Genomic DNA, 144,179 nt, shown 5'->3' on the forward strand with positions numbered 1-144,179 from the left:
CTGAAGTAGATTGGTACTGCCAGGAACTGACATGTCTCATAGTCATAGCAAAAAAGAAAATTTCCTAAGTTATTAAAACATTTTAAAATACCATATTCTTTAGAACTCTGGGGGGTTTGAAGATGACCTGTCTATCTAAAATATCTCTGTTCAATCTTGAATACACACCTAATATGACTACAAGTTCAATTATGTCATTTCTATATATCAGAATAGTTGGTAATAATAACATTCAAGGATTAGCAAATTACATTAATTGTTAAATGAATTGTATAAGTACAATATCTCAAGAAAGATTAGAAATATGTGTATGGCATATTCTAACTATATATATATAATTTGTATACAATATAAAACAATCCAATCCAATGTAAAGTATTTAAAACTAGTAATATTCTTTTTCTTTTTTCTCTCTTTTTTTTAAACAAGCACCTTCAATCTAATCTATTTTGCCTAGCCCATTTTCTAACCCTTAACCACAACTTGTAAGCAACCCTCCTAAACAATGAAAACTATCCCAGACCCAAAACCCATAAAAAGACAAAAAAACCACCCACCCCACACCACCCCTTTGGGAATGTGGGCGTCGTATTCTTAAAATTGCTTCCTGCTGGGTATGAGCAAAGGTATCTTTATTTTGAAAAGAAAAAATTTTGGGTTGATTATCAAATTCTAGGAAAAATAACTGTATTCTTTGTTATCCATAATGCCAAAGTTTTGGGTTTATCTCATGTCCTTATTCAAGTAGTCTTTGAAACTGGATCATCTCAGCTAGCCATCTCAGAATTGCTCTAAACACTTTGTAGTCCAACGCTGATCTGTAGATGATGTTTGTCAGCTTAGTGATATTAATATTGTCCATGTGGAATTGTCTTTGTGGGGCCCCATCTTTTTCCTGGAGATTTCAATTGATGTTAGGCCTGGCCATGATTTCCTGCAGAAAACTGATAAGAGACTTGAACATAAAGACATGTATAGGCAGCTAATGGAAGACAGAAGACTTTTCTCTAGAATTAATTGGTACTCTATATGACCATTATATATCATATATCATATATATATACATATATATATATATATATCTTGTAAATTTTGATGTAAAATTTATACTTTAAGAAAAGTTTAAAGAATTAAAATAGAGTCAAAGAATTGAGATTAGTAATAGAATAGTCCCTTAATTAATTTGGTTTTTCTCCTGTCCAATGTCAGAAGATTGCTCCTTCTTCTGGGATAATACAGGGAATTTGCATTTGCATTTTAAAAATATGCTTGATTTTAAAGAAGTAGAGAGCCATTCTCCAACTCCAAAGTCAGCTTTAAATTTTAATTTAAATGGGACTACAAGAAGACCAATAGTTTTAATTTTTTAGAAAAGAGCAGAAACAAACATTTAGGAAGATTAATGAAATTTTGTACATGATATTCCAATAGGCCATTTTACACTTTTTCCTGGGAGAGATGATTTGTCCTTTTTCTTCAGTTGTCTCATTTGTCCAGTGTTTTTCAGATTCCTTAGCCTTCATACTCCTAAAAGACAAAAACAAAAACCTTTCCCCAAGACTAATTTTGTGGAGGTTCCTTTTTGGCAAGTTATATCTAATTAAATGAAAAGGCATGTATTAATGGGATGTTAGTTTAAATAGGATGGTTATGTTGGTTGATGAACTATCACCTCCTCTAATTAAGAGGTCTCTCTTGTTCAAATCAAACCTTTATCAATTTTGATGGTACCCACAGCTTATCTTCTCCTGCAGAAACAAAAGCAAAACCTGGTCCCCAATGTAACACATATCCTGGTTTCCATTCTGAGGTCAGCACATCATTGAAGTATATAGGCTGATTTAATTCTGTAGTTTTTTTCTATTATCCAATGTCTCTCTGCAGCTGTTGCTCCTTTCTCATTAGCACTGAGAAAATTCAAAGTTAATAGAGCATTGTGAAGTCTACTTCTGGGGGTTTTTGTTACCCCTTTCTGTTTATTTATCATGTCCTTTAAAGTTCTGTTGGATCTTTCTATAACTGCTTGGCCTGTAGGATTATGTGGTATACCTGTAATGTGCTTTATATCATAATAAGCAAAAAACTGTTTCATCTTAATAGAGACATATGCTGGAGCATTGTCAGTTTTAATTTGTGCAGGTATACCCATGATGGCCATAACTTCTAGCAAATGAGTGATTACAGAATCAGCTTTTTCAGAACTCAAAGCAGTTGCCCATTGAAATCCTGAATAAGTATCAATAGTATGGTGTACATATTTCAGTTTTCCAAATTCCACAAAGTGAAACACATCCATCTGCCAGATTTCATTTCTCTGAGTACCCTTTGGGTTACATCCTGCTGGTAATGTCATCTGATTGTAGAAGGACAAGTAGGACATTTTTTTACAATTTCCTTGGTTTGTTGCCAGGATATAGAAAAATCCTTTTTTAAACTTTTACTATGGACATGATGTTTTTTTATGAAATTCTGAGGCCTCCAGCACATTTTCTATCAATAATTTATCAATCTCATCATTACCTTGTACTAGAGGGCCTGGCAGACCATTATGGGATCAGATATGAGTTATATATAAAGGATGACTCCTTTCCCTGATTGTATCTTGTAATTGAATAAATAGTGAAGTTAATTCTGAAGCATCAGGGATAAATTCTGCAGTCTCAATATATAACACCACTCTTTCAGTGTACTGAGAGTCAGTAACTATGTGGAGAGGTTTTGAAAACACCATTAATACCAACAGAATAGCATACAATTCTGATTTTTGAACTGAATTATAAGGACTTTGAACCACTTGACTTACATTTTCTGATTTGTAACCTGCCTTTTCCCTGTTTTTTTGGCATCTGTATAAAATGTCCAAACTCCAGATATGTGTTTTTCATGCACAATTCGAGACAATATCCAATCAGCTCTCTTTATAAGATCAATTCTATTGCTCTTTGTGATATTTGCTGTTAATTTCTCCCAAAAAAAATTACTGCAAGCTCTTTGCCAAGGTTCACTTTCTGTCCATAATTTTTCAATGTCCTCTTTAGTTAAAGGTACAACAATTTCTGCTGGGTATATTCCTACTAATTGACAAAGTCTCAAATTTCTGTTCAAAATTAACTCAGAGATTTTTTTCCACATAAGTTTTTAATTTTTTATTTGGTTTATTTGATAAAAATATCCATTCCAATATAATATCTTCTCTCTGCATTAATATTCCTGTAGGAGAATGCCTAGAAGGTAAAATAACCAAAATGCAATCCAGCTTTGGATCAATATAATCCACGTGTCCTTCATGTACTTTCTTTTCTAACAAGGCCAATTCTTTCTCAGCTTCAGGTCATAATTCTCTTGGACTATTTAAGTCCTTGTCACCTTCTAAGGTTTTGAACAAATTATTCAGTTCATCATTTTTTTTACCCAAACAATAGTTTGTAGATGAGAAATGTCTCCAAATAATCTTTGAAAGTCACTAAGAGTTTGTAGTTGATCTCTCCTAATTTGTACCTTTTAAGGTCTAATTTTTTGTAGCTCTATTTTATATCCTAAATAATTAATAGAATCTCCTCTTTGTATCTTTTCAGGAGCAATTTGTAATCCCCAGCAAGGCAATATTTTCTTTACTTCTTCAAACATTCTCTCTAAAGTATCTGCATTTGAGTCAGCTAGTAAAATATCATCCATATAATGATAAATTATAGATTTAGGAAATTTTTCATGTATCACTTTCAAGGGCTATTGTACAAAATATTGGCAAAGGGTTGGATTATTCAACATTCCCTGTGGGAGGACTCTCCATTGAAATCCTTTAACCAGTTGAGAATTATTATAAGTAGGCACCGTGAAAGCAAACCTTTCTCTGACTTTTTCTTGTAAGGGTAAAGAAAAGAAACAGTCTTTTAAATCGATAACTATGAGAGGCCATCCTTTAGGGAACAGAGTAGGCAAAGGAATCCCAGATTGTAGAGAGCCCATTGGCTGAATTACTTTGTTAAATGCTCTAAGGTCTTTTACCATTCTCCATTTACCAGATTTCTTTTTAATAACAAATACAGGAGAATTCCAAGGGCTGATAGATTCTTCAATATGCTGAGCATTTAACTGTTCTTCTACCAGCTCTTCTAAAGCCTGGAGTTTCTGTGGTGTTAAAGGCCATTGCTGAACCCATACAGGCTTGTCTGTTAACCATTTTAAAGGTAGAGATGTTGGTGTCTTTGGAAGATCATCAGTTTTGTGCCCTGTTCTTGTATAATAAGGATGGCTGGTGACCACTCATTAGAATAATACCTTCTAATATTTCTCTCAGAAACATGTGCTAGTTTATGATTTATTTCTGAGGTTGGAGGGATGTTAATCTGAGTATTCCACTGTTGTAACAGGTCTTGAACCCACAGGTTCATAGCTATGTTAGCCACATATGGTTTTAATTTTCCTCTCTATCCTTCTGGGCCTATACATTTGAGCCATCTTGCACTCTGTTTCACTTGAGATAATGTTCCAGTTCCTAACAGTTGAACATTTACCTTCTGAAGAGGCCAAGATGGATGCCAAAATTCTGGTGCAATTATGGTCACGTCAGCACCTGTGTCTACCAGACCAGACAATAAAACACCATTTATTTCTATTGTTAATTTTGGTCTTTGTTCATTTATAGAATTTTGCCAAAAATTTTTCCTTATGGTTTCTCCTGAATTTTCTGTTCTCTCTGTCTCAGTTGTTCCATTACTCTGAGTAGCCTGGTTTATTCCAATAGGCATTTGGTTATTTAACTGCTCTGAGTAGGTGTCTCCTCTACGATTGCAGGAAAGGTCTGAACTGGATTCACTGTAGGGGCCTTCCTGAGGCCCCTCTGGGAGTTTCCTGAAGACTGAGGCAAAGTATTACCTTGTCTGTCCCTTGTTGATCTACATTCATTGGTCCAGTGTCTTCCCTTCCCACACCTTCTACATACTCCAGAAGGAAGGGGCATTCTGTTGCCATTGTTCCTTGAAGAAACATTGTTTCTAGAAGTGTCCTTTTTACAGTCCCTTTTCAAATGTCCTTGCCTTCCACATCTGAAACATCTGACATTCCTCAAACCTCTTGAAATTGCTTATCCTACCCACATATTATCATGATCATGAGCCTCAACATTAACCGCATCTCTAATCCAATCTTCCAAAGGTGCAGATCTTGCCTTTAACGCCTGATAATTCTCTTGCATGCTGCATTGGCGTTCTCAAAACCCAAAGATTTAATTATTTTCTGGATAGCTTCTGAATTTGGGACCATTCTCTTTACTGCTGAAGTCAGTCTTTGTAAGAAATCTGTGAAAGATTCTTTTGGGCCCTGTATAACCTTTGTAAATGACCCAGTTTTCTTTCCTGGTTCCTCAAGTCTGTCCCATGCATTCAAGGCTGCCATTTGACATAGAATTAGAGTTTGGATATCATATAAACATTGTGTTTGTACTGCAGCATATTGGCTTTCTCCAACAAGCTGATCCTGGAAGACTTGTACACCTTTATCCCTACTTTGTTTTGCTATGTTTTTAGCTTCCTCTTTGAACCACATTTGCCACTGGAGCTGTTGACAGGGTTCCAGAACCGCCTGTACCAGCTCCTGCCAGTCCTGTGGTATAATCCTATTATAAGTTGACCAGGAGTTTAACATTTGCTTTACTTATGGGGAATGCATGCCAGAAGATACTATTGCTTCCTTAAACCTTTGTGAGTCTAACATTTCAACTGGAGTCCAAATATTTTGTGTATTCACTTGACCAGGTAGCTGTTTTATGGTTACCAGATAAATTAAGGGTGATTGTGTGAAAACAGACTTTATTTCTGTAACCTTATAATCCAATCCTGAAACAACTTCACTGTTAATTTCTTCTGTCTGAATCTGAATTTCTCTATAATTCATTTTAACAGGTTTAACAAGTTTTTCTAAAATTTTTATCCTGGCACTTAAATTCACTATCTTTTGAAATTGTAAAATAAGGATAAGAATAATAACATACCTAATTCGATCAACATTAATCTTCTCATATAGTTGTTCCATTGTCAGACTGCCTAAAATTTCAAACAAAGCCCAATTTTCTTCCAACGTACACCTAAAACCCATTTTTTTAAATGTGGAAAAAAATCTCTTTTAAATAGTTTCCTTTAAAATATCTGATATAATTGACTTTCCAATTCTACATAGAACAGTAGAAATCCGAGGGAATTTCAACACAGCTACCTAGCATCTGAAGTGGGAATCCAGAGAGAGAGAGAGAGAGAGAGAGAGAGAGAGAGAGAGAGAGAGAGAGAATAGCCACATTGTAGCTAAAAGCTTGAATCCAACCACATGTTCCCACTTGAGCCAAGTTGAGCCTGGGCTCTGGCTTCCTTAAGCTTCCTTCCGACCACTTGTGCTGGCATTTCAGCCAAAAGCAGCCTATCTGCAGTTGTGTAGCAGTTAGTGGTAGCTCACACAGGCCTGAGTTGTTTGTAGCACTGGCTTTTTAAGCAAGTAACTCCAGCTGCGGCAGTAACCACTTGTAGCTAAGGTTGGTTGGGCCTGAGTCCTAAGCTGAGCTAGGCCTGAGCTAGGCCCGAGCTAGAGAGTCAGACTTGCCCAGGCGGGAAGCAGGACCCACTGCCAAGCCAAGCAGTTTTTTAATGAATTCTTGCCACACATTGGGCGTCAAATGTAGATGTAACCGTCTTGTTAAATAAGAAACACAGATCCAATTGCAGAGTTAAAAGCCCCAAGGTCAGAGCAAGAGCTGAAAAGCCTTACCCTTCACTGCTTCTGTTGTCTTTCCTCTCTGCAAGAGAGCTACTTCTGTGTGTTTTTTCTTTTTATAAATTTTCTGTTCTGCTTTCTCATTGGTTGTAAACCCAGCCACATGACCTCCTAGTCACTGCCTGTTTGTGCAGACCTCCATGTCTTCTATGGTTGGTATTGAGATTAAAGGCATGTGTCTCCATGCTGGCTGTATCCTTGAATACACAGAGATCCACCTAGCTCTGCCTCCCAAGTGCTGGGATTAAAGGTGTGCACCACCACCACCCAGCTTTTGCTATGGCTTGCTCTGACCCCAAGGCAACTTTATTAATATACAAGTAAAATCACATTTTACAAATATAGTATCACAACAGAGGAAGGAAGGGCACCAGCCTTTCAGGCTTGGATCACACAATACATGACATTTTGCTAGATGAGTGGGTTCCTTTGTAAACTCATGTTTCAGCCTAACACTTATTTTAGATAAGAATGATAGATAGGCTTTTATCACCACCTCTGGAGTGGGTTAAGTATATTCTAGTCTGTTATTTCTAGTTTAATCCACAGTTATTGTGGGATATTGTAAGAATATAAACCCTGGGATGCATTCTTGCCTAGTGTCAGGATGGATTATAGCTTGCTCTCACAAGAATCTTTAGGGGAATGTGAAATCCAAACTTGGAGGTGGTGTTGAAGTCCAAATAGTAGGTGGAGAAAATGAATGGACTCCCCTGAGGGACCTCTTTAAACAATCTAATCTAATCTAATTTATTTTATTTAAGATTAGACAGATTAGAGCTAGAAGCATCACCTTGACTGCCACTCTTTTTGTTGTGGTAATAATGTACTGTGGTCTTTAGAATGCTTCCATCACATTCATGGAAACTCTGGATTTATTACACAATAATACTTCACCTCCATCTCCCCCAACCTCAGCACCCACCACTCATTTTCTCTCTGTAGGGATTTGCCTGCTGCTATGAGTTGAGTATTTTTCCTTATCATAGTCAAGATAGAAGGTAATTTTCCTTATACCAGTAGTAAAAAGTGGAACCAGTAAAAGATAAATTAGCACCCAAAAGCTATTGTCAAATTTTCCTCATTTTTTCAGATTACATAATTTTCTATAACATAGAGACACCATATTTGTTTTTTCCATTGATTAATGTATTTGTATGGGTTGTGTGATCCAAGAAGAATTATGTGACACTTGTTGACCCTGCAGTCTATACTACTAAGTATGTACAATACCTAAAATTAATTAAGAGATTTTTAAGCAATGGTTATTTTAATTAGATATAATAACAGTATTATTGACATTGAAATGTATTCAATATCTGTTGAATAATATCAGTCCCTACTCCATCCTGATCTCTGACTCATCTACTCACTATGTCTTTTCAGGTCCTTGCATCAACTCATGTCAGACACATGGTAAGTCAGGTTAGCACAAAGAATCATCATCACTATCTGATCACTCTTCATATCTGATCAGAATTCCCATCCACTGTGCCCCAGGTGAAGTCTACTTGTCCTCATCTGTCTGCAAATGTCAGACATCTTCCTATCCAGATCCCCTTCACCTCGGAAGTTTTTGTTTATATGTAATGTTTTTTAATCTACAAAGGCCCACTCTTCTACTTGGCTATAAAATTTAATATATGGATGGATGTATCCTGCTATCTCTATAGGTATTTCCATATTGCTTAATAAAGTCTCTCTAGCTATGACTTAGTTCACAAGATAATTTTCCTTTTAGACAGCAGTTTAAGTAGATTTTCTTTTTCCAATTTTGCACCAGGTGAGCAGGCACCTTCATCAAATGGAGATGATGTTGTTACAAAGACTTTGAAACTCATCTCAGATGGCTTCAGGAATCAAGTCGACTTCTCATGCAGCTATTGGGCTCTAAGTGTCGAGTTCGCCAACCAAAATATGGGAACAAGTCAAGCAATGAGGTTGAAAGATCTGACACTCACCTGCCATTTCTAAGCCCTGCTGGCATGACATATACTGAGGCTATTGTCCACATTAAGAGGGTATCTGACACCATTCTCCCTCTGCCTCCTCAATTACAGTGATACCTTCATTTGGAAAGTTGGTCATATAAGGTAGCTCAGCATCTACACAATGATTCTTTCCTATGAGTTCATGATCCTTGGGAATTTACTAGGAAAACACATTTCTGAAATTTACCCCACACTTACTAAACCATACAAACAGGGAATTGTATTCAGACAACTGAGCTTTCTCAAGGCTTCAGGATGGTACTGACCTATACTGAAGTCTAGGAACCACTGTGAAAGGTTGTTGTAAACATGACAGGAGAAGCATGTGCAAACTTCTCAGAACAACATAAGGCACCTCAGTTTTATTTTGATCTGAAAAATAAGCAACATAGGAATCATAGGAATCTTGATTAACAATACTTTGGTTTTCATGACTGTGCTCACAGATGGGGGTATGTTCCCTAAGAGGATCTCTCTCTCTCTCTCTCTCTCTCTCTCTCTCTCTCTCTCTCTCTCTCTCTCTCTGTCTTCCCTACTCTATCTCAGGTCTACCATGGGACCACAACAGTCATATTCTCAGCAGTTTGACAAGTTAAAGGTCTCCATAGGAACTGTACCTACCATAGAAAATTCCTTTAGCTATGGGCAATTACAGCCTTAATCTACACATTCTCAAATGTTCAAAAGGCAGTTGGACATCTGTGTAACAATGTACCAGTAGCTATCTTGCTAGGGACTAAGAGTCTGAAACCAGAGCTGTTATCCTGGCTTATAACCCAGACATTAATGGGAACCAGAGGTTTCCCATTATCTTCCAATCCAATTTAAAAGTGGGGGATGTGGACACCCAGGACAGAAATGCATCTATTTTACCAGCAATCCTATCTTGACAGCCATGCTGATTGTGACACACAAGGGCCATAATCAAGTGGGCTGTTGGTGACCATTCTCCAGCAGTAATCTGCGTAGTACCTTCTAGAACTGCAAGTGCTACTGGACATCAGAGAAGCTTCCAGTTCAGCTTGCTTTCTCCTTCCCCAGCAGCCAGAGCATATGGAGCCTTAAGAAATCCTTACTATCTAGCATGCTTGCCACCAACAGCAGTGGGAATAGGCTGTATGTTCTAGAGACTTCTTTGTCTCCCTAGCAACAAGTGAGAGGGAAGTAGCCCTCCCATAACACTGGGATTTTTGTTCAGTATATGTACTCCTTCTGGAGGTGTCTTTTTTTCCAGTTACACAGAGTTCCTTCTTTAAATGACTTAGAAGCAAAATTTTAGTTGCTTTTTTGCAGTTTTCACAAATGATTTCCAAATGTATAGTATACTAAGAGGTTAGCATTACAGCATGTCTGTGATGATACCTTTTTCCAGCAGGCAGGCAAGATCTCCAAAAGTCTCTTGGAGAGGTGAGTTAAAGACTGGAAATGAAACAGCTAAGTAGATATGATAATATTAGAAAAACTGGAAGAGTTCAAGACACAGCATCCACGTTACTTGTTCTGTCAAAGGTCCAGTATTTGATCCAGGGGAATCAATGGTCTTACCTGCCTCTTTACAAACCATTTATTCTATATTTTATTTCTTATTTTCCAGGCACACCTGGCTGTGAAAAGAACTTTCTACATGTTGAATCATTTCAACATTACATACTCCCTTTGCAAACACCCATGACCTTCTGTGCAAACTCTCCAATGGTAGTGTGCAAGATATGTTCCACTGGTGCTTCTCTGGTGCCGTTTCCTGCAGAGGAGATGTGCACAGTGCCCTCTGCAGCATTAAGAATAACTTCTTATCCCTAGAACCAGCTCACTTGTAGTGGTAGTTTAATGAAAATGACCACCATAGGCTCAAAAGGAACGGCACTATAAGGATACAGTATTGCCCTGTTGGAGTAGGCACTGCCTTGTTGGAGGAAGTATGTCACTGGGGTGGGCTTTGAGGTTTCAGATGCTAAAGCCAAGCTCAGTGTCTCACTCTTCCTGCTGTCTGCAAATCCAGATGTAGAAATCTCAGCTACCTCTCCAGCACTATGTCTACCTGTATGCCCCAATGCTTCCTTCCATGACAATAATAGACTAAACCTCTGAATTGTAAGCCAGCCCCAATTAAATGCTTTCTTTCATAAGAGTTGGTGTGGTCATGACATCTCTTCACAACAATGGAAACCCTAACTAAGACACTAGGACACTCATTTTTACCTCCATTTTTTTTTCTCCATTACCATCTACTGCTGCTGTCCATTAACCTGAGGCCTCTTTGGTGGTGAATTAAAATATGCTCAGCACCAGTGGTGACTGGACCTCAAATATTAAGTTCATGAGGTGACTAATAAATGAATAGTTCAAGTACACCCTTTGTATGCTGTGGTGATGTATTGTGTACCCCAACAAAGCTTGCCTGGGGATCAGAGGACAGAGCCAGCCACTAAATTAGACATAGAAGTCATACAGTGGTGGCACACACCTTTAATCCTATTACTCAGGAGACAGAGATCCACCAACTGGATCTCTGTGGAGTTCAAGGCCACACTGAGCTACATGAAAGAAACAGAACCAGGCAGTAGTGACACAGGCCTTTAATTTGCAGGAAGTAATATGGCAGGAAACAGAAAGGTATATAAGGCATGAGGAAACAGGAAATCACTCTGTTTAGATTGGGGATGTTGTAGGGGTAGGAACTTGTGGCTGGCTCGCTGGCTTGCTCTGCTGCTCTGATCTTTCAGCCTTCACCCTAATATCTGGCTCCAGATTTTCTATTAATAAGGCTGTTTAGCAATTTATGTTACAGTACCCCACAAGGTATGTTGGATGCTCTATAATGGAAGCCATCCCACTTTCTCACCATCTTTCCATGCAGGAGGTGCAGTGGCAATCTCCCCTTTAGTAAGCCACTGATAAGGCTTTTGGAAGTCCACAAATACAGCTTTTGTCAGTGTGCTTCACAGACATCTTGCCACTTAGGTCTCGACACAGGGGAATTCCGTCTTTCCCTAATCTACAGAAAAGTTCAGGCCTCAAATAAAATATTCTGCTACTTCCATCTCATTTCCAAATTCCCCACTGCCCAATTCTTCCCATGTGTCTCAAGTTCCTCATCTGAGGAAGGGTCTGAACACTGATCCATTGTTTACTTTCTACCTCCCCACCCCACCCACCTACGCCACCGTATTGTACACACACACACACACACACACACACACACACACATGCTGTGGACATCACTCTGTACAAATGAAGTTCTGATTGGCCAGTGGCCAGGCAGGAAGTATAGGCGGGACAAGAGAGAAGAGAATTCTGGGAAGTAGAAGGCTGGGGGGAGACTCCGCCAGCCGCCACCATGAGAAGCAACATGTAAAGACACTGGTAAGCCACAAGACATGTGGCAAAGTATAGACTAACAGAAATGGGTTAATTTAAAATAGAAGAGGTAGATAACAAGCAGCCTGCCATGGCCATACAGTTTGTAAACAATGTAAGTTTCTGTGTGCTTTCTTGGTTGGGTCTGAGCGACTGTGGACTGGCGGGTAAGAGAGATTTGGGCCTGACAGGAAAACTCTAACTACACACACACACACACACACACACACACACACACACACACACGCACGCACGCACACGCACACACACAACCCTCTATCTCATCCTTTCTTTAGTCACATTTAACTGATGTCGAAGAGGCTAACAGAAAGGATACCACCTGCATCTTTTTCTCATTAGAATTCCTTCTTTACTCAGGTAAATCCCCTTTGGGCAGGTGTCTGGGTTTCTCTTAGTGACCCATAGCAGGAACCACACAGTTTCTGACAATCCTGCCTCCCACATTTTACTCTGGGGGCTTGCAAGGCACTCTATAGGCTACCACTCTTTGTCAAGAATCCCTATATTCACATTCATCAAGGAGGCACACCACCCCACAGCACCCAGGCGAAACACCCCACCCTAGCTTTCAATCCTAACAGATATCTCAGCATCAGCCCCATCGAGGGGTCAGAGAACAGCCACCATAGCCTCCCTATTCTATCCCACTGTGGAACCTTGAGAGACTACGATGTATTTTCTACCTCCCAGTTCTAACCCATTGTGGAACCTTGAGAGACTGTGATGTATTTTCTGCCTCCCAGTTCTATCCCATTGTGGAACCGTGAGAAACTGTGATGTATTTTCTGCCATCTTTGTATTTTCCCATAATATGATGCAGCAGACAACACACAGCACAGCAGTGCACCACCCAACACCAACACCAACACCACAAGGAAGAAGATGGTCGTCACAGATGCTCCACTCTGCCTCAACTTTCTGTCTGTCGGGCCCTATGCTGGTGCCGGCCAGGTGTCATGTGGCTTTTCCTGAAGAAAGGAAAAAAGCAATAAAAAAATAAAAACCTCGTGGAAGAGTTTTTCATAACTCTCAAGAGAGAATGTCAACAAACACATGACCAGCATCATCTATCTAACAATCAGCTGTATTTTTCTGTTGCTTCTACTGCTATGACTACAAGCCAAGTATTTCTGTGGTTACCATAGCATGTCTCCTTCACAGAGGTGACAGACAGGTCAAGTCTGAAAGAAAAAGCTGCATTACATGTAGCCATGTCAGGCTGATGCCCCATTTTAATCAGGTTAATTTTCGATATTTAGTTTTACGGGGTTTCATTATTTTAAATTCCATATAGTAAATGTTTTGGTACTTTAGAAGTTTAAGAATTATTTGAAAATAAGTATGAGTAATTTGTTTTAATTAATCAAGCTAAAACTTCAGCAAACTATGTGTATTCTTTTTTAAATAAATTTTGTTAGATCTTCCATAATTTCATATTTTGATCATATTGACCCACCACCCCTCCCCTTAACTCCTTCCAGAACCTACCCCTTTATCCCTATATATTTGTATTAATTTTCTGAAAATTTCATTTAAGGTATCTTGATTATATTAACCCTTCACTCCTCCTCTAACTCCTTCACTAACTCTTTTTAAATCCACTTTCTACCCTTAACCACCCCAACTCCAAGTCCTATCCTTTTTACCTTCTTTTGATAATACTATTGTTAATTCTTTGAGAATTTCATATCATTTATTTTTATCATATTCACCATTCCCCTATTCCTTCCATCCACTCCTACTCTCCCACTCACTCAACATTTGCTTTCTTTTGAAGTGCTTTTTATACTCTAAATTTTAAATCACTGCCTATATTTGTAAATATTTCATCACTTGCTGTATGTTGTTTTTTTCATAAATTGATGATTATTAACTTTGGCTTCAAAATCTTTCTCCTTGATGGAATCCCATATATACTTGGTTTTCTTTTCTGTGCTTTTGGAGTCATCTGCAGAAGCTTTCTTGCCCATTTTTATGTCTAAAAGCATTTTTTTATGCTTTCTTTTTGGAGTTTCATAACCTCAGGTCTTATATTAGTCTCTATTCCATTTTGAGTGGACTCTTTAACTGTAGCTGCTGAGAAATGGTGATCTTTTCCCACTCTTTGGTAGCTAGGTATGGATATCGCTCTATATAAATAAAGTTCTGATTGGCCAATGGCCAGACAAAAAATATAGGCGAGACAAAAAAAAAAAATTCTAAAAAATAAAAGACTAAAGAGAGACACCGCCAGCCACCGCCATAAAAAACAACATATAAAGACACTGATAAGCCACAAGCCATATGACAAAATATAGATAAACAAAAATGGGTTAATTTAAGATAAAAGAAGTAGATAACAAAAAGCCTGCCACTGCCATACAGTTTCTAAACAAATGTAAGTCTCTATATGCTTTCTTGGTTGGGTCTGAATGACTGTGGGACTGGCGGGTGAGAGAGATTTGTCCTGACTGGGCCAGGCAGGAAAACTCTAACTACAGCTAGGTGCCCAATTTACTGGATTATTGGAAGGACAATCTTTACATCACTGCATGGGCTTAGCACTTATGACTGAAGTCAGGTACTTGTGGACTCATGAATACTTTTAAGTTTATGTTGAATCCACAAAGTTTTTATTACTACAACTCTGTAGTACAATTTTTCACTTATTCTTTGAGAATTTCAAACATGTATACATGTGTTGAGAGGCATGTGGCCTATTTCAGATCAGCATATGAATACTTTATCCAATGGGTCTCCACAAGGCAAAGTCTGTGGAGATGGTCTATCACTCAGAATCAGTAGACCTCAGGACATCACAGAATACTGCTAGGTGCACGTGACCTGCACGCTCTCTTCTCTCTCACAATGATGATTCTCTCAGCAGTTTTTAGTTTCATTTTGTCAGTCACTCATGGGACAGATGTAATCATTGCCATAAACTCCATTTTATTCTCAAATATGTCCCCCTAAAATTCTTTGGAAACTGATGCTTCTTGGGTTTCTTATCTGGAAATACCAACTGTTATTCCAGACCCTGGGATCTTTTCTGATTCAGAACTGATAGGGTCAGAAGCAATAAAAGTCAATGGGCACATATGAGAAATCAAAACAGGGGGCATTAGCTACATCTCCTAATTCTAGGAGGGGGGACATGAAAAACAGTATATCATGATTGAAAAAAGTTCCTTATAGAGTTCACCCTATAAATGTACTGGACCCTTTTGTAGGACAAGGGAGCAGTTGGAGAAATACAAGCTAACTGTGTGAAAGCAGTTTGTGACAAATCACCCCTACCAATTATAAGTACTATCTATCAGTCTGGCAATTAATATTTTATCCTTTAATAGCCACGGTGGCTTTTTGTGACAAATATAAAAAGTGGATTGATAAGATACAAACCTTAGAAAAACTTACTAATAAAAATAAGAAAAATTTGACTGGTAAGATACTATTTGACTTAGAAAGAACTATTATGAACTATATACTCAGACACAGAAAAAAGGAATTTAGACAAGAACCTACCAGGCCACCACATGATGAAACTGAAGAGGTGTGGCCCAAGGTTGTTAAAAAACATTAACTTATCCAGTTACTATACAAGAATTAACAGGAGAGACAACAGGCAACCCCAAGGTTGTCAAGAAGTTGACTGGAATCCTATAGAAATATTATATTTGAGGAGATTTAAGAAAGCAGTTGTTTAATATAGTATGCATTCACCAAAGTTAAAGCAGATGTTAAATTCATGGGCAACTCAGAACAGAACCTTCCTACAGGACTGGAAAGATTTGATAACAGCAATATTGGAAGCTGTTCCTCAGTTACAATGGTGAACATGGTAGAAAGAGGAAACTAGGTCTATAGAACAATGAAATAGGGTTAGAGACATTAATATTTCCCAAGATCAGCTCCTAGGTGAAGGCCAAGATGCTGAATTGCAAAGACTGTGTGAATTTGATGACCACACCTTGGCCCTATGTCATTTAGCAGCCTTAATGCTGGGGACAAGGTTGAAAAATCAAGAAAGAGGTCTGAGTCATTTACAAAAATTATACAAGAAAGAAGACCAAAGGAAACCTTCACTAATTATTGGAATACCTATAGCTCTGAAGGGAAAGGTACCCCAACAAAAAAGTTACAACCCTTGCTCTGGGAAAGTTTTCACTAATGTAAGTGTTCCAGCAGGAGAGGGTTTCCTTAGCAAGGCTGTTACAGCTTTGCTCTGCTCTGGAGAAATGTTACAGCTCTGCTCAGCTTTCCCATAGTGTATCAATTCTGCACTAGCAAGGGAAAGTTTCCCCAGCCAAAGTGTTATAGTTCTGCTCTGCTCCTGCTCCACTCTGTCAAGAGCCTTACAGATTTGCTCTGCTCAAGTGAAAGTTGTTATGTCTCTGCTCCACTCCAGTGAAAGAAAGTCATTACAAGAAACCTCACTCAAAAGATTTCTTGGGAGGGAGAAACCCAGGAGAGTGACTGCCTCTGCCGGGGTGGAAAAGGGGCAGCCCCAAACTGAACAAGTACAGGGCGTATATAGCTTTCTAAGAGATTTTCAGGGTGGGGATTGGTAGGATCTCAAAATCTTGAGTTTGGGACAAGCTCAGACATTGGTTGGATTTCATGCTAGAGGACTGGTTAGTTTTGTGCTCAGGGATAGGTTGGCTTTTGTGCTCTGGGAAAATGATTGGTTTTCATACTCAAGGATTGGTTGTATTTAAGTTCCTGAGTTGGTTAGGGGCAGGGTATGTTTTCTTCGTTCTGGTCTCTTTTTACCTGGCCCTTTTTACCCTGCAAGTTAGTAATATATAACAATCAAACTTGTAGTGATGTTAGATATATTTTCATATTTTAGATAGATAGGTGGTCTACATTTCAGAGATCTACAGAATATGGCATTTAAGATGCTTTAATAACAAAGCTTTTCATGACAATGAGACATGTCTGCTCCTGGCAGCACCAATGTACTTCATAGAAGATGATGGGCATCAAGGAACTTCCATATGGAGTTTGCTATCAATATGACAAAACTAGCCACTGGCCAAGAAACTGCCTTTGCTGCAATTCCTGACAGTATACTGTCTAAATTGGGCATGCAGGACATAAAGGAATTTGACTACCAAACTTTGCAAGACAAAGTAGGTCAGTCTATCCATCAAAATTTCTGCTTCACAGAAAAGCCTGTCAGATATTCTAGGCCTGTAAGCCAAAGATAGATGCCCCCAACATTTCAGAGGTATCCTTCTCAGATCTCTGATGGGGTTAAAGGATCATTAAAGTTTTACCATTTTTTTGTTACCAAATTCAGAAGAAAAAAAAACTCACATAAGAGATGTAAAGTTTATAAAGGTTGAGAGACATAAAAGCTTAAGTTGTTTATCTGAGAAAATGTTTTAAGGTCTAAAAGTATATTTTTAACCTGGTAATACAAGTTATGATAGAAAGTGGTTTAGGTATAAAACTTTGGACTCACCAAACTACAACAGATAATAGAGTACTTTCTCTGAAGTTGCCAATTGCCAAGTACAAATGGGCTGGACATTGTAAAAGTAATTCTTACCTGATAATTGTTTTTGTTGTATGTAATTTTACTGTGTTAGAGTCAAAATCTTTCCTTTTTATTTAGACAAAAAGGAGGACATGTTGTGGGATATTTGATCTCACTCTAAAACCTGAGACTGTTAATAAAATCAATCTTGGATCAGGGTATGGATCCAGCAACTAGTTGAGAGGAATTAGCGGAAGGAGACAGGAAGATAAAGAGAGATGCACAGGAAGTAGTAGGGAGGGACTTGAAGTTTCATGGTCTTTTTGGCTTAAGACAGATGGATAGAGGCTCTTGCTGGATCTCTGGCCAAAAAGGAAGGTCAGCTGGTTACTTCTGGGCCTCTCTGAGCTAGCAGATTTTCACCTCAACATCTGACTTGTGAGTCTTTATTGGTAAATAGAATGATAGAGACTTAGTTTAAAATCTACATTTGGCAGCAGCAGCAGAGCTGATGTCAGCAGGACCAGAAGCTCCTCTAGGCCAAGGCCTGAGTGGCAGGGAGCTGACTGTGGGGCCGTGGGGCCACAGAAGGTAGTCAAAATATCAGTAGATTCACGTGAAGCCAATAAGCAGACAGTAGTTAAAATATCAGTAGATTCGGGTGCAGCCAATGAGCTGACAGAAAAACAACCATGTTCACCTAAAAATTTCAGTTCATATGGATAAATAAGATGTTGTGAAAGGTATGCCATAAACTGCTGGGGCCACCATGGATGGAAAACATGGTTAGTCTATATATTGTTGTGGTGTCTTACTCTAGCCTGAATCTCAGCAAGCTCACCAACAAAGCACTGAAGAAGAGGAAGAAGGAGGAGAAGGAGGAAGAGGAGGAGGAGGAAGAAGAAGAAGAAGAAGAGCTTTGACATTTTGTCAGCAATTCCTCTATTCACACATTTCCAAAATAGTAACTGACCCAGGAAATAACTGTCTTAACCCCAAACAAGTTTCTGCCTGTGGTGTTATCAATTTTGAGTCATGGTACAAACATACAGTCTCACTTTTCAATGGCCAGTAGATAAGAAAGGATTCTGCTCTCTCCCATCACCTTGATGCACTGTTTTCCCTCCAGGAGATTGTGGCTTCAGCTAAGATACACCATTCTCTCTCTCCATGGCTTTGGAAACAAACCAGGAGCCTGTTCTCCATCAAGAAAAGTACAGTAAATCTCCAAAGACAAGAAAATGCCAAATATTGTGGTATTTTCTCCTTCCAATGAAATCCAGCATCACTCTACAAGAAGACCCCCCTCATCCTTCTTGCTGAGAACCTTGGGGGAACTGAAATATATGCATTTCAGTCTTCCATAAGATTTCTGAACTCTCTCATTGCTCTTCTGAAATCTGGCATGTTTTCACTTGTTACCACTAGGTGGCAAGCGAGAGCAGAGAACCGGGCCACAGCAATCTCCTGAGAAAGCTTTAATCCACCCACAGGTCTGTGCTCTCTGATCTGGAATGTCTAGTTCCGTAAAGTGGTGCAAATATTAATTGTTTTTGGAGGGTGGCACAAAAAATCCCTCTAAGATCTGTATTTAATAATACCTAGGAGAAAACCTTTTAAAGCCAGGGCTGGCCACAAATTCAGACTGAATCCCCTGAACAGGAATCTGTCCACCAAACAACCCTCCCTGGAAGGTAGAAATCTGGAACTCCAAGCTTGCTAAATGCGATCTGTTGCCTAAAAAATTCTCTAGCTTCTGTCCCCTTGGTGTATGTGTGTAACTGGAATACAGACAAGGCTTGATGTGGACACCAGTCTTCCTCGGTTTGGTTGAGCCCAGGCTGGAAAGAGAGTACAACTCCCTGCTCCTAGGGATCATAAGTCTGAACTGGAACCATCCAGGTGGTCATTAAGGCAGACTCAGTAGGCATGCTCTGCTCACTTGTTGGTGAGCATTGATTGCTTGCTTTAAACACCTGTGTGACTGTTAGATTCCATTTGTTTTCTTGCCCAAGGCTCAGATACTAACAGAGCATGCATAAATACAACCAAGTCCCAGCATACTTTATCTGGCCACCAACATCTAATGCTACCAGGGCTCCCTGCTCCTCCTCCTGACCCTGACATTGCAGATTGAGGGGTCATAGAAAATGGCAAATGTATGGCAGGTCTCACACCTGCCTGCTTGGCCCACCTGAACCAAATCAGCTCATTTCCCAGGCCTGTGAGCTGCACCTGCCTGTCTAATCCCATCATGTACTATTGACTCCCTACACCACCAAGATCCAGCTCTCATACTGGCCCAGCCAATATCCTTTCTTATCTGTTCCCTTAGATAAGACCAACTCTTTTCCTCAACTCATTTGTATACACTGTTCCCTCCACTGTCCCCTGTGCTTTCTCTGGCAGGCGCCTTCCTTCCGGGCTCAGTTTCAAGCTCCCAAAGTGGTGACAGTGGCAGCCTCCACCACTGCCTCACACCATTCTCATCCATTGCTATGCCAAGCATGTACACTAGGAGGTAAGAGACATTCCTGCAAAGGCTTAGAAGATCCCTGATGCACCTACCTCACCTTGCCCAGTTCCCCCTCATGCCAAAAAGAAGAGGAAGGAACAGATATGGCTGCATCCCAGTGCATTTTAGTTAGAGATAAGGGACAGACTGATATCACCTTGTAGGCCATTGTTTGCTAAGCCCTGATTTCCTACAGTGTCTGTAACTGACTTGTTCCCTGGCTGAGTCTTCTATTCACTGGTTTCTCTCACTCTCCCATGTACCTAACTGGCCCTGGCACACAGCAGCCCCTGAGCTATCTGAGCACATGGGAGAGTGAGCCAGAGTTGCATTGTACTTTGAACCTGGTGGGTCTCTGGGTTTTCTTTTCTCAGCATGGATTCCCCTGGCAAATTAGCTTTCACTTTCTCATCAGGAAAAATGATTAAATCTCCACAAGCTGACAGAAAAAAACATCCACTGTAGTGGGTAGCCATTCCAGCTTTAACCTGGAGTTCCAAGCCATTGAGGCTTCGGTAATGGCCACACCTACAAGGCGGGGCTGAGAGAGGATGCTGAAGACTGGAGTTCCAGATGCAGGGGCTCTCTTGGTTCCTGGACCCTGGATGCTGGAGGTAGACTGAGCAGAGTTCTCCAGAGAACACCGCTGGACTGCGCCACACCTTTCCCAGACCTTGCAACCTACCTATCCCTTCAATTGTAAGTTACACCACAAAACAAACCTCCCTTTTAACTACATGGAGTGGCCTTAATAATTTCACCAATAATCCACAATTTAGAGAAGCCAGAGAAGAGCCCTGAAGAGATGTGGCTTTTACATGGTAGAATGCACTTAGACACAGATGGAAGGAGCAGGTACCCTAATTATGCAAATACCATCCACTATAGCATCATTCATGGAAAAATCCCAACCTTATCCAGTTTTCCATTATACTCATGGTGATTATGTAAACTTAGGGGCTTTTGTTGTTCTTCTCATGTTATTTACCTCCTGTCAACAGCTTACAATACCTTACAATACAACACCTCCAGGAAGAGCTTCCCAGAGAGCAACAATTCGGGCTGTGCTTGCCACCAGTCATACCCCATGCCCACATTCTGGATCACACCATGCCCACTTGGACCACGCATGTCTGCATTCCATCACCATCAGCCTCTCCATTCCAATGGCCAAATGCTAGTGAATGGCTCTGTCTATAATCAAATAAATTTGGGTTTTTACAGATTTTTATTAAATGTATTATTTAACAGTTTCATACATATACTACAGTGAAATTTGTCTTTTCCCACTTCCACCCTCCTGATCTCCTTCCCACATCTATCATTCCTCTGTTTTTCCTACTGTCTCATTAACACTTTCATACCTTCGTTCTTGGTTTTATGACCCACTGTGTGTGTGTGAGGGGGGGTGTTTATATGGTTTAGTTTTGGGGGTTGTTTTGTTTTGCTTTGTTTGAAACAGGGTCTCAGCTAGGTTTCCCAGCCTGAACTCAAACTCACAGAAATCCTCCTGCCTCTGCTTCCTGGCTGTTGGCATTAAAGGCTTGATGTCTGGCTTGATCCACTGACTTTTAATACATAATTTACTTTTATTTTGTGTTAATTATACCTGAATGTATGTCTGTGTGAGGGTATCAGAAGCCTTGGAACTGGAGTTACAGATAGGTGTGAACTGCCATGTTGGTGCTGGGAACTGAACCTGGGACCTCTGAAAGAGTAGCCAGTGCTCTCAACTCCTGAACCCACTGACTTTTCACAGACACTGTCTATATGGCCACAGGGCAGGAACTATCCACTGGACACTAGTTGGCGCACTGGTTACAACTGATACAATGATTATCTGATCTTCATACTCTTTGGCTCATTTTTGCTCTGGATTTCCTTATTTCTTTCCTCCTGCCAAGGCTGGGTTTGGTTTGCTCTTGTTTGGTGGGTTTTTTTTTTCCATTCTTTGAAATACAGGATGATTACATATTTGAGATCTTTTTTTATTTTTGGATAAAGATGCTGATTATTTTAAATTTCCTAGAGTGCTCTTGATATACCCCATAGTTTTGAATATGTACTGTCTCTGGTTTCTTTTCTTTTTAAAAAATATACAATTTCCTTGAGGGATTCTTCCTTGATTCACTGGTTGTTGAAAAGTAAATTGTTTGGTTTCTGTGCATTTTTGTATTCTCCAGAATCCTTCCTTGATAATGATATGCAGTCTTATTGCATTGTGGTTGGAAAAATGCTTGATATGATTTTGATTATTTTGAAATTTGTTGCAATTTCTTTGTGGCCTCTCATAATCTTTCCTAGAGAATGTTCCTGTGCTGATGAGAAGCATGTGTCTTCAGCCACTGTTGGACAGAATGTTCTATAGATTTCTGTTACCACCATCTGGCCTAAGATTCAATTTAATTCTTCTGAATTTTGTTTTGTTGTGTTTTTAATGTGGGTGATCTGTCCATCCATGATAGTGAGTTGTTGAATGAATCATGAATGGTCTTATAATAAAAACCCAGAGACAGATATTGGGGTAAATGCTTAAAGATCAGAGAAACAAAGGAACAAGCCACAGCTACTTCTTATCTCAACAACTCTATGAATCCTTTGACTAAATGCCCCTGAGTCCTCAGCTGAAAGGACCTGACTTCTGTCTTCCTCTGCCTTATATTCCTTTCTCTGCCCAGCCATATCACTTCCTGTCTCAACCTTCCTAGTGCTGTGATTAAAGGTGTGTGATCCCAAATGCTGGAATTAAAAGTGTGTGCCACCACTGCCTGGCTCTGTTGCTAATTCTGTGGCTGGCTTTGTCCCCTGATCTTTAGGTAAGCTTTATTTCTTAGATTACAAATAGATCAAAACACTGGGTTGCTAAGTCCCTATTACTATTACACTCCAGCCCATCTCTCTTTTTAGCTTTAAGAATGTCTATATATAGATATGGGTGCTCTGTTCTGGGTACACACACTTTTAGAACTGTAGTTCACCACCTGCTAAACTACTAACCTTGACTTATGTCTGTCCCTCCCTTCATTTAAAGCCTGTTTTATCTGATAAAACAATGGTAAATACGACAACTCCCCCTCTCCTCTGCCATCTCAAAAATAAATAAATAAATAAATAAAAATCCTGAATCTCATGTCCCCCCCTTCAACTTCCTACACATCTCTCTATCCATCCTCTTGACTCCATCCCACTCTCTATGGTTTTTTCCTTAATAATCCTATGTTCACTTCCATACAGCCCAGTTGGTAACATAGAAACTGTACGAAGGGGTCCCAGAGAGAATATGCCATGCCCAGAGTTTATGACCATACCAGAGGTTCTAAAGGCCAGCTCATAACAAAGTGTGAGTTAATGACACTGATTATGAGCACAATATGGCAAGCATCTTTGTTGCCACAGGGTATGGAAAATGTCCTCCAGAACTGTAGAGCCATCACTGGCCATGGCTTGGGCTGAACTTGCATTTATTTACAAAGTGAAGGAGAGAGAAGAACATGAACGTGACTGAGATGCACAGTGAAAAAGATGGCTAAGGAAAGCATGACTTTACCATGAAGATGAATGCCTTTGGTGACTTGGTGAGAATCACAGGGATGGCTTAGCTCTGCACTTCTGGTTGTCAGCTTTTGTAAGTGTTCTCTTGCTTCAGAACAATGTATGTGTTTTTCCTTGAAGACCAGTATGTAAACAGGTGTTGCAACTCTGAGGGAATGGTATCCTGACTGCTTGGGGAGTCGGGCAATACCTGGAGTTGGGGTGCAGTAGGGGATGGTCTCCCCACAGGATGTAGCAACCCTGCTCCCCTCGTGGAGAGCTGATACAGCTGAACTTTACTCAGCCTCCACTTAAGGGAGTTTCCCAGTAGAGCTCTGCTTCTTCTCTGGTCCAAGACGTTGTTGCTTCTTTTGTTTCACTCTGCTAAAGGGGAAACCCCTTCAGAAATGTAGCAGTCTTCTCCAGCTCCTGCTCTGGGGAAAAGTTGTTGCTTTTTCTGTTCTGCCTTGCTCAGCCCACCCCCAGCACCCCCCCACCATCCTCCCACCCCACTCCCACCCACCTCCACCCCCACCCCATGGGAATGTTTCTAAGAGTTTTTTTCTGCTCAATCCCCTAAGGGATGTCTTAGCAAGGTTCTTCTCTGTGCTGGTGGAGAATGAAGATCTTCACACCCAGTACTCTTTGAAGAAAGATTTATTTGGAAAGGAGGAGTCCAGGAGAGTGGCTGCCTCTGCCAGGATGGGAAGGAACAGTCCCCAACTGAACAGGCAGGGTGGTTTATATAGGATTTCTTAGGGGTGGAGTTTCTCCAGGGAGAAGATTTTCTGTCCAAGGATCAGTTAGTTGTTTTGTTTTGTTTTGTTTTTTCTGCTCAGGGATTGGTTGGTTTTCTTGGTTGGGGCAGAGATGGCCCTGATTTCAGAGCCAAACTGTGTTTCTTTCACTGGCCTTTCTTAGCTTTTTTGGCTCTAATTCTAAGGCCAGGGCATATTTCTTTCACTGGCTCTGATTCTAGGGACAAGGAGTATTTCTTTGGCACTGGTTTCAGAGTCAGGGCATGGTTCTTTGGTTCTGGGTTCAGAGACAAAATGTTTCCATCTCTGGCTTGGGTCCCAGATCCAAGCTATGTTTCTTTCACTGGTTCTGGGATTCAGTCAGGGTGGGTTTTTTAACTGGCTCCTTTTCCCTACACAGTACAGAATTCAGGGAAGTGATGAATGGCCTAACAAGTCAGAAACACAAGAAAGGAAGAGTTTTCCAGAAAACAAAACCCCGTTGGGTGAAGTCCCCAGATCTGTGGACTGGAGAACGGAAGGCTGTGTGACTCCTGTGAAACATCAGTCATGACATGTCATGTCTCCATCATCCAGTGCTCATTGGGAAGCCAAGAAACAATTGGCATCGTTAGTTTGACCGGCTGGAACAAACTGCCGCTTTGCTTTATATGATGTCAAACACCTACTGTAGATTTTTCAGATAAAACCATTTTTCTCTCTTGAGGGTAGTTGCTGCTCCTGCTGGGCATCATATACCTTTGAAGATCAGATGTTCTGGAAAACTGGCAAACTGATGTTAGTGAGTGAACAGAACTTACTAGACTCTCCCAGTCTCAGGGAAGCCTGGGCTTCACTGGTGTCGTGATTGACCAGCCTTCCTGTATGTGAAGGACAATGAAGGCATTGAGGAGTCCTATCCTCAGGAAAAGTGGAAACTGCAATGCCTATGTTGTCATTCCAGCTCAGGTTGTGGGAAAGGGACAATTGCGGATATAATCCACTGTCTTCAGAACCAACATTGGAAAATGGAATCACTGTATGGCATGAGTAGTCTCATTACATACCAGTCTTTGCACAGCTTTTTGATGCAATGGCTTTCATTCTATAACAATAGATCTGGCTTTTTTATGTCTTATCTGGAGTTTATATCATGTCAATAAACTCCTCCAAAATACTTTCTTCATTGCTGGTGGCAAGAAATCACTGTGGGGCACTGGGCCTCTCTCCCTAGCTTTGGTTCTATTTTTCAGGCATCCATCATGATGCAAAGTGTAGCAGTAAGGACCAGGACCATGCTGTTCTGGCTGTCAGCTGTAGCTTTAAATGCACAGGATCTGATAGCAAGAAATACTGGATGGTCAAGGACAGGTATACAGCCAAAAATCTCTTTTTTAAATTAACAAGTGCTTTTATTTCTGAAAGCTGTTTTCAGTAAACACTATGATAAAAATAAGTAAAAGACACAAAATCATTATAGAATTGAAAATAAATGTGGATTTTTTCCATTTTAATTTTATACTGGAGGAAGTGTTCAATGTCTCGTGTATCTCCTTTGAAAATTTCATTATTTAAAAATAAAAACACTTTTTCTCTTAATTTAGATGTGTTATTGGGGTATAAATGCTGTTGAGTTATATAAGCATAGGCACTTAATGCACAGCACTTTTGTGCATACTTTTTACCTAAGTTGCTATGAGGAACTATTGAAATACAAGTGTTCTATTAACAGAAATTTGGGGATTCCATGGAACATGACAATTCATTCAAGGCTGGATTCAAGGTAACAAACAATCCAGTCACTGAGTCCATTCAACTGTTGTAGGTGGTTTTTCCTCCTCAGCATTGCCTTAGTTCTGAGGAAAGTGTGGCTAAACCATTATCATCTGAGAAATTAGGAATTAAGTGACAAATAGAAGGCAGACTATATTAGTTTCACAAATAAAATTAAGATTGAATCCAAAAGAAAATATTTCCAGCCAAAATATTTGGGTTCCACCTTGAAGAGAATTTACCAGCTAGAACTTCAAATAATGCAAACAGTATTTGGGAAGGTGTGAGAGTCCTTTGATGTCAAAGTTCATGACAGAACTAGGTTATTACCCATCACAGATATTTTACTATGAGCTTAATTAAGATAAACAATGATAAAATGGTCCTTATAATACCTGAGTATAATTCTGTATTACAATTTCTAGTTGAATATTACCAAAAATTGATTCATGGACTTCTTATGTATACTAATCTCTATATCATTGCTCCTATCCTGTAAATTTGTTTTTGATATTAATATATGAAATTATTTCTTTTTATTTTATTTATTCTTCTCTCATACAATACACCCCAACCACAGTCTCCCCTCCATCTTCTCTTCCCAATCCCACACACACACATCCCCCTTTCTACCAGATCCACTGCTCCTCCATTTCCCTTCAGAAAAGAGCAGGCTTCCTACTGATGTCAACCTAACTCAGCATAACAAGATGCAGTAAGACTAGGCATGAACCCTCATCTCAAGGCTGGGTGAGGTAACCTAGCTGGAGGGAAAGGCTCCCAAGAGCAGGCAAAGACATCCCCGCTCCCATTGTTAAGAGTTCCACAAAGACCCTCAAGCTGAAGAACCACAGCATGTATGCAGAGGGCCTAGTGTAGACCCATGCAGGCTCCATAGTTGTTGCTTCAGTCTCTGTGAGCCTCTATGAGCTCTGCTTAGTTGATTCTGTAGGTTCTCCTGATGTCCTCAACCCCTCTTGCTCCTAAGATCCTTTCTTTCCCTCTTCTTTGAACTCCTTGAGCTCCGCTTAATGCTTGGCTGTGAGTCTCTGAATCTGCTCCCATTAGCTGCTAGAGGAAGCCTCTCTGATGATAATTGGGCTAGGCACCTATTAGCAGAATATCATTAGGAGTAACTTCATTGTGTTTGTTTGTTTGTTTGTTTGTTTGTTTGTTTTTGGCAGTCTTTTTTAGTTCTATCTTGGGACTCTGGGCCAGCTTCTAGATACAGGCCATCTAGGTAACATCAGGCTTTGGCTCCCTCTAGTGGTGTGGTTCTCAGGTTAGACCAGTCATTGGTTGGCCACTCCCACAAGCTCTGAGCCACCATTGCCCCAGCATATCTAGCAGGCAAGGCAGGCTGTGGGTCATAAATTTTGTACCTGGGTTGGTATCCCAGTCCCAACCCTGGGAGACTGTCCTGGTTACAGAAGATGGTTGTTTCAGGCTCCATATCATCCATTACCAGGAGTCATCATTAGGGTCAATCTCATAGGTTCCAGGAAGTTTCCACTGTTCTAGGTTTTCATATTGCCCCCTAAGTTCCCACCTGTTTCAGTAATCTCTCCCTGTACTCTTTCCCTCCATGCCTCCCTCCTCCATCTGATCCCTCCTGTTCCCATCTCCACCCAACCCCAGTCTACCCACAAAATCTATTCTATTTCTCCTTCCCATGGAGATCCATGAACTGCTCTCCAGACCTGTCATCTGTAAATTAAAGTGTGAGTATCCTTTATTATACAGCTAATATCCACTTATAAGTGAGTAAATATCATGTTTGACTTTCTGTGTTTGAGTTGCCTCACTCAGGATTATTTTTTCTATTTCCATCCATTTTCCTGCAAATTTCATGACGTCAATTTTTTTTATAACAGCTGAGTAATAATCTATTGTGTAAGTATACCACATTTTCTTTATCCATTCTTTGGTTGAGGAAAATCTAGCTTGTATCAAGTTTGTGGCTATTATGAATAAAGCTGTTATGAACATAGTTGAGCAAGTGTCCTTCTTTTGGGTTGATTTGTATTTGTTGATTAGAATTTCCCTGGTAACGAAGGATGCTGAATATTTCTTTAAATGCTTCTCTGTCATTTGAGATTCCTCTGTTGAGAATTCTCTGGAGCTGTACTCCATTTTTAAATTGGATTATTTGGTTTGTTGATGTCTAGTTTCTTGAGTTCTTTATATATTTTGGAAATTAGCCATCTGTCAGATGTGGGCTGGGGGAAGATCTTTTCCCATTCTATAGGCTGCTTTTTTGTCCTGTTGGTGGTATCATTTGCCTTACAGAAGCTTTTAAGTTTCATGAGGTCCCATTTTATTAATTGTCTGTCTTAATGCCAGTACTACTCATATTCAGTTCATGAAGTTATTTCCTGTGCCAATGTATTCAAGGGCATTTCCCACTTTCTATTCTATCAGGTTCAACGTAACTGGATTTATGTTGAGGTCTTTGAGCCACATGGACTTGAGTTTTGTGCAGGGTGATAGATATGGATCTATTTGCCTTCAATATGTTGACATCCAGCTATGCCAGCAGCATTTGTTGAACATGTTTTCTTTTTTTCCCTTGTATAATTTTGACTTTTTTATCAAAAAAAAAATGTGTCCTTCAGTATGTGGATTTACTTCTGGGCCTTTGATTCCATTTCATTGATCCACTTGTCTGCGTTTATGCCTATACCATGCAGATTTTTATTACTATAGCTCTGTACTAGAGCTTGAGATCAGGGACAGTGAGACCTCTGGAAGTTCTTTTATTGTTCATTGTTTTCGCTATCCTGGGGGGTTTTTGGTGTTGTTTTCCCATGTGAAGTTGAGTAGTGTTCTTTCAAGATTTTTAAAGAATTGTGTTGAAATTTTGATGGGGATGGCATTGAATCTATAGATTACTTTTGGTCAGATGGCCATTTTTACTATGTTAATTCTACCAATCCATGATCATGGGAGATCTATCTTCTGATAACTTCTTAAATGTCTTTCTTCAAAGACTTGAAGTTTTTTGTCATACAAGTCTTTCACACACTTAGTTAGAATTACCCCAAGATATTATATATTATTTGTGACTATAGTAAAGGGTATTGCTTCCCTGATTTCTTTCTCACCCTATTTTTCATTTGTATCTAGGAGAACTACTGATTTTTCCTTTGATTCAATCTTGTACCAGCCACATCGCTTAAGGCGTTTAGCAATTGTAGGAGTTCCCTGATAGAATTTTGGTGGTCACTTATGTATACTATCATATCATCTGAAAATAACAATACTTTGAATTCTTCCCTTCCAACTTGTATCCCCTTGATCTCCTTCAGTTGTCTTATTGCTCTAACTAGAACTTCAATTACTATTTTGAATAGATATGGAGAGAGTGGACAGCCTTAAATTTTTCCTGATTTTAGTGGCATTGATTTGAGATTCTCTTCCTTTAATTTTATATTGGCTATAGGTTTGCTGTAAATTGCCTTTATTATGTTTAGGCATGCCCCTTGTATCCCTATCCTCTCTGAGACTTTTATCATGAAGGGACGTTAGATTTTGTCAAAGACTTTTTAGCATCTAATGAGATGATCCTGTGGTTTTGCTTTCCATTTGTTTATAAAATGGATTACATTGACTGATTTTCATATATCAAACCATCCCTGTATCTCTAGAATAAAGCCTACTTGATCATGGTGGATGGCTTTTTGTGTTCTTGAATTCAGTTTGCAAGTATTTTGTTGAGTATTTTGCAAATATATTCATAATGGAAATTGGAAATCTTTATGCTACACATCCAAAGGGAATTCTATTGCAGATCCCAGAAGCTTCATCACAAACTATCAGTATATGATCATCATAACATTAAGATTTTGTCATGGTTTGCAGTATTGCAGTATTTCAATGGAATTTAAACCACTGCACTTCTAGTTCTGAGCTGTATGTGAGTGGGAGACGTCTTGTCCTTACTCTGCAGTGGTTTTCAGAGTCCTCTTTGAAATAACCATTGGTATTTGGGAGTTGACCCTCTGCCTTTTTAAATCTGTCTGTTAAGTGTGGCTTCTAACTCAGTGTTTAAATGAGATGACTGCAGTAAGGTTGCTGTGCTGTATTCTTTCTGTTCTTCCAGTGGGGTTGAAGATTGGGGCATGAATGGCTAGCTATAGATGGCCCCAGAAGAGAAACCACTGTTGAATTGTTTCAAATGCTTGGTTGTTGTGTGAACTGCTAGAGAGCAAGAGGGAATGGGCAGGCTGGGGATGGCCTGTACAGTGGAGGGCTTTCTCCTTCACAGACTAGCCTCTGCCATGCAGGAAATGACAGCTGAGTCACTGAAGGTCCGCCCAGGTTGTGATGTGAATCTGTGACATTTACTCACTTAACGCCACTGCTACTTTACTAAAAAAAAGTTCTGAATTTTCATTTTCAAAAATATCTACAAAATTAGGTCCTTAAAAATAAAATAAAATTGCTAGGCGGTGGTGGTGCACACCTTTAATCCCAGCACTTAGGAGGCAGAGGCAGGCAGATCTCTGAGTTCACAGCCTGTCAGTGTTCTGTTTTGTGTGGGTTTGTGAAAGAAAACGGTCACTCTAGGATGAATTTAGGCTTAGAAAAGCAGCAATAGGGAAGTCAGCTTCTGGTGAACTAACTGCCCTGGCTTTGCAAACAGCCTTTTTATTGTTACACAATTTCACCTCATTGCAAGCAAATTTCCACATACCAAAACCTCTTATCTGGAGTTGTTTAAAGGAAGAATTTGCCTAAGTAATTCTCAGCCATGAGATCTCTTGGGCTGCCAAATATTCTCATAACTAAATTTTTCAAAGACACTAGGATCCTTCATAAAGGACTCAGATAAGAATCAAGCATTTCAAACAAAAGGTCACCCAAAAAAATAGTTCAAAGCCTATATGCTAGCACTCCATAATTCAAACCAGATGCCAGGCTCTGTGGAATCTCTCACAACAGAGGCCATCCTGGTCTACAGAGTAGTGCCAGGACAGCCAGGGCTAACAGTGAAACCCTGTCTTGAAAAACAAACAAGCAAACTAATAAATAAATAACAAAACTCAGTTGGCTTTTTTTCTGTCTTTGTCTAGTGAATTCTTGTGGTCTAACATGTAATTTATCTTGAAGATGGAAATGAGTATGGTACTGATATTCTAGGAGAAAGAGTGGTTGGCTCTCCTATTTTTTTATTTTTATTATTATTATTATTATTATTTTATTATTTTGGTTTTTTCAAGACAGGGTTTCTCTGTGTAGCTTTGTGCCATTCCTGGAACTCACTTGGTAACCCAGGCTGGCCTTGAACTCACGGAGATTCACCTGGCTCTGCCTCCCGAGTGCTGGGATTAAAGGCGTGCACCACCACCACCCAGCGGCTCTCCTATTTATTAAGTCAGAATTACACCTCAATTGTGTTTTCTTCCCAGGATTTCATATATCATGGTCTGAAAATGCTAAGTCACAAAACCCAAAAATTTTATGCTTTTGTGTGGTGTTGTGTACTTGCAAATACTTTATACAAATTCTATTTGGGGGGGGGGGGTGTATGTATGTGTAATCTCCCAGGTTCATGCACATACATAGCAGCTACCATTCAAACAAGTTGATATTGTATAGGCATAATTTGTTTAGTCCTGACACAATGTGAGCAAGGTTAGAACCATTTAACTAGTTCATTTTTGTTAGATTCTAGGGTTTCTTAAAATAGTTCCCAAAAACGAGCATGCAAAAATTAAAGTCTATAGGCATTTAATTTAAGTATGAACTCTTTGTTACATCTGGCTTTGCTGAAAGGTAACCACATTCTATGTGGTTGCTTGCCATCCAGTTCACAGACTGAAAAGGTTCAATGAGGAATTCAACATTTAGTAATCCTGAGATTCCAAACTCAAAACCTACCCAAAATAAAACACTAAATCTCTACCAATAATCAACACATACATATGTATATGCATGCACTATGTATGTAGGCAGAGGGAGTAACTAAATTAAAACTTCATGACACTCCTTAACTGATCATGTGCCTTTCACCCTTGGGTGGATGGATAACTGCTAGATATGAGTTAGAAGATTGAAATTCACAGTCCTATTTTGCCCATTTACATTGTTCATGACAGAAGACCCAAGAAAGGAATTCTCTTCACGTCCATGTTTTTATTTTAGCCCTTTGGCCATATCTTTACCTCTGGCTTCTAAAGCTGTCCTTAGCAGCAGGATGATATTGTGAAAGGGACCTGACAAATTTGATTCCTTTGCCTCTCCTGCCATTTCCATTGATCATTCATCTAACCCTTCATACTACAGAGTACAAGACAAAGAGAAGTGGGCTCATTGTTCACTACCTGCCTGCCTGGTTTCTCTGAACACAGGTGAGGTATTCTTGTACATCCTCTGGGGACCCCAAAATGAGGGGAGCTCGCTGGTGGATACTCTCAGGCTTCACATCCAGCACAGGCTGGGTGCCTGTGGTTGCCATGCCTCCTGCCTGCTCAATAATATAGGCCACAGGATTACATTCATACAGGAGCCGGAGCTGCAGAGAAATGAAGACAGGTATGCACATTTTTTAAAGTGGCCAGACAGCCCAAGGCATGCCCCTAAATATTGAGAGCAGGTGCTTCTAGGATTTGCCCCTTTCCTCCTCCCTTTCTTTGTCTTGGGGACTTGAGGACAGGAAGAAGGATTTGGATATTGGGCTGTAAGTCAGACTGTAACCAATTTGTCAGTTAAGATGCATTTTAAGAACTCAACATTAGCACATAATGCACTTTTAGGGGTGAGGACCTTGAATACCTCTGTTATACACAACTGGCCTTCAGAGCAAAAACTTCATGGTGCTTTTCCCTTCAGGCCATGTGGTCTCCTTTTTGGTGGAGGGCTTTTAAGATCTTCCACAATCATATGAGTCAAGCACACAAGGCAGATATATGTGTGCACATATACATGCTCATGCACTCACAGATATGGTTACAGAGAGCTAAAGCATGGAGATCAGGAATTGGGTGTATCTGCAATATGGATGATGGTCATGATACAATGAACACATCTCCACATGGAAATGCCTCTGTGTTTAAGACACATTTGTGTAATTATATGTGGACATCTTGGACTCTCTTACAGTCATTCTAATAAATATGTATGGGGTCTACCTCCTGGAATTAAGCATGTGTCAAGTGTGGGTTTGTTCAAGAGCTTCACATCTACATGATCTCATTTGATACTCTGCTGTGCTTTACTTTCCTATGGCCCTCTTTTGCAGATTTCTCCATGGTCCTGAGGTCAGTAGGTCAGTAAATATGAGCAAACATTCATAAAGAGAGATGCCAGATACACAAACCAATGTATATGACAATTTTTATTCAGTCTCATAGGCTGTGATAGATTTCTCTGCTTTAATCTGGCATTCCAATAAGGGAAATCTCAACAGTCAACTTGGATGATGCATAATACATGGCTTCTATTGGTGTGAAAATCCACCTATGGCTTTGGTGGCTGGCCAAATTCGGACATATTTCTGTGGGCAGTTCTTGTCATGCTAGGAGAATTTGGATAATAAGATCCCTACTTGATAGTGACTGTTTTCAATACTGTCTCATAGATCTGTTACTGGCTCTTCTGTAAGCTACCTTTCTAGGGATACTGAAGGGGTTATAAATAGAAGGTTTTATTCTGAATTCTTGTGTGGAGCTCAGGGCACATGCAAACCCTTGAAGAACAAATGCAAAGACCATGCTTACAACACATTTTCTCTGGTAAGTATGATCCTTGGTCAGTTAGAGATGCTGATAAAAATCAGATACAGCCTATGAAAGCATGTGACTCTAGAGAAAATAAGAGATGAGCATGGAAGTACAGAGAAAGTGGGAGATGAGCATGCAATTGTAGCAGACAGTGGGCATGAGGCCAGAGGAGTAGAGGGTCCATAAGACCTGCCCATCATAATCACATTAGCCTTTTCTTTCCAAAACCTACCACAGCTTCAAAACTTAATAGAAAGAATAAACCTTAATTCTCTTCCTCTGTGCTGTGAAGGAAACATGTGCCCAGAAGCAGCTCAGTAGCCATAACAGTAGTCACAACACCATAACAGTAGCCTGTAGTAGAAGAATCACAATATCTCACTGACTATCATGGCAGCCAGTGGATACAGGAAGTTACCTTGCCATTAGGACTTTTCTGGTTGGCTGGGTACATAAAGATTCCTCCATAGACCAGAGTACGATGCACATCAGCCACCATGGAGCCTACATACCTGGCCCCATAAGGTGCACTGCCATCCTATAGGACAAAAAAGGAAAGAGATGAGAACCAACTGGTTTAGCAGCTACCCTGCACAATGCCATGGTTAGAAGCCGAATTGGCATGGCTTCTACATTTCTGGAACTGGAGAGATGGCTCAATTGTTAAGAGAACTGGCTGCTCTTCCAGATGACTTGGGTTCCATTCCTAGCACCCAGATGGCAGCTCAACTATCTGCAACTCCAATTCCAGGAGATCCAATGATGTCCTTTTCTGTCCTCCATTGGCACATGGTGTGTGAGTGGTGCACAGATAAACTTGCAGACCAAACACCCATAAACATAAAATAAAAATAATCATCTTAAGAATTATTCAAAAACCAAAAATTATGTAGGACAGGGAAGATAGTTAAACTGGACAAGTGCTTGCATACAGAAGTTCAATCCCCAAAATCCACATTAAAAAGCAGGGCATGGGAATACATGCTTATAATCCTAGTGCTGAGGAGGTAGAGTTTCCTAGGACTCACTGGCCAGCTAGCCTGGTCTTCTTGGCAAGCTCCAGACCAATGAGAGATGCTATCTGGAAAAACAGGTGAATAGTACCCAAGGCATCTTCTGGCCTAAACACACACACACACACACACACACACACACACAGAGGGGGAGAAAGAGGGAGCCGTGAGAGAAGGAAAGATTGTGTATGCTGAGAAGGTAGATATTTTTCTTGCCATTCCCCTCTACATAATACTGTAGGGAGGTGTGGGTGTTTATAATTTTCAAAACTTGCTGGGAGATAATAACTGGCTATAACCCACAATCATATTAGCTACTCAAGAACTAAGTAATTTATTTCAAATCTTACAAGGTGATAAAGACATAAATAGTCCAAGAAAATTATCAGCTGAAGCTGGGAGAGAATTGACTTTTGTAGAAGAAAAATTATAGGATGCTTATGTGGATTACTTGGATCCAGAGCTTGATTGTATTCTGGTTATACTACCTTCTATGCATTCTCCTACAGAAATTCTTATGAAGAGAAAAAATAGTATCTTGGAATGTTTATTTTTACCACACAAACAGAGTAAAAAAATGAAATACCTGTGTAGAAAAGTTTTCTGAATTGATGCTAAAAGGAAAATTGAGACTTCATTAATTAACAGGAATAGACCCAACAGAAATTGTGGTACCTTATACTAATGCTGAAATTGCCTCCTTATGGGCAGAAAATAAACATTGGTGAAGAGATGGCAGTAATTTCTTGGGAGAGATTAGCAATAAATATACCAAAAGCAAGAGACTTCAGTTTTAAAAAGAACTAATTGGATTCTCCTCATGCAGTCAGAGGGACACTAATTTCTGAAGCCCCCTACATTCTGTACTGATGCAAATTAATCAGAAAAGGCAGATTATAAGTCAGGAAATTTAAGTTAAGTGGCTCAAAGCCCTTGTGATTCTGTTTAAAAGTCAGAATTATATGCTATCCTCATGGTATTAATAGATTTCCCAGGACCTCTTATTATAGTTACGGAATCTCAATATACAAAAAGAGTTGTTTTAGATATTGAAACTGCTGGACTTATTCCAGATTCAGAATTGACTTTATTATTGCCTTCAAGAAATAATCAGAAATAGAAATCAGACATTGCATATAACACATATCAGATCCTATATGGGTCTACCAGGCCCTCTAGCACAAGGTAATGATGAAATTCACCAGATATTAATAGGAAATGTACTAGAAGCCTCCGAATTTTATAAGAATTACCATGTTGATAGCAAAGATTTGAAGAAAGATTTTTTTTCTAGCACTTGACAACAAGCCAAGTAAGTTACAAGGACCGCCATACTTGTTCTTTGTATAACCAGACTCTACTACATGCAGAAGGTAACCAAACGGGTACTGAAAGAAATAAAATTTGGCAAATGGATGTGTTTTATTTTGTGGAGTGAAAACTTACGTGAACCATACCATTGACATATATTTAGAAATTCAATAGGCAACTGCTTTGAGTTCTGAAAAGGATGATTCTGTAATTACACATTTATTTGAAGTTATGGCCATCATTGGACTACATGTACAAATTCAGACAGACAATGTCTCCAGCATATATATCTAGGTAAATGAAACAGTTTTTTGGCATAGTATAACATAAAGCATATTACAGATATACCATGCAACCCTACAAGACAGACAGCTATAGAAAGATCTAATTGTACTTTAAAAGATATGCTTATAAACAGAAATGGGTAATAAATACCTCCCAAAGTTAGATTGCACAATGCTTTATTAACTTTAAATTTTAAAATGCTAATGAGAAAGGAATGACAGCTGTAGAGAGACACTGGATAATAGAAAAAAACTGCTAAATTAAATCAGCCTGTATACTTCAAAGATGTACTGACCTCAGAGTGGAAACCAGGATATGTGTTACATTGGGAAAGAGGTTTTGCTTTTGTTTCCACAGGAGAAAAAAAGCTTTGGATACCATCAACATTGACAAAATTAGATTTGAACAGGAGAGACCTCTTGATTAGGAGAGGTGATAATTCATCAAGCAGTGTGACAATTCAATCTAAACTAACTTATAAGACTACAAATGCCTTTTATTTCATCAGATATAACCTGCCAAAAAGAGAAATTTCCCAAAGTTAGACCTGGGGCAGGGTTTTCTTTTTGTCTTTCCAGGAGAATAAAAACATCCAACTAAGGAATCTGAAGACCACTGAACAAATAAGACATCTGAAGAAGAAGGATGAATCATCCACAGAAAATGTCCCAAGAAAAAGAGTAAATTGGCCTAATGGTATAGCACACTTCTAACAGGATAAAATTTCATAAATCTGCCGGGCGAAAATCTGGTGAAGCATGCCTTTAATCCCAGCACTTGGGAGGCAGAGCCAGGTGGATCTCTGTGAGTTCGAGGCCAGCCTGGGCTACCAAGTGAGTTCCAGGAAAGGTGAAAAGCTACACAGAGAAACCCTATCTTGAAAAAAAACAAAACAATTTCATAAATCTTCCCAAATATTTGTTTCTGCTGTTCTCTACAGACAAATATGGTAAATATGGTCTTTTGTAGTCCCAATTCAATTAAAAATTAAAGCTGGCTTTAGAATTGGAGTATGGCCCTCTCCTTCTCTAAACCCAAGCATGATTCTTAAAGGAAAATCCAAAATCTCTGTCTCATGTCAGAAGAGGCACCTGGTATGGGACAGATGAAAACCAAAATTAAAGGTCTATTCTATTGCCACTAATCTCATAATCCTTTGGTTTTATTTTGACTCCTTAAAACTTTTCCTACGGTATAAATATTATCTCGAATTTTATAAGATTTATATATAATATACATATATATAAACTTTCTGCTGTGATATTAATGGTCATATAGAGTACTAACTAATTCTAGAAAAATGCTTCATCTAGCTTCCTGTACATGATTTCAAGTTTGAGTCTAAAGCAGTTAACTAAAATTTAAGCTTGTATACCTGCATGTATTTAATAGATTGTGGTCCTTTAACCTCTCTGAGATGCTGCATATGACGTTTAAAATGTTTAAGTTTTCTGCAATGAAATGTGACTATTCCTAATAGCCACTTGTGAAATCTCCAAAAGAATGATGGGACCCCACAACAACAATTCCACCTGGATTGTGATAATGCCACCAAGCTGACAGACATCACCCAAAGGTCAGCTTTGGACTACAGACTTCTAAGGACAATCTCAAGGTGGCTAGCTAAGACTGTCCAGCCTCATAGACTACTCCAGCCAGGACTCCAGATAGGCCCTTCACTTTCCCATCACACCAAGACTGGACAACATCTAGCTTTCTCAGGACTTGATCATTATCTCAATTCTTCATGGTCCCTAAAGATGCCATTTTCCCCCAGACATCAGGAAGTAATTTTAATGCCTATATTCCCAAGAGGTAGGGTGGGTGGTTTGTCATCTTTGGTGGGGGTTGCAAATTGTTATTGGTCATAGTGAGGGAGGAAACTAAGCAAAGGAAATTAGATTCAGGGACCTCGTTCTGAAAAAGGGTGGGGGGAATTATAGGAATGCTAGGACAAAAGGGTAGATTATTGAATCTACTTTTAAACTAAAAAAGCAACTACTACTCTTAAAAATTTTTACATTGGTATGGATTTTTGTATATAGATACAAATTTAAGGTTATTTTTGTTATATTGTGTATATGTGTCTACTCATGTTTAAAGCATTGTGCCTATGCAGCTCATTTAGCAATATAATGTAAATTTCTAGTTCTTGAAAGTTATTATTACAAACTATTTAGGATAATTAAAATAAAGCATCATCTAACAATCAAATTTGTGTCCATGTTAGGTTTGTTTTCAAGGTCAAAGAGAGATATAGTTTAGATAGACAGATGGTTTTCAAACACTTCAGAGACCTACAGCATGTGGCATTTAAGACTTTTTAATAACATAAGAATTTTTCATGACAGTGAGATGCATCTGCTCCTGGAAGCACCAATTTAATTCAAAAAAGTATGGTGGGCATCAAAGACCCTCCATAAAGAGTTTGCTTTTGTTGTGGCAAAACTAGTCACTGGGCAAGAAACTGTCCTTGCCTCAACTGCTGACACTATGCTATCCAAATTAGGCAAGCAGGACACAAAAGAAGGTGACTGGAGAACTTTTCCTAGACAAAGTAGGACTGTCATTCAACATTCCTGATTCACAGCAAAGTCTGTCAGCTATTCTAGGCCTGTAGGATGCCCCAACATTGCAGAGGAACCTTGGGTGACTGTCCAGGCAGTCAGATGTCTGTTGTTTCTATAGTTTCGGAAGCTGTTTGCTCTGTGCTTTCTGTTTACTCAGATAATATTATATCCTTCTCGGGTCTTTGATGAGGTTGAAACTAATAGTTATAGTTACAGTTTTCCTTGTAACAAAATTCAGAAGAGAGACTCACAAAAGAAGTGTAAGGTGTATAAAGTTGAGAAACATAAAAGCTTAAGCTGTTTATCAAAGAAAATGTTTTAAGGTTTAAAAAGATATTTTAGGTTGATAATACAAGTTGTGATAGAAAGTAGTTTAGGTATAAAACTTTGGATTCATCAAGATAGGATACATAATAGAGTAGTTTTTCTGAATTTGCCAAGTACAAATGGACTGGATATTGTGAATGTAATTCTTACCTGATAATTTATCTTAATGTATATATTTTCATTTTGTTAAAGTTAAAATCTTTCCTTTTTATTTAGATAATACCTGATACTTGTTCTTATTGTATGTAGTTTTATTCTGTTAGAGTTAAAACTTCCCCTTTTTATTTAGACAAAAAGCAGCAAATGTTGTGGGATATTTTGATTGCACTCTGACTCTCCCAAGACTGCCAATAAAGTTAAACTTTGAATCAGAGGGTAGAGTCAGCATTCATCTGGCCAGAATTAACTGAAAAGTTTTTGTCAGACCGAGATTAGGATAGAGAGACACAGGAAGGAATAGAGAGGAGCTTAGAAAGATTCACAGGCCTTTTTGATCTGGAAGGCAGGCTCAGCTGATCATTCCTCTGTCAGTCTTTGGATCTATCAGGATTTTGTCTCAAATCTGACTCCTGAGTTTATATATAAATAATTGCTTTATCTGGTGCATCATACTTCCAGATGTGATCTTATTCCATCTTAAAGCAGAGATAACTGGGTATTCAAAATCTATAGATTGCAGCTTAGCAAACTGAGAGTGGTTCTGGCTGAAGTTACAAATTAAATGTGGCCCCTTGACAAATTCCCAGAGGGTTTTTAATATGTAATTTTCAAGTATAAAGAAAAGTGATTGTTCATGAAGAAGAGTAGAGTCCATCAAACTCATGCAGGCCAGAGCTGTAAGTAGGCATCAACCCTATAAAGAGGTGAAGGTGTCATTCATGTAGCACATCATGGAGACAGCACACTCCCTGCTGTTAGCCCAAGTTCTCTTCACTCACCTCAGGGAATTTCTTCTTCTGTACATACTCAGTGGTGGCAGCATCAAAATACTTGGCATAGCCCTCATTGAGGCTAAAAATTTTCCCTTTCTTCTTAATCTTGATATCTTTTTCTACCAGCACAAATTCTCCTAGAGCCTGGAGAGATAAGAGACTTCTGGAAGTTGAGCCATACCAGGAAACAGAAACCAGCAGCACACCACATAACAGTCAGTAGATGTTAGAAGATAACAGCCTACTGGAAGAACAGGGGGATTTCCTAGGGTCACCTGGAACCTGCCATGTGGTGTTTTCATAAATGATAGGAAGAATAAAAGTATATGCCCAAGAAGTAATGGAATAAGAAATAAAATAGATCAAAGGAAAGAGGCCATGATATTTTTCGTTTATGTGGTTTTTTTTTCAATGTCATTTCTAAGCAACCTAGCTGAACTAATCCCCAGGTTCTTTTCCTCTGTTTAATGTCTTTAGGGCATCAACAATGATAGAACAAAGCTACATAGATAAAAGAGAGATGCAGTTTTAACATCATTTTGTGGTCCATTTATTCTATGTTAATGAGTCTGTCTTGAAAACCATTACTATTTACTGATCTCCTGACCACATCTCCCAGGAGAACAGAAGAAATGCCTTCAATCCATTACTGGATTCACTCCACAAAGGGAGATAAATGGTAAAAACTAAAAGAATTCTCATAACATAATATAATAAAATTGTGGCCAATGGCCCCTGCAGTATCTGCAGAGCATCCCTTAATCAACTCCCCATCTGGTTCTGGTTATCTCCTCCCTCAGGACTAATATGGCTAGTATTGCCTTAAACATTTCTGTCTTCAGGCCTGGAGACCATGCCTGTGTTGATTCTGGTGGCAGCTTGAAGATTATGAAGAGCTGATCTGAGGGCTCACAGCTAGAAGCCAGGCCAGAAGCTGCCCAAAAAATATCAGCTTTATTCCCTAAATACATAGACAAAACTATGCCAACCATGTCTGAAATAGGACAAAGACTAGGAAACTCGGCATCTACAGAGATATCTACCCCTTCCTCTCTCCTGACAGAGGAGTGAAGCTTGCTTCCTTTCCTGAGAGTCCCTGTGTGATACTCAACATTCCTGCCTGCAAGATGCTAGATGAAGACACCCACCCAGTCCTGAGTTTCACCCACATCTAAATAGTATGTCATCCAAAACAGACCTCTTCTTCCTCAAATCCACCTTAGATCACCAAGTAAGTGCCTTAACAAGCCCACCCCAGCTCTATTTCACAACTCTTTCTCTTTGCCAAAGAAACCAATTTCTTATTACCTTAGGTAGTGTGTCCCTTATAGTCTTTAGCTCCTGGCCATCAGTCAGGGGTATTCATGTGTGCACACCTGTGTATTCATGTGTGTGTGTTCTTGACTTCCTAGTCTCATGTCTCTCATGCTGGTGACAGTACAGAGATGTATCTCCTGGTAGCTGCCAGTACACTATGAGCTAAGCTGCGCGTGGTGTTCCTACAGTCTCTCACATGGGCAGTGGTACAGAAAGGCATCTCTCAGCTACTGCCTGTGGGCTTAAGATGCCAGTGTAAGCTCCACTAGCACACTGCATGGTAGGTTTGAAATTTTGCTTATACAGGAAGAAAAGATTGCAGATGTGCACTAATGACAGATTCAGATGAAAAGAGCCTTTACGTGGGTCATGGTGTATTTGAAAATGTGTGTAGGCTTGGGAGAGAAAAGAGAAGGTATAGACAGTCATAAAAAAGAAATGCGTAGTTTTAAAATAATAAAATAAAGTCTTTTAAATGGAGTAAAATAATATTTTAAGAAGCCATGTAGAGATGAAAAATACACAGAGATTCTGGATCCTGTATGTTATTGTGTTGTCTTTGAATTTTTTGGCTGTTAGTACACACTGGATTGTAAAGACTGCTAGATTAAACCAACCTGTATATTTTGAAAACATCTTGACTTCAAAATTTAAGTGAAAAAGTTTATTGTTTTAGGAGAGAGGTTATGCTTTTGTTTCCACAGGAAGTGAGAAGCTACGGATTCTTTCTTGTTTAAAGAAAATTAAGTTTGATTGAGGAAGACCTCCTGAAATCCAGACTATAGATCTAAAGAAATAAACCTAAAAGAACTACAAGACATATGATGTATATTTTACCTGCTCAAACATATAACAAAAAATCATCTTTGGCTGACTTGTGTACAATGCACAGCCTATACTTATATTGATGCACATATGTATATTACCTTTGAAGGTTTATGTATTTTAGAACAAGGGGACTAGATGCCAATGAAAATGGCTGGCCCAGATGATTCAGTATCCAGAACAGTTTCAAGGCTGCTGACTGAGATGGTCTAGCCTCACAAACTAATCCAATTATCCTAACAATTATCCTGATTTTAATCAAAAGATAACAGCATCCACAAACAACATGAAGTAGTCTGGGGAATGATGCCCACATTCCCAAAAATAGGTTATGGATGTTTATTATCATTTAAGGGGGAGTTGTTAAAAGTTGCTATTGGTAATAGTTATAAAACAACTAAGCAAAAGAGTTAAATTCAAAGATCTCTTTCTAAAGGAAAAAAGGGGATGTGATAAATAGAAATTAAATTTAATTATAGAATTGAAGGGTAGATTATTGAATCTACTTTAATCCAAAAGCCAACTATTAATCTCAAAATTTTTATATTGTATAGATTTTAGTATATTGATACAATTTTAAAGTTAATTTTCTTATACTGTGTGTATGATTCTACTCTTTTTTAGGGCATTATGTTTATTTAGCTCATTTAAAAATATAATATATAATTAAGAAATATAGTCATCTATAATAGTCAAACTTTTAGTCACATTAGGTATGTTTTCTAAGTAGTACACCAACATATTTAGATAGATGATAGATAGATAGATAGATAGATAGATAGATAGATAGATAGATAGTCTTCAAACACTTCAAAGACCTATAGAATATGGCATTTAATATGCTTAGTAACCTAAGGCTTTTCATTACAGTGTGACAAGTTTGTTCCTGGAAGCACCATCTACTTCAGAGAAGATGATGGGCATCAAAAAAAAACTCTACATGAGGTTTTCTTTCTTTATGGCAAAAGCTAGACATGTGGGCAAAGAAACTGCCCTTGCATCAACTGCTGACAATTACTGTCCAAACTGTACCAATAGGATGCAAAAAAAAAAAAAAAAAAAAAGGCAACTCCCAACTTTACCAAGACACAGTAGGACAGTCTTTCAAAATTCCTTCTTCTCAAAAAAGTTTGTTAGATATTCTAGGCCTATATGCCAGGGATACATGCCCTAACATTACAGAAAAAAATACTTGGGTGATTGTCCAGGCAGCCACCTGTTTCTGTCATTTCTCTCAAGTGAGAATCACTTGCTCTGCACTTCCTGCCTACTCAAGCAATATTGTATCCTTCTGGGGTCTCTGATGGAGTTGAAGACTAGACAGTTATAATTATAGTTTTCATTTGTTATAATAAAAAGGTAAATTAGAAATGAAACTTTAGACTCAAGTTATTAAGATAGGATAAATATTAAAGCATTTTCTCTAATTTTGCCAAATGAAAATGGACTGGGTATTGCAACTGTAATTCTTACTTGATAACTATTTTTGTTATACATAGTTTTACTATGTTAATGTTAAAACCTTCCTTTTTAATTAGACAAAAGGTGGGACACAGTGTGGAATAATCCTTTTGTGCACTGTGAAGATTTGTCACTTGGATTAGTTTAATAAAAAGCTGATTGGCCAGTAGCAAGGCAGGAAGTATAGGTGGGACAAGCAAAGTAAGGATTCTGGGAGGGAGAAGGGCAGAGTCAGGGGAGTCCCCAGGAGACACAGAGGGAGCAAGACACGCTGGAGGATAGGTAAAGCCAGGAGCCACATGGCAGCACATAGATTAATAGAAATGTGTTAATTTAAGTTGTGAGAGCTAGTTAGTAATAAGCCTGAGCTATCAACCAATTAGTTTTTTATTAAACCAATAAGTGACAAATCTTCGCAGTATACAAAAGGATTATTCTACAGCACACACCTTTGTGTGTTCATATGTGTATACACACTTGTGTTTATATTATGTTCATATCAGTGTGAGCACTCCTATGCATGTGTGTTTGTGTGTGTGCTTATATGTATGAATGCATATATATGTGTATGTGCATGTGTATATTTGTGTGAACCTGTGTGTAGGTATGTTCATATATGTGCACACCTGTATGGTGTTGTGTGTGTGTGTTCATGAGTGTACACAACTGTGTGTGAGTGTGGACACAGGTGTACCACAGAGCATGTGAAGGTCAGAGGACAACCTCAGGTGTCAGTCCTTGCCTACCTGCTGTGTCTGCCAAGCCAATTGGCTCATGAGTTTCCAGAGACTCTCCTGTCTCCACCTCATACCCCAAGAAGTGGTGCTCAGGAATTGCAGGTGCCTGCCTGTAGGTGGGATAATTTGTCCTGCCAGTCAGCTCCCAAATAACCACATAGAGACTTATTATTAATTATAAAAGCTTGGCCAATAGCTTAGGCATGTAACTAGCTCTTACAACTAAAATTAACCAATTTTTATCAATCTACATGATGACATTTACCTGTTCTCTTACATGTCTTGCACCCTCTCCAGCTGGCTGTAACTCTACCCTTCTTCTTCCCAGAGTTCTCTCTCTCTCTCTCTCCATCCCTCCCTCCCTCCCTCCCTCCCTCCCTCCCTCCCTCCCTAGCTATTGTCCATTTATTTCTTTATTAAACCAGTGGGAAAAACACATCTTCACAGTGTAGAAAAAGATTATTCCACAACACCTGCCCTCTGTGTTCACCTTTTACAGGGATGCTGAGGACCTGAACCCAGGTCCTCATGTTTGTGCAGCAAGTACTTTACCCACTGAGCCATCTATCCAGCCCCTAGTTTCACCTCTTAAGAGAATCCTAACTTTATCTAAAGAAGTGTTCTTCTGCCAGGTGTGCTGGTGTTAGCTAGAATGGAGTACTAGCACTCAGAGGGCTGAGGCAGAGGGACCATGATTTTGAGGACAAGCTGGATTATATAGTGAGAAACCATCTAAAGAGAAAGGTGTTCTCTTTAAATGCCAGTCTAGAAAAGTCTCATTTTAGCCTCTTTATCCTAAAGTCAGGGATGTGCCTTATCCTGAAAGTTGGACAGTCTTTCCTAGTCCTTGAAACTGAGCAAGAGACATATAACCAGTGTGTGGTACCAAGACCTGGCTAGACAAGATTCAAGTCCACTCCTGACCTTCCTACCTCATGTTCCTCTAGATTTGTTCATATCTGGCCAGGGTCCTCAGCTCTCCCAACACATCAACACCTTTTGCCTGGCTGAGGCTTAGTCATTTCTCTCTTGTTCATCAGTAAAGGACTTAGCACTTGAACACTCATCCAAACAAGGATATGTGCCAGCCAGCTGCACATAGGGGCATGTCCTGCTTCAGTCTGCCCATTAAAAGGCCTCATCTATCCAGCCTGAGCTGGTGATTGGAACCCTTGGTCCCTTGGAGTATTGTTCCTTGTAGTAAGACAAAGGTAACTATGGAAATTATGCTCCTCTATTATGACTGTACAGTCACTGATGGTCACATGGCCTGCCACACACTTTGTTATACCTGGGTATCAGGCAACAGGCCCTTATCACTTGGAAACACTGTTCCCCACTTACAAATAAATGCCTTGACATTGAGGTTTGTTCCCTCAGTTGAGAGTTTAGTTAACAGACATCGATCCCTCTGTGCCTGAACAAAAGATGTGATCCAACAAAATCAGGTTATCAGACTACAAATCCTTGCATCAGGCAAGATCTGGCCAACCCACCAAAGAACTCCTTCCTGCAAGCTTTGCTGCATAACCTGGGAATTCCTATCTATGATAACTACCAAAAGTCCTTCAGTTTGAAATCCCTGTTTCAAGCAGTGGGAAAGCTTCATATACTGCTCTTTGTGCATTGTTATTTTCAGCAGTGTGATGTGGCCCAAAGGAAAGATTGGGAGAGAGTATGCTGTGCTCTGTTTCTCTTTCAGACAGAGACAAGCTCTCCATGCTGACCTCTGTTCAGGCAGTGGTGGTGGCAGAGAGAAGACAGCTGACTGCCTATCACCTTCAAGTTGGCTCTGTGTTCCCTATGGCCTCCAGATAGTCTTCATAATGTTGTAGAAGGTGTCTGGCTTATAGTCAAGGGCAAGTTGGTCAGAATTAAGCCAAACTGCTTACTGTCAATCACTGACCCACTGTGCCTTGCCTACCGCATCAGAAAACTGGAACAAACAAGAATGATGGGTCCCTTAGGGCTGCTTTGATGTGAATGGATGGGAACTGCTTAGAAAGGGCGCCTCCCTCCACTTAACTGGTGCTGCCTAACTTTCGGCTGTTTCAGAACAATTTTCAAAAGGATTTTGCCCAAAGTTCATATTTGTGAACCACAGAATTTGTCAGGATTTTTCCTCTTCTTTGAAAATAAGAAGCCAGGATGTCAGCAAACTGGTGCAGGAAGGAAGCTGGATCTGCAGGGTTGATAAGTGATGAGCTTTTATATCTGAAAAGTCACTGGATATGAACAATTTTGTGTTTTTATGTGTCAGTTAAAATAAATTTTTTATAGCCGAGCGGTGATGGCACATGCCTTTAATCCCAGCACTGGGGAGGCAGAGCCAGGTGGATCTCTGTGAGTTCAAGGCCAGCCTGGACTACCAAGTGAGTTCCAGGAAAAGGCACAAAGCTACACAGAGAAACCCTGTCTCGAAAAAAAAACAATAAATAAATAAATAGATAAATAAACAAACAAATAAATAAATAAATAAATTTTTATGAAAAAAATTTACATGAGGTCCTTCATATTTTTCATGACATAGTTCTCCTAACTCCAAAAACAAGTACTAAAAATGACCAGAAAATTATTCCATGGAACAAGAATTTAAACACAGAAGCCCATGAGTCCCCAAGAACAAATGCCACTGCATTCAGTACCTACCGGGTCCAGCATGAAGAGATCCACTCCTTGCCCCGTGGAAAGAGCCACCAGGGTCGCACTGCCATAGAGTGCATAACCTGCAGCCACAATATTGCGGCCAGGCTGGAGGGCATCTTTCTCAGAAGGCTCATCCTCTGTGGTCTATAGAAAATAAGAATAAATACATGGTGTGTTGTTGTGTCTGGAGAGAGCCCTTCACCAGACACTGCACCTCAGAGTCACTGAAATGAGGGAAGGGAGACATCCTCAGAGTGGGAAAACTTTTCAAAAACCCTGTAGCCTTTACCCCCTTCACCTGAATTAAGTTGCTTTTGTATATCTCAGCCAGTAAGCATCTTCAACCCTTGTCCTGGAAAGAGAAATTGAGATTTGCTCTTCCATCTTGGCTGCTATTATAGTTTGGATATGAGCATCCCTTAGCCCCAAAGGTTCACAAGTTAAGAAAAAGCCTTGGTCCCCAGCCAATGGAACTGTTTGGGGACAATCTGGACATTTTACATGTTGTACTAAAGTTCCACCACATCTTAATTAGTGTGCTTGCAGTCTACATTTTCGTTAGAAACATTATCAGAAGAGACACAGGGAGGAAGGAGGCCACTGGGGTTATGTCTTTGATGGCTCTCTTTTGCCCCTCTCTGTCTCACTTTGGTTCCTGACCTCCATTAGAGGAAGAATCTCCTCCAGCATATACTCTTACCACCGTGATGTCTGTCCAAGGGCATGGGACCAAGCAACCATGGATTTGGTCACCATGATGAAAAGATTTATAGCTACCTCATGTTTAAACTATGTATTTTGAAAATTCTTCATTTCAGTGTTTGTCATGCTGTACAGTGGACAAAATGGGGTTGACTCAGGGAAAAGTCTAAGCTACAGCAAATGCATCCAGAGGATGTGAGTTGCTGGCTCATGAACAACTCAGACTGAGCCAGAGCAAAGACTGTTTTTGGCTCTCTCTAAAGGTTGAATCATGTCAAGAGCACTAAAAGATGCTCAAGCCACTCATTCTGAAACTGCCACAGCCATGTCCCTAACCATTGCAATGATCTTTACTCAGCCGCCCTGCAAGGTAGACAGCACTATTATTTCCACGTTACAAATGAAGAGTTTGGAGCTTCAGTAATCAAAAAGCTCCCACCACATCATGAATCACGTGTTGCTGAAATATTTTAGTTAGTAGAAACTTAGAAGCCATGAGTATTTACTCCTCAGCATGTTTTTCACATGTGTGTGCATGTGTGGGAAAGAAGTCGGGGGGGAGGGGGTATATGTGCATGCATGCATGTGTGTGTGCAGGCATGTAGAGGTCAGAGGACAGCCTCAGGTTTATCCTCATGAACACTGTCCATTTCCTTTGAGATAAGGTCTCCCATTGGCCTGGAGCTCACCAATTAGGCTACACTGATTGACCAGAAAACCCTAGGAATCTGCCTGTCTCCACTGCCTCAGCACTAGGATTTCAAGTGCATTCCACCACACCTGACATTTGTATGTGGGTCCATGGGGTCACACTCAGGTCTTCATATTTTGCAACTAATACACTTTGCCTACTGACTACTAACATTCTGACTTTATGATTTAGTGTTCCAGATATCTGATGAGATAATCAAACATATCTTCTTTGACAAACTAGCACTCCCCCATTGGTGTGTTTGAAGTCTACATTTTCTTTAGAAATATCACTCGAGGAGATCCATGCTTATTTGGACTGGCCATCAGAGCCTGTACTTTATTTAAAATTTAAAGCAAAATCCCTGTGTTCAAGTCCATCTAAATTTGAGCATAATGGCTATATGCCATGAATTATTATACTCTTGTTTCAACACAGTTGGTCTCCAGATGTTAAAAGCTGCAATGATGGAGTTGGGGAACCCATTTGAATTAATATCCTGCAGTTACTGACTCACTGAGTCAAGTTAACACTCCTTCTCTGTCCTTCCACTGTACCTCAGTCAAAAGGTTGCAGTGTTGTGGGTTGCTACCTCCTGGGTCTGAGGCAAAGACTAGCTCAGATATGGTGGTTGTCAACTCAGCACACCTGGGAAGAGAAAAACTCAGTTGAAGAACTGCCTCCATCAAATTGGCATGTGGGTGTGTCTATTGGATTTTTTCTTGACTGCTAATTGATGGAGGAGGACCCAGCCCACTGTGGGTGGCACCATCCTCAAGCAGGTGAGCCTGGGTTATAAAAGGAATATAGTTGAGCAAGCTAGGGGAGTGAGCCACTAAGCAGCATTACCCCATGGTCTGTACTTCATTTTCTATCTCCAAGTTCCTACCTTGAGTTCCTATCTTAACTTCCCTCGGTGATAGACTGTAAAGTGTAAGATGAAATAAGCCCTTCCCTCCCAAGTTGCTTTTGGACAGTGTTTTATCACAGCAACAGAAAAGCACCAGAAGTGTGGTGCAGAGAAGATTCGTGTCCCAGAAAATTATGGAAAGCCACCTAAAGATGTAACTGTGTGCCTCTCTTCAAACTGTCTGTCATACTTTTTCTTCTTAGAAGGAAAGTCCCTTCACTTCTTCATCTCAGTGTCACTTAACCGCAAACATTATCCTATTCTTTTCTCATGTGATTGTCTCCTGCTCATTCGAGAGTTTGTAATCTAGAAGGTACACCAGAAAGGCTCATATGGAGAATCCATTACAAGTATACAGACAAATGGTGTGTGGATTGTGAAGTCTGGTGTGGAACTTATGATCATGCTGGTTTTCACAGGCCAACCCTTAAGATTCCCACTTTTGTTGCTTGTAAACTTGAAAGGTAGGCAGAATGGCCCCAAGACTTCATTAACTACCAGAATCTGTATGTTACATCACAGAGCAAAATGGATTTTGCCCATATGACCAGGTTCTTTGGGTTTCTGTTGCTGTGAAGAGACACCATGACCATGGCAGCTCTTATAAGGAAAACATTTAATATAATATAATGGCTTACAGTTCAGAGGTTCACTCCATTTTCTTCATGGTGAAACATGACAATGTGCAGGCAGATGTGTTACTGGTGGGTAGCTGAGAACTCTACATCTTATGCAGGCAACAGGAAGTGAACTGAGATAATGTGTGTGGCTAGAGCATATATGATACCTCAAAGCCTGACTCCACAGTGACACACTCCCTTCAACAAGGTCATACCTACTCTAACAAAATCACACCTTCTAATGGTGCCACTCCCTTTGGGAGCCATTTTCTTTTAAGTCATCACATTAGGGTTATAGATTTAAAATAGGGACATGACTAAGGGTTGTCCTGATAATATTAGTCCCATCTAATCTAATGAAAACTTGAACTCATTTGGCTTTGAATGGCTAGAGTCAGGGAGAGTGAAGCAATGGTAAGGAGGGACTATCTTAGAGATTAGCCAGAACAAAACAAAACAAAACAAAACAAAACAAAACAAAACAGGCAGCTTCCAGAAGTTGCAAAGGACCTCTAGCAAAGATAGCAATACCTCCAACCTACCACAAAATGGAACTGAATTCCACCATCAACCTAAACTCTCATTAACTCACCCAGAAGCAAATTCTCTCCACTCCTTATCCCAGTTTCTAGGTACTAAAGAATCAGACTGGTTGGTTTATGAGCCCTAAGCAGATAATGCTGCTAAGCCTTCTCTGATTTAGTAACAGATAGCCAACAGGTGTTTTAAGCCTCCAAGAGGGTGATAAATTACCACAGCAGCAACAGAAAGCTAACAGTAAGTGTTGAAACTCACAAAGAAGTAGAGGGTGCCTATTCCTAGAACCTAATGCAAGCTAAGTGTCCCTACTCTGTTGTTTATGGTGGTAAGTGCCTATAATCTCAGCATTCAGGGATATGAGGCAAGAACATTGCAAGTTCAAGGCCAGCTAGAACTGCCTGCCAAGATCATGTTGATAGATAGATAGATAGATAGATAGATAGATAGATAGATAGATAGATAAGAGGCTAAAGAGATGACTCAGTGGATAAGAGCACTGATCTTTCATAGGACTCGGGTTCAATTTCCGGCACCCACCAGATGGCTCACAACCATCTGTAGCTCCAGTTCCATAGAACCAGATACGATCACAGAGACATATATTCAACCAAAACACCAATGCATATAAAATTTTAAAAAAGAGAAAAAGAAATAAGATCCTCTAAAATCTGAAGCTTTTTAAGTGCCAACATGAGGCCATGCAAGGCAAATTCTACACTTGTCCTGGTGTTGTGAGCCAGAGCCAAATTGTAGGTGCACTAAAACATATATTTTATAAAGTTAACATGCATGGGTATAAGGAGTGTAACAAAAACAATAATGAGTTTTGTATTCATCCCTAAAAATAACTCACTATGTATTTGCAAAAATCCAAACTCTGAAATCCTGATACTTCTGGGTCCCTGCATTTTGGATAAAGAATATTTAGTCTGTGCAGTGCCCAGCATCTCTGGTCCATCCAGACAATCAAAACAAGATCCCATGGGAGTCCTACCATTTTGCCCTTCTAGGAGATCCTGGGAAAAGATAGATGGAGATTCCCAGTGAAGAGCCCAAGGCAGGGGTTTGTTAAGTTTCTAGAGTTGTCTATAGTGTTGTGTCCAGTGAGTGGAGAAAAAGATAGACCTAAAGGCTTAGTTGTCAGTCTGGGAGCTATCTGGAAAGATGTCAGCTTGTCTACTCACCTTTCTGTAGATTGCAAATATAGTTCCAATGGAGGCCAGGCAGTCAATGTTTGAAGATCCATCCAGCGGATCAAAGCAAACCACATATTTCCCCTAAATCACAGAGAAAAACACCCAGTCAGCACACCTGCCCATTGCCACAACTACTCTATATTAGAGCTACGTGTGACTGATATCTACACTATCAGGAGATTTATACCCATGGGCCCTGCATTTCTGTGTCCTCGAAAGCCATTTCTTATGAGCATAGCTCAACAGAAATCTGTGTCTGGTGTGTGCTGGAAAATACACTAGGGATCACTTACTGCAAGGCTCAAGTGGGTGAACTGATGTTCAAGCTCAAAAGCACAATACATGCAAACACAAGATGTGGCAAGTGCTGTGTAGATAACTTAAGAAGGTGAGTTGATAGAAAGTAAGCAAAGCTAACATCTGATATAGACCTGGCTGGGATTAAGGAAAGCAGACACATAGAGAACTTGGCAAAAGAATGCCAGGCAGGCAGATCTTCAGGTGTTCCTGGCAAACAAAGTAGGTTGGAATACATTCAGGAACTAATATGCAGGAGTGATAGATAATGGTGGGGAAGGGTAAGAGCCATACCAGTTGAAATTTAAAGTTGAAGACAACATATGTGGGTTGTGACAAACAGGGGTAAAGGGCTTAATAAATTTGGCTTTACTCTGTCTTTTCAATCCTTCTTCCAATTACAAAGAAATTACACCCACTCACCTACCCACCCCACCCCCTCTGCCGCCCAATTCCCAATGTGTGTGACAAGAACCAGTAGGTCAGCACAGAACACAGTGTTTTTTGCTTCTCCTTTGCTATGATAAAACACTCTTGCCCAAATCAGCTTTGGGAGGAAAGAGTTTATTTTAATTTATACCTCCAAGGTCACAATCCATTATCAAAGAAGTCCAGGAAGGAGCCCAAGTTAGCAAATGAAGCAGAAACATAGAGGAATGCTGCTTACTGGCTTGCAGTCCTCATGGCATGCTCAGCCTACTTTTCTATACAGCCTGGGACCACCTTCCCAGAGATGGCACAGCCCACCATAGCCCACCTCTCACATCAACAATAAATAAGAAAATGTCCAGACATGCCCATGAGCCAATCTGATGGAGGTAGTACCTCATCTATGGCTCCCTCTTCCCAGGTGACCCTAGTTTGGGTCATGTTGACAAAAATTAACCTGAATGATACTGTGACTGAATGTTTGCTGAATTTTTGGTCACTGGAAAACATCACTCTTTAATAAATTGTTGTGAAATCAGTGGATGTAAACCCTCTCGATGCACTGGCTAGCTGCCAAGAGCACAGGATCATCAGGAATTGTTCCCTGAATTGGTCTATTTTGCCAGGCATGGGAAGATCCACCTCCGCGGAGGAATCATAGACCTCTTGAGGACATGTGTAATGAAGGTCATTATAAGAAAAAGCAAAGGACTGAATCAGAGAGTACATGTGTAGCTCTTCCCAAAAAGAAGACAAAGATGCCAAGGCCTGTTTAATGATGCATTAGATGACATATACCCCAAAGGATATGAGACCACATAAAATTTCCAACTAAAGAACTGAGAAACTCTTTCCAGAAAACAAATGTCCCAAAATAGAAGAAAATCCCAGAAAAGACTAAGCAGGATAACTCGTCTCTCAGCCCAGTAGCACCATCTACTGATGAAGTGTGGCACTGCAGCCAACCCTGGACGCACCCTCTTCTCCTTGGCTGTGATAACTGCTTCTTTATTCTCTTCCGAGACTAGGACACAGGTGCTGTAGGAGGACTGAAGCATATTGATGACCAGGGAATTGGATAGCACGTCCAATTTCTTCACCTCGTCTCCTGTCACATTCACACTTCCTGCAATTCCATACCTAAGAAGACAGGGTGGATTAAGTCATTGAAGGAGTCTTAACTCCAGTAAAGAACTTCCAGAGCCCAAACCAACAGCGCACCTACCCTCCTTTCATGCCTCTGCCATCTCTAAATTATAAATATATAGGGAGTGTGCTATGACTCAAAGTGGCAATCAACATTACTTCCTTTACACCTTGGGGACACTGTCATAGTTCCTTGGTCTCTCAGGGAGATTGACCAGATTCAGCCTCACTAAAATGCAGACCCCTGCTTGGCATTTGCAGCTAGAGAGGATGGGAGAACTCCTAAAATCAGACACATCGTGATAACTAGGGTGCCGTAGCCTTTCAACTCTGGAACGTCAATCTTCAGCTTTAGACTCCCACAGAGGCTTGTGCTTCAGAACAGTAATATGCAGCCATCCCCCTTCTCATACCTCAATCCTTCAGGGTGTTCCCAATAGCCTCAATAGCACCTCACTCTATGTTACTTTAATCTTGTCAATTGGAAACAAACCAGAATCACCTAGGGAAAAGGAGCCTCAACTGAGGGATTGCCTTCATGAGACTGGCCTGTGGAAATGTCCATTAGGCATTTTCCTTATTATTGGCTGATGTGGGAAGGCCCAGCCAACTGTGTGTGGTTTCACCTGTGAACAGGTGGTGGTGCTGGATTCTACACACACACACACACACACACACACACACACACACACACACACACACAAAAGTGGTTGAGCAAGCTATGAAGAGCAAGCCAGTAAACAGCTTTCCTCTATGGTTTCTGCTTCAGTTCCTGCCATAAGGTGCCTGCTGTGAGTTCCTCCTCTGACTTCTCTTGATGATGGATTGCATGCTGTAAGATAAGATAAACTCTTTCCTCCTCCAAGTTGCGTTTGATCGTGGTTTTTATCACAGCAGGGGAGCTAACTAACCCATACTCAGAGCCAGGTATTACATGGATGTCAGACGTGTAAGACCATCTGCTTAGAACAGCTGCAGTGTCTTGTCTCCCACTCCAGCAGGGAGACTGTCAAATCCTGCCTGGGCTGCTCCAGTTCCACCAGCACAGACACCCTGTTTCATCTGACCTGTTCCACCCCAGGCAGCTGTTCCCTCCTCACCTCTCTGCTCCTGCCATCCCCCAAGTGTGGTGCTTGCTACTCACCTTCCTAAGCACCTTAAGAACCCTCCATGCCTGTCTATACACCAGGCACACCTCTGTGGGACCTTCTTGGTGATGCACAGACTGATTGTGGGAGACTCCCATCTGTATCATCTACCTGCTAAGGACAAGAGCCACATCTTGCTATCTACATTTCCATAGTCTGTGCACAATAAATGTTTGCTGCACTGTGGAGAAAGGATGGCAAAAAAAAAAAAAACATTTACCTCCGCTCTCTATTTTAATTTCACTTATTTGTTAAAGAAATCCTCAGATGATGTGAGTAGGTGGCTTAAGTTGAGAACCGCTGATGGACCCTGACTATGGCAAATGTATTCCCTCTCCTTCCTAAGTGACAGACTCCCCTCCCACTTCACTCCCATCCAGAATTTGATGGATGGTATGATGAGCCTTGGGAAACAACCCTAGTGAGAGGCTGTTACCTCTTGGTTTAAAACAGAAGCATGCAAGCCAATAACAACAGGAACAATAAAATTGGGTTATTTTGCATCAGGATCACAGCCTCATGTGTAATAATGAGTCTTGAGGCAGCTGCTGCTGGAGCATGAAGAGCTGGGCGAATGTCCAGCCTGCAGCCCATAGGCCATGTGCATCCCAGGATAGCTATGAATGTAGCAAAGGATAGGTATAAGATATTATGGTAGACTATCATATACATTAGTAAACAAATTTAGTAAAATAGCAGCCTTAGATAATTTGCACTGTAATTTGCACTGTTATGAATTCTTATATGTTGATACAGATATAAACTTTTTATATTCCTATTGAGATAATTTGTATATTAATACAAATACAGAACTGTGTTTGTTATATTGTACACATATTTTTACTCTTATTTGAAATATTTGTATATTGATACAAATGTAAATTTATATCTGTCATACTGTATGTATGTTCTTCTGTTTAAGATATCCTGTATACTGGTATATATTTAGAATTATTACCATATTGCATATTGCACTATACATTCCTACCACTGTTAAAGGTATTTTGTATATTGTCACAATTTAAAGTCATTGTCCTTTAACTGTACATTTGCTTACAGACTGTTTGCCTTATTTATATGAAACCTTAGTCTTTAGGTTGTTTAGGTAGATAAGACTTACAGAGTTATTGTCACCTATGCTTGTAATCTCTATAATTATGTTAGTTAGGTTATCCAGATTTATAAATACATAGGTCAGATGGACAGGTAATCTTCAAATACTTCATAGACCTAGAGAATATGGCATTTAAATAACTTAGAATTCTGTTGACGTGAGACACAATTGCTCCTGGCAGCACCTATTTGATCCCGAGAGAATGTTGGGCTTCTAAGATATTTCCATTTGGAAGTTTGTCTTCTTGGCACAAAATGGCCTACTGGGCAAAGAACTGCCCTTGCCTCAACTGCTGACAGTACAAATGCTGTCCTTTCTCGACAAGCGGGACACAAGGAAAGTGACCACCATACTTTGCCAAGACAGGGTAAGATGATCTTTCAGAATTCCTGCTTCTGAAAATGGTCTGTCAGATACTCTAGGCCTATAGCCAATTTGAATGCACCAACAATGCTGAGAAACATAAGGTGACTGTCCAGGCTGCCAGCTGTCTCTGTCTACTCTTGCAAGACTCCCAAAAGTTGCTTGCATCCTTCTCCCACTTCTCAGGTATTATTATATTCCTTCTCAGGTCTTTGATGAGGTTGAAGACTAGCAGTTATAGTTACAACTTAGTATATATACATATATAATATCTTAGATAGAATATATTAAGTATTAGACTCAGGTTCTTTAGGATAGGACACCTTTTGGAATGATCTTTGTAACATACCACCTACCCACGCTCTTGACTTCCCTGGATTTTAGTATGTGTTTTTTGCTTGATATTGTTTGCATTTATTGTAATTCCAACTTATCTAGGTCATTATCCCTCATTACTCCTGGACAATATTTGATAATCATTTCTTTGTATATAGTCTTGTATTAGGTTAGAACCTTCTTATTTAGACCAAAGGGGGAGATGTAGTGGGTAGCCATCCCAGCCTTGGCCTGGAAGTTCCAACCCCCATTGAGGCTTCGGTAATGGTCACTCCCACAAGGCGGGGCTGAGGGAGGAAGCTGAAGACCCAGGATCGAGAAGAAAGGTCTCTCTTGGTTCTGGGACCCTGGATGCTGGAGGTAGACTGAGCAGAGTTCTCCAGAGAACACTGCCGGACTGTGCCATACCTTTGCCAGACAACCTATCCCTTCATTTGTAAGTTACCCCACAAAATAAACCTCCCTTTTAACTATGTGGAGTGGCCTTAATAATTTCACCAATAGCCCAACACATCTGTAAACCACAGTGTGTTGTCACAATGCCAAAAGGCTAGGCACACCTGCATGGGACAGTGCCAGGACACCTGCAGCGCCTGTCTCATCAGCTGTGGCCACTAGATCTCTCTCAGATGGTAGGTTTCATCCTCTGTGAGGATCCAGGGGCCTAGGGCCCAGTCTGACACCACTTCTAGCATGGTGACTGCCACCTAGTGATCAATCACCACATAGGCCAGGCTTCAAATTTCTTCCAGTCCAGTCTTGGAACTATGTTAGTTAAGTAGGGGCATTTCTTGAGTATTTATCACAGGCCTTGCATTGTCAGAACTGTCATCACAATAACTTAATAACCCTTACTACAACCCTATGAGTTAGAGCAATTAGTACCTCCCCAGTTCACAAACATGGAGGTCTTAACAAGAATAAACCATTATTCACAGCCAGAAGGTAAGGAAAACCAAGTTAAGTAAAGCACGTAATTATCTAGTCCCTAAGACCCCTTGGTTGGACAGTGAGTCACTGAGAATCAGTTTGTAGCAGATATATAAGAGCTCTGCCAAGACAGCAGCTGTGGAGCTGAGAGGCCTGCACAGAGGAAAGGTAAAAGTGTGGGCAAAAGTCCTGACCGGTCACAGGCAACCACCCTAATTATAGCAGAGTTGAGACACACGAGAGGCAAAGATGCTATCTAATGTCACTCAGGGCGATCATCACACATGCAGGCACCTCACATTGTAGAAGCATGTTCTTAAAGGCAGAGCTTGGCCATTCTACCAAATGAGATAATAATTCCATTAATCGAATCCATGGGCAGGAGAAACAGACAAACATCTTCAATGTGGGTTCCACTACTAGTCCTTGACACTCATATAATAAGCTCTTTAATGGTTTTATAACTGCATTTATGATATGAATGCTGTCACAGTTTGGGGTTAAAGGTACCACACTGTTAAGAATAAATATTCAAATGGTCAGAATTTGTTGGCTCTCCTTTTGGGGTTTTTCCCACCCCACCCTCCCAAAACATGTAGGTCCATTCAACTTCCAAGGGGACCTTCACTGGAATAACTGCAATCAAAATGGAAGTCTAAAGGAAAGTGATTTCTTTTCATCATGGTTTAAAACCAGACCCCTGGCTGTGGCCACCAGCAGCTCCAGCATGAATACAGCCTCATTCTGCAAAAGAGAACCAATCGAAGGCACTCTGCTCTGCCTGCCCCAGCCCAGCATGTCCAAATTTGCACACAACACATGAAGATGAAGAGAACAGGTTCCTTCCATAACAGGCAGGGTCCCGTAAATCTGTGTTCTGGTGATTTCTACCCCCACCCTACTGGCAGGAGTCATGACAACCAAACTCTTATGTAGGAAAATAGCATCAAACACATCTTAAAGTCCCAGTAAGAATCTGTTGGTGCAAATATAAGTCATGAGAATTCAATATAGGTTTTGAGGCAATAAGCCATTGTGTTACCATTATAGTCAGTGGTAGTGGGAAAAGAATCTCACTTTTCTCCATAGTTTGCCACTAAGCATTTTTCCCCTTTTCTGGCAAAATATGCCAAAGTCTATCTTATCAAAGCAGACACAAAGGACTTAAATGCAGTATCCTTAGGGCACAAAAGACAAATCAGCTTTAGACCCAGGTTCTACCATAAGCACTGGTGGCTCCCACACTCTGACCTAGGGCTCTGGGCAAATGTGCCTGTGCATGCTCTCCAGGACTCACAGGTTAGCCAGGCCCGCCTTGCGCACAGCCGAAGAGATGGCTTTGATGGCAGTCAGCATCGAGTTGAGCAGCTGTGTGAGCTCCCCGGTCCCTTTGGCCTGTCGCCCTTTTTCCATAACATAGCGGGTTAGGGTGAGCATGTCTGTCTCAAAGGGGCTTCTGTCCGTCATTGTGGCAGGTGAGACCTCAGAGCCTCTTTTCCTCCCTGCAGGAATCCTTGCTTTCTTGGGGCAGCAGCCTCACAGCCTGCAAGCTGAAGAGACACCCTTGCTGACTCTGCCAGGGCCCAAGGGAAAAGGGCCCCAGCCCACGTGATTCAGCTGGGCAAGCCCTCAAGGAAACCTCCCTGGCTTCCCTGATGGTAGCAGCTGCCAAGGTGCAATAAGCAGGCTGTAAATAGAACAGCTCTGCTGGGAAGGGCTGCCGCATTCTCTACTTGAGCTCCTGTTTTTGAAGATCCGAAGAAGCCACGATCAACCACAGGTGAGAGGAAAGAAAACCAGGTAATAGAAAGGACCCACAGAATCTTCGTATGTAGACATGGTCTCTGCAGAGAGCTGCCACGGGGCCTCGTTATTAGTCTCAGATGGCAAATTGGCAGATACCTCATCTAGGGCATAGGTCACATAACTAATGGCAATCCCAGGATGACTGTTCCTTCGGGTTTATTTCCATTAAGCATGTATGGCAAGAAGGATGTCCTGGAATATAAATATGACATTCCTAGCAAAGAGTCTAGTCCCAGGGTTGATTTATTAGTTTAGCTGGATTTTTATTTTTATTTTTAAAAATATTTCTCTGTCTGAAAAGAAACATCAGGGCTGGAGAGATGCCTCAGCTGTGAAGAGCACTGGCTGCCCTTGCAGAGGATCTGGGTTTGATTCCTAGCACCCACTTTGGTGGCTCATAACCATCTACAACTCCAGTTCTAGGGGATCCAATATCCTATTCTGACTTCCAAGGGCACCAAGCATATAAGTGGTAGGCATACATACATGCAGGCAAAACACTTATATACATAAAATGATCTAATAAAAATGTTTAAAGAAACACCTTTTTAAAGTGTCCTAGAATGAACTAACTGTGCATGGAGCTGGCAACATTCTGTTTATATGATAACCTCACTTTCTGTGACTGCAGGCAGACTGTCTCTGCATCCTAAGCTGGCTATCTACTATGTGGGTAATTTGGGAGTATTACTAAACTCTTGAAACCTCAGTATCTTCATAAATTCAGATAACTTGTAGAGTGGTTGCAGGATTAAACACTTAGGTGTCAGTAGTCCTGGTGTCAAGCTCAGTGTCTTAGAAACCTGTGCCCTTACAGCTTTCTAGTGTACCGAGAACCATAAGCATATATATAAATAATGCCAGTCATCTCCACCTACTTGGAGAGCTGAGTTAGGAGAGTGCCGAGTCTGGGTAACATATCAAGATTCTATATCAAGTAAATAAATCAACAAAACTGGGGGCTTGTACATTGCCCTACAATTTTATATCTTCCTTTGATAATTATTTCATTAAACTGTGTTTAGCTACAAGTCATTGAAAATTCAGAGTAATGTGTGCATGTGGTTTTTTTTTTAATTTTGTTTTTCTCAAAGACCATGGATTTGCCAGTCTGTAGCTGTGACATTCTCTCAAGTAGTCAAAGGTCCCTTTAAAAGCTTCATTCTGGGGCTAGAGGGATGGCTCGATGATCGGATTAATTAGTAAAGTGCTTGCCACATAGGCCTGAGGACCTGAGTTTGGATTCTTCAGGACCTCTGCTAAAAACCAGACATGCTGGGCGGTGGTGGCGCATGCCTTTAATCCCAGCACTTGGGAGGCAGAGCCAGGTGGATCTCTGTGAGTTCGAGGCCAGCCTGGGCTGCCAAGTGAGTCCCAGGAAAGGCGCAAAACTACACAGAGAAACCCTGTCTCAGAAAACAAAAACAAACAAACAAAACAAAACAAAAAACAGACACATTGGAGTATACCTGTAATCCCAGCTCTGGGGAGGAAGCAGGAGCAATGGGGCCTTGCTGGCCAGCCAGTCTAATCAAATCAGTAAGCACTGTGTTCAGTGAGAGAACAGCTGCATTTAAATGGTAGAAGTTCAAGTTGCCTACATGATCTGTGATGGCAGTTGTTGACCTTTGCAAATGCCAAAGTTTTTTGGGGACACATGACAGAGTGCAGACTTAGAGCAGCTATGGTGACAGTCCCCAGGCAGAGTGACAGCAGCCCTCACAGATGTTTCAGGACTGCTGACATATTAGTGACAGAGTTATTAGTGACCTGGTTGTGTTCCCTGGAAAACACTCACAAGTCTAAGTGGATCAGGACAAATGAACCTCCAGCACCAGATTGGACTGCTGAGACCTCCCTGTCTCATAGACAGAACAACTCATTCTTTAGCCTTTCTGTTGGAGACATTATTGAACTACAGGCTGTGGCCTGTAAGCCCCTCCAATAACTCCCTGTGTGTGTGTGTGTGTGTGTGTGTGTGTGTGTGTGTGTGTGTGTGTGTGTGAATGTGTGCATGTATGCATGCATATGTGAGCATGTGTGCATGTGTGTGTATGTGCACATGTACACACACACACACACACACACACACAATCAGTTTTGTTCCTTTAGAGAACTGTAATACACATGGCCTTCTATGTGATCTTATAAAGACACTTGCTGTGTTTAGGGCCCACCCCTGGGGTCCAAGATGAACCCATCTCAAAATCTTGAGCTTCATCACACCTGCAGAGACCCTTTATTCAAATAAGGTCATGTCAGCCTATCCTGGATATTTGAACGTGACTGTGTCTTCCCAGAGGGAACCAGTGAACCAACTACAGGCATCTTGAAATGATTCCCACACCCGAAGCTGAGGATCAAGCTGCACTTACTCCAAGGGCTTTGAGAGCTAATGGTGCTAAATTGTCCTTCCGTCTCTGCCCTGCATGACCTGTTTCATCCAAGGCCCTGTGTGTAAGCTGCCCTTGTCAAACCTAAGCAGGAACTGCTTCCAGTCAATCTGAAGGATCCCCTCTCACACACGGCGGATGCATCCACTACTGGTTTTCTGTGTGATTTGAGTTGGAAGGTGAGAGGCATAGCTATGAAAACTCGAAGAACAAACCAAGTCCTGTGGGTGGGAAACGGAGTCTCTTGACACTTCCTGCTTCTGATAATCCTAAAGAAGTTGGCAGAGAGACCTGGCAGCCTACTATGTGAAAGGAGGTTTCAACGGTTCTTGCAGAGGAGATGCTATATGTTTGAAAGTGGAAGGAACCCCTACTTCAGGGCAAGACCACTCTGTAGAAACCATGTCTCATTCACTTTTGTGTGATAGTGAGTGTGTCCCATCACCCTGTCTGCCCAAGGACAGCATCTGAAAACCTCCAGGACTGAGTCTAAGAGTGATCAGAAGAGAACTGGTGTGTGCTGTTATCCTGTTCCTGGCTCAGGGCTACATACAGAGACAAACTTGGAGGTACTCAGAGCATGCAAATAAGCATTCTTGAAACACATTCCATTAACTGAACCCACATCTCAATCAAACGACACCAGGCAGTTTGGTCAGCAAACAAAGGCAAATCCAAGGCTTGTGATTAAACCAAGTTTCCTAAGAACATGGAATTGATGGAGCATTCACATGTGGAAAAAGCACATTTTACACATACACAGACACACATACAGAGAGAGAGAGAGAGAGAGAGAGAGAGAGAGAGAGAGAGAGAGGGAGAGGGAGAGAGAGAGAGAGAGCTCACACAGAATACAGAATTCCTAACACCTGATATAACTTACCATGATCTTGAACTTCTGATCCAGAAAGGGATGAATCATGTGCAGAATAGACTGTGTGCCAAACAGGTGTATTTCTCACTATGCTCCATCTGCACAGGACCAGCTGTGGCAGGTCCTCTCAGGAAAGCCCCCTGACCCAAAAAGTATCTGCTTGGCACACAGCCTATTTCCATAAATTTAGCTCTTATGGTCAATCATTTTTATTATGACAACTAGACCTCCCTAGAAATTATACAGCTTTGTTGTTCAATGCCATTCTTGCATAAAAAAAAACCATTGAATAGTAACATAAACTGTCATTTTTGTCTTGGGTCATTATAGATACCAGCAGGAGGTTGAGAAGCCAGATATTCATTAATTTCTAGAAAGGCAGAGACAGCCAAAACTGAACAGGACTGCACATATAAGAAGTGACATTAACTGAGTTTAGTGACCAGGATGCCTAGATTCAGCTCCCAGCCCTGCCTACCACCCACTGGCTGGAGACCTTCACCAGATTTCATCAACCCTCAGTTCTCCATTTCATCTTGGATAAAATGAACCCAACATAGCATTACACTTACGCAGCTGTTATAGAGATTAGATGATTTGTCTAATAATCTGTTGACACAAAGTACAAAAAATATAAAGTAAGAATGTGTTTATTTCTCCTTCTCCTCCTCAAAATACTTATTACTTGTTACAATGGCATTATGGCATGCGGATGAGGCAGTCTTGAGCACTGCAATGCATTGAACTGTGAAACTACCCACACTGTTAGGTCTGTTGTCTAGGAATATACAACACACAGTCAGAATGGGGTAGTGCCACTTGAGGTTGCAAGTCCAGATAAAAGGCTCTGCTTTGAGGCAAAGGCAAAGGCAGCCTTCACTTGGCTGCATGCTTCTTGTAGATCTCCAGGAATTCCTGTACATCTTCAGGAGACCCCATGATGACTGGTGCCTTCTGGTGGATGTCAGTGGGAATGATGTCTAATATTGATTCCTTTCCTGTGGTAGCAAGTCCTCCTGCCTTCTCCATGACAAAAGCCATAGGATTACACTCATACAGCAGCCTCAGCTAGAAAACAAGACCAGAGACCAAGGTCTTCAGCTCGAAGGTGTTACCATCAGGGTGGGGGAATTTGTTCTATTGTAAAGCTTTGCAGAGCTCGTGGGAGTTTCCATAGTAACTGATACTCTCTCCCTCTCTCCTTCTCAATTAGGAAAGTTCCCTCAGTGCTCCCACAATGTATCTGAGACAAAACCATTAGCTATTTGGTTGAATAAAACCATTCATGGAGCCAGAGCTAGCCAGCCACCTGATGCAAACATAAGGCAGACCACCTGGATTTGGGACAGAGTGACATTTTGGCAGTACTAACAGTTCCCAACTCTTTACAGCCAGAGACTGGACTTAATGAGTGATTCCGTGTGTGTTGGATGGAGCTCTGTCTGTTTTAAAGGCATTTTTAAAAATCCACAGTGGTGTCTGGATGCAGACATCTGGAAGGCAGACTGGCTCCTCCAAACAGTGTACTATTGTCCACAGCCCTGTGCATTCCTCTTGAAAGCCTCCTAATGCTCTAGGGTTGGGATTTTGTCTGCCATATATCTTGATGTTTGCTTGTGAATATTAATTTTTTTATTGAGCACATTTTCATGCAGTTGGCCTGTAGAGCAGACAGACTTTGCTAGTATTTCCTGACTCTGTTTCCATATGGAAATCAGGGCCAGACTTGAAAACTTGAAAAGGGGGAGGCACCTCCACATTTCTATCACAGAAAAAGAAAGTGAATCACTTGAGAAAAGTGCAATAAAGTAAGTTAGCTGAACACTTCTGGACTGTTACAGCAAGACAGGTGTGCTAAAAGAACAAAGAACAATGCTTTCAGTGAAGCAGACACCATGAGTCGTGAACAGACCCATCAAAGCCACAATCTCAGTTCCTGACATCTTAAGGGCACTGTTCCTCCTATTTCTTCTTTCATATAAAAAAGAGATGCTGGATATGTAGCTCAGTTGCTATAACTGCTTATCTAGCATACACAAAACCCTGAATTTGATCTTTAGTACTATGTAAAACCCAGCATGGTGGTTCACACTCCCCAGCCTTAGGAAGATGGATCAGGAGTTCAAAGTCATCTTTGGCTACACAGCCTAACACACATGAGACTGTCCCAAAAAAAAAAAAGAGGTGGGGAAGAGGAAAGAATACCTGAAAAAGAAACATTTTGTCGCCTTGCATGAAGACACAACAGATGCCCCCTAGCCAGCATTAGAAGGCACACCAGCCCTGTGACTTGCTAGAGAGCTGGCCATAACATGGCCAGTGTAGTCAGTGGAAAAATCCACCTGGAAGCTCTGGGTTTCCCCACATCAGCCTTGCCCCTCATCAGACAACTTTGCTTCCCAAGTAGCGAATGCTAAGCTCATTAGCTACATCTATTTTATGCCTTTTGGGAGCCATCAAAGCAGACCTCTCTCTGCAATGCATATTTGATTTGCTATCTTGGTAAGGAGACAGGACTATTTCATCTCTCTCTGTGAATGGAACCCATTCTGTGCAAACCAAACCCATGCCCCCTGGAAGCACTGAGCACTTTTAGTCCCTGTTAGAGTTCCATTAATTTTCTTTTGCCATAGCTTTTGAATGGCCCTCATGAGACATTTTCACATTTAGTTGATACAGTCTGGGCCTTGCCTCAAATCTAGAGACTGTCATAGACATTTTAGCAACCACAGGAGAGTTCATCAGCTCTATGACCTTTCTACCTAAGGAAAGCATATCCCCAGGCTGGAAACAAAACCCACTGCTTCTTGCTCACTTCCTTGGGGATATACGTACCTTTCCATTGGGGCTTTTCTTGTTGGCAGGATATAAAAAGATCCCTCCATACACCAGAGTTCGGTGAACATCAGCCACCATGGACCCCACATATCGGGCACCATAGGGAGCTGAATTATCCTACAAGGTTAAGACCAGCAAAAAAAAAAAAAAAAAAAAAAAAATTAGAGCTATGGAAAATAAAGGGTGTGCTCTTAGTGTCCCTGATGCGTATTCTGTTCCACAGTCATTTACCAAGTATTTTACAAAATGCTCTCTTGGTGCTGAACTAAGACATGAAATGAGAATCCCTGTGGTAGTTTAAATGCATTTGTCTCCCATAAGCTCATAGGGAATGGCACTATTAGGAAGTGTGCCCTTGATGGAGGAAATGTGGTCTTGTATGAGGAGGCTGGATGGCACATGCCTTTAATCCAGACCTTGAGGCTGGAGAGCACACCTTTAATCTGGGTCACACCTTCTATTGGAAGTGTGTCACTGCCTGCATGCTCCCCACCATGATGTACTGAACCTCTGAACTGTAAGTAAGCCACCTTGTGGTGGTATTGTTTTCCCCAAAATATTGTGCACCCTTATAAACTTATCTAGGGTCAGAGAACAGAAAAGCCACAATATTAAACATAGAGGTTAGTCTGTGGCACTCACGCCTTTAGTCCTAGAATTCCAGAGATAGAAATCCCTCTGGATCTTTGTGAGTTCAAGGCCACATTGGATACAGCCAAGCCTGGTGACTCACGCCTTTAATCCCAGGGAGTGATGGCAGAAAGTAGAAAGATATATAAGGTGTGAAGACCAGAAACTAGCAGCATTTGGCTGGTTAAGCTTTTAGGCTTTGAGCAGCACAGTTCAGCTGAGACTCATTTGGATGAGAACACAGAGGTTTCCAGTCTGAGGAAACAGGATCAGCTGAGGAACTGGCAAGGTGAGGTAGCTATGGCTTGTTGTGCTTCTCTGATCTTCTAGCATTCACCCCAATGACTGGCCTCAGGTTTAATTTTATTAATAAGAACTTTTAAGAATCCTGCTATACCACCTCAATTAAATGTTTTCTTTTTAAGAGTTGCCATGATCATGGTGTGTCTTCACAACAATAGTAAACCCTAAGACAATCCCAGAGAAGAGGAAGGGAAGTCATGGGCACATGACCTCCTGAATATCTCCAGCCGTCACCCTTCCAGCAGTAGTCTCAGGGAGAGTGTGATTGCTTCTGGCTATGGGAACGGAACATGCAATATGAAAATTTAACTGGAAGGTTGACAAAGATTTCATCAAACTAAAGAACTAGGCATATGCAAAGTCATATGTTTTGTGGGAGAGGACTTGGTACAAGCAAGGGCTTAACAACATAGAGGTAAATGCTGTTGCCACAGGGCATGCCAGCCTGCATGTGTGTAGGGATTGTGTATGGGAGAGGAGAGAAAATCATGCTATCAAGAAAGCCTGGGGCCAGCTTTGAGGACCCTGATTGCCATGTTAATATGTGGGCTTCATCCTCAGGAAAGGGCAGCAATGGTAAGGCAAAATCAAACACCCCTATAGAACCCCCTGGACTCAGTCATTTTTCTTCTTCATATTCACTAACTAGTAACCTCTGTAGTAAGATACTAAACTAAAGTAGACACTGTCCAGTGTGTGTGTGTGTGTGTGTGTGTGTGTGTGTGTGTGTGTGTGTGATGGTATGCATGCAGTTGTGTATACATTTGTATGTGCATGGGTTTGTGGGAATGTATGTGCATGTGGAAGCTAGAGGTTGATGTCTGGCGTCTTCTTCCATCATTCTCCACCTTATATATTGAGACCCAGTCTTTCATGTGAACCCAGAGCTTCTGATTTGGCTGTCCTAGCTTACTGCTTGCTCGGGCAATCCCTTCTCTGCCTCCCTACACTGGTATGACAAGCAGGCCTAGTGTAAGCTGGACCTGGGGGACCAATCTCTAGTCCTTATACTTGTGAAGCAAGCAATTTACCATTGAGCCATCTCCCCTGCCTGACACCAACCATCCTAATACAATAAACAAAAATTCATCAAGAACATAAGCCTGAAGGTACAAACCTCATGTGATAAGTACTTGGGGTCCAGTGGCCCCAGAAATACAAATGTTTTATTGATGGAAAGGAGCTCATCTGGTTGACTTTATTGTCTAGATTTTGCTTGAAGATAAAGACTAAATAATATTCCAATTTTGGTGTCCCCAAGCAAGCACTCCAGCCCCAACACCTAGATTCTATGGTTTCCACCTTTCCCTCTCCTTTCATCTCCAGGATAATTTACATCAGATTTACTCATAAAGCAAGAGTCCCAGATGAAGTCCAGACCTTTCTCAATGCCAAGTGTCCCTTTTCCTCTCAAGGACATTCCTCCCAAAGATGAATACCACACCAGTCCCACCTGCCTACTCACTCACTGGAGGGAACTTTTTCCTTTGGACATACTCCGCGATGGCAGGGTCAAAGTCCTTGGCATAGCCTTCATTAATACTGTAGATGTTACCTTTCTTCTTGATCTTCACATCCTTATCCACCATAATGAATTCTCCAATGGCCTTTGAAACAAGGGAGAAAGGTAGACAGGTGACCAGCAAGCTCCTCCAGGCATGAACATAGCATGGCCTGTGATCACACTTCATCCCAATGCAGGGACTGCAGCCAAAGTCTCCAGTGGTGAGAAGGATGGAGGGAGTAAAAGGGGGCCACAGTTTAAGAGTGCCAATGATTTCCACAAAACAAGAAAGAAAGCTTACAAGGCAAGACATAAGAGGGCACAACTCTAATCCCAATACTAGAGAGGCTGAAGCAGGAGGACGAGGAGATTAAGCTGATACTTCAGCAAATATCACTGCTTTCAGAAGCTGTATCCTTCTCTCAGATTAAACTTTGCTCTGAACCTGTCTTATTTTCCCCTGAGGCCTCATGCAGAGACTTTTGACTTACGTTGTCACCCTCCACTCCAGTCTTAGTTTATTTATTAAGTGCCCATGCTCCCAGGGAGGTGAAAGTGCAGTTGTGTTAAGGATCAAAGGTGGCCCATATTCTGATTTACAGCAGATTTGCCACACCCCATACACACTCCCCAGTCCTTTCAAGAGTGAACTGCCTCTCACAGAGGACACCATGCTGTGCTTTATACCTTGTGTGTGTGTGTGGTTTGTTGTTGTTTGTAAAAAAAAAACAAAAACCAGAAACAAAAGAAGGAGAGAGGAAGGAAGGAACAGAGGGAGGGAGGGAGGGAGGGAGGGAGGAAGAAAGGAAAGAAGGAAGGGAGGAAGGAGGAAGGAAGGAAGGAAGGGAGGAAGGGAGAAAGGAAGGAAGGAGGCTGGAGAGATGGTTGGCACTGCTGCTCTCCCAGAGGACTCAGTATAGATTTGAGGCACCCATGCTGAGTGGCTCCAACCACCTGCAACTCCAGCTCCAGGAGATTCAACATCTTCTTCTGACTTCCAAGGGCAACACACACTTGGGACACACACACACACACACACACACACACACACACACACACACACACACTATGCACAAGGTCAAAAGCTACCAGCCAAGCACCCAACCTAAGAGATGTCTCACCGGATCCAGCATGAAACAGTTGACACCACAATCCATGGCAAGGACCAACATGGTGGCACTGCCATAGAGTGCATAGCCAGCTGCCACCAGGTCCCGGCCTGACTGCAGAGCATCCTTCTCAGAAGGCTCATTAGTAGTTTTCTAAAGCAAAAGAGAAAACAAAACGTACTTTTATTTTGGTTTGTGGTCCTTTTCTCCAGTCCAGCCATCAACAGGATGCATGGTAGCATATTCCTCTAATGCCATGATTCTCAACCTTCCTAATGCCATGACCCGTTAACACAGTTCCTAACGTCATGGTGACCACCCAACTGTAAAATTACTTTCACTGTTATTACATAACGGTAATTTTGCTACTGTTATGAATCCTAATGTAAACATCTGATATGCAGGATATCCTATACTCAACCCACAAAAGGGTTTTGACCCACAGGTTGAGAACCACTGCTAAGGAAAGCAAGCAGCATCCCTGAAGTTGCCTCCCTTTGCACAACAGTAGCATTCTGGTTACATCACTACCACAGCCTTCCTGCATCAGGATCCTTCTTTCTAATCAACATCCCCTTCACATCTTCCTAATGTAATATTCCCTCATGTCTCCATTATCACTTCCAAAAAACAGCATGCCTTCTCGCCAGCTCCACTAATGAGACCTGATTACAGGCCTCTGTCTTCACCTACTTCTTCTATCATTATTTAAACAGATTAGCACAGGGCTGCAGGGCTGAATATCTCAGGGGGGAATCGATTCTGTGTGCTTCCGTCAGTCAATAGAAACACACACTCACTGAGCAGTGTGGTCAGTTACTCCCACATCAAAGAAATTCTCAGAAATATAGTTTGTGGCATCTCTCTGGAGTCATTAGAGGACAGGCCAGATGCTGCTGATGTTTCTCCCCCATGGCCCAGAGTAAGAGGCATATTTTAAAGCTGGCTTCACAGAACCTGAGAGGGAATGGAGGCTGCTAGAGGCTGGGCAGTTGGTTAGAAAAAGAAAAAGAAAATTTTTAGTTGGTTTCCCTAAATGGTAAATTTGGTAAATGCACTTGCTGAGCATTGTCTTTCTTCTCCTCTCTCAGAGGCCACAAATGCCACAGACATTAGGTTATATCATTCCATGTCGCCCCATAAGGAGCACACAGTGGGCACCATCAATTTGAGAGACTTGAGGTGGTGGAGGAGAAAGTCAAGCAGAATGGGTGGGATCATTCACAAAGCCTTTCCCTCAAGAAGGCAAATAACCATTCTTTTTAAAATTCCATCCTTAGTTATGGAAACCAAATGTGTTTTTAAGGATGCTGCCAATTTTTAGAGGAAGACTAGACTAGAGAGAGGTGAATCATCTCATGGGAAAGATTTGTTTGGTTTTGTTTTCTGTTTTGTATGAAAATAACTTTTTTAAAAAAGCTTTTGGCTCAAAGAAGAAAACAAGACAGGCTGGGCTGGTTTGGGGAAGTTGTCACTATATCTGTCTTGACATTTTTTAAATCTCAGTTTCTTTGTAAAAGAGAGATATGGCTGAAAGAGTGAAATGATCTCTTCCACCAGCATTTTATTACTGTGTCTTAACAGTTTTGTGGATCTTTCATGCACAGAATGTGCAGGGCAATGAGACCTTGCTGAGAATCTATTCAAGCCCCCAGCTTTCTGCTCCACATTCATTTTCTGATCAAAACCAGTGGCTTTGTAAACTACACTTTACCTTTCTGTAAATGCCAAAAATGGTTCCAATTGACACAAGGCAGTCAATGTTGGATGAGCCATCGAGGGGATCAAAACAGACGACATATTTACCCTGGACAAAGAAAACAAAATGCAAACAAGGTAAGTACACACTGAATGAATTCTAAAGGACAAGGTGAGAAATAAAGTCTTATTTGTTTATATTCTGTCAGTGAAGGATATGAGAGGATGGATGGACAGACAGACAGTTAAATGTTAGGCAGAGAAAATATCATTTAGAGTACAAAGTATGTAGTGGTAAAACACAGAGAAGTAAATCATAACTCCCTACATCACTGGTATAACTGAATCATAATTTTGGTTTGGGAGTGTCCTGGCAGCCAAAGAAAAAAGAAAAATAAAAGTAGTCATTTGTTTTTCTTTCTTGTAAGGCAAAGAAATGATGCCTTAGGGGAAGGGAAGATGTCCTTAGCACTTAAGCCTGTGAGACATTTGTCACTCTGTCTGGTAGGTGCTACATGAAATTGTAGTGCACAGATTTCTCAACAATATCCCCAATATGACTCCTAAGAGAAATGGCCCTGGGTTGTGGTGGGAGCAAAACATCAGTGGCATGCTTGGGCTGGCCAGCTGCAGCTCACAAGCTCATTGGACAGGCTCTTCCAAGCTCTGTCAGTGACTCCAAGTGTACAACAAATTGGAGAAATTTTTCTGGGGATCCAGCTTACCAGCTCATCACTGGGAATTTTCCATCTCCAATTAGCTTCTTTAGATGTGGGGGTATGGGGAATGTTTAAAGTTCTGCCCCAGATTCCGAGGACTCCTCAACTGCTTGCTCTTAACAATTCATTTCCATGGATGCAGGAAACTGCAGACTGGAAAATGAGACTGCAGCCACTGTGTTGGCACATCACAGCAGGGGTGGGGTGCTGGAAAATTGGCCAACACTGCAGAAAAGATGGGGACTTCTGTGACATGTGGTGATCTGCTACAAGGACTGTAGAGCAAGTCACTCTTAGCTGGCTCCTGCCCCTTGCTAAGGTCAGCACAAGCTGAATGTTTAATCAGCTTCTGATTTTCTTTCCAAATGCTACTCTTCCATGCCCAACTCACCTCTATCCAGGAAAGGCAGTGGGTGTAACTGCTTCTGGTCTCAGGTTTGCTTTACTAACTGTCATTGTCTCAGAAGAGCTGAACAAACTCTCCTACAGCATGTCCTGTCTGAAGTCCCCGAGCCTCTCTGCAAGGTTGAACATTTCTTCAGGGTTATTCCACAACCCCCAGCTGTTTGTCATTGAGCTTTACAGCATGCCAGGCTGGATCTAGATGCTGGGTCACACTGACTGTCTCTTGTTCTCTGCCTTCACAAAGCAATCTGACCTCCAGGGAATCCCATTGCCTGAGCTGGCACTGGAATGTGCAGCCAATTCAGCTTGGCAGTGGGTCTATCATGAAGGCTGGGAATTGGTCATATCAAAGAGGTAACTAGCAGAAGACAGGCTTTGAAGATACCTAAACACAGCAGTGACCACTCAGGAATGGAGGAGACATACCCTGGAGAAATGGAAAGAACAGGATCAATGGAGCCTCTGGGACAGAGTTCAGAGGTTTAAGATGACAGGAGGACTAAACAGAAGGAGCTTGGGTAATCCCTAGAAATCTGTCTTGGAGAAGTAAATCACATCTTGCATGCAGCCAAGAAGGGAAATAGCTCCATGCAAGCCTTCAGCATTGCAGACACAGACCCACCCTCTTCTCAGGCTCTATTATGATGGCGTGTTTATCTTCTTCAGACACAAGAACACAGGCAGAAAAGGACGACTTCAGCATATTGATAACCAGGTCATTGGAAAGGACATCCAGCTTCTTCACTTGATCCCCTGTCACATTGGTTGAGCCAGCAATGCCAAATCTAGAGGGGGAAAAGCACAGAAAATAAGCCAAGGCCACCAGAACCTCACTGAGGGCGAGCATGAGTGGATCTGAAAAAGAAAACAGACATGCCAGGGTGGCCTTGCCTGGAAGGGTTGGCAGAGCAGAGCTGGGACACTCCAAAGACCCAGTTCCAGTCCTGAGATCACACATGTTTCTGGTCAGATTCATGTTTCCCAGTCATTATAGTGACCCTATTAAACCTTTTAAAACATTCTCTCTCCGTCCCCCATGAACAGAGCACTACCCTGTTTTCACATTGTGTGTTTATTACTGTGTCTATGCTTTATACATAATAATGGGTGACTTTTATGCTGTTTATTTTGTGGAGGAACCAGTGTTTACCCCTACATGTAAAAGTTCAGTGCATCAGTTAAAAACAAGCAAGAAATCCTGGGTTGGAGTGAGCCTGGTGTGTGAGCTAAGCCAGGGGATGCTTTGGCTTGTAACAGAAATCATCCTGAAAGAAAAGTAGCAATGAATGATTTCACACTTCATTTTACAGAGGAGAAAGATGGAATGCCAACACCCATGGACTTCAAACCACACAGGCAGGCAGAGTGGATGGCAGTGACCCTCTAACTCCCAACAGGGTCTGCTCTTATGATCCTCAGCCTCTGCATGGCATCAGTCCTTCAAAGGGGAAGAATTGAGAAGCTTGAGTTCTTACTTTCTTTGTGGGCTACCTGCAAGTCATTGCAGAATTCCCAGAATCCAAGAGGCTCATCCAAAATGCAGCCTGGCTGTGTTCAAATAATGGGAAGGCAGGTTGTCATTGATACAGTTTGAAGAAAGACACAGGAAGGAGGCAAACAATGAAGAGAGGATATGAGGGTTAAGCCACAGAGCTGGAAGTGGGTAGGGGCACAATGGTACCCTGAGATGTCTGTTGTATTTCCTGGGGACTGGTTGTCAGTACTTCAGTGACTGATTGTGTCAACTGTTTGGTTTTGTTGTTGTTTAGTTTTTGTTGTTATTGTTTTCTCTTTTAGACATCTCAAGTATCCCAGCTGGCCTTGAACTCTCTATATAACAGAACTGATTGATCCTCCTGCCTCCACCTCCACACCCTAACCTTAGGAGCTGAGGATCCAACCCAGGGCTTTGTGCATGCTACGCAAGCACTGGACCCACTGAACTGCAGCCCTAGCCCCTTGCTTCAACTGTTGAAAACATATTTTTCCCCTGAAACCCAACTTGCTTCTGCATGGCTGGGCAAAGCATAGCCTGGTCTAGAAGTGACCAAGCAAAAGGTCTGGTTGGCTCATTTGTCAGCATCAACCACTGTTGTTGTCACCCCTTCTAGCCTGGAAAACAGTGTCCTGCCCTCTGGCCCCTCCACCTTCTCTGCCTTGCCACTCCTTCCTCACTAAGACCAAGCAGCATGTAGACTGGCAGTCTGTCTCGTCTTTGTTCCTCTGAAGTCCACACTGGTGGAAGAGGGTACCTCCATACTTGGTAGGGGTCACCATCCCTGGCACTCCTCCTTCACTGGCCCCATGGTGACAGGTTTCCTCCCTCTAGCTTGCAGTTGCCTTCATTGAAGCCACCGTTGATTCAGAAGGGGAACAGCGCTGACAAGTGAGGACAGAAGCCAACCACAGTCCCCCATGCAGAGCTCAGCTCTGCGAATCCCTAGATTCTGAGCCTCCCTCTCCTCTCACATGTGCACAGAGGGAATGGTATCTTCCACGTGAGGCTGCCGTTAGAAAACCACACAAAGAGCTCAGCACATTCTGGGCACCAAGCGAAAGGCCTGGTTGGCTTATTTGTCAGCATCAGCCACTGTCACTCCCTTCTAACCTGGAAAATAGGGAACACAGATTGATAGGAACCATTCTGGGGAGCCTGAGACATGGGGACCAAGGAAAGAAGAGCCCCAAGCAGAGGGCTCGGGCCCTGCAGACAGACACTGTGCCATAGTTTGCCACAACTATGATGAAGAACCTGAAGTAATACTGAGCTGCTTTGATGAGGGAGATGGAAGGAACAAACCCAGCACCAGCTGTAACAACAACCCTTTGTCTGCATCACCTCATTGGTAGATAACATCCATGGCTAGCTAGAGTGCCTGGATGAAGGACAGATCACAAGTGAGACAAGAAGCCAGTGTGAGGGGGAGGGGCAGCATGCCACCTCCCACTGGCCCCAACCCCTTAAAGACACTGTCACTTCTCAACACCACCAGCATACTGGAGACTAGGTTCCCAGCACATGATCCCTTAAAATTCACACCGCAGCAAACCACAACTTGTGGGAAGGATGGACCTCCTTTCCATGGGTCCCAGTCCCACCTACTCCTCTACCCCAGTGCCTTTTACTTAAAAAACTAAGCCTTCATAAAATCTACAGATAACTTCCTGGGGACTTACTCAACTAGGGCTGCAGTGCTGAACAGGACAGACCAGGCCCCTTTGCCTCAGGGAGCTTAACATTGCAGTGAGGAAAGACAAGCCAGAAAATGGCTGTTTCCAAGTGAGTGTGATAGTCAGAGAGGGACAGAAGTCAGGTAGCAGGGTAGGGAACTAATCTGGGTGATCAAGAAAGCACTCAATGCCAGTCTTCAAACTGCTTGGAATTTAGTGTTTGGTTGGTTGTTTTATTTTGTTTTTGTTGTTGTTTTACTTTTTTTTCTTTTTTTTCTTTTATTGTCGGAGCTGAGGACCGAACCCAGGGCCTTGAGCTTGCTAGGCAAGCGCTCTGCCACTGAGCTAAATCCCCAGCCCCTGTTGTTTTACTTTTTAAGAAAGAGAAGATACCCAAAATACCTGAAGAACCCTGAACCAGTCAGCTATAACTGCAAAGCAAAGGTACAAACTCCTCCGAGAAAATAGTCTGCTTTTCTGCGTTTCCAGAAGTAAGAGGCTTCACACTGTGTAAAAATCTAAAGAAGCATCTTTTTAAAACTTGTGGGGCCTTTCTCCCATAATGCCTGGATCCAGGAAGTTCATGAGATGCAATAAAAGAGAGTCCTTGATCCACTCAGCTGACTTTTCTGAGCATTCATCTTCAATACTTGACCAAACCATAAATAACATGAGGCCTGGCATCATACATCTTGTCCTGAGCTACAAGAGTTTTCAGTGATATCTGCAGAGGTGACTTGATAAGTCAAGCCTGTAGTGCACACTTGCTCCAAGATGTCGAGAGAGCTTGACCCTGGGGTCACAGAGAAGCCAGCATTCAGGAAGCCAAGGGTCACAGAGGTTTGCTGCCTGTCTATGATGAGAGTTCTGTGGGCCAGATAAGACTCCACAGGGTTGAGCAGTATGGAGACTGTCCTTATCCCTGCACTGAGGTACCAATCTCACTCAACACCTACAGGACCCCCATTCATCTTCATGTGGCAGCCACTGGGTGACACTGCTCCTCCATCTTCCTTTAGAGCCCTTCTTTGCCCCGGGTGAGGGCCTGCCTCTTCTAGAAGGACAGTCCTTTCCAGAAACCTCCAAACTCAAAGATTATTCACTGCACAACGTCTCTAAGACACGAAGTGTGAGGGCTTCCTCCTTTAAGCCCAGGTACTAAAATAACTCACAAAGAAGCACAGCAATGTGACTTGAAGGTAGACACTGGGCTCAGGAGAGTGGATTTCCAGTTGCCAGGCAATAACACTGTCATGGTGGTAGGAGCAATGTATGGATTGTAGCTGGACACCTTTGACCCACAGCTGAGTGCCTGAGCCAAGCAGGCCTCCGTTTCTCTCTACTACACACAGCATCCCTCTAGTCAGTGACAGTCCCTCACCACACTCCTGGGGGCTCCTCAGAAGGGCTGCTGTTTCGGAGGAACAACTAACTGGCCAGTGAAAAGCCAGAATTTCAGGCTTCTGTAGGTTTGCCAGAGAGAAAAAAAAATCCCTTAAAAACACTCTCAAGGGAGCAGCAAGATGGCTCAGCAGGTAAAGGTACTTTTTGCCAACCCTGACAACGTGAGGAAAGAGCTGACCCCTGCACATTATCTTTGTGTTTCCACACTCATGCCAAAAGTGCACACATGTACAAACACATTAAATAAATAAGCCCTCAGGGAAGTAAAGGACTGAAGAGCACATTGTATCAGCTGCTCGAATGTAGCTGTAACCAAGTATCTGAAAGAAACAACTTAGGAGAACTCAGTTTTAGAGAGTCCCAGCCATGGCTGCTTGGTAGCCTGTGCCATGGTCTGAGCCTGACTGAAGAAGGCTGTGGCTTTGCACTCCAGGTTGAGGAAGAAGAGAGCAGGGGAGCCCCAGCACTTAGCTGGCTTCTTTTCAGACCACCCACGCTGTAGCTCACAGGATGGTGCCACCCACATCCCACCTCAGTTAGTCCTTTCCAGAAATGTCCTCCCCAACACACTCAGAAACGTACCTCACCCTTCCCCTGTGATTCTATATCCAGTCAGGCTGACCATGAAAATTAACCATCACACACATGAAGTTTATCTTCTTCATGAAATTCTAGCTCCACACCCCCTTGCCCAATCCTCTAGAAACCATTGGTCTCTACAGGCTGCTGGTCCATCCCTCCCCAAAGCCTGGACGGATAGATTGACAGGGGTTTCCACTAATGGAGAGCAGTGATGCCCACCAACAGAAACAACACACTGGCTCCTGGGGCTTCTGTCTGACCCACCGAAGCAGGGCTTAGGGAACGAATCAGCTATGTTCCCTCAACCAAAACTTCAGTCAGGCTTCAGGAGGGCTGGGGAATCCCAGAGCCCTCCTGCTCTGCAGGGAGCTTCCACACCAGCCTTTGTGACTAGGAGGGGACAGCACTAATAGCCCTTGTTGGGATGAAGCCTCTCACACCACCTGGCTCCCTTTTGGTTCTCTGGGACCAGAACAAGGTGGAAAATGGAGTTTTCCAACCACAGAAGCTTTGCCTGGGGCCATCTGGGCCCTGATACCAATGAGAGACATGTGAGCACAGAAAATGAAGATAGCAAGGACCTCAGCAAAGCAGATATGTCTAGGCTCTGCCCCTTCTATAGCCTCCAGCAGAACTGAAGTCAGTAGCAGTTGCTCCTATGGGGCCATGGCTCTTCTTATACTAATGGGAGTTACATCAGGAAAGAAAAGCAACATCTCAAGCTGCTCCCCAGCTCTCTTTTATTGGGTCTCAAAGGGGAAACATTAAAGCACAATGAATACAAAAAGGAATGTGGTTGATGACTCCCTGGGAAGCAGTAGGCAGAAAGCAAAAGATGGGGTGCCTGACCAGACCTGAGCACCACTGGCCACTAATGTGGGTAACAGAATTTAAACATCCTATCCAGCTGCAACCAAGCTGCCTGCACACCAAAACCCAGAACCCTGAACCTCAGGTGTCAAGCCCATTTAATCTGAGTTTAGATATATGTGGACTATAGCTGGCATTCAAATATTTAAAACAAGGCCTGGGGATGTACTCAGTTTTAGAGGGCTTTCCTAGCATGCAGAGGGCTCTGAGTTCAAGCCCTAGTAGACTTGCCCACATCTCAGAGTTAGGACTTTTGAGACTAAAAAGGATAACAATGACCAACACAACATAGTAACTTACCTATTTTGAAATCTCTGCATTCTATCTTGACTAGCTGGGCCAGCCTAAGGACTTTTCAGATAGGCCTCTGCTGTGGGATGTACTGTATGTCAAATGTGTTGCTCTGATTGGTTAAAATAAATAAAGTGCTTATTGGCCAGTAGCCAGGCAGGAAGGATAGGGTAGGCAGGACAAGGAGGAGGAGAACTGTGGGAAATGGAAGGCTGGGTGGAGAGACGCTGCCAGCCACCGCTATGAAAAGCAAGATGTAAGGTACTGGTAAGCCACGAGCCACAAGGCAAAGTATAGATTAATAGAAATGGGCTAAATTTAAGAGTAAGAGCTAGGCAATGGTAGGCCTAAGCTAATGGCCAAGCAGTTTAAATAATATAAGTGTCTGTGTGTTTATTTTATACGTGGGTTGTGGGACCGCAGGGGCTTGGTGGCACCTGGAGTGAAGCTCTCCAGCTACAGGCCTCTACCTGGGGATGCAGCAGCCTGCTTCACTTCTGGTGAAGTCTGAAGCTAGAGGCAGGGATCAGGGGTGCAAGGTAAATGATGATGTTATGAAGAGTAATCCTAATTAGGCTTATTAAATAAAAACCCAGAGTCAGACATTAGGGTGAAAGTTGAAATATCAGAGAAGCAGAGCAACAGTCACTAGAAACTCCATACCTCTACAAAATCCCAGACTGAATGGGCCAAGATCCTGTCTCTACCCACCTTATATTCCTGTCTCCACCTCCCTAGTGCTGAGATTAAATCATCTCCCAAGTGCTGGGATCAAAGGCATGCACCACCACTGACAGGCTCTGTTTCTCTTTTAGACTGGTTCAATCTCATATAGCCCAGAGTGGCCTTGAACTCCTGATCTTCCTGCTTCCTCCTCCTAAGTGATAGGATTAAAGGTGTGTGCCACCACTGGCTGGCCTCTATGGTTAACTAGTGGCTAGCTGCACCTTCTGATCTCCTGGCAAGCTTTATTTGTCAGAACACAAACAAAATATCACACAACAATGGTATTTGCTAAAGGAACTGACCTTACACAACTGAAAATTCACAGTTCTTGAGCCTAAATAAAAGCATATTTCCTTTAGCTCATATCCTTAGCTCCAGGAGCAAAACCAATGAGCAGCAGGTGCTCCATAAACATGTTTTGAGTAGATGAATTCAGAAATGGACCAGAAGCTCCAAGAACTCTAAACTCAATGGTGTCAGTAACATCTCCCCTTCCTAACTCTGCCATCTGAGCCCTAGTCCACCACAAAGCCACTGTGCATGAGCATACCCCTCCATCAAAGTGTGCCTCGTGGGCTGAGGAGATGGCTCAGTGGATAGAGGTGTTTGCTGCCAAGTCTGACCATCTCAACACAGTCCCCAAGACCCACATAGTGGCTGGAGAGAACTGACTCTAGCAAACTGTCTTCCAACCTCCACATACATACCATAGTATGCATGCATACACATACATAGACACACACACAACAAATAAGTAAAATGTTTAAAAAACAATGTGCACAAAACTGTGTAGGCAAGGGCAGTGTTTTTTCCTGCCCATCAGCTTGTCGGAACAAAAGAGGCGGCAGTCAAAGCCACAGGCTGGAGCTCCAGATCACCAGGATTCTAATCCCAGCTCTACTACACACTTAGCAGCCCTGTGCAAGGCACTTCATACCTCTGGCCTCTGATTCTTCAACTATAACATGGGAATACAGATGAACAGCTTCATAGTGTGTGGGGAGGATGAAGAATGAGTTGATAAAGATCAGAGGCTCTAAATGATGCCCATGTAGAGACAGACATTCAAGATGTATTATCGTCTTACTCCTACCCTACCCCTGGTTCTTTCAGCATTAGCACGCCCATGCTTAGAAGCAAAGTGAGTCCTAGCAAGGAGTCTGCAGCACAAAGACCTACGTTAAAATTCTGTATGTTCCTCCGACCAAGTAAGTGGTTCCTGATGATCTGTCCAAACTCCCTGGCTAAGCTCAACCTGATGGACTTAGCCAGAAACGGGGAGTGTGACACACCTGGTCTAGAGACATGTCCTTTGGCATTTCTGACTCCCTAAAGTGACAGGCAAGGTTGTTCTTAAAATTTCCAGAGGCATCCACTAAGCAAATGATTGGTGCTGGGTGGGTGAGAGACCAGTTCTAAACCACATTTGCCGAGGATGGCCAACACAGGATTGCTATCACAAGTAAATGGCAGGAAGGAAAAAACAGTGCCGTTGAGGTCCTATGGCACTTCAATTCCCTTCAAATTAGCTGGCCCTTCATCTCAAGCAGTGAGTCGGGAAAATGTATAGTCAAGACTTGGACTTCCAAAGACACAAACATTCTCCCTCTGCAGCCTGTGAACTACAACCGGCTTCAGAAGTGCTTTGCATATCTCATCTTTTACTTCCAGTGTCAAACTCAAAATTCAAAAGTATAAACTATTTTCATTAATAGAATATGGAATTCCTTAAAATGTGGGTTAATTTTCTCAATATGTTTAAATCTTTGGAAATTTGGATTAAGTATTGATATTTTATTAAAAGTTTGCATATGGTTTCCAACATGGCGGGAGCTGTTCCTTGGCCATGAAGCCTCTGGTGTTTTATAGGCAGACTTAAGATGTTCCCAGAAGAAGTGAGGCCTTCAGCAGCTTTGCTTTTTAATTTTTTTCTTTATTTTTGAGAATTTCATACATGTATACAATGAAATATGAGCATATCTACAGCTATCGGCTCTCCCCACATCCCCCAAAATGCTCCTTCTGACTTCATGTCTTTGTTATTTTTTTCCTCTAAGCCTACTTAATGCTGTACCCACACATGCGTGGATGTGAGGCTATCCACTGGATCATGTGAAGTCTACAGTCCTACATTTTCCAAACAGAATGAGTCTCTTCTAGCAAATATCCATTGCCAATAGCCCCTCAGTGAAGGACAGGGCCAGAGATCTATTCTGGGATGTCACCTAGCTTGATCCTGTGCAGGGAACCACAGTTGCTGTGGGTTCATTATAGCCATATTATGTCTAGAAAACAGTTCTTTGCTGCACTCCTCCCTCTCTCTCCAGATCTTACATTCTTTCTTGTTTCTAAGATTTTCCCTGAGTCTTGGTGGTAGGAGAATTAATATAGATGCTGTAATCTCTTACTCTCAGGAGTTTGCCCAGTTATGCATCTCTCCACCAACTGCTGCAAAAATAAGCTTCTTTGACCACAGTTGAGAGCAACCCAGGTCTGTCAGAGCTAGAATTTGGATGGAGTTGTCGGGGAGGGGATTTCTCATGTAGTCTATGTATCCTAAGGTGACCTTGAGCTTCTGATCCTCCTGCCTCTGTGCTAGATAAGCACTTTCCACTGAGCTGCAGCCTTGGCCTTGAACAGCAAGACTGAAGCCAGGGCATGCCACACAATTGACAAGCCCTATATGACATCTTTGACTTCCTGACTGACAGGCCATTTCCCTTCTCCCAGAGTCTACACCAGAGCTGTGAGCAGCAGCACCTTTGGCAGCATGCAGGAGGACCATACTAGTTTTCAGAACATCTAACCAAAGACAAGGGGAGGGAGATTATGATTTAAGTCTTATCACTGAAATCCCAGGTAACTCCACCTCCACCCTGTTATTGATTCATCCTGTGGTAAATGACCAACCATTCACCCAGGGGGGGAAATCCAAGGGTTAGTTCAGAAAACCATGGAAGATGTGCCAATCAAGCTCTTTTCAGGGTCACAAACCCCAACCCTGGCTTTTGTTCATGCAGGTTGCAGATGGACAGATGTCAGGGTATGAGGCCAGCTCTGAATCTGCCCTGGAATGAGATTTGCAATGCACTCAAGTCATATGGTGCAGATAAGCCAAGAAACAAAAGAGAATCTGGTACTCTTCTAAGTAGTTTTGTGCCACAAATTCTGCAAATGTGAAGACAAGTGTAAGCACGCATTAGCCATCCCACAATTCCAGTCTTAAAGCTGAATTTCTTTATAGTTTTCCTCCATCAAACAAGGAAGATCTCATATATAAAAACGAAACATTTCTGGAGAGCTAAGGAGACAGCTCAATTGGTAATGTGTTTGCCATACAATCATAGTTTCTGAACTCAATCCCCAGAACCTGGGTTTTAAAAACAGAGCATGGTGTAGCACACAATTGTAATTTCAGTACTGGGGAGGCAGAGACAGGCAGATCCCAGGAGCTCACTGACAAGCCTGCCTAGCCTAATCAGTAAGTGAACTCCAGGACAATGAGGAAAAACTCTGTCTCAACAAACAAGGCAGATACCCTTTGAGAAACAGCAGCAAAGGTTTGGTGACCTACACACACACATTCATTCTCTCTCTCTCTCTCTCTCTCTCTCTCTCTCTCTCTCTCTCTCTCTCTCTCTCCAGATGTTGTAGCCTGGAATATATTCCAGCTGATATGCATGTGGGTGGCTGCAAAATAGAATGAAGGCAAAGCACAAAGAAAACAATTTACAAAAGAAATAAATAAAAGTCTTCAGGAAAGCAGTTATGATATCAGTATGTGATTAGTAAGCTCCTTCATCTTCACACAACACTCTAAAGTTGAAGAACAGTTGTCCCTATCTTACAAGAGGGGAAACTGAGACTCACACTTGCTTCACCACCCATCCATATCACCACATTAATTAAATGTCAGCCCAGTAATCTAAGTCCAGCTCCTTCTCTCTGAAATGGGCTCTTTGGTTCTGCATGTCCCTGCTCTTCTAAATCCAGTTGTGACATTCTCAGGGCCAGTGTGCCAAGTCCAGTGGCTTAGATGCCCTCAGAATATGACTGTATGTTTTTGCAATAGCCTAAGCTAAGGCTTCCAAAATTCCACATTCCCTCACTGCTCCCCAGCCTCTAGAAGTCAACTCCTCCTTGGAATTCCATGTTGGAGTTTTGTATTGCTTTCATGTTTGATAGAATGATTCTACTCTTATTTGCTAGAACCAGCTCTTTGAGAACAACCCCCATTGCCTTTCAAATTCAATCCACACTTTACCTTTGCCAGGTCCTTCCGCTGCCTTCTCTGCAACTATAGCTCTAGTCACTCCATCTTTTGCACCCATTTTCCATGCTTTCTCCTCTAACTCCATACCTCTAGCCTTCCCTTCCACAGAACCTGACCTGGGCTATATGAGATGCTGTCTCAAGATATCATATAATTAGGAACCATGGAAATGGCAACAGTGGCAACTTTAAGGTTGACTGAGACAGGGTAGCAACATGATCCGTAATTACAACTCTTCTGACTCCCTGTGAGACATCAGGCTGAGCTTTGGAAACCAGTCTAGATGAGGTTCTTGCAAGATCTGCAACCACCCCATCCCTTTGGGTGCATGCTCTTCTAGGGTTAATTGGTAGGATTAATAAGCTCTTTGAAGGCACACTGGCACTTTATTCAACACTTCAAAGAACAAATGAATATAATTTGGAGGCCTGTCAAGATCATGTCTGTCTGCTAGTAGTCTGACTGCATGTCATACTGTGAATAGTTACATGCTCCCTGTCCCACAAGAATTCAACTTCTCCCTATCAGCTACTCATGAAACCATCATCAACACCTATTCTATCACTGTAATAACCAGAGTAGTGAGGACTTAAATGCCACAAAACTGCAGAAGGGTTTCATTACTCATGAGATGTCTGCTCAGTGAAACACCATGCAGCAGTTTAAAAGAAGGTGAAGGATGTCACACCCTGATGGCAGAGAATTTTTCATTACATAATTAGAGAAAAACATGGCAAATACAGTCCCATTTTGTTTGCTAGCTACATAGGAATGTGTAAATGCATGTTCATATAGACATTTACTTTAGCATAAAGAACCCTCTGAGAAAATAATCAACAACAGTTAGCAGTGGGTACCCTGAAAATTTGGCATGGGTTGGGGGGAAGCCTCTTTTTCCTTCATATCTTTTGAATGGCTTGGTGTTTTTGTCAATGGGTACAAATCCTTAAGGAATCTGTGATAATATTTTCAAAACTGATGTCATGACTGTCTAGTCTATTAGTACACATTCTCTTCTGTGCCAAAACTAGCACCTTCTACTAAAACCCACTCTATTATATGAGGTTAGTTAAAAAGTCTCACAGCAGATTTAGGGTTCCTAAGTCTCTCTGGAACTGTGACAAGCACTGGTGCACTTTAAAATAATGTAAAAAATGCCAACTACTGTCTCTTACAAAGCCCCCAGGTCCTCAGAGAGTTAAATCTGTGCACTATAGATTTAACATGAAGTGGGACTTTATCTGTGTGTGCTTGCTGAAAGATTCCTTAGGGTCAAAAACAAAATAGTGAAGGAGTCCTCACCTCTAGCATAGCGGTTTCTAGCTTTCTCTAGCAAGGCTAGCCCTGTTTGGCATCTGAAAGTAAATGTGGCCAGATGCTTTGTTCTTAAGAATTATATCAACCAAGTCACACAGCAGAAACAGGTTTTGAAAAACAGATGCATAAAGAAATAAATAACACATGTCGTATTGTTGGAGGATACTTAAAAAATGCATTTCAAAGGATTATATGCTCAAGTTAGCAACAAACCTCACATAGCATTTCTGCATTCTTCATGTGCATGAGAAATATTAAGGAAGTATACAGATATTCTGAACACCCAGGTTCCATTCAGTTGTATGTGGACCAGTTAGATACCAAACATGTGCTCAGACTGGAACAAAGTAAAAAAGAGTTGTATAGTTTAAAAAAAAGAAGGTGTCTCTGAGACTCCATGTTCCTTCACTTCCTACTACCTACAGTATGAACTATAGATCAGAGCATTAAAATCACCCACCATGCCAAGTGTGGTGGTACACATCTTTAATCCCAGGAGGCAGAGGCAGGCAGATCTCTGTGGGATCAAAGTCAGCCTGTCGACACATAGTAAGTTCCAGAACAGTGAGAACTATATAGCGAGACCCTGTCTCAAAAAGCCTAATAATAATAATAATAATAATAATAATCACCCACCACAAGGAAACTTATTGGAAAAGCAGAATCTCAAATCCTCCCCAAATGCCCCTGAAGGAGGGTCCACATATCAAGGTCCCAAATGGTTCAGAAGAAGGAGATCCATTCCTTGGCTCCATCAAAAGCAATCTATTACTTCTGCCCTGTCTTTGAGTTCTTCACTAATTGGGCAAGATCTGTTCATGGCATTAATGCAAATAGGGAGGGGGTTTGTTGCTCACAAGGTGAGTCTCTGCAGCTAGCCCCAGAAAGAGGGAGTGCCAAGGGCACCATGTGGACAGCCAGACTTCGCTGGGCATCTGCTTCTTCCCAGACGCTTAACGAAACTAGTCTAGGTTGAGGGTGATATTGGATTAGAAATTGAACTTGGGGCCGAAATTCCAAAGAGAGTAACAGGGGTTAAAAGAGAAATGGGGAAGAAGGTGCCGGTGCTGGCAGGTGGGCAGCTAGTAAGTGACCCACTTTTACCACGAGGCTTGGAAGAGCAGCAAGGAGAGTTGAGACCAGAGGAGGGCTAGAGCAGTTGTGCACCTGTAAGACAGCCCTCCCAGGGTGCCTGCTCTATCACCAGGAGGAAGAAAATGAAGGCTGTGTGCAGCAGGGCAAGAGACAGGAATCTCAGGCGTCAAAGGGGCACGCTGGCTACCATCAGGGGGTCCAGAAAGGCAGACACACAGGCACTCTAATAGGCCAGACACAGCCACCAGAGGTCTAACTCACAGCTGTGCGATGCCCGCCTTGCGCACTGCAGACGAAATGGCTTTGATGGCTGTGCAGAGGGAGTTCAGCAGCTGGGTCAACTCGCCGGTGCCCCGAGCCTTCCTGCCCTCCTCCATGACGAAGCGGGTCAGGGTGTTGATATCCGTGTCGAAGGGTGCCTGGTCCGCCATTGCTAGGGCCTGATACAAGTGCAGGCTGCAGGTGCAGGCAGGTAGGGTCCACAGGTGATGGTCACAGCGGGAGTACTTACTGAAAGCCGCCCAGTGTCTGCCGAACCTCAATGAACTTGAGGCCTCGGGAGCTTGCTTATAGCCATCAGGTCTCCGCCCCTGTCCCAGGAAACACCTCCTTGCTCCCTGCCTCCACCCAATTGACTGTTCTGCTCACCGGCCAAGATCCTCCTAACCTTCCCCTCCCTCCTTTCTATGCACCCTCCCCTAGATGCCACGCTGACATTGCCACTTCCTCCTCTGTTGCCCCACAGCCCCACCTGCATTGTGCAGCATTCCTCTGGGCTACTTGCATGGTGATTGCCTTCGATCCCCGCAATAACCTGCAAAAGAGTAAGGCCTGGTGGACTTTCCCCCCTTAAAATACAAAGCAAATCCAGCGGGGTGAGTAACTAATTCAGTTACTTTCCTTGCATAACTGGTGGAGCCCAAGCTGGTTTGTTTCAGTGCTTACCAACCGCTCTCTGATCACCTCCCTGCACCCTGTCACCTGTCTCTTCTGACTCACCTCCTAAGAAGTGGATTCCCCTATCCTTCATTTGGTCTGAATCCTTAATTGTTGCCGCCTCGTAATTTCTAAAGTTGGAGAATTGTTGAGAACCTTAGTTTCCAACGAGTGTGTTCTGCAGGGGAAATAATTGCAGGTACCTCCACAGCCAGCATCCTGACCTGCTCCTGTTCTAGCTGTCACAAGTCACAGACTGATTTGTAGAACAATTACAGAATAGCTACTGTGTATCAGAACAACTGTTCTCTTTGTGACCTCCTTGAGTGTAGAGTTTAACAAAAAGAAATAAAAACAAGCCATGGATCAGTTTGCTACAGAGGCCACATTGGCACAGGGGGAAATGAAACAGGAAAGTCAAACATATAATGCTGGGAAGAGGAAACTGAGCGGTCAGAGAAAAGCTCACTGAGAAAGTAATATTTGAGCACAAAAGCTGAAGGGTGTTGGAGAGCCAGTGAGGACCTATCAGTGAGGCTGGTTAACCTCACAGTCTAGTGCAATCAGCTAGCACCAAGCTTATCAGTGGCCATCTCTCAAAATGAGATAGACAGTGCCCAAGGAATAACACCCAAGGTTGTCCTCTGACCTCTCTTGTGTACCCAAACAGGCACACATACACCAGAAAAGAAAAACAAAAGGTGAGAAAGACTAATTTATGACAGATCTCATGAGTCATAGCAAGACACTTGTGGGTTCTATTCATAGTGCATGAAGAACCATTGGAGGATTTTAAGCTAGAAAGTAAAAACTTGCTTTATTCTAAATGGTGTGGGAACAGACTGTAGAAGGCCAGAGCTGAAGCTAGGAGACCCAGCAGCATGCCTTCCATCCAGCTTGTTTGAGTCCCTTGTCCAATGTACAAAGATTGCTATCAAACTACTTGTCAATCTCAATTATTCTTCATACTATGTGGGCTTGAAGCTTCTTGCCCGGCCATGGGCCCACTGTCTCTTGGCATGCCCTCCAGCATCATCCTGTTTTTTCCTAATTCCTCTTCTTCACCCACCTGCTCCACCCTGTGCTCCAATGACTCATTTTCCTAAGAAATTACCCTCTCATCCATGGAGACAATATTGAACAGTCTGATGGTCACAACAGGGTAGGACAGGAGATGCTGAGCCATGATACAGTAGCAATAACGAGCTCAACCAAGACCACAGGGATCCCTGAAGCTGAGATGACCCTTCTAAACTAACTTCATTGCCAGTCAAGATGCTATATACCAAGGTCACCTGTCATCCTTTGTAGGCTGCCCTGGAATGAGACCTGATGCAGGAGGGGTGACAGTCTCTGCCTTCAAAGTTCCAGCATTGTCTAGCCCAACAGTACCAAAAGCTGTGGAAGAAGTTCTTGTTCTCCTTGAGGAACTGGGTAGTAGCTGTAGCACTCATTAGCATCACCAATAGAGAGGCCTGGCTGTCTGTATCTTGTGGCCATCCTCTGCTCTTCACATTCAAAGCCACTCTTTTCCCATGAAGTCATATGTACACCCACAGGCATTGCCAGACTGCTTCAACAACTCAGCTTCTCCCTGATCCCAGATGGGACCCTCCCCACATTTCAGCCTGAACCCTACTTCTCCACACCTCTACCAAACTCCAACTATACCACTCAAGGTTCTGCATGCCTCTACTGTACTCCCTAGGACTATGAGCCTGTATCTGTTGAGTTTGGCCAACTCTCCTAGGGCCCTGAACCAAAGGCCAGTACAGAGAAATCATGAATACTTCCTATTTTCTAAGTTATTTATTGTGTGAACATGTATGGACATGTATGTGCCATGACATGTATGTGGAGGTCAGAAGACAACTTTAGAAGTCAGTTCTCTCCTTCCACCATGGGGTACCTGGGGATTAACTCAAATTGTCAGGCCTAATGGTAAATCTTTGCACACTGAGCCATCTTGTTAGCCCATGGACACTTCACTAAAGGGCTGAAGGCTTGCCTGCTGCTTTCTTCCACATGAGAGTTCTGAAAGCCTGACTTAGAAGGCAAGAGGAAGATTTAGAAAGGGAGTAGCAGGGAAATGTCACTGCTAGGCTCGTGAGTGCAGCCTCATAGCTTTCATCTCAGACCCTGTAACAACCTGAATTTACTCATAACACAGTGGAGGAATCCAAAGTTTAAACAGGTGTCCCTGGGACAGGGAGCAAAGCTCAATGGTAAAGTGCTTGTCTAGCATGCATGTATACTTGTGGCCACAGAGTAGTCAATCCCTACCATACTAAATAAACACATTAATAATTTTTTAAAATAGATTTCCTCTTATATTTAGCACCAGACATTGGAAGAGTTAGAATTTGAGCCCAGAATTTGGCTTTGCCTTATGGCACTAACATATTACATTTTTTTATTATCAGTGGAACAGAGGAAGAACAAACAGACCCAGGCCTGGCTCTCCTATAAGCCAGACCACCTTACAAATACCACTTCACTCTTTGGGCCAAGTTTTGTCGTCTGTAAAATAAGGAAGAGTTATGTAATCATCACTCATATTTCTAGGGTGCTGTTACACATCCAGCTAAGGCTCTTTCAGATGAATCCTCTCATTCTGTCCCACCCCAGCCTTGTGATTAAGTGTAATCAGAATTTATTCCCCCCTTCCACAAATGAGGAACTTGCGGTTTAGAGAAATGTAGTACCTTTCTCTGGGTCACACAGCTAAGAGGGGTGGATATTGACACTCAGACATGCTGACTCAAGTGCACATGCTTAGCTTGTCTGGCCTTCAGGATCTCACAGTCCAGATTCCTCTGCCCTGGCCTTCCCAGGTACTGGGAGAAACCCTAGCAAGTCTCAGGAGGCCCAGCTCTCCACGTCCGGGCACTACTGCTGCCTCAGACTCTAGATGTTTCCAGGACTTTTCTGACTTTTTCTCAAGGTATAGTTTCCAAGGAAGGAAGAGCCTGTTGGGTGTTCTGCGGCTCATCTCAGCTGGTTCTCAGACCAGGATACAATTCTCCCACACAGGTCTCACTGGAGGCTCTTGTGACAAGCAAACAATGGAACTTTTTTATATAGTGCATATTAATTACACAGCATAATGGGCTTCATTGTGGCATTGTCATACACACAGACACCTTTGATCATATTCACCCCCGTTGTCTCTCCCAATCCCCACTTCTCCCATCCCTTCCTCTTCCCCAGTGGACAATGGGACTTTTTCAAAGCAGACTTTCAGACATGTTAGAACTTACTCTGATCTACTCAAGTTCTATGTTGTTGTTTCTAATTAGCACAACCACCGTGGAACTATTTTTTTTTTTTCCTAATTCTTTAAAGTAAGAGAAACAAAGAACAGCAACCAAAAGAAGAATACTGGGCTTTCTTGACCCAGAAGTACCCCAGGAGCCTCTTCATGTGGAAACTCAGTCTTGTTATTATCATTATTCTATGTATTTATGTATGGCTCTGGTGAGTTTGAGTCTTTGGCAAGTATCTTCATTTGCTTCCCCATTGCTTTATATAACACTGACCAAAAGCAACTTGGAAAGGAAAGGGGTTTTTCTAATCTGACAGATGAATTGATAAGACCCACATTTAGTGAGAAATCCTGTCTCAAAAAATAAGGTGGGGAATGGTGGAGACACCAGATGTTGACCCTCTCCATCCCCACACACCCTTCAATCACACACACACACACACACACACACACACACACACACACACACACACACACACACACTTTAAATAATTTTTAAAATCTTAAAACAGACAAGAAAAGAGGGCTGGCCAGTGCATCCTTCCCTTGGCCTCTTTCCCCTTCTTCAGCTGTCATTTATCAAGTCAACTGAGAAAGTGTTCAAAGAATCCCAAGGTATAAATTCATTGCCTCCCCTAGCATGATTTCAAGTTAACTTTGGTTGCCATGTAACACTGAAATTACTTCTGCCAAGGTCACTGAGGACTTCCATGTTGCTAAACCCAGCAGCTATTTTTCAGTTCTCCTCTTGGCTTCTCAAGAACTCTAGACATTGTTGACTACTCCCTTTACTTACAACATCCTCTTGGTCTCTTACCACCTACGCTTCTAGTTTGCCTGGTACCCCTCTGGAATTCTTCATAAGCTCTCTCCCTAGATAGCCTGCCAGAGCCAGCTTAAGACTTCAATGACAAAGTTTTTTCTACTAATTATTCCCAACTTCAGCTCAGTCCTATCCTCAGATATCCAATTGCTTATTGATATGTTCAATCTAGATGTCTCAAAGGGCACATCAAACTGAAAAGTGTATTTACTCTTCCCCACTCACTGCACATCAAACTAAACTATCACCCAACACTTCACTTCTAGCTTGATGCTCTCATCCACAGCCAATAATGTAGACTTTGTTAGATACCTCAATTCTTCATCTCTACATTCAATCTACTCCCAACTTTCCTGTTCATCTTGCTTTCTTAATGTCTTTTATATTGTTCCAGGTCTCCACATGTTCTCTGGTACGAGTTCAGCCCAGGCTGTCATCTTTCGCCCAGATTATGGCCAAGGCTATAATCTTTGTATATGAACCCCCTACCCTGCAGCCCATTCTCTTTGTTGCCCTCTAGTGATACCTACAAACCTTGAAACCATCATAAAGCACCCTTCTACATTTAGAACACCCCGATAGGTTTCTTTAAGTTACTGTTTGTATATTTGTTTGTTGAGATAGAGCTCAGTATGGCACTCAGTCTGGACTCAAACTTCCAAACCTCATGCATCAACCTCCCAAGTTCTGGGATTACAAATGTGCACCATCAAGACAAGTCTTGGCTTTAAATTCAGATCCAAATGCTATCCCCGACTACAGAGCCTGTGCCATTTGGCTCCATCTACTTCCACAGTGTTGTTGCCGAATGGTCTTTGGCACATGAACTTGGTGCATGAGTCTCTGAATGGCTCATTCCTACTGCTCCTTCCATTTCATCTAGCATTGCCTTCTCAGAAGAGTAGTTCCTGACCCTGATCCAGAGCAAGTATTATGTCCTACAGAAATGGGTATTCATTTGAAGCCCTTCCATCAGTTTGTAAAGCATATTCTATGATAAGTGTGAGAGAATATCACTGATGCCTCCCCACTTCCCAGTAGCCTGTTTATGCTTCAAAACATATTTTGTTCACTATTTCATCTCCATGTATTAGTAGCATGCTACTCAGAATTTTGATAAGCCCTATTAAATATTTGTCAAGTGATGTTTGAGTGTAAAGGGGAAAAGTAAGAGAAATTAAGCTGTTGCTGTGAGTGTTACAGACTATGTTCAACTTATTATAGAATCTTTATTACCTGGAAAATGACTGGCTCTGTGCCTTATTAACAGTGGAGGCTTAGCATATATTGGAAGGAGTGAACTGTGTTGAATCAAAGCTTGAACCAGTGCCACTTTAAGGTATATCTTAAGTTACTACTTATTGACCACATAGTTGTCATCATTATTGGGCTAATGAACACCCCATGTGGTAGCATTATTTTTCAATTTTATACATTCAGGAATTCACAAGCTGGAGTCTCCATGGGGAAGAGCAGGCATACTGAATTTAAGATGGTTTAAGAAGAACTTCACAAAGAAACCTTTGACAAAGCTATAAATAGGTATAGATATGATGGATATTATAATACCCAAGTGCTAGCATAGCTGTGCATAGTGTCATTGCTACTGCTAGGCTTAAAGTTCACCAGAATCTGTACACAAAGAGGCCAAGGTCAAAGAGGCTAATGCCAGCAGCAGAAAAGTAGACAGAGAAAAGTGGCTAGCTCCTGTAGTACTGAGATTAAAAAAAAAATGTCCAGTCATCACTTCCTCATTTCTCTAAGGTTGCTCAAAGGACAAACCCAACTATAAGTCTGAGAGCAAGAGAACCCTTAATGCTATTCTAAAGGCCATCTTCCAAGGCCTAGAGCATATGGAGAAGAGTGGCGGATAGATTTGGAAGTAAAATTAAAGACAATGAGCACCAGTCCCAAGAGAATGTTCCTGAAAGCCAAAGTGTCCTCTGCTAGGTCCAGGCTGTTCCCTCCATAGTCCTCCAAGAGTTCAGGCTGGCTGTCCACAAACCACCTTCCAGGAAGAGAAATCTGAGAGTTGGAGGTTCTCTTCCTACCCACATACTCATGAATCTATGTTCTGAGGCTATCTTACTGGAACAAAATCATCAGCAGAAGTGGTCCAGAGTATATGGGAAATACAGAGAAGCCCTATCAGGTAGGTCACCAGGCCAACCATCACCCATCAGCATAAGGTAACAATGGGAAGGTTGTCCTCACCCAGGAGTCCACACCTAGAACTAACATAGAGCTAATGTAGAGTCAGTCACTTTGATGATTCATGCTATAGATAAAATAATATGTTATGAAAGAGATCACAGGAAAACAGGCAAGATCACCTGATGGTCATTTCATCCTGGATTAAATCTGATGGTCATGACTCTGATGATCCTAAAGCATCTGCTCTAGGCTCTTTCCCAATGACACACCGTGTCCTGACACTTCCTCATTGGCACAATCTCTGAAAATATCCCCAGGCTGGCAGGATTTGAGTGACTGCCTACAGAACACCACTGATCTCAATGGAAACTTCCTTGTTGTCTGTTGTCAGCATGGTTTCTAACATCTTCCTCTTTGTACCCCCAACTGTATTTTGCTTTGTTTTATTTTTAAAATAGTAGACATCTGCCAGTTTAAGGAAAAATCCAAAAGTCCTTATTTAACTAAAGGACTGTAGAAAACAACTTGGTAGACATTATCTTTCCCTCAGTTTTATTTATAGTTTAATCCGACTCCCTGCAGGCCAGACTTCCTTTATTATAGTTCCTTGGACTGTTTGAATTGTTTATTTTTTGTGTAGTTTGCATAAACATGTCACCAATAAGGTTTTCTTCCCCCACATATGGCCTCTACTCCCACCCACTGTAGCAAAATATTTGATGTATTTTTTAGTTGTGAGTTCTGAAGAAACATATTCTCACACAACATGGGAATGTCACATTTTGTTATGGTTTTCATGATATACAACTTGAGCTAATTGAGGTTAGAACAAATGGCAACACTCATAACAAACTGTTAGGATGATATGTAGGTTCTCTAGAGAAGCAGAACTGCATTACAAGAGAGGGTTTGTTAGGTTGAGTGTTCATGAAATTCTCAAAGAATTAATAAAATACAGTATTGCTATTAATTTATTAAAAGACCACTTAGGAGTACATCATGAACCAGATCCTCTCTTCTACAGTTTTTTGTTCCTTCCAAGGAGACTCCCAGCCTACTGGATAATACCATGCCCATTTAGAGTGTGTCTTCTCCATTCAGTCTGCTGACCTGTATGACAGTCACCTCAGGGAAACACCCCACAGACACATCCAGGAGTGTTTTGTGCCCATTTTCTACATGTTTCTTAACATAGCCAATTATAGACAAGAGTGTCAATCACAATAAAAACACAAGCCACCTGAAACTACCAGAAGCTGGAGGAAGCCAGACATTTCTTCCTGGAGCCATCAGAGGATGAAAAGCCTTACCCATCCCTTGATTTTATGCTTGGTCTCCAAAACCCTGAATTAATGCATTGGTGTTGCTTTAAGGTAGCCTGTCTGTAGGGCTTTTTGTCACTTTAGTTAAAGGAAGCAAATACAGGGACTATTCATATCTCCTAGTTGAATTACTTTGCATTACAGATAAGGAAGTAAGAGCATCAGCAAGTGATTCATGGTTTATGAAATGTTTACATACAGTGATCATTTTCAGTCCTCACAGTGACTCTGCAGGGTAGCAGTTATAACCCCAAGGAGAACAAATGAGGCCAAAGCCTAGCAGCCAGAAGAGTCTTTGTGCAAAGCTCACACTTTTCTCACCAAATCTTTGCCTGTGGCTCAGAGAAGTCCACATTAAGATCAGTTGGTGATGAGAAGCAAATTGGAATGCACACTGCACACTCTAGAGCTCAAACACACCAGGCTCATTTCAACATCAGAACTATTTAACCATACCAAGGCTGGTTCAGTAAAATAGCTTCTAGGCTCATAATTGAGATTCTGAAGGTAATTTAAAATTGGTGTAACCAAACAGAACAGTGGTAAACAGGCAGGTAATCTGAATGAGCAGAGAGCACTGTTTACTTGCTTATGAAATTTGCTTAAAGACTACTTTAAGATTCTCAGAAGCCAAGAAGATCGATGGCTTTCTGTAGGCAGACTTTTCTTTCCCACACACCAGTTCCCAAATAATCGACACAAAGACTCAATGTTAATTGTAAATTCTTGGCCAATAGCTCAGGCTTATTACAACCCAGCTCTTACAACCTAAATTAACCCATTTATACTAATCTACATTCTGCTACACAGAATCTCTGTCATCTTGCACCTCTTATTTCCTCTCTGTGTCTCACTGGTGATTCCTCTGACCCCACACTTCTCCTTCCCAGTGTCCTTAATCTGGTTTTCCCTTCTAACCTTGTCCTGCCCAGGTTATTTATTAATCAACTTATTTATTAAACTAATTACAATATAATTTATATAGTGTACAAAAGGATCATTCCACAGCAGCTTTCCCAAACCAACTTGGTTTGAGGGACCCTTCATTCCACTGCTTTCTTGAAGATGCTTTATTTATGCAAAGAGCAACACATCAAAGTCCCATTGGTTTTAATAGTAATGAGCCAATGAGCCAGTTTAGCAAGTAGTCAACAAAACAAGAACAAATGTTCATGCAGCAAACCCCCCAGTTTGCAATTACTTAGCAATTTCAACTCACATTCTGCCTCTGAGGCAGGCAGAGTCTCCCATCCAGAGGCTAATTAAATTAGTAGCAACACATTAGTTGGGGAGGCTTCATTCATTTTGGATGTTGTAGCTTACTTGTGATCTACACCCAGAGAGAGCCACCCTTTGGCATCTCTGTTTCCTCTGAAGGCACTGGAGGGGACTGGATTCCTGGTGCTGAAGCTGTGACTCACCAGCCAACCAACCTCTGTCAGAGGATTCTACTTTGGGACCATTATCCCAGTTGCTACAGAAGTAACAGGAAGGAACAATGGCTTCCTTTACTTACTATTTTAAGATGTATCTTATTATTTTAATAATGTATGTATGTATCTCTGTGTGTGTACATGTGCATATGTATGTTGGTATAGTAGAATCCAGAAGCATCAGATTCCCTGGAGCTGGATTTATAGGTGGCTGTGAGTCCCCACCCCGACTCCAGTGTCGCTGCTGGAATTGAACTCAGGTCTTCTGCAAGAGTACTAAGTGCTCTTCACTGTCATTGGAATGGGAATGTACTGGTTTCTCACTGTGATCTAGATTGTGGTTTCAATAATGCTAGTGATATTGAGCACATTTCCATGTGCTTATTGGCCAGTCATGTGTCTTTCTCAATGAGAGTCTATTCTAGTATTTTACTCATTATTTTTAATTGGAGTGGAAGTTTCATTATTAAGGGGTTTTTTTTTTTGCATAGTCTGCATACAAATCTATCAAACACAACTGGCCTCTGTATCTGTGGGTTCTACATCTATGGATCCAACCAACCATGGATTTGAAATATTCAATGGAAATACTGCATGTGCTAGCATGTCTAGTGTTTTTGTTATCATTCCTTAAGCAACACAACTATGTACATAGCATGTATATCACACATAGTTAAATATATGTTTCCTTCTGGTTTGACTTTCTAATCTTTTGATGGTAGCTTTGCAAATGCAAAGCTAGAGGCTAGTATTCTCAATTTTAACAAGGTCCAATTTATCTTTTGGTTTTTTTGTGTGTGTGTGTGTGTGTGTGTGTGTGTGTGTGTGTGTGTGTGTGTTTTTGGTCTTTTACTATGTTTTGACCTTGTACCTAAGAAACCATCTTAACCTAATCCAAGCCCACAGAACTTTACCTCACCTTTTCTTAGAAGTCTTTGGTCTGTTTTTCACCTGGCACTAACTGTGTATTGGGTGTGGGATATGAATACATGGACATAGGGTATCCAGTTGCTGTAGTACCATCCATTATTCTTTGAATTGCCCTTGCACACTTTTCAACATCAATTTTCTTATATTTATGGATCTGTATCTGCTCTCTGAATGTTCTATTTAATTGCCCACTTATCGGTCATTACATCAACACCATGTGTTTTGATTGTTGCAGCTTTAAAGTAAGCCTTAACATCAAGTATTGTTAGTCTTAAAATTTTGTTCTTTTAAAGCTATTGAGAGCCAGGAGTGGTAGCACATGCCTTTAATTGCATAACTCAGGAGGCAGAGGCAAGGGGATCTCTGTGAGTTCCAGGCTAGCCTGGTCTACAAAGCTCTGTCTTGGGAGGAAAGTTATTGGGATTAACTTAAGTTCTTGTATTTGCATATCAACTGTAGAGTTAGTTTGTTAATTCCAACAATATTCAGCAAGAATTTTGACTGGCATTTTTACCTATAAATAATGTCACGGCTGAATTTGCTGAGGTATTCCTTCATTTCTCTCATTGATGTTTTTGTATTGTTTTTGTTGTTGTTGTTTGGTTGGTTGGCTGGTTAGTTGTGGTTTTTTAAGACAAGGTTTCTCTGAGCCTTGGCTATCCTGGAATTCTCTGTGTAAACTAAGCTAACCTTGAATTCAAAGAGATCCATCTGCTTCTGCCTTCCTCCCAGAGCTAGGATTAAAGGTGTGCACCACCACTGCCCAGCTGATGTTTACATGCACATGTATCCTTTGTTTATTCCTTTGTTTATCCAATGTTCATTCCTTAATATTTCATACTTTTATGCTGTTATATATGGCATTAAAACTTTCAGTCTCTCACTTGCAAGGCCAAGATAGGAGGATCAAGAATTTAAAGCCAGCTGAACTACAGAGTAAGTCCAAACTGGCTATGCAATGGGAACCTTCCTCAAACAAAACAAACTTTAATCTTTGATCACTCACTACTAGTAGATAAACCATGGGCCCTTGCTTTGCAGTCTTGACTGACTTGGTACTCCCTACACAAACCAGACAGCCCCAAATCCACAGCAAACCTCCTGCCTTAGCCTCCTTGTCTAGCTTCCTCATTATTTTGTAGTCTTTTTAGTGTTAGTTATTTGGCTGCGCTCTTATCCTGCGAGGAAATGTCACGAACATGACAAGATCCACTAACAAGAGTTTTTATTAATATAGGAAGGAGAGAGACAGATGTGAACAGGCCTGTGGAAAACACACGTGGTCAAGAGAGAAAGTAAGGCCAGGGAACATGGCGACAGCTTATAAAGGGTGGGCTGAGCCTGCGTACATGAACCCATGTGGCTACTCCACGCATGCACATAGATCACATGGCTGGGCCATGTGCTTTATGCAACCACGGGTCCTGGTCATGTAAGATGTTTTGACCCAGAAATGGCTATTTTGAACCAGAAATAGCTAGGCAGAAGTGTCTAGGTCTGCCAGGCATGCCCAACTGTGGGGGCATGTTGTGAATTCATATCATCTAGTATCTCAGGTGGAAATGTAAATCCAAACCATGTTGGCTGGAAGCAGAAATGTCACTTTTTTTTTAAATCCTAATTAAAATTTGGGTGCCTTTACCAATGTGACTTTATCCTTTGCTTTGTATCTGATTATCTTTTAATTATATTAACACTAGGTTCCTACTACTATCATTGTCATTGTTATTATTATTATTATTATTATTATTATTATTATTATTATTATTTGTGGCTTCAAGAAAGAGTCTCACTATGTACCTGTCCTGGGACTCACTATGTAGACCAGGCTAGCCTAGAACTCATGGAAATCCACCTGCCTCTGCTTCCAAAATACTTGGGATTAAAGGTGTGCATCACCTTACCTGGCTACCATCACAACTATTGAACATTGCAAAGAACTATAATTCACCATCTGTTGTAACTGCCTCCTGCAACCAGGGAAATGCTGTGGGAGTTCTGTATGTCAAATGTGTTGATCTGATTGGTTAAAATAAATAAAGTGCTGATTGGCCAGGAGCCAGGCAGGAAGGATAGAGTAGGCAGGACAAGGAGGAGGAGAATTCTGGGAAGCAGAAGGCTGAAGAGAGACTGCCAGCCACCGCCATGACAAGGAAGATGTAAGGTAATGGTAAGCCATGAGCCATGTGGCAAAGTATAGATTAATAGAAATGGGTTAATTTCGAAGAAGTAGATAACAAGAAGCCTGCCACAGCCATACAGTTTGTAAGCAATATAAGTTTCTGTGTGTTTACTTGGTTGGGTCTGAGCATCTATGGGTCTGGTGAGTGAGAGAGATTTGTCCTGACTGTGAGCCAGGCAGAAAAGCTCCAACTACAAGGGAAACATATAGAGACAGCCAAACCAGACTGGTGGGAAGCCATGAACTCTGGACCAACAGCTGTGGAGCTGCTTTAGGGGGTCCCTGACAATGGGATCAAGATCCATCACTGATGCATGACCAGGCTTTTTGGAGCCCAGTGCCTGTGGTGGGATACCTTGCACAGCATTCGTGCAGGGGGATGGGATTGGACCTGCCCCAACTGAATGTGCCAGGCTCTGCTGACTCCCCATGGAAGGCCTTGCCTTGGGGGAAGTGGGAAAGGGGAGGTAAACTGGGGGAAAGGCTGGGGGGTAGAAGGAGGGAAGAGAGGGGGATCTGTTGTTGGTATGTGAAATGAATGTAAAATTCTTAATAATACTTTAAAAAAAACTCTCTTCCCTCATGCTTGCATTCTTTTCTCATTTCTTTTTTTTAAATGTTATTATTATATTTGTGTTTTAATTTTACACATCAGCCATGGGTTCCCCTGTCCTCCCCCCTCCCACCCCCAGCCCCACCTTCCCCTCATCCCCTCCCCTCCATTCCCATCTCCTCCAGGGCCAAGACTCCCCTGGGGATTCATTTAAACCTGGTGGATTCAGTACAGGCAGGTCCAGTCCCCTCCTTCCAGGCTGAGCAAAATGTCCTTGTGTAAGCCCAAGGTTCCAAACAGCCAGCTCATGCACTAAGGACAGGTCCCGGTCCTGGATGCCTCCCAAACAGTTCGAGATATTCAATTGTCTCATTTATCCAGCAGGCCTGTTCCAGCTGGGGGCTCCACAGCCGTTGGTTCATAATTCATGTGCTTCCATTCATTTGGCTATTTGTCCCTGTGCTTTTCCCAATCTTCGGCTCAACAATTCACGCTCTTACAGTCCCTCCTCTTTCTCCACAATTGGACACCTGGAGCTCCACCTGGGGCCTGGCTGAGGATCTCTGCATCCACTTCCATCAGTTATTGGATGAGAGTTCCAGCTCGACTGTTAGGGTATTTGGCCATCTGATCACTGGACTAGGTCAGATCAGACTTTCTCTCGACCATTGCCAGCAGTCTACAGAGGATGTATCATTGTGGATTTCTGGGGACCTCTTCAGCACTCTGCTATTTCCTGTTCTCATGTGGTCTTCATTTATCATGGTCTGTTATTTATTGTTCTCCCTTTCTGTTCTTGATCCAGCTGGGAATCTCCTGCTCCCCTAAGCTTTCTTTCCCTCAAACCTTGCCCTTCATTATTCCCACTGTCGTCCAGGTTGTTCATGTAGATCTCATCCATTTCTCTGTCATTGGGTGATCCCTGGGTCTTTCCTAGGGTCCCGTTTTCTAGGCAGCCTCCCTGGAGTTGTGTAGCAGTCTAGTCATCTTTGTTTTACATCTAGTATCCTCCTATGAGTGAGTACATACCATGTTTGTCCTTCTGAGTCTAGGTTACCTCACTCAGGATGATTTTTTCTAGATCCATCCATTTGCCTGCAAATCTCATGATGTCATTGTTTTTCTCTGCTGAGTAGTACTCCATTGTTGTATATGTACTATATTTTCTTTATCCATTCTTCAGTTGAAGGGCATCTAGGTTGTTTCCAGGTTCTGGCTATTACAAACAATGCTGATATGAACATAGCTGAGCAAATTCCTGTAGTTAGAGTTTTCCTGCCTGGCCCAGTCGGGACAAATCTCTCTTACCCGCCAGTCCCACAGTCGCTCAGACCCAACTAAGAAAGCACACAGAAACTTACATTGCTTACAAACTGTATGGCTGTGGCAGGCTTCTTGTTATCTACTTTTTCTATCTTAAATTAAACCATTTCTGTTAGTCTATACTTTGCCACATGGCTTGTGGCTTACCAGTGTCTTTACATGTTGCTTTACATGGCAGCGGCTGGTGGTGTCTTGCTCCAGTCTTCTGCTTCCCAGAATTCTCTACTCTCCTGTCCCACCTATACTTCCTGCCTGGCCACTGGCCAATCAGAACTTTATTTACACAGAGCGATATCCACAGCATATGCCCTTGTGATATGATTGAGCATTCCGTGGGTATATGCCCAAGAGTGCTACAGATGGGTCTTGGGGGAGATGGATTCCCAATTTTCTAAGGAAGCACCATATTGATTTCCAAAGTGGCTGTACAAGCTTGCATTCCCACCAGCAGTGGAGGAGAGTTCCCCTTGCTCCATGTCCTCTCCAGCATAAGCTGTCTTCTGTGTTTTTGATCTTAGCCACTCTGACAGGTATAAGGTGGTATCTCAGAGTTGTTTTGATTTGCATTTCCTGGATAATTAGGGATGTTGAGCAATTCCTTAAATGTCTTTCAGCCATTTGAACTTCCTCTGTTGAGAATTCTCTGTTTAGTTCTATAGCCCATTTCTTAATTGGACTGTTGGGCATTTTGATGTCTAATTTCTTGAGTTCTTTATATATTCTGGATATCAGCCCTCTCTCAGATGTGGGGTTGGTGAAGACCTTTTCCCATTTTGTAGGATGTCGCTTTGTCTTGTTGACCGTGTTCTTTGCTCTACAAAAGCTTCTCAGTTTCAACAGGTCCCATTGATTGATTGTTTCTCTCAGTGTCTGTGCTATTGGTGTTATATTTAGAAAGTGATCTCTGGTGCCAATGCATTCAAGAGTACTTCCTACTTTCTCTCCTATCAGGTTCAGAGTAACTGGATTTATGTTGAGGTCTTTCATCCACTTGGACTTAAGTTTTGTGCACGGTGACAGATATGGATCTATTTGCAGCCTTCTACACATTGACATCCAGTTATGCCAGCACCATTTGTTGAAGATGCTTTCTTTTTTCCATTGTACATTTTTGGCTTCTTTGTCAAAAATTATATGTTCATAGGTGTGTGGGCTAATGTCAGGGTCTTCAATTCGATTCCATTGGTCCACATGTCGGTTTTTATGCCAGTACCAAGCTGTTTTTATTACAGTAGCTCTTTAGTAGAGCTTGAGGACAGGGATGGTGATGCCTCCAGAGGTTGTTTTATTGTATAGGATTCTTTTGGCTATCCTGTGTTTTTTATTTTTCCATATGAAGTTGAGTATTATTCTTTCCATATCTGTGAAGAATTGTGTTGGTAATTTGATGGGGATTGTGTTGAATCTGTAGATTGCTTTTGGTAAGATTGCCATTTTTACTATGTTAATCCTGCCTATCCATGAGCATGAAAGGTCTTTCCATTTTCTGACATCTTCTTCAATTTCTTTTTTCAGGGACTTAAAGTTCTTGTCATATAGGTCCTTCACATGCTTAGAGTAACCCCAAAGTATTTTATATCATTTGTGGCTATTGTAAAGGATGATGTATCTCTGATTTCCTTATCAGCCTGTTTGTCTATTGTATATAGGAGGGCTACTGATTTTTTTGAGTTGATCTTGTATCCTGCTATGTTGCTGAAGGTTTTTATTAGCTGTATCAGTTCCTTGGTTGAATTTTTGGGGTCACTCATGTATACTATCATGTCATCTGCAAATAGGGAAAGCTTGACTTCTTCCTTTCCAATTTATATTCCCTTAATCTCCTTATGTTGTCTTATAGCTCTGGCTAGAACTTCAAGTACTATATTGAATAAGTATGGGGAGAGGGGACAACCTTGCCTTGTTCCTGATTTTAGTGGTATTGCTTTGAGTTTCTCTCCATTTAATTTGATGTTGGCTGTTGGCTTGCTATAGATTGCCTTTATTATGTTTAGGTATGTTCCCTGTATTCCTGATCTCTCCAAGACCTTTATCATGAAGGGGTGTTGGATTTTGTCAAATGCCTTTTCTGCATCTAATGAGATGATCATGTGGATTTTTCTTTGAGTTTGTTTATATGGTGTATTACATTGACAGACTTTTGTATGTTGAACCACCCTTGCATCCCTGGGATGAAGCCTACTTGATCATGGTGGATAATTGTTTTGATGTGTTCTTGGAGTCTATTTGCCAGTATTTTATTGAGAATTTTTGCATCAATGTTCATGAGGGAGATCGGTCTGTAGTTCTCTTTCTTTGTTGCATCTTTGTTTGGTTTAGGAATCAGAGTAATTGTAGCCTCATAGAAGGAGTTTGGTAATATTCCTTCTGCTTCTATTGTGTGGAACAATTTAAAGAGTATTGATATTAAGTCTTCTTTGAAGATCTGGCAGAATTCTGCAGTGAAACCATCTGGTCCTGGACTTTTTTTGGTTGGGAGACTTTTAATGACTGATTCTATTTCCTTAGGGGTTATTGGACTATTTAAATGGTTTATCTGGTCTTGATTTAACTTAGGAATGTGGTACCTATCCGGAAAATTATCCATTTCTTTTAGATTTTCCAGTTTTGTGGAGTAGAGGTTTTTGAAGTATGACCTGATGATTCTCTGGATTTCCTCATTGTCTGTTGTTATGTCCCCCTTTTCATTTCTGATTTTGTAAATTTGGATGCTCTCTCTCTCTCTCTGTCTTTTTGTTAGTTTGGATAAGGGCTTGTCTATCTTGTTGATCTTCTCTTTGTTTGTTGAACCAACTCTTTGTTTCATTAATCCTTTGTATTGTTCTCTTTATTTCTATTTTATTGATTTCAGCTCTCAATTTGGTAATTTCCTGGCGTCTGTTCCTCCTGGGAGATTTTGATTCTTCCTGTTCAAGGGCTTTCAGGTGTGCTGTCAAGTCACTAGTGTGAGATTTCTCCAGCTTCTTTATGTGGGCATTTAGTGCTATGAATTTCCCTCTTAGCACTGCTTTCGTATTGTCCCATAAGTTTGGGTATGTGGTGTATTAATTTTCATTGATCTCTAGGAAGTCTTTAATTTCTTTCTTTATTACTTCCTTAACCCATTGGTGATTCAGTTGAGCATTATTCAGTTTCCATGAGATTGTAGGATTTCTGTAGTTTTTTTTGTTGTTGAAATCTAACTTTAAACCCATGGTGGTCTGATAGAACACAGGAGGTTATTCCAATTGTTTTGTATCTGTTGAGATTTGCTTTGTGGCCAAGTATGTGGTTGATTTTAGAGAAGGTTCCATGGGGTGCTGAGAAGAAGGTATATTCTTTTTTGTTTGAGTGGAATGTTCTGTAGATATCGATTAAGTCCATTTGAGCCATAACATCAGTTAAGACCATTATGTCTTTGTTAAGTTTCACTTTGGCCGATCTGTCCAGAGGTGAAAGTGGGGTGTTGAAGTCTCCCACTATTAATGTGTGGGGTTTTATATGTGATTTAAGCTTTAGTAATGTTTCTTTTACATATGTGGGTGCCCTTGTGTTTGGGGCATAAATGTTCAGAATTGAATCTTCATCTTGGTGGATCTTTCCTACGATGAGTATGTAATGTCCTTCATCATCTCTTTTGATTGACTTTAGTCTGAAGTCTATTTTGCTGGATATTAAGATGGCTACACCAGCTTGCTTCTTAAGACCATTTGATTGGAAAGACTTTTCCCAGCCTTTTATTAGGAGGTGTCTGCCTTTGAATTTGAGGTGTGTTTCTTGTATGCAGCAAAAAGATGGGTCCTGTTTTCGTATCCATTCTGTTAGTCTGTGTCTTTTTATAGGTGAATTAAGTCCCTTGATATTAAGGGATATTTTATTTATTTTTGGTGGTAGTGTGTGTGTACTTCTCTTCTTTGGGGTTTACTGCTGTGGTGTTATCTATTGCCTGTGTTTTCATGGGTGTATCTGCCTTCCTTAGGTTGGAATTTTCCTTCTAGTGCTTTCTGTAGGGCTGGGTTTGTGGATAAGTATTGTTTAAATCTGGTTTTGTCCTGGAAGGTCTTATTCACTCCATCTATGGTGATTGAAAGTTTTTCTGGGTATATTAGTCTAGGCTGGCATCTATGGTCTCTTAGTGTCTGCATTATATCTGTCCAGGTCCTTCTGGCTTTCAAAGTCTCCATTGAGAAATTGGGTGTTATTCTGATGGGTTTGCCTTTATAAGTCACTTGGCCTTTTTCCTTTGCTGCCCTTAATATTCTTTCTTTATTCTGTATATTTAGTTGTTTAATTATTATGTGGCAAGGGGACTTTTTTTGGAGGTCTAGTCTGTTTGGTGTTCTATAGGCTTCTTGTATCTTTATAGACATTTCCTTCTTTAAGGTGGGAAAGTTTTCTTCTATGATCTTGTTAAATATATTTTCTGTGCCTTTGAGTTGGTATTCTTCTCCTTCCTCTATCCCTATTATTCGTAGGTTTGGTCTTTTCATGGTGTCCCAAATTTCTTGGACATTTTGGGTCATGACTTTGTTGGTTTTAGTGTTTTCTTTGACTGATGAATCTATTTCTTCTAACGTATCTTCAACACCAGAGATCCTCTCTTCCATCTCTTGCATTCTGTTGGTAATACTTGTATCTGAAGTTCCTGTTTACTCAGATTTTCTATTTCCAGCATTCCTTCTGCTAGTGCCTTCTTCATTTTTTCTATTTCCCTTTTCAGGTGTTGGACTGTTTCCCTTGCTTTTTCATGATTTTCTTTCATGGACTTATTGTTTTCTTCTGCTTTAATTGTCCTTTCCTGTAGTTTTTTATAGCGTTCTTCCCATTTTTTGTTTGTCTGTTCCTCCACTTTATTTTTTATTTCTTCTATATAAGGCTCTAGCCTCTTCATGATGTTACTTATAAGGTTGTTTTCTTCTTCTTCTTCTTCTTCTTCTTCTTCTTCTTCTTCTTCTTCTTCTTCTTCTTCCATTCTATGATGTTCAGGTCTAGCTGTTGGAGAAGGGCTAGGTTCTGGTGATGCTGTATTGCCCTTTATTTTGTTGTATGTACTTCTGCCTTGGCATCTGCCCATCTCCTTGTGGGTTCGTTCTTGGTCTTATCAGTGTACTTTGTCCAGACAGAGCTGACAGATTTAGGGAGTCTCTCTCTGGTCCAGATCGAAGCTCTGGGCCAGATGGGAGCTCTGGTCCAGATGAGAGTGCTGGCCGGATAGGAGCTGGGGCCTGGACTCTGAGTCTCAGAAAGTCCCTGGGGTCTCCTTATCTTGTCCAGATGGGAGCTCCTCTTGTCCAGATGGGAGTTCCGGGGCGGATGGGAGCTGGGGGCTCTCTGGTCCAGATGGGAGTTCCAGGGCAGGATGGAATGCTGGACACTGGTCTCTAAGTCTCCAGAGGTGGCTGGGGTCTCCAGCAGATGGGTGTGGGGGGGGACGTGGGGAGGGCAAGGTGTTGTAGTGTCCACCAGAGGGTCTCTCTGGTCCAGATGGGAGTTCCAGGGCAAATGGGAGCTGGGGGCTGGTCTCTGAGTCTCAGGAAGTGGCTGAGGTCTGGGGCAAATGGGTATGGGGGCAGGGTGTGGAGACTGCAGGGTCTGCCTGTGGTCTTGGAAAAGGGGAGCCTTCCCACAGGGCCTGCTCGATTGGCCCGGAAACTGGGGCCAAGTTAGGCAGGTCCTCCCAGGATGGTGCCCAGGGGTGGGACCCAGGGTGGTTGCCTCTCTGACTATAACCCCAGGCACTCACCTCTGGTCCAGATGGGAGTTCCCGGACAGATCTTTTCTCATTTCTTGTCTGTCTAGGTGTCTGAATTATCTCCCTAGAACATACCATTAAAAAGCCAACATGGCAGCACACAAAAGTAATCATACCTGGAGTGGTGGAGACAGGAGCATCCCTGGAGCTCACTGGCCGGCCAACCTAGCCAAACTGGTGAGTTCCAAGTTCAGTGAGAAAGCCTGTCTTAAAAAAATGTTTGAGAGTGATGAAGGTAAGTTAACAACTGATATTGCTCTCTACAGATACTCACACAGGGCAAACATGAACACACACAAACACATTGTTTTCTCGTAGTCTATGAGTGTCATATTTGCTTTTCTCTCTAGAGGGATTACACAGTCAACAGGCCCTCCCGTGAGACACCCCACAATCCTGACCTCCTCCAACCTTGGTCATGATTAATTGAAACAGGGTGATACAGCTAAAGCCAATTGTGAGCTCAGGTGAGCATGCTAAGCAGTGATTGAAGAGTGGAGTGGCAGTGACTAGGTGACCAGGGTGATCCCCGAATTCATTGTGCAAATCAGAATAGCTAAGCTCCAAAAGATTGGGATCAGTTGATGGGAATAACATTTTGGTGGGAAGTTTCTTTATAGTGGGTATGTTCTAAACTTAAACAGAGATGGCAGCTATACAACATAGTAAACATACCAAATGCTACCCATCTGTGAAGTGGAGAATGAGCAATTTCACCAAAGAACTGAAGAGGGAAAGCATGGCCTTGACCTCAGGAAATGGCTGCTTGGGAGAACCTGAGTATCATTAAGAAGTCAGGCAAAGTGCCCACTTCTCTAAGAGTGGAAAGAATGAAGGAGTCTTAAGCAATAGGGGCCAGTTGTTGGCAGGTGGCAAGGGTCAGATTCTGCAGAGCAAAACTAGACTTACTTTGGCTGGAAAGAGTCAGAGAGAAGTTCATGTGCCATACTGTCCCTGTCACAGTTCTCAACACTGCACTGGTGTGGAAACAGCTAAGAACAGAGCACAACCACCATAGCTGGAGCCAACACTCAGCAGCATCTGGCAAAGAGCCTGATGTGTGAAAATCAGGGGTGTAGGTTAGATTCTTCATACAAGGAGACAACACCAGAGCATTATAAATGAGAAGTAAAAGAATCCCATGGCACCCCAAGGTTGTAATCTCCAATGAATTGCAATACTATGATACTATAGAGGTATTTCTGTCTCTTGTGAAAGATCAAACTACACCCCATAGAGGAATCAGCCATAGTCACTTCCCATTCATATCTCCCCCATCTGAACACTATCTTCTACTATAAAATGCCATTCTAAAGTTTTACCATGGTATTTTAAGTACAGGGTTGGTGACGATCTGATAATAAAGACTAGTCTCACTAGTGACCTCAAGGAGGCCATCCCCCATTCACAGCAGAGATAAAACCCAGATTATACAGCACTGCTAGACTGGAACTGATTCTCATCTTCCTGTGCAATGAGAACACCAACCACACTGTCATGAAAGGTTGGAAAATAATTCCAATCTCTATGGAGATATTGTGTGACAACAAGCAAGCAAAAATAAATGAGATCCAGAGAATAAAAACCCTTGAGTATCTGCTTTATTCAGAATTGCTACCTCATTAAGCTCACACCAGTCTGTTCAAGCTGACCATTCAGGTACACCCACCAATGTGGCTGGAGCACTCAGTATCTTCTGTCATTCTAGAAAACCGGGGGGCAGTCACTGACAGACTCATGTCCTAGGGTGGGAGATCACTCCTTTTAGAAACTATGTTGAGTACTGGAGAAATAGCTCAGCCTTTAAAGGGTGGGCTCACAACCCAAATGTTAAGAAATCACCTTGATTCGATGATGGAGAGATGTTTATTCTGTAAAGTGCTCACCATGCAAGCATGAATTAGAACTCAAAGCCCTCTAAAAAAGCTGGGCAGGATGACAGTGTTAGGAAAACAGAGACAAGACATCCTTGAGGTTCACCAGCCAGCCACCCTAATCTAACTGGTAAGCACCAGGCTGGTGAGAGACTCTGTTACCCCTCATCCCAAAGAGTAGACAAAGCATGATGAACAACATTGGAGGCTGCCCTCTGACCTCCACACATATATGCAGGCATCAAAAATCATATTACAATCATATAGAAATCTATAAACATGGAAATGCAATCACTGTATATTACTAAGTGAAATGCTACCATGCTGGGTGATGGTTCTGTGGAATAAAGGTCTTAAAACAAACACTAAGATAGCCGGGCGTGGTGATGCACATCTTTAATCTCAGCACTCGGGAGGTAGAAGCATGTAGATTTCTGTGAGTTTGAGACCAGTCTGGTCTACAAAGAGATTTCCAGGACAGTTAGAGCTATTTGAAAGACCATGTCTCAAAAATTAAAGGAAAAAAAAACTGAGAAAATCTTGAATTTAAACATCCAGCAAGGAAAAAAAAAAAAGATACGCAGGGTATGCTAACATTCGTCAACATGCGTTTCCAAATGGTATTGTACTAAAATCCAGAGAACCTTATCACAAGCCATATAATGGCATCTGCTGCTATAACAACAGACACACAGGCAAGAAGGAGCCAGACATAAATATCTGAAGGAAGTAACAAGCTTGTGGTCCAGCAGGCAGGGAGGAAACACTGGAGGTCAGCGTGCTGGGACGCACCTCACCCAGATGTCCTCTGTTGCTTGCAGATGACCTCCCAGTAGCTTTGCTTCGTCACTCACTCATCGATAAACACTGGTAATGGGACTGCTTGAGAGAAATAGTTCTCTGAGGAATTCGTCTGGCTTTTAAGTGTGGCTCCATTACAGGATTACATGGCGCCACCAAGTCCAATACCCAAGAAGAGAGAATGGAAATGGGACCCAGACTGCTCAGGCAAAATGACAAGGGAGACGGTTCTGATTGTGTGGCAGCAGATAACATTTTCTCCTCCCAAAGAACCACAAAGCATTTTAAAAAGCAAATGGAATAAAGATGTGGACGAGAGGTTCCTCCCTGGGATAAGCAGATGGGGAGGAAGAAAATGGAAAGCAGGTGAATCGCCGAAGAAAAGGCAGTCCACTGAAAATCATCAAAATGCAAGCACTAATTATATGCCAGTCTTCAGGAAATGAGAGATAACAAACCCGAAAAATAGTAATTTAGTGAGTGTTGAGCAACCGATTCTTTCCCCAAAGGCAATGAAAGAGAGAAGCAAGCATCTTTAAATGCTGGCAATTATGCAGATGGTAGAAAGAAGACAGACTGGATGTTTTTCCCACATAACAAGGGACAGGGTTAGGAAGACAAAGCAATTTGAAGTGTTTACAGTTTCGAGATAGCCCACATCTCAGTAAGCATTCAGAACACATTATCTGAGCTGTGAAAAATTACCCTCAGAAATTACTGAAATTAATCAAGTAGTTAAACATTTATTTAAAACAAGCTTAGAAGTTAGAGGAGAAAGGTCAATTGAGATGAGCCAAGCAGCGCTGAGTCCACGTGTTTCTGCCTGTGAAATGTACCGTGTTTGCTTAGGAGCAAAGGTTCATGTGCAAGTGAGGCATGTGGAACACTCACTCCCTTCGGGGACTCCAGTCTGCACTTGGGAAAACAGCTGCTGTTGTCAGCAATCCTTGCAAAGAGCAGGTGATGCAACCCTTAAATGACCTGGGGCCCTTAACCCTCTGTGACGTTGGTACCCAGTTTGGGTGTTTGGGCAACATTGGAAATTTAAACACAGCCTCAAGTTATTCATCCCTCAGTTGCCAAGGTCTAGACTCCAATGTCCGGAAAGTTTGCCTCTTCTCACACCCTTTATGCCACAGGATAAGCAAACAGGAGAACATTTCTGAACAGACACAGGGAGGCTCTGCTGTGTCACTTTAACAGCAAGGGAAATCAGCTACTGGGAGACAGGCACACAAGAGCAACTTCTGAGATTCCTAATGCGACCTTCTGTGAGGAGGTAGAAGAAAGACTCAACAGGAAGCTCTTCCTCCCACGTTATACCAAAATGAGGACACCTAAAACTGTCCCATGGTCAAGAGGAAGAAGCTGTAAGGACAATGCCATGCCCTGTTTATGTCAAATCACTTTATCACAAGAACCCACCACTGGCCCCTTTTCTTAGAATTTTCTGTGATGTGGTGTGTGTGTGTGTGTGTGTGTGTGTGTGTGTGTGTGTGTGTGTGTTTCCAATACTGAGAATTGAATTTAGGCCCTTGCACATACTAAGGAAGCAGGCTTCCACTAAGTTCTACCCCTCACTCTGGACCAGTATTTTCACAAGGGAAAGAAATTAAGTTACTTTTCAAAGCTGTCCCTTTAGCATCCTTCAGTTACCCCAGAATTTAATTTATATCTTCAAGTTGCATGAAACTCTGAAGGTCCTATTTGGGGAAATGAAGGGAAAATATACAAAAGCTTCAGAACCAGGAATGTCTCTGTTCAAATGCAGACTTTGTCATTTACTAGCAGTGGGATCTGGGACAGGATGCTTATTCGCTAGACCTCAGTTTCATCATTTGCAAGATGGAAATCTGCCTTCTGCAAACACTTGATGCAATAGCTTACATGAGCTAATGTGTTTAGCATTGTGGCTAAATTTCTGAGCATCATGGCTCAGGAAACACCCAATAAACAGTAGCCTGTGCTATTAACTCTCATTATTGTTAAATAAACAAGAATTTTGTAATTAAATTTTTTCTACATGTTGTTCATTTTAAACCTTGATGTGAGAGTGCCATGTGAAAAATGCAAGGTAAACTATAGTGACGTCAGAACAGAGTCAGTATTAGCAACATTACACAAAGAGGCTGGGGTTGTAGCTTAGTTGGTAGGGTTGGTAGAGTGCTTGCCTGATACACACAAAGCCATAGGTTCAGTTCCCATTACTGCATGGGGTAGGCAGTGGTAGTGCATGCCTTTAATCCCAGCACTTGGGAGGCAGAAGCAGGAAGATCTCAGTGAGTTCAAGGCCAGCCAGGGCTAAACAGAGGAACCCTGTCTCGAAAAATAAAATAAACAAACAAAAAACAGGCACAGTAGCACACAGAATAATCCCAACATCCTCGACTGCATAGGCAGTTCAAGGCAAGCCTAGAATACATGAGACCCTGTCTCAAAAGGCAAGGAAAAGGAGAGTGAAAAAAATGTTTGTAACATTATATTCAAATATTAAGAAAGAAAATTAAAATTTTCCTTTCCAATTGAGTTGGGGGTTGTTCTCAGCAAGTACTGCCATCCCCAGTTGAATGAGACACTGGAATTCTCCCTGATACCCAGTATGACAATGTTGGTGTTCTTAGATTCTATAGTGTCAGGAAGCTCAAATGATGATGATACAATACAAATTCCCAAGAAGAGCACATTTGTGAAGAACATCTGTACTTCAAATAATATTCATCCCAGTAAGGGAGGGTGTATCTTCACAGAGCTTGTTCTGAGATTATCATTCATTGTAAATTTATGCCACACACTTAGGGCTGGGGGTAGCAGTGGAAAATAGAGGTGCTATCACTATTTTAAGCATAGAAAAAATGGAGAATCAAGACACTGACCCAGAACTAATCTTTTGGGAATATCTTCCATGCAAATTGGGGTTCCTTGGCTGTGCACCAGAACCTCATCTCATATTCTAGATCTGCACTAGAAAAAAAAAAACATATCTTTCCATGCCATCTGCCTCCCCCCAAAAGATGGGCTGCATCAAGCCCATCCTTTTGACCCAGTTTTCAAGAAGAGCAAAGATGCTGTGTGCTAACTCCCACCTTCAAACAGTTGAGAATGCATCAAATCACAGGAACCCAAGTCACAGCCAGAAATCTAGGGGGGAAGAAGCACCTAGCTGAAGAAGGAAATGGATGCTGATTGTCAGCCCATCATAGTGTCCGGGGCTGGGGTGGCACGAGGCTTGGAGGCTAAACATGACCAGTGGATCTGTCACTGGCTAATGGCTGTGTGATCACAGTAAATGCTCTTTATTGTTCCACATTAGACAAAGAGGTTGGACCACACCCTTTCTGAGAACTTTGCCAGAAAAAAATATATACCTTCCTGTAAGAGGTACAATAAGGTTAATGGGAGACATCTTTCAAATGTTCCCATTTCATCTTTGTGGTCATTGTCCTTTTCCTGGTGGGTTATTCCACCAAAGTGCCAATAAAACTGAGGCTGTTTTCTACCTACAGGACTATCAAACCTCAGCACATGAAGATGCACTGGAGACAGATGCAGTTAGAAGCAGGACTGTAGTCGAACAGTCCTCCAGCACCACATCTAAATCTCTAAGAGTGTGAAATGGCTGTCCTGTGTAGTCGGAAGTTTTCTGTGCCCTGTTTTTGAAAGCCACTCTTGTGAACACGACTGGGCTAAAAACCTCTTTCACTGCTTATAGGTGCTGCATGAAGGCTTAAACATCCTAAGAAATTCTTTCTTTAAAATAAATAAATGAATAAATAAATATTAAAAATTCTGAACTAGAGAGATGGTTCAGTGGACATGTGTGGCACACAAGCTTGACAACCTGAAGTTCGATCCCCAGAACCCAAGAAAAGCAGAAAGATGCTATATGCAGACAGAGCAGTGTATGCATCCACAAACCTAGCAGTCCTACAGGGAGACAGGAAGCGAAGACAGGAGAAGCCCCACAAGTCTTCCGCTCAGCTTCCCTAATGTATGCAGTAACAAACAAGACAGACCTTGTTAAACAATGTGGAACCCATGGTTGTCCTTTCACCTATACACACATGCTATGGCATGTGCATGCCCCTCACACACACAGGGTGGGGAGAGAAGGAAATTTTAAATCTTAAAGTAAAGCTTCTCAAACTTCAGACTTCATTATTAACATAGGGATTTTGTCATGCAGGTAACAGATCAATAGGTTTGAGATTCTTCGGATCTAACAGACTCAGAAGGGCTGTAGCTTCATGGACTACCCTTTGAGGAGCAATGCCTAAGCTTGTCTGTACCACACCACCCTTGGCCCAGCCTTGTCCCAAGTGGAGTAAATTAAGTACAAAGAACTAAGGCAGAATATCTTAAGTTGAGGACTCTGACACAGACAATCAGAGACTCGGGGATTGGTGTTTGTATTTGCTTTTCCCAGTAAATATTGAGTACTAATCATGCTTCTACACACTGTGCACAGCATCACAGTGTGATGCTCAGACACACATATTCCCAGGGCCTGGCTCTGTAGTTTCCTCCTTCCTATGTTATCCCTATTTCCTGACCTTCTTCTGAAACTAGATCTCTAGGTTTGGGTTTAAATTTCTTCAATTATTAAGCAAAGATAGAAATATATGTACACATGGAAATATAGTCCAGTCACTGTGGAAATCAGCATGAAGATTCCCCAAAAAACTAAAAACAGATCTACTATACAACCCTAAAGGACTCCACATCATCATACCACAGACACAACTGATCATCCATGTTTAATGCTGCTATGAATCAGAGGCTAAGTATAGAAGCATCTATCAACAGATGAATGGATAAAGAAAAACAGTGGTGTTTTGTTCAGCTGTAAATAAGAATGAAATTACATAATTCCTTGAAAAATGGATACAACTGGAAATCATCATATTAAGCTAAATAAGCCAAATTCAAAAAGACAAATATTATGTGTTTCTCTAACATGTGGACCCCAGGTTTTATATGGACTATGGACACACACACACACACACATACACACACACACACACACACACACACACACGCACACACACACGATGTGGAAGCAAAAGGAAGGTGAAGAAATGAAGGAGACTAGGAAAGGGGAGGAAGGAGAAAGGGAAGAGAAAGGTACAGGGCATTAATATACTAATATTATATTGTATAATTATTGCATATAAATTAATATAAGACTTTATGTACTTGGGAGGAATTGTCTTTGTGAAACCCACCACTATATAATGAGCAGTAGACCAGTAAATAAAAAGATCCAAGGCGAAATCTCTGCCTGTGCTGCAGGTATTCCAATAGAAGCTTTAGAGTGATACTCTGTTCCTCCTCCTAATCCAGCGCCACCATCAGTCCTGCTCCACTAACACCTTGGCCCCCTCTGCTGTGATGGAGCAGACAGCTCACTAGTGCCTCCCCTGGTTTCTCTACCTCGGGAAATCTGCCATTCACTCATGAAGAGTAGCAGGGAGTCCTGATGGAAAACTTTAAGCTTGCCAGTTCTTATGCTCTGGCAAAATAAATGATGGCAGAAAGGAGAAGTCAGTGGGTGACAGAGATAAAGGCATCAACCAAATAATCCAAAAAGTGGTCACAAATTAAGAACAAAGATGCTCTTGGAAATGTGTTGTAAAAAGACAAAAAAAATTAAAATAGCCTAATGATTTATTTATATATGAAATACCATACAGCTTTTGAATGCTTTGTTTAGTTGTTTTGGGTTTTTTGTTTTGTTTTGTTTTTAGATTGATTTACTTCTGTTTGGTGGGGTATGTACCTACAGATACCAGAAGAGGGCATCTGATTCCCTGGAGCTGGAAGTACAGGCTATTGTGAGGCACCCAATGTGAGTTCTGGGAACCAAACTTGGGCTTTCAAGAACAGCAAGTGCTCTTCACCACTGAGCCATCACTACAGCCCTCTTGATGACAAATGAAGAAGTAAAACTATCAGGGTTTGCAGATAATGTGATTTTCTACATAGAAAATCCTAAGGAAAATACCGATTAAAAATGATTAGAAGACCAGGCAGTAGTGGCCCACTCCCAGCACTCAGGAGGCAAAGGCAGGCGGATCTCTGTGAGTTTGAAGCCAGCCTGGTCTATAGAGGGAGTTCCAGGACAGCCAGAGCTACACAAAGAAATCCTGCACCCCCCAAAAAAAAACAATAACAGCAAAATGATTAGAAGTAATGAGCAAGCCCAGCAAGATTGCAGAACACTAAATCAATATCAAAAATATTTATTGCTAAACACTAGAAATGAATATTAGAGAAGAGAGTATATAATTCCAGAGAATGTTCTGCACAGCTAAATCCATAGAACCAGAAAGCAAGGTGATAGCATCCAGGGACTGAAAGCTCCCTTTGGATGAGAGAAATGGAGTGACTGCTGATGGGTATTGGGGGGGGGGGCGTGTCTCAGTTGAGAAATGGAAATATATGAAAACCAGATAGTGAGAATGTCCGCACACCTTGTGAATGTACTAAGAGGCTCTGGTCACACTGTCAAGGTGGACTTTTGTCATGTAAAAATTATATTTCAATTATTCTTCTTCTCTAAAAAGAAATTGCAAATTAAGCCATAGAAACAAAAATAGATAAATGTCTTGAACTTTTCGTAAAGTTGAATTTGTAATTTAAGTTATATGCCAGCTAAATCTGTCTTCTGTATCTGGCACCTCCTATTTTTATTTTTGAATCTGCTCACTCTGTGGTCTGAGCAGCTACCTCTCCTCATACTTCTCATACTTCCTGAGCTGACCACCCTTGTTCTGCCTTGTTCTGTTCTCTCAGGGCTCCCTAGGCAGTGCCAAATCACCTTTGAGAACGCTACATGCCTTGTTACATAATTTGAACTTTGTATATTGTAGTATTTTATTTAAAGATAGATTCTCATGGCCTGAGGAGAAGACTCAGCTGCTGAAGTGTTTGTTTACAAACATAAGGACCTGAATTTGATCCCCAGAATCATGGAAAAAAAAAAAAAGCCAAGGGTGATTGTCAGTGCTTATAATCCCTGCAATTGGGCAGGAGGAAGGTGCAGGTGGATCCTTGAGGCTGGCCAGTCAGCATAGCCTAGTTGGTTGAGTTCCAGGATAGTTGAAAGACACTGCCCAACAATAAAAAAGCCAGACAGTACTTGCATAAATGACATGTGAGGTTGTCCTCTGACCTACACACACACACACACACACTTGCATACACACATATACACACCCGCACTAACATACAAGTCAACTAATTGACAGAACTTATAAAAATATATTCTCCTTTTAGTCTTCTAACAAAAGGCAACTGTATTCTTTTTTTTTTGTTGTTCCAGAGCTGAGGACCGAACCCAGGGCCTTGCGCTTGCTAGGCAAGTGCTCTACCACTGAGCTAAATCCCCAACCCCGCAACTGTATTCTTACTCATCTCTCTGACAATGATTCCAAATATATTTATACCCCTGACCTTGGAGTCAAACTGTCCTATTTTAACTGACCACAGGGGCACTCATAGCCACTCCCCAGCACCTCATATACTTTATAGACAACCATGGTCACAGCCTTCCATTGCCCATTTCCATCATGAAAACAGCCCAAGTTCTCACAATCTCCTAGAGTCCAGAACATATTTTACCTTTAGTGGGTCTCTTTGAGGCTGCTGCCACTGCCGTTCCCACATGCTGGTGAGGAAAGTGAGCCTTAGCAGAGTGGCAGTCCCAGGGCTTGGCCCAGGCCACTTCTATTATCCTTGTCATTGAGACTTGAAATCTCTGGAGAAACATCAGCTCTTCTCTATTCTATTGTTTTCCCACCATCCATGAAGATCTGCACTGTGAGGTTGGGGACTGAGCTGACAGACACTGACCATCAATGGGATTTTCCTTTAATTCTTTCATGGTGATGTCTTACCAGTCGGCCTTTCTATTTCCATGGTTCTCAGACTTTAGCATCCCCAGAATATTTTGAGGGCTTGATAAAATACAAATAATGGGCCTCATTCCACATCTGACTCAGTGGGTCTAGAGTGGGACCAGAGTATGTGTGTTTCAGACGAGTTCCCAAATGATGTGGATAATGCCAGTGGTCCAAGCCCTCTGGACTGAGCCTGGCCCTGCATGCAGTACTTCCTTTACCCAAAGGCAAACTGGTAACCTCCACTTCTCTTCCTAACCAGACTATGAGTCTGAGGCCAAAGTGCCCACTTTCTTTGTCTTTGCCTCATAGTTTACTCAACAAAGCCCTAGCAGGCGAAACCCACCACATACTTGCCAGAACACTCACCTTGAGCCTTGCCCTGTGAGTAGCTAACACTGAGACATACTCCTCAGCCTCTGCAAGGTCAGCTGCCACCTCTGAAAACAGAGATGCTAAGAATGGCTGCTTTGTGGGGCTAGTGTGATCATTAAGTGGCACAAGGAACAGTGGAACTTAGCACTATCAAGTGGACACTGGTTCCCCCATCAGACACTTGCTATTCCTGTGACTGCATCCTGTTCTTTTCCATGACTACAGTGTTTCCCTCTGGATCTTCATACACAAAATCCCCTTTGCAGAATGTCTGTTTTCCTTATTACTAAACCATTCTTTTTATCCTATTACACACTGTAACAATAACTGGATGACACAGTTTGAAAAAAATAAAAAAAGAAGGAAGAAAGAAAGGAAAGAAGGAATGAAGGAATGGAGAGAGAGAAGAGAAGAGAAGAGAAGAGAAGAGAAGAGAAGAGAAGAGAAGAGAAGAGAAGAGAAGAGAAAGGGAGGGAGGAAGGAAGGAAGGAAGAAAGACTTTGTTTATGAGATTGTCCAATGTGGAGACAGCAGACCAGGTCCCAAGCTGCCTCTTTATGATATAGGTGAAGAATACTCTTGAGACAGAGAAGCAGTGTGATTTAAGGTTTGGGGAGATGGATCACTAATTAAGAAAATGTTCTACAGCTGGGTCTTATGGAGGCATTTTTTCAGTTGAGGTTCCCTCCTTGCTAATGACTCTATCTTGTGTTGTTGACCTAAAACTACCCAGCACACTGATAAAAATGAAAAGAACAATTGACCAACTGATCATAGGGTGCCCAGCCCCAATTTACACATCTACAAAACAATCCCTACACCTATGGCTTTGGAAACATCATCGCAGAAGAGGGGGCAAAAAGATTGTGAGATCCAGAAGACCAGTATATCTACCATAAAATAGTGTCTTCTATATGTGACAGGGAACTGCACACACGAAAGTTTAACAATATGCTCACCTAAACAAGACCTGCACAAAGGCAACACCAGTTTATATCCCAATGTAGATATGGAAAATCTCACAAGTCCCACACTTACCACCCCTAGATGAAGAGCTATGAGCAATGAATGGCTGCTAAAGGGGCAAGAATCAGTCTTTTCCAGGGATGATCATCCTGATAGATGATTGATCCCAAGTGGTCAGTCCTAAACACATATACATACGAGCAACACTCAATGGACTCACATAATAATAATTAAAGACGGCTGGAGAGATGGCTCAGTGGTTAAGAGCACTGGCTGTTCTTCCAGAGGTCCTGAGTTCAATTCCCAGCAACCACATGGTGGCTCACAACCATCTGTAATGAGATCTGGTGCTCTCTTCTGGCATGCAGGCAGAAGAACACTGTATACATAATAAATAGATCTTTTTAAAAAATAATAATTAAAGAATAGGTCATGAAGTTGAGAGGGAATGGGGGGACACGGGAGGAGTTAAAGGAGAAGACAGGGGATGGAAAAGATATAATTACAGTATTCAAGTATAAAATTCTCAAAAATAATAATAAAATAAGTATTTTAAAGGGCACTTACTGCTTGTGCAGAAGTCTGTACCTCACAGGAATCCAGAGACAGGATCAAGTCAGGAAGGTAAATGTCACCTCTTTCATGGAGTTGGGGCCCTTCTGAAGGATTCCTTCTTGGGGAGAGGCCATCAAGCACATGCTCTGCTATTCCTCCCAGTGGCTCTTTGCCACGTCCTGGACAGGATGGCTTCCCAGTGTTTGGCTGCTCTTCATGATCTTGGTTTCTCCCTCCACAATAGAGCATCAGCACTTCAATCCCAGCTCAGGCTCTGCCTTCTAGAAGACCTGGGCCAAGACAGTGATTTTACTTTCTCAGTTTGTAAATGTATAGAAATGGCTCTTTGGGTCATGAAGGAAATGGTTAGCATAATAACATAAACTATAACTCACAAAAGCATCTAAACATCAACAATGAGCTGGGAGCTCCTGTGAATCCAGAACATGAGTCTGTGTGGGTCAAATAAGTATTCATTTCACTTAAGAAACAAAAAGAAAATTTGAGGCAGATGTGTGTCTTAGTTCCTAGTGTGTGGTTTGGGGGAGATTTTATCCAACTTTTGTCTCACACAACTCTCTCTCTCTCTCTCTCTCTCTCTCTCTCTCTCTCTCTCTCTCTCTCTTAAAACAATTGAGTTTTTCTAAACTGGGTGGTGGTGGTGCACACTTTTAATCCCAGCACTCGGGAGGCAGAGGCAGGCAGATCTCTGTGAGTTCCAGGCCAGCCTGGGCTACAGAGTGAGTTTCAGGAAAGGCACAAAGCTACACAAAGAAACCCTGTCTCAAAAAAAAAAAAAAAAGAAAAGAAAAGAAAAAGAAAAAATTGAGGTTTTTCTAAAGCAAGTGCAAAAGAAAGGTTTGCACTATGTAGTGTTGCTAAAACCTTGGTGACATCATGCAAACTTCCACTTGTAGTCAAACACATAGCTTGTTTTGCTGCAGGAATCTTATAAAATCCACTCAAATTTATGCACATTATGTCTAAGCTGTTCACAAAATTTCCTATTGTCATCATATAAAATACAATGATTTGGAATGTGGGAAGACCATTTTCACTATATATGTGAGAACAGGTATTTTATCTCGAAGGTGGGTAAAAACACCTGTGTCCGATGTATGAATCAACTTTCAGTATACATGACAGCCTGGATTTTGTGGTGCAACATACCACACTAGCACCAGCTTTGTAAAGCACAACACAATAGGATTCCCTTTGTAGTGTGGCACATAGAATAGGTATCTTCTGAGATCAATGCAATGTGGAAAGAGATGGGTAGACACAACAGCCACTTTATACCCTTGCCTATGAGAACATTTTGGGAAATGCTAAGGTCCATGAAGGAAGGAGAAATAACAACAGTGTTGCTATTGTTGATTACTAAGACGCTGTGCTATGGGAAAATAATTTGTGCACATTTTATCAAACAGCCAAGGAGAAATCTTGGCACAGTGGCAGAAACCTATGGTACCACCGACTCCAAAGGCTGAGGCAACAGGATTGGGAATTCATAGTTATCCTGGGCAACAGAGTGTGAGCCCTTTCAAAGGGAAAAAAGAAAGAAAAGCTGGAGAGATGCGACACAGCTGGGCTGGATGCTGATGGACTGTTTGTTCCATGCTCAGCACAAGGGGGCGCTCGCTGCCAGATAAGTCAAGGAAACTACGTGGGGCCATCCCTCCTCACATAGCTGGCCTCCCAGAATAAGCAATGGCCGATAGCAAGGGTCTTAATTAACATTTAGGAAAATGAATAAAACTGCATATAAGTAATCCGAATGCATACAATTTGTCCTCAGTGTGTGGCATCAAGAAAAGCAAGCAGAACACACAAGGCCACCATTTTCACTAAGTAAATTCAGACGGGTGTGCCGATGAAGACCGCGCAAATGGAGCTTGCAATAAAGGATGGTAAGTTCAGAAAAGGCTGTATTGTTGACTGTGGCAAATTTGTTCAAGTGGAAACTTACAGAAAAATGTTCAGTATTTTAAAAGACCTGATAAATCAATAACTTCAGGCCTCAACTATTACCAATAGTTTGCCTATCCAGATCTGCTCAGGTAGCCAAGATGTACTGCAAACAGCTCAGTCCTCTAAAGTGGGAGCTTCCCCATGGCTAGATGATTTCCTTTGCTGTTTGGCAAATGGATCAATGGCATATTGTGGGGCATATTTAACACTAGTGTCCAAATATTGCAACAGATCATGAAAAAACTATATCCAGGGATAGACACAAACCAAGAGCAGATTAAGTCAGGCGTGGTAGCTCACACCTGTAACCTAAGCACTAGGGAGGCAGAAGCAAGAACAGTTCTGCAATTTCAAGGCCAGGCTGTCTAGAAGGTGAGTTCCAGACCAGCCAATGGAACCTTGTCTCAAAAACCAGACAGATAAATGATAAATAGATAGATAGATAGATAGATAGATAGATAGATGATAGATAGATAAAGTCCCCACCCATTCACCCTGCCTCTCAAGCTTCAATACCCCAACATTCAGCTTTTGAGCAGGATTCCATCAACACCATAATTATCAGGATGCCAGGAGATGCCATAAGGAGAAATCTTGTCTAGGTCTCTCTCTCTCTCTCTCTCTCTCTCTCTCTCTCTCTCTCTCTCTCAAGAGATCCATATATTTCACTTAAAGATTTTTTTATTTTAAACTTTTTTCATTTTAAATCCAACCACAGTTCCCCCTCCCTCACCTCCTCCCACCTCCCCCACCACACCCCACTCCTCATCCACTCCTCAGAGAGGATAAGGCTTCCTATGGGGGGTCAACAAAGTCTGGCACATCAAGTTGAGAAAGGGCCAAGTCCCTCCCCACTACATCAAGACTGAACAAGATATCCCACCATAAAGGTTGCCTAGGTCTCTTAAAGGTCACCAAATGCCTGCTATTCACAGGTCCTGTGCTGTTCTAAAATACAACAAATAGGAAAACAAGAGGGGACCCTTACCTATTCACTTGCTTTGTAGCCAGATATGTTATACCTTCACAAAATATTGCAAAAAACATTAACCTTGCCTCCAGCATGAATCATATGTCCCCACCCCAGCTTTGTGTTCATTTGATTTACCAGCTTTAGGATGGTCCAAACATGATCATACTTAGTAGAAACCTTTAACTTCAATATGTGTCTGCAGAACCACATATTTTTTACTTACAGACTACAATGTGCTTAGCAGGTCACGACTCCACCAAAACTAGAGGAATAGCTGCATATTCTTTTATTAACAGGTACTTTATTTAAATTGTTGTTTTCAATGTTCTTGAAGTTGTCTGAGTGTGCCCTACAAACCATTAAATGACATGCACATAGAAAATAATTCTGGGAATACCATTTGAGGGAGGTGATGTAATTGGGGGACATGCTTATCTCCTAGCTTTTCTTGGTCTTGAGGGGGTGGGAGGCTAGAATACTTGCATTCTTTTTTTTAAAATATTTTTTATTTATTTTATGAGCATTGGTGTTTTGTCTGCATGTGTGTCAGTGTGAGGGTACCAGATTCCCTGGAACTGGAGTTACAGACAGTTGTGAGCTGACATGTTAAGGGCTGGGAATTTTCTCATATCTGCTCGCTCTCTCTCTCTCTCTCTCTCTCTCTCTCTCTCTCTCTCTCACACACACACACACACACACACACACACACATACACACACACACACACACACATACACACACACACACCACATATACACACACACCAGTGTGTACATATTGAAGCTCATAATGTCCAGGTGAAGTTGTGAGTCTATAGCAGTTAATTTGTATCAGGTCCGTTCCTGAGACTGAAAATGCACTACAGTTATGGAATGTGTTGGCGAGGGTGGGGTGGGGTGGGGTGGGGTGGGGTGGCGCTCATGAGTGAGGCCCTATTGGCCTCTGTGTCTCCTCCTCCTCCTCCTCCTCCTCCCCCTCCTCCCCCCCTCCTCCTCCTCCCCCTCCTCCTCCTCCTCCTCCTCCTCCCCCTCCTCCTCCTCCTCCCCCTCCTCCTCCTCCTCCTCCCCCTCCCCCTCCTCCTCCTCCTCCCCCTCCCCCTCCCCCTCTTCCTCCTCCTCCTCCTCCTCCTCCTCCTCCTCCTCCTCCTCCTCCTTCACATTCTCATTCTTCTTGTCTGAAGCAAACCTGAAGTTTATTAAAAATAGTTTCCTGGGGCTGGAGAAAGAGCTCAACAGTTAAGGATTTATTATTCTTCCACAGTACTCTGGTTCAAGTCCCAGCAACTACTTGGTGGTTTATAACCATCTGTAACTCCAGTTCCAGGGGGTCTGATGCCCTCTTCTCATCTCCACATATGACACCAAGCACACATGGTTCACAGATATACATGCAAGCAAAAACATTCACACATTTTTTAAAATGAGTAAATCTAATAGAAGATTTGAAGAAATAGTTTTAATACAAATTTAAACCTAAGCATTAGGGGAGAAAGACTACTTGGGGAAAAAAACAATGCACATCTAAGATCTGGGTGAGGGCTTCAAAAAAGACAAAATCCCTCTGCTCTGTTTTTACAGTTACTCATGCATTTACATTTTGAGGGCTTTAGAGTTTTTTTTTTTTCTTTTTTGTTGTTGTTGTGTTGTGTTTTGATTTTTTTTTTTTTGAGAAAATTATTCTCTATTAGGTAGTCCTGACTATCCTGGAACTTACTATGTAGACCAGATTGGCCTCAAATGCACAGAGATTGGCCTGTCTCTGCCTCCCCAGTGCTGGGATGAAAGGCATGCACCACCACACCCAGCTTTGTAGTGTTTTTGTTGTTGTTACTTGACATATTATTGTACTTTGAAGTTTTTCTGTGTCCTGCCTGGTCTGTAGTCATGACAAATCTCTCCCACTAGCATCCCAAAGTTGCTTAGTCCCAAGTAAACACACAGAGGCTTATACTATTTACAAACAGGATGGCCTGTGGCTCAAGATTCTCTCTAGCTAGCTCTTATAACTGAACCCATTTCTCTTTATCTATAAGTTGCCATGTGGCTTCATGGCTTACTGGTGCCTTCACATCTTGTTTGCCCTGGTGCTGGCTGGCAGCATCTCCTCTGCTTCTCCTTTCCTCTTCCTCTCTCTCCAGTTGGAATGTACCACCTAACCTTATTCTGCCTCACCATTGGCCAAACAGCTTTATTTATCAACCAATCACAGTAACACATATGCACAGCATACATAAAGACCTCCCACAGCATATTATTATTTGTTTTGATTTTGTAGGTTTATTTGCTTGTTTTTAGACAGTCTCACTAGGTGGCCCAAGGTTTCCCTCAAACTCTAGATCACTCACACACACACACACACACACACACACACACACACACACACACACACACATCGTGGTGCCCAATGAGTAGACACCACATGTAGCACTTTTTTTATTTTTACAGTGTTGCTTAATACCACTTAGACTGACACTACAAAGTCACAACACACAGGATAACTCAAAATGCATTTCACCAGGGCTGGAGTCTGGATTCTGGACTAACAGCAAGTGTGACTGCATGAACTGACTCCACACCAGCCAGCACTGCAGCCACTTGAACCCTATAACTTCTGTTGGCTCCAGTGTTTTCCTCCCAACTTGTGTACCTGCCTCTCGACAACCCTGGCCTCTCCCACTCTGTTTTGTATTAGTATAACAACACTGCATAATAATGACATTTGCGCACGCATGTGCGCGCACGCGCGCGCGCACACACACACACACACACACACACACACACACTCACACACTAATTGTAAAAGGATGGAATTCTCCTCTTTCTATCCCTCAAGACTTGGCACAATTCACTGGTGTCCTCAGTTGACCAGAGTCTGTGAGAGGCTAGTAGAAAGGCAAGTTCACATGACTTTCTCAGTCTTTGGAGATGTGTATTTTAAGCAAGCTCTCCAGAGATTATGCACATGGATTTATTGGGAAGCCTGGAAAAGTTTGCTAATGCAGGATGCATGAAAACATGAGACGCCAACTGAAATGGCTACAGGAAGTTAATTTTAAAAGTGCCTTTGTTGTACAAATAACAATTTGGGAGGGAAGCTTTCTTTTCAGCTTATTTGTCTTTAAGCCATACAGTTTTTAATGTTGACAGAAGCCAAAATTCCTGCCTTTTATAACAACATTAATGACTCAGTTTCTCCAAGTGTGAGGGCAAAAGACTAGCAATCTCCGTAACTGCTAACACTTCTGTGGAGCCCCATTTGTTCTCAGATGGAAGTGATTTTTCATTAGCGTAAATGGATGCATATTTTATAAACACCGGCCATGTGTTTCATATTCCATTCATGTTTATTTACACATTCTGTAAACATGTATACACAAAGCCACATGGACATTTGGGGGTGGAGGAATACATGGAACACTACACATGAGTAAATACCACACTTGGAGGGGTTCCCTTGGGTGGCAAATCAATCACTATGCAAAGATTCTCATTTCTCTTCTTACTACCTCTTGTGGGGGTTACCCTACAGGGACTCAGACATTCAGATTTTCCTCAGCCCCCTCCTCTCCTTCAAATGCCCAACCTTCTCAAGGCTCTTGTTTATTGGAAAAATATTAAAATATCAGTGATCTCCAATAAGTCATAGCCTTCTCATGCTGTTAACTAATATGTCACCTTGGTCTTGGGAAAAGAGGGATAAAATCAAGAGGTCTTCCCCAGAGCACATTCCCTGACAAGAACCAAATGGAAGCCACAGTGAAAGTGAAAAGTGCTTTCAATGCAGCTGGGGTAGAAGGAAAGGGTAGAAAGCCTTGCAAAAAGGGCAAGGCAGATCCACATGGAAAGGACAAAGGGCCTGCCACCCTGAGTCTTTTCCATTGATGCTTTCAGGGAGTCTTGCCTTAGGCAAAACTGTACTCTAGTTCTTCCTGAGGACAAGGGAGAGAGAAAGAATTATTCACATTCCTTCCTGTAGGTTTCAACTCCACACTCAGTCACAGACCATTCTGTGTGGCTTGAAACTCAAAATAGGTGTTTGAGATCATGAGAAGCAGAGAACCAGATTTATTCCTAGGAGTTTGCCTTTTTGCTTTGGTCATCTTTGGGTCCAAAGGGCACAGATATTTGTATTTCCTGCCATCAGGGTATTCTTTAGCTTTGTGGCCGTTTCAGGTTCTAGGCTGTTCATTTTTAACTAAGCAATAATAAACAGTTTGGGGACTGTTTTCTAAAATGTTAACATTTGGGAGTATGTGCGTGTACGTGTGTGTGTGTGTGTGTGTGTGTGTGTGTGTGTGTGTGTGTGTGTGTGGTATGTGCATGCATGTGTGTACAGCTGTAAACCCAGAGACTAGAGGAAGACTTTGGGTCTCCCGTTCTACCACTCGCTGCATACAGTGTCTCACTGCACGTGGAACTAGCCTGGCAGCCAGGAAAAGCCAGTAATCCTTCTACCTACAGCTCCATGGTGCTGGAATTTCAGGTGCATATGGCCATGCTCAGCTTTTTAACATGGCTGCTAGGACAGTAACTCAGACTCTTATTCTTGTACAGCAAGTGATCCACAAGTTGAAGTTTCAAGCTGCTGCCTTCAAAATCTGCCTCCTTTCTGTAAGTCCTTGCCTACCCTAACAATCTCTCTAAATCCCTCATTCCTGAACTTAATGAAGAGAACCTAATCAGGTCAATGAGGTTATTTCCTTCTGTAAGTAAATTGCACAGCTCCCTCTCTCAACATTGAAGACCTTGGCTATGCTTAGGGTCAATGGAGTCAGACTTACACAGGGTAGGGAAAGGTAGGAAGGTAATGACAGGCAGTCTTACTTTACTTCTTACAATTGTGTGTGTATGTGTGTGTGTGTGTGTGTGTGTGTGTGTGTGTGTGTGTGTGTGTGTGTGTGTGTTCTGAGCCTCTCTGAGAAACAGAAATAGACCCAAATGTTTTCTCTTGGTCAGAAATAATCAGTTAACTGTAGCTAGAGTTTTCCTGCCTGGCCCACAGTCAGGACAAATCTCTCTCACCCGCCAGGCCCATAGATGCTCAGAACCAACCAAGTAAACACACAGAAACTTACATTGTTTACAAACTGTATGACCTTGGCAGGCTTCTTATTATCTACTTCTTCTATCTTAAATTAACTCATTTCTATTAATCTAAACTTTGCCATGTGGCTTGTGGCTTACCACTGTCTTTACATGTTGCTTGACATGGCAGCGGCTAGCAGTGTCTCTCTGCCCCAGCCTTCCACCTCCCAGAATTCTCTTCTCTCTTGTCCCGCCTATACTTCCTGCCTGGCCACTGGCCAAACAGCATTTTATTTTACAGAGCGATATCCACAGCACTTCCCCTTTTCTTTCTTTCTTTCTTTTTTTTTTTTTAAAAAAGGAAGGTTTTAACTTTTACATAGTAAAATTACATATAACAAAACAATTATCAAGCAAGAATTACAGTTATAATATTAAAGAAGATATCCTATCTATCTTACATTTGTGAGTCTAAGGTTTTATATCGAACTTATCTTTTATCATAATTGAGGAAATTATAACTATCTAGTCTTCAAATACATCAAAGACCTCAGGAGGATATAATATTACCTGAGAACCGGGAGAAGGATGCAAGCAACTTTCAGGAGTCTTGCAGGGTAGACAGGACAGCTGGCAGCCTGGACAGTCACCTAATGTTCCTTTGTAAAATTGGGGCATTTGTCTTCAGCCTATAGGTCTAGAGTCTCTCGGTCACTACTCTCAGTGTCCTGTAGAATATCTGGCAGTTTCCTCTGCAAAGCAGGAACCTGAAGGACCATTTTGTCAAGTAAAGTTTAGTGGTCACCTTTCTATGGGTCCTATATGTCCAGTCGATCAAGCAGTCCAGGCAAGAACAGTTTCTTGCCCAAATGGCTATTTTTGCCAAGGTGAAGATAAGATATGAAGTGTCTTCAATGCCCATCCTCCTCTCTGAAGTAAATCGGTGCTGCCAGGAGCAGACATGTCTCACCATCCAGAAAGTCTAAATTTTAAAAATATTTTAAATGCCATATTCTGTAGGTCTTTGAAGTATTTGAAGGTTACCTATCTATCTGAAATATCTCTATGTATACCTAGAAGACTTAACTAACATGGCTACAAGTATGATTATCATAGATGACTAATTATTAATTTATTTTAATTATCCATTACAATTTAAAATGAGCTATACAAACACAATACCTTAAACACAAGTAGAAATATACACACAGTATAACAAAATTGACTTTAAGTTTGTATCAATAGATTAAATATATACCAATGTAAAACATTTTAAACAAGTTGTTGCTCTTTAGAAGTAAGTTTCTTAATCTACCCTTTTTTTCTATTATATCTATATCATATCCCCTTTTCTTCTTTAGAAAGAGATCATATTTATAATCAACCTGTTTTAAATAAAAATATTGGTTTTTCTGTCCCACACCAGAGGGCTCTTCTGATTTGGGACATAAAAATCTCTTAACCTTTTTTTTTTTTTTAGCAATATGTTTGGCTTTAGAGAATGAGTGAGCCAATTCCATCTCCAAAGCCACCTTGATAATTTTGGGAAATTGGGCATAGTTTCTCTTACTAGTTCCTGTTGGATGGGGATGCTGTATCTTATGGGGACACAAAGAAAATTGTAGGATTATGGAGTAGTCTGTGAGGGTAAACCTCTGAGCCAGTTGCCTTGAAACCATTGTGGATGTTGGATCATCTGGGCCATGGTGTCATCAGAGACCTTTCAGGGGGTCTTGGCTGATCAAACCTGATGTATCTTAATCTGGAACAAATCCATAGCCTCTGGCTTTCTGTGGAAACAAAAGCAGAGACTCTTTTCCAAAGCAACACATCCTTATATCCAAATTTTGAAGTCAAGGTACCTTTAAAATTTACATATTTATTTAACTCAACAGAGCAAATCTTTTTTTGTAGTTAAAAATTCCAAAGACAACACAAACCAGATTCTCTGTGTATTATCCATCTTTGTAAGACTGAAACACCACTGTGGCTGCTGGCTCCGCCCACCTCAGCTTCCCAAAGTGGCGGTGGTACAGTTTACCCCCAGCTCTGGGTCTGGAGTCATGTGTACCATCAATTATCAGAAGCAGTTCTATCAAAGCAGCGTGTAGCCCAGAAACCTTTTTTTTTTATTTTATTTTAACTAGCAAAGGCTAAATCCACCACGCAGCAGAGTAAAGTGCCATTTGTAGACTCCTCATTCCCACCATACTGTAGGTCAGTCGTACATGCCAGGAACCTGCCTACATCTCGATCCTGGGTCTTCAGTGTCCTCCCTCAGCCCTGCCTTGTGGGCATGACCATTACTGAAGCCTCAATGGGGGTTGGAACTTCCAGGTCAAGGCTGGGATGGCTATCCACTACATCTCCCCCTTTTGTCTAAATAAGAAGGTTCTAACCTAATACAAGACTATATACAAAGAAATGGTTATCAAATATTGTCCAGGAGTAATGGAGGGATAATGACCTAGATAAGTTGGAATTACAATAAATGCAAACAATATCAAGCAAAAAAACACATAGTAAAATCCAGGGAAGTCTAGAGCGTGGGTAGGTGGCATGTTACAAAGATCATTCCAAAAAGTGTCCTATCCTAAAGAACCTGAGTCTAATACTTAATATATTCTATCTAAGATAATACACACACACACACACACACACACACACACACACACACACACACACAGGTAGAAATTTCCCCAAATTTCTCTTTGTTAATCACCTATGTTCTCCTCTCTTTAAACTCAAGGATTTTTTTTTTTCCTGAGGCTGAAAGCAAATGCAATAGGTACCTTGAGCTAAGCACTGAACTCTCTGCCAGTTACATACTAAGTGTTCATATTAATCCTTACCCAAAGTCTATACAGTTGGAATCTTTGTTCTCATGGTAGAAGAGAACACACATCCTCAGAAACAGCCAATAACTGGTTCAGTGTTAAGCATTTAGTGTCTTAGTCGGGATCTGAGCCCAAAGCATTTTATTTTATAGTGGTCCCCCAAGGTCACATGCTATCCAGAACCTCAGAATGAGATGCCATTTGTGCTGCTTCATAAATGTGCTGCTTAGTTAAGGTAAGGTCATTTTGCAGTTAGATGCTCCCTATATCAAAATGGCAGCACAATTGTAATAGTCACTTATGCATAGAGGTGCCAGCTGACGATGGGAAGTGCAGGAATTGCGGCCACTGGGATTGCCGGTAACCCAGAAACGAAGAGAAAGACAAGAAACATATTCTCTTTAGAATCTTCAGAGAACATGGTCCTGTCGATGACTTGACTTTAGACTTTCAGATTCCAGAACCATCCATCAATTACTATCACTTTAAGCTATTCACTCCCTGATCCCAAAGAATATGCCCTATAACCATGTTATTACAGGAATTTGGGGAAGCAAAAAGAACTTACAAAATGCTTACAAGCTATGTTCCAAAGCCAGTCACTACAAACTATGAATTTTCAACTTTTCTTTGATTCTTTTTGATGGCCATCCCATTAATTTTCATGTTTCAAAACAGGCTGGAACCATGGCTCAGTTGGTAAAGGACTTGCCTAATTTACACTAGGCCCAGAACTTCATAATCCTAGCATGGTTGTACACAACTATAATGCAAGTAGTAGAAAAATGGACACTGCAGATTAGATGTTTGAGGTCATCCTCAGCTACATAGTGAGTTCAAGGCCAGCTTGGGCTTCATGAGACCTTTCCTTAAAACAACAAGAAAAATAGTAATCCCTCATGTATTTCCTCTCTTGGTGGATGTGAAGTGAAAATGGTTAATGTTTCTGGAATATGTGTCTTTAAATCATCATGATCATCCTGATTTTAGATTCTTGAAACAGAGCAGGTAGAGACCACAGTCTCATCTTTAGTTTGGAACCCTGACACTAAATGAAACAGCTGGTCATGGAGCGATCCCCAGGAGGTGGCAGTATGAGTCATGGAACCATCAATCCACACAACACCCCTGAAGCCACAAGTCAGTGACTCTTCTGGTACAACCAGCAAACCTGGGCCTTTCTAAACAGCCCTGGAAACAGCAGCCAGACCACTAACTAGAAAGAGAGACCATGTGCAGTGGGATGATTGCTTTACAACTTTGTGTGGTCTATTATTCTTGTTAAAGAGGGAAGCCTTGGGTTACAATGCCAAGCTTTATCTAAAGACCTTGGAGATGTTTGTTAGCTATTTCAATAAGTCAATATCACCTCACTATTCTGTCTTCTGTTGGTCTAAGAGTTCCAGGCAGGTACCTCTCGGTGTTAGTATTATTTAGATTGTGAATAAAGGCAGGGACTGAAATAGAGAAAGCACAGGAGTGACAAAATAGCACAATAGGCTTTTTTTTTCTCCCGTCAAACTCATGATCCTTTTGCCTGTGTTTTCAAAGTGCTGGGATCATAGACATGCTCGCTATGCCCCATGACCTATTTCTTCAGGCCTCACTGGCTACATGAGGCTCAGGTTCCCTTAACTCTCTGACCTAGGAATCCTCATTTGTTTGTTTGTTTGTTTGTTTGTTTGTTTGTTTTCGTTTTGTTCTATGTGTATAGTATGTCATGCTGTTTTGCAATGTGGTTGCACAGCTCAAATGAGAAAACAACTCTTAATAACTGCAAAGCAGAAGTTCTACTTCAAAAACACTATTTTCATGAATGTAGTCTATCTGTGAGTGACTCTCAAGCACTGCTAGATTTTAGTTACCAGTGTGTCTGTTAAAACATAGGTCAGCAAGATCTGCCCTAGAGTTTCTGGTTCAGTAAGTCAAGGTGGGGACAGAAAATTTGCAACTGACCCCACTCCTAGTGCTGCTGCCACTGTGATTTATAAAGACTCTTAGAGAGTTGCCTGCTGAAGCCATGTCAGGACAAATTGGTACTTGTGACACAAAATTTAGAAGTCTTTTTTACAGAAGTGGGAAATGTTGTTCTAGACTCCCTCTCCTGGGTGTGGGTATGTTTTCATCGTCTAGATGTTACTGCCATACTAATCATGTTATTTCCAGAAGAAACAGCATTTTCTCTTTTAATTATGTGTATGAATATGTCTGTGTGTGGGTATGTGCATGTGAATGCAGGTGGAATCCAAGAAAATGCATCTGACTCCTTGAACCTAGAGTTACAGGTGATTGTGAGCCACCTGATGTGGGTGCTGGGAACTGAACTTGGGTCCTCTGAGAGAGCAGCAAGTGCTCTTTACCACTGAGCCATCTCTCTAGCCCCAGCATTTTCTGGCTGTGGTGCCAGCTTATCCCACTGACCTTCCCTAGTGGAGATGAACAATGGTATTAACATGGCCTTCAGGATACCATTAAAGTCTAAAGTAAAGTTCACCAAAGACCAGGACCCCTTCAAACATGGATGTGTCCTCCCAGGACATGGCTGTGTCTGAGATAGTGCTGGGATTTCAACCCCTTTTCAATATTCATTTCTCTATAGAATTCAATTTGTCCTGATGTAATGTCTTTGTATAGTTGGCCTATTTCTTGTTTACTGTATTTCTTGGTCAATACTGCAAAACACCTAAGATCAGGTGACTTACAAAGAATAAGTTTTATTTAGCTCAGAATTCTAGAAGCTGAGAAGTCCAGCACCAGTAACAGCTCAGCGTCAGGTGAGAGCCCTCTTGCTGATAGGAATCTCCGCTGAATACCAAGATAAAATAGGATGTTATCTGATGTAACAAACTATAAGTTAAAAAGCTACAAATTGAATCCTATGGGTCCCACTATCATGACTTCATCTAATCCCAAATGCCTCACAAATTAATGAGCATGATTTTGGAGACATATTTCTATATAGAGGAAATTTGGGGGACATAGTTAAACCTCAATATCCCGTTGTTTCCCTCTACTGCCCCATATGTAAAGAGAGGGAATTTTGTTTACTTCAATGTTCCAGTGGAGGGCAAGTCTACAGGGAGAAATGCTGGCAGTGTGCTTCTTTCTGACCACTCAGGATTTTATGAGGCACTTTATATCCAAGACTATTTAATAGCTGCCAGAATGACAGGAGGAATGTATCCTTGTTTTGTCAAAATTACACAAACTATTATGAACTATGAAACCCAGGTGTTTCAGGAGGGAGATCCCAAATCTCTGACTCCCTCCTGACCCAATCAAAATTCACACAGTTTAACCAAGAGTCAACCTATATCAAATGGACATAGAATTGGAGAACCAACAGAATTAGTGCTGGCAGAGACTAAGGAACTAATACGTTGTGTGATATTTTGATTGTGTTCTGATAGATAAAGCTTGCTTGGAGTCAGAGGTTGGAGCTAGTCACTAGCTGGCCATGGAGGTTTGGAGGACTGTAGACAGGAGATAGGAAGTGGTAAGGTGGGGCTGAGAGAGGATCTCAGCCTTTTGGACTGAGGAAGGGAAGAGGTAGGAAGCAACTGGCAGCTGGTCCCTATTCTCTGATCTTTTGGGTTCTTATCCCAATATTTGACTCATGAATTTTTATTGATAAAGATTAATTAAATTAACACTTCACTAAGAGCCAAAATGGCCCATGCAGAAGCAGTTAGCCCATGCAGAAGCAGAAAGACCCTCACTGACCCCTACAGTTGTCTGAAGATTGGATAAGGAGGGAAGATCCAGATCTTCTCTCATAGGCTGGGCTTTCTGCCTAGGGTTTCTCTAGGTCCCACTAACTGTGGACCCCAGATGATATCCTCCCACTAAGCATGTGTGGACATCATAATATATGGTGGTTGGGAACTATCTCCTGGCTTAAATGGAGGGCATACACAGGTCACTCAATTGACTTGCATTTGACACAGGTTTTAATTTAGACTATGCATGTGACTTAGGGCTATGTTTAGCAGCCTGATAATCAAGCTGCTTTTTGTTTGATTCATCAGTTTGGATTTTGGCTTTTTGTAACCCACATAAACTTCAAACTCACAATCAATCATCTAGCCTCTGGATCCTGAGTGCTGGCATTGCAGGCATGTGCCACCACCCCCAAAGCCATTATTTAGGTTCTGAAATTAAACTGATCATAGATACAGAAAGAGTGATTCAAGAAAATAATTAAAGTTCAGCAAGGAAGACCTCAATAGATTAGAAAGACTTACTAAGAAAATCTCATGGAGGGATTAACAGCTAGAGCTCAGAGAAAGTATAAACCAAGGAAAACAGACTTGGACACTTAATAAATGCTCTCTAAGTCCAACAAGTGAAAAGACATCATTAGCAGAATTAACATCTCTTGAATGTTGACACACAGCAGGCAGCCAGCCAAGGGCTTCATCTTCTATGACCTTCAATTCCTTTCCGAGCTGTGCAATGCATGGTGTGTTGAATCACAGAGAACTGCTATTTTATACATCATAAGTGATTGAATAAAAACAATGTCATTTGGCTCAAACTAAAAATCATCACTGTCATGAAAATGGTATAGCTACATGGTCTGAAGCCAAATTGCTTTTCTTCCCAATACACTACAGGCTAAATTTAGGAAAAGCTATAAGCAACTGCCCTGTTTGTGGGACACTGGCCAACATTTCTTTTGATGATGTATACTTCCCTGCTCCTCCTTTCTAGTCATAAATAATGCACTTTAAGAAAACTGTAAGTACCATCTTGAAAGAGCCCTAGGCACTGGAGGAACCACAAATGTCTGTTTTCAGGTTATCAAATTTTAATGGTGCTGTTTTGTTACAAAGTGCAGCTATCCTTTCAAAGAGACCATTCCAAGAACTCATTATGTGCTTATAAAATAATAAGGCACTTCAAGTGCTGAACAAAAGGCAATCCCCTCCTTATAGCAATACTCAGTATACCCTAATTATATTTTTAAAACTTAAGCATGCAACAATGCTTCCTCAAGCAAGAGTTGATCAGGCATAAAGTAAGCCTGAGTGAGGGACTCTACAAAACATGACTCAAAAGTAAACTAATGCATACAAACTACTCTCCTAGTGATGTCCTATGATCCTATAGTCTCAAAAGTTGGAGATTTCTCTAGTGACTATGGGCAGAATAACATATACAACCAAATTGAATCTCTGGAACTATTCCTTCTCACCCCTGCTTTCCTCATCCTTTTCTTTCCACTTCCTGAACCAATGTATGACGCATGTCTCATGGTTCTCGGGGCTTCTGTCCTTATCTCATCTACCTCTTTTGAGTCCTAGGACCATCTTTAACTAGTTATCCCCTTGATTGCTTAGCACCCAGTAGAATCTTCCCAAAAGTGAGACAAATGATGTCAAAAGACATCTTGAATGCTCAGTCATAATGGACATCTCTATCACCCTCTCCAAGATTCAGGGAACATTATAGAGGCAGGAGAAGAAAGAATATAAAAGCCAGAGGAAGAGGTAGTAGGGAGAATGCTGTGGGACATGGCATAGCTGCTTCAGTTTCCTGCAGAATTGGCACAAGATCAGGACTCTTAACACCCTGTCATGGCGGGTGCATGGCCCCCTTCCTCCTGTGTAATTATATGCAGTTAATGGCTGATGAAGAAGAGAGGGGCATTTTCTTCAGTGGTGTAGCTTTGGTAAGGTACCCAGGCTCCTGTAAACAAGCCCTAATCTATGCTCCTATAAGCAACACTAATGAAACTCCTTGTCTGTCTGTCTCTCTCTCTCTCTCTCTCTCTCTCTCTCTCTCTCTCTCTCTCTCTCTCTCTCTCTCATACACACACACACACACACACACACACACACACACACACACACCATGAAAACAGAAGGGATGGGAAAGAGAAAGAATCAGGGTAAAAGGAGGAAGACAAGAGATGGTGATAGAGTGTGGATATGATCAAAACACCTTATATACATGGATAAAGATATCATAATGAAACTCGCTATTAATGTATAATTGATATAAACACCTTTTGAAAGAAACCAACACCTGGGGCTGGACAGATGGCTCAGTGTTTAAGAGCACTGGCTTCTCTGACAGAGAACCCAGGTTCACTTTCCAGAACCTACTTGGTTGCTCACAACTCTGTAACTCCAGTTCCAGGGGATAAAATAATACATAAAGGCAAAATATTTATACATATAAAATATAAATAAATAAATACTTTTAAAGACCAACATCTTAGCTGAGCATGGTGGTTCACACCTTTAATTGAGCGTGTGGGAATCTAAGGCAGGAAGGTCATAAGTTCAAGGCCTGCCTGGGCTACACATAAGTCCCAGTACATCTTGAGTTATATAGTGAGATCCTTTTCAAATACAAAAAGACCAACATCTTTATATCATCTTGTCAGGTATCTGAGTAACCCTGGGCAAACACTCTTCCTCAAAAGAAGAAAGGTGGGTCCTGTAGTCCCTTCCACATCTTGCAGGAACATTTCTGGAATCTGTCATTGATTGATGGGTGATGTATGAACAGAACAGAAACAGCTTTGATGTCAATATTTGATCTCTGCAGCACTGAGGGGTAAAAACGACCATTTCCATTTGGACCCCCCTCCCATCTTCAATAGTGAGTGGAAACCCTCTATAATGCAAACAGCTTTCTCCAAATTAGATGGCTTTTTTCAATGGTGACAAGTTGTAACAAATATATATATATATATATGAAGGCACACAAGAGGCCATGTCAGAGGTTAGAATTAATAAATTATTTACAGTGGGGCTAGAGAGACCAATCAGAGGTCAAGAATGCATACTACTCTTTCACAGGACCCAAGTTCAATTACCAGCATCCACATTGGTTGTGGTTAGGTACCCACAACTCTAACTCCAGCAATCTAATGCTTTCTTATGGCCTCCTCAGAAGCCTGCACACTTGTTACATACATAAGTAAAAATTTATTCAAAAAATCTTTAAGAATGGGGTCCACTGATCAAAATTATTTCTCACTTAACTTCATTAAAGACTTGGGTCAGAATTAAACACAGTGCTTTACGGCATTTGTGACATACAGCATCAACTCTGTTAGGATTGGCACCAGTCTTGTACCTAGAATGATCTGCCTGCATGAACAAAGATTAGTTGATGCCAGAGTTGATTGCAATAGTAATCTGAGGGTCTAGGGTGACTGCTCAATCATTAAAGTGCTTGTCTTGCAAGCTTGAGGATCTGAGTTCAACATGATAGGACCCACAGTCATAGTATGTGCCTGTAATCACAGTGCTGAGGAGACAGACAGGCAGATTCCTGGGGACCACCCAGCCAACCCAACCTACTTAATGAGAGAACCCATCTCAAGTAAACAAGGTGGATGATACCTGAGAGATGACAATGCAGGTTGTCCTCTGACCCCCACATGCATGTTCATACAGATGCACATGCATCAGATCTAAACATGAACACATACATATACACACCACAGCCGGAGTTCCTTGTGTGTATGTATGAATGTATGTTTACATGTGTGGTGATTGTATATGGTATATGCACACTTGTGTTTTGGATGAGCACTCCTATGCACACATGTGTTGGGACTAGAGGAAAATATTATATGTCCTACTCTATCAGTCTCTAATGTATTCCCTTGAGACAGAGTCTCTCACTGAACCTGGAGCTGGGCAGGCAGGCAGCAAACCTCAGCGATCCTCCTGTCTCTGCACTATGATCACAGCACTGTGATTACAGGCATGCACATGGCCATGTTCAGCTTTTTATATGGGTGCTATGGATTTGAATTCAGGTTCTTAAGTTTACACAGTCAGCAATCTGATCCACCAAGCCATCTCCAAGCCCAGTCACAGCATTTGAAGACTGTCAAGGTTGGATGGAGTGAAAGACATCCCCAGCCATATGCAGGTCTCAGCTGGTTCTGCCACCTCTGAGGCAGTTGCAGTCCTGGGATCTTTACCTGGTGCTCAGCTGTGCAATCAGGCTTCTCCAGATGCTTCTAAGTGCCCCAGCTTAGTGCACTTGGCTTCTGAGTTTGGCTGAATGTGCTATTCTTGAGCCCCCAATTTCCTGTCCAGACTTCCTTCCTTAGCACATGCTACCACTGGTGAGGTCAGACTCCTACAATACATCCTGTGTCCAAAGATTTTTCAGTTGGACCTTCATGGAAACAGTAAGGGTGCCATTTGTCAATTTGTTACTCTTAAATTTTACTGCATACCCACAATCTTTTGAATGAGACAATATAGAAACGTACAATAAGAAAGCAAAGAAGTTGCCCCAAATCCCACTTACTCTTACTAGAGAAGGGAGACTTGGTGATAATTTCCCACACATCGACCTTTGGGGGAAGAGAAGAGGTAGAATAGATCAGGATAAATAATTAAATGTTGCAGCATTCTGACCTAGGTTCTATTTGTAGATTTTTTTTTTCTTTTATCAACCAACCAGGACCCTGCAGTATTCTGGGTAGGAGCTCTACTGCTGAGTTATAGACCCAGCTCTGATTTATCTTTTGAATTAAATATATATACATTTCCCATTCCCTCCATGAGATTCAAGATGTGTTAAGGAGAATTTTAGGTGGCATTTCCCTTCATCCTAATTAAGATCTATATAAAATATTCTGTTCCAATTACATCTAGAATTACAAGAACCTCCCACCACAATCCAAAGAAACAGCTAAGATGCCTTCATTTCATGCTCTGTTTGCAACTCAAGCATCTGCACTTTTCCCAGAAGAATGGCCTCTTGGGAAGAGTCTGGATACACCTTGAGTGAGATATTGCAGTGACTGCTCCACAGAAGGGTGGTGGAAACACTTCTCCAGATCTCAGTTCCATTCCTGCTTCCAACCCTGGACAGCCCAAATGCCACATGAAATACTACAACAGTTTCTTTCTTTCTTTCTTTCTTTCTTTCTTTCTTTCTTTCTTTCTTTCTTTCTTTCTTTCTTTCTTTCTTTCTTCCTTCCTTCCTTCCTTCCTTCCTTCCTTTCTTTCTTTCTTTCTTTCTTTCTTTCTTTCTTTCTTTCTTTCTTTCTTTCTTTCTTTCTTTCTTTCTTTCTTTCTTTCTTTCCTGGTACTGGACTCCCCTCCGTTTGCTTTGTGGAAACATTGGAAGAAGAAAGTTTTTAGCCCCTTTCTCTTACCATAGCTAGGTCTCATGATCTCCCAAATCCACATTTTTTTCCACAGAATTCCATTTATATTCTGTGTGCTGATCATACTCTATATGTGTCAGCCTAGATGTAGAATATACACCCTGCCCCAAGAAAGTACCTAACAGTGAGGCAGGGCTGTGGCCTATAGTCACAGCATTCTGGAGGCTGAAGCTGGTGGATCATGAGTTACAAGCTAACCTGGGTTACACACTAAGACTCTGTCTCAGTATAATAACAGAATAAACACCTGATACAAGGTCTGGGTTATGATAAACTTTACTAAATTATTGTGATGTTTCTTTAAATTGTGTATTATGTATACATGGTCATGCATCTATATACATGTATATGTGTATGTGAATACATGGCATGCATATGTGCTTGAGTACATGTGTATGTGTATACATGGTCATGCATATGTGTATACATGCACTTAGATTCAAGAATCCTAAATTGGCCAGTGAGCTCCAGGCATCCCAGAACTGGGATAGAGGCCTACACCAGCCACCAGCTTCACATGGATGCTGGCGATTCATTAGAGTCTTCATCCTTGTATGCCAAGCACTTTACTAATTAAACTATCTCCCCAGATCCTTACTAAGATTTTTGAGGAGATATAATGAAATTATGTGATAGAAACTCCAAAATAATTGAATCCAGGGTCATCTGTCCTGAAAAGCCCTTTGGTCCTTTTATTCTCAGAGTAAAAGCTTCTTTGATGCCCTCTGAATAATTTTCTTCTCAAAGAGTCTTTGACAAAGAATAAAAACATAACATACCTGTCGCCAAGTTTACTCGTGCCCCACACCCACTGCTCACCACCTAGATGTGCTGGCTGCAGTCTGCTGCAAGCCTGTTGCTCTGCAGTGGTACAGTTCTCTTATCTTTGGGCATTCTGCCATAAGTGCCAGGAAATTGATGTCCCCAGGATACTGCCCTCAGCAAATGATGGATGGAAACTAAAGCATTAATTCTTCATATTCTTTGCTGATGGCTGATGGCAGAAATGACCGTATACACTCCACCAAATCTCCTGGGGAAACTGAGTCCAGTTGCTCATGAAGTTATCCTACTTCAGAATACACAATATTTTCCTGTCTTTCTTCCCCCTTTCCAGTGCCACCTAGAATCATCCAATGACACTTGCACTCAGAACTTTGCTTAGGTGGCTGTCAGAAGTTTCCCTCTCCCCCAAAGTAAATTCCTACCTCCTGATACCATAAATGTGAGCTTGTGTGGAAATAACATCTTTATGGAGATGACCAAATAAAATATGCTCTCCTCAAGCCAGAGAGGACCCTAATTTGGTGTGACTGGCATCCCTATAAGAGTAGAGAAGTGGGCATAGACCTATGGAGAGCTACTGCAGAGAAAGGGAAAAAACATGTGACAACAGGCATTGGACTGACACACTTAAAAGCCAAGGTGCACGCCTGTAATCCCAGCACTTGGGAGGCAGAGACAGGTGGATCTCTGTGAGTTTGAGGCCAGCCTGGTTTACAGAGCTAGTCCAGGACAGGCCCCAAAAGCTACAGAGAAACCCTGTCTCAAAAAACCAAAAAAAAAAAAAAAAAAAAAAAAAAGCCAAGTGTAGTTAAGAGTTTTCCTGCCTGGCCCACAGTCAGGACAAATCTCTCTCACCCGCCAGTCCCACAGTCGCTCAGACCCAACCAAGAAAGCACACAAAAACTTAATATTGCTTACAAACTGTATGGCCATGGCAGGCTGCTTGTTATCTACCTTTTTTATCTTAAATTAACCCATTTCTGTTAGTCTAGACTTTGCCACATGGCTTGTGGCTTACGAGTGTCTTTACATGTTCCTTTTCATGGCGGCTGCTGGCGGTGTCTCTTCCCAGCCTTCTACTTCCCAGAATTCTCTTCTCTCTTGCCCCGCCTATACTTCTTGCCTGGCCACTGGCCAATCAGAACTTTATTTACACAGAGCGATATCCACAGCACTTCCCCTTTTCTTTTTTTTTTTTTTTTTAAGGAAGGTTTTAACTTTTACATAGTACAATTATATATAACAAAACAATTACCAAGCAAGAATTACAGTTACAATATTAAAGAAGATATCCTATCTATCTTATATTTGTGAGTCTAAGGTTTTATATCTAACTTATCTTTTATCATAACTGAGGAAATTGTAACTATCTAGCCTTTAACCACATCAAAGGCCTCAGAAGGATATAATATTACCTGAGAACCGGGAGAAGGATGCAAGCAACTTTCAGGAGTCTTGCAGGGTAGACAGAGACAGCTGGCAGCCTGGATAGTCACCTAATGTTCCTTTGTAAAGTTGGGGCATTTGTCTTTAGCCCACAGGGCTAGAGTCTCTCGGTCACTTCTCTCAGTGTCCTGTAGAATGTCTGGCAGTTTCCTCTGTGAAGCAGGAACCTGAAGGACCATTTTGTCAAGCAAAGTTCAGTGGTCACCTTTCTATGGGTCCTGCATGACCAGTTGATCAAGCAGTCCAGGCAAGAACAGTTTCTTGCCCAAATGGCTGTTTTTTGTCAAGGTGAAGATAAATTCCATATGAAGTGTCTTCAATGCCCATCTTCCTCTCTGAAGTAAATTGGTGCTGCCAGGAGCAGACATGTCTCACTGTCCAGAAAGTCTAAATTTTAAAAATATTTTAAATGGCATATTTTGTAGACCTTGGAAGTGTTTGAAGATTACTTGTCTATCTGAAATATCTCTGTGTATACCTGGAAGACTTAACTAACTATGATTATCATAGATGACCAATTATTAATCTATTTTTAATTATCCATTACAATTTTAAATGAGCTATACAAACATAATACCTTAAACATGAGTATTAATATGCACACAGAATAACAAAATTAACTTTAAGTTTGTATCAATAGACTAAAATCTATACCAATGTAAAACATTTTAAACAAGTTGTTGCTCTTTAGAAGTAAGTTCCTTAAACTACCCTTTTATCCTATTATATCTATATCATATCCCCTTTTCTTCTTTAGAAAGAGATCGTGTTTATAATCAATCTACTTTAAAGAAAAATATTGGTTTTTCTCTGTCCCACACCAGAGGGCTCTTCTGATTTGGGACACAAGAATCTCTTAACCTTTTCTTTTAGCAATATGTCTGGGTTTAGAGAAGGAGTGAGCCAACTCCATCTCCAAAGCCAGCTTGATACTTTTGGGAATGTGGGCGTAGTTTTTTTTACTACTTCCTGCTGTAAGGGGGTGCTGTATCTTATGGGAACACAAAGAAAATTTTAGGATTATGGAGTAGTCCGTGAGGGTGAACCTCTGAGCCAGCTGCCTTGAAACCATTCTGGATGTCGGATCATCTGGGCCATGGTGTCATTGAAGACTTTTCAGGTGGTCTTGGCTGATCAAACCTGATGTATCTTAATCTGAAACAAATCCATAGCCTCTGGCTTTCTGTGGAAACAAAAGCAGAGACTCCTTTCCAAAGCAACATATCCTTATATCCAAATTTTGAAGTTAAAGTACCTTTAAAATTTACATACTCGTTTAACTCAACAGCTTTTACGATCAAATCTTTTTTTGCAGTTAAAAATCCCAAAGACAGCATAAACCAGATTCTCTGTGTAATATCCATCTTTGTAAGACTGAAACGCCACTGTGGCTGTTGGCTCCGCCCACCTCAGCTTCCCAACATGGCGCTGGTACAGTTTACCACCATCTCTGGGTCTGGAGCCATGTGTACCATCAACTATCAGAAGCAGTTCTATCAAAGCAGTGCATAGCCCAGAAACCTTTTTTTTTTTTTTTTAACTAGCAAAGGCTAAATCTACCACGCAGCAGAGTAAAGTGCCACTTGTAGACTCCTCATTCCTGCCATACTGCAGGTCAGACGCGCACATGCGAGGAACCCGCCAGGAACCCGCCATAGTAGCTCAAACCCGCAGGCTGCCACTAACTTGAGAGAGACAATTAGGAAGCTGTTTTTAGCTCCGTCTTAGAATCTTTTTTCTCAGGTTTTAGGTGGAAACTCTTGCCCCATGTTGGGCGCCATTTGTAGTTAAGAGTTTTCCTGCCTGGCCCACAGTCAGGACAAATCTCTCTCACCCGCCAGTCCCACAGTCGCTCAGACCCAACCAAGAAAGCACACAAAAACTTATATTGCTTACAAACTGTATGGCCGTGGCAGGCTGCTTGTTATCTACCTTTTTTATCTTAAATTAACCCATTTCTGTTAGTCTAGACTTTGCCACATGGCTTGTGGCTTACCAGTGTCTTTACATGTTGCTTTTCATGGCGGCTGCTGGCGGTGTCTCTCCCCAGCCTTCTACTTCCCAGAATTCTCTTCTCTCTTGTCCCGCCTATACTTCCTGCCTGGCCACTGGCCAATCAGAACTTTATTTACACAGAGCGATATCCACAGCAGCCAAGGACTATTGTTTACCCAGGAAGCCAAGAGAAAATCCCACCCCCTCGAGTCTTCAAAGGGAGTCGGACCCTGCTGTCACTTCATTTCAGGCTTCCAGACTCCAAAATTGCAAGACAATCCTTTTCTGTCATTTTAGAGCACTCAGTTTGTAGCACTTAGTATGAGAACCCTAGAAAGCTAATAGTTATCTATCCTATGTATAATGCATTCCTCAAAACATAATGATAAAAACAACCACTTTGTTTTTTAATTTCCCAACTTTCTGGTTCAGGGAATTTCAGCAGGACTCATCTCAGCAATTCTTCTGTCCCTTGTGGAGTCAGCTGACAGTTAGGCAAGTCTAGAGCTTCCAACACAACTTTGTTCCTTCCCTCCTGCTGCTAGAAGCAGCAGAAACAGACAGGTAGTCTGGACTTAGCAGGGCCTCACACACAGAGACTCTGGAGGTGGTCTCTCCCACATAGCAGGATGAAGGTCATCATGATCTTCTGTGATGTCTGGGACTCCTAGGTACAAGGTTTTCCAAGACACCCAGGTAGACATCACAAGGCTTCTTGGAAGTCTCTAGACATCACTTCTACTGCCTGGCTTCCTGGATCAGAATCTAGCCTAGCTTGAAGGAATTGGGGCTTAAACTCTGTCTCATAATGGGGCAGAGTAGCAATGAGGTGTGACCATCTTTAATGTGCCCCACTGTGTCTTCAGGTACACTTCTAGTAGATCAGACTCCCACTACTTCTCAGTGTATGTGCATTCACTTCTGGTGTCCAACATACCAGGACCCTTCCTGTTTTTCTAATGTTCCATCTTGCTCTGTGCTTTGTAAATTATTCATTTGCTTATTTATTTAAAATAAAGTTTTAAAAAATAGCTGGGCGGTGGTGGCGCATGCCTTTAATCCCAGCACTCAGGAGGCAGAGTCAGGCGGATCTCTGTGAGTTCGAGGCCAGCCTGGGCTACCAAGTGAGTTCCAGGAAAGGCGCAA

The 144,179-nt window shown here is 41.7% G+C and overlaps 2 protein-coding genes across 3 annotated transcripts; both read right to left on the reverse strand.

Annotated features, from left to right (window-relative positions):
• Positions 1–12,340: 12,340 nt before the first annotated feature.
• Fbp2 (fructose-bisphosphatase 2) lies at positions 12,341–59,291 on the reverse strand. Of its 2 annotated transcripts, XM_036188819.1 has the most exons (8): positions 59,016–59,291; positions 53,659–53,821; positions 51,944–52,036; positions 47,300–47,440; positions 40,317–40,454; positions 34,291–34,410; positions 32,475–32,665; positions 12,341–13,096 (listed from the first exon to the last, which is right to left on the reverse strand). In XM_036188819.1, the coding sequence occupies exons 1-8, from the start codon at positions 59,183–59,185 to the stop codon at positions 13,039–13,041; spliced, it is 1,074 nt and encodes a 357-aa protein (XP_036044712.1). In that variant the 5' UTR covers positions 59,186–59,291; the 3' UTR covers positions 12,341–13,038. The 2 variants fall into 2 exon arrangements, with proteins under 2 accessions (XP_036044712.1, XP_036044713.1); XM_036188820.1 differs by lacking the exon at positions 40,317–40,454.
• A 4,315-nt stretch (positions 59,292–63,606) lies between these two features.
• Fbp1 (fructose-bisphosphatase 1) lies at positions 63,607–86,208 on the reverse strand. Its single transcript, XM_036188647.1, has 7 exons — positions 85,988–86,208; positions 72,620–72,782; positions 70,890–70,982; positions 69,188–69,328; positions 68,032–68,169; positions 65,627–65,746; positions 63,607–63,859 (listed from the first exon to the last, which is right to left on the reverse strand). Exons 1-7 carry the CDS (start codon positions 86,155–86,157, stop codon positions 63,668–63,670), a joined length of 1,017 nt encoding a protein of 338 aa, XP_036044540.1. The 5' UTR covers positions 86,158–86,208; the 3' UTR covers positions 63,607–63,667.
• Between the last annotated feature and the right edge of the window lie 57,971 nt (positions 86,209–144,179).

Source organism: Onychomys torridus, chromosome 5 (genome assembly GCF_903995425.1).
Source record: "Onychomys torridus chromosome 5, mOncTor1.1, whole genome shotgun sequence".
Classification (NCBI taxonomy): domain Eukaryota; kingdom Metazoa; phylum Chordata; class Mammalia; order Rodentia; family Cricetidae; genus Onychomys; species Onychomys torridus.

Bases quoted from the DNA above. Each gene is read 5' to 3' on its own strand.
- Fbp2 (XM_036188819.1), bottom strand. From the start codon at position 59,185: ATGACGGACAGAAGCCCCTTTGAGACAGACATGCTCACCCTAACCCGC. The intron at 47,441-51,943 runs GTGAGTAGACAA...TATTTTCTATAG, and splicing joins TATTTGCAATCTACAGAAAG to ACCACAGAGGATGAGCCTTC. The intron at 40,455-47,299 runs GTAGGTACTGAA...TTATCTCTCCAG, and splicing joins ATCTCTTCATGCTGGACCCG to GCTCTAGGAGAATTTGTGCT.
- Fbp1 (XM_036188647.1), bottom strand. From the start codon at position 86,157: ATGGCGGACCAGGCACCCTTCGACACGGATATCAACACCCTGACCCGC. The intron at 72,783-85,987 runs GTGAGTTAGACC...TTCCCCCTCTAG, and splicing joins AAGGCGGGCATCGCACAGCT to ATTTGGCATTGCTGGCTCAA. The intron at 69,329-70,889 runs GTAAAGTGTAGT...CTTTTGCTTTAG, and splicing joins TTTTTGGCATTTACAGAAAG to AAAACTACTAATGAGCCTTC.